The sequence below is a fragment of the Gobio gobio genome (genome assembly GCF_949357685.1).
Source record: "Gobio gobio genome assembly, chromosome: 2".
Lineage (NCBI taxonomy): Eukaryota > Metazoa > Chordata > Actinopteri > Cypriniformes > Gobionidae > Gobio > Gobio gobio.
The window spans coordinates 49,969,105-50,113,283 of NC_137098.1; the positions used below are offsets into that span (position 1 = coordinate 49,969,105).

Sequence of the window (144,179 nt, forward strand, 5' to 3'; positions counted from 1 at the left end):
AAGCCCTTGCTCCCGCACTCAACTTGCAATTTGGAAATAAATTGACTGATTTAGACAAAGCCAGAAAGAGAGAGAGAGAGCGAAAAGGGGTTCGATGTGAACCTGGTCCGCCAGCACTGAGTAAGGTGACATTGCACAACAAATCACTTGCATGAATATAGAGAAAGAAAACGATTGCTATTTCTGAAAGCAATTTTGTTTGGCGAAGGTGTGTTGATTGCCATGTATGTGAATCTATTGCTCACACGACAGGAAGGGGCACAAGCATTTCATAAGAGTCAATGGCGTATTTTCCTGTTAGCATAAACAATATGAGGCCTAAGACTTTCATAGAAAAGCAGACAAAACCATTTTCTTTTCTTTTGAAAATCTAACTTCATGTGCAGGCCTTGTGTGAGGTGTCAGACACGGTGCGACTTTTGTGGCAGTGCATCTGTTGTACTTAAATTGAGCCTAATGAAGAATAATTAGATAGTTAAAACGTTGATAACAGAGCAGCTCAGTAAACAGATAAAAGATGAGCTGGCCAGGAGGAAGAGTTTGAGCTCTGCAGGAAATATCAGCACACACACACACACACACACACACACACACACACACACACACACACACACACACACACACACACACACACACACTCACTCTCGCATTACATCACCATGCCAAACTTAAGGACCAATCCACTTTTCCAATTTCCTCAATTCCTTTGAAAACTGGAAACGCTTTTTCCACGAGCTCATTAAAACTGCATGTGGTAAAACTCAAAACTTTAATTAGGAATTATTGGAAATGTAAATGAATATGAATATTTATTTAGCTTAGCAACGTAAAGGTATTTTCACATTAAGGTAGAGCATGTTATGCGCTCAAAGGAGAGCCATGAACGGATTATTTTAAAAACACAGAAATTAACATAAAAATGGAAATGACTGTGTAGCCTTTTCATGACTGGTTTGACATAAATAGTAAGATAAAAAGAACTAGGGTAGGATTAGGTCCTTAGTATAATATTTTACATATCGTATTAATACATCTAATTAAAATATAATATAGGTCTCTCTCTCTCTCACTGTAAGATACTTGATGAGAGTCCTCATGAGCTCTAAAATCATTACAGTACTGCCATCTACTGGACAAATAAGTGAATAACAAGGAGAAGAAGATCACGAACAACATTACATTTGAGAAATGATTTTTTTTTTTTTTTTACGGACATATCCCCACGTATTCATGTAAAGTCAGCGGGGGGAACGTACAATAAAGAGTAAAAGACTAAATTGTCTCATAAAACAGGTTAATAACAGGTCACGAATGCGATTTATGATTCTGAGTGAGCTGATTTAATGAGTCGTCGTCAGTCTAATCTCACCCGGATGTCGGATTAATGTTTTCAGTCATTTCCGCTTCAGCGAATCAACAGGAAATTTCGCAGAAGTGATGTCGTGATGTTGACGCTTGTCACCATTTGTTCTACACCATTTTCCTCTCACGTATCGATATGGCTATTTCAACATGTCAGAAGATCACCTTCGTCTCTTGCATCGTCCTCTGTATGTCTTTATTCCTACCCAAATTATTTTTACCCAGAGTGAAGAAAGAAACAGTGCAGTCAGTGGGTAAGATGATCATGAGATATAAATATAATCCCTCACCCCCCATTTACTGTTTCAATAATGTCAGTGCAGTGGTGATTTGACCATCCCTGTGATCTCTGTGCTCAGGTCGCGTTAACCTCAACCTCCTCCCCGTGTGGTGTGTGGCTTCATAATGTGAGGATCACAGTTTCCCAATGTCATTTTTTTTCCACAACAAATTTATCCTAATTTATTCCTTCTGACATCTTTGACATTTTAGCACGGTGACCATCATTAAATATGATACATTTATAATATGGAATGCCTATATGGGATCATTAAAACATTATAAAGAGCTTTGTCTAAGTTCAGTTTATTTATTTTACTGTAGTTACAAAAAATATGACTTTCCATGCCTGAAAAAAGTACGATAAATTGCTATACTGAATGTTACATTTTAAATAAACAAATTATGTGTTCACCGACTAAAAATTGCTCTTTTTGAGCGCAGCCTCGATAAAATTATTATACTTATTTATTTTATTTTTGCTTTGAAGTTGGACCAGGGCATTTTCCTCCCTCACGACGCAGCCATTCATTCCCCGAAGATCATGAACACTGGGACACAGACTCTCATTACATCAAGCATTACAATCCCGAGGCAATTGCCAGAGTCAAGGGTGTTCGCAAACCGAATCTGCTGGGCCAGGTCATCCCTGTTTATGGCTTTGGGATTTTCCTTTATATCATCTACCTGTTCTTCAAGGTGAGTCCTATCAGAAGCTGTTTGGACATCTGCTGTGTTCAGCAGCTCTCTTGTGATAGTACTTCCCCTGGAATAAAGATCTAACAGGTGCAAAAATATGTTAAAAAATGTCAAATTGTGAAATATTATTACAATTCAAAAGAACTAGGCCTATATTTTAATGTCACATGATCCTTCAGAAATAATTCTTATTATTATCAGTGTTGAAAACTATTGTGCTGCTTTAATTTGTGTGGAAACCATGATACATTATATAGGATTATTTGATTAATAGAAAATTCCAAATAACAGCATTAATAGGAAATCAAAATCTTATGTAACATTAGAATTGTCTTGACTGGTAACTTTTGATCAATTTATCCTTGCTGAATAAAAATATCTGACCCCAAACTTGAACAGTAGTGTACATCTGCTCTAATAAATTAGAAACAAAAAAATATATACCGGTAGGTATTTGAATGCCATTATTTTTGAATGTGGTTCTGCTTATGTATCTGCTCTCCGTAGCTAAATCAGTGATATTTACCTTGATCTTTCAACAGCTGACCTCTAAGGACAAACCTCATCGACAAGAGTGCAGATTCCCTACGCTGCAATCAGAATGCACATTTGAAGAGATGCGTGAGTTCGCATATACATCAACCCTAGTTGGACAACATTATATATATATATATCTAACAAAGATAGATATCTAACACCATATTGTCAAGTTGTGACCCTTCTTAAACCACATTTCTGTTTTACTCATTACATGCATTCTCAGCATATCAATTGCTAAACGACATGCAAATCCAGATAAGGTAGATTAAGATCCTGTTTAAGACCTGGCAAGCTTTGTTCTCTCCCTTTTATTCAACCCGGATTAGCAATCAGAAGTAATGTTTTATAAGCCTAGCAGCTCCTAACACCAATTAACTGCATGTCTTTTGGATCAGTAGTAAGAGGTTTAGCTCTATTCATCAAATGGATGCCAAAGGGTGGAGGGAGCAACCGATAGAGCACTCACTCCCTGTACTGGCATGTTTATGAAAAAAATCTAACTATTCTTAATTCTGTGGAATTGAAAAAAGATTTTCCTATTTAAAGTTTGTGTAAAATTTTGCTCATTCTCATGCACCCGTTTTGGGCTCAGAGTGAATCTCTGTATCTAACATTATTCTAAACCTCATTCAATTGTCTCTCTGGCAGCTACTTGTCAGCCGGGGCAGCTGCAGGCCAGAATGAGTGAAAAAGCCAGAGAAAAGAGAATATCTAAAGTTTTCCACCCGACTACCAGGTAAACAGATCATATTTCTCTCCTTCCACCATCCATCATCTTATTGATCAAAGAGCTGACAGTGCACTGACATGATCTGCATGACACTCTGAAATGGAATCTGTAATTATTATTTTTTTTTTTACAGTTTTAGCTGTAGCTGATACCGTCTTTTAAATTAAATGGAAGTATTATATAATTTTTTTCTACAAAAAAAAAAAAAAAATTGTAGCTCAGTCAGTAGAGAGCATGGTGCTAGCAATGCAAAGCTCATGGGTTTGATTCCCAGGGAATGCACATACACTGATCAGGCATAACATTATAATATTGTGTTGGTCCCCCTTTTGCTGCCAAAACAGCCCTGACCCATCAAGGCATGGACTCCACTAGACCCCTGAAAGTGTGCTGTGGTATCTGGCACCAATATGTTAGCAGCAGATCCTTTAAGTCTTGTAAGTTACGAGGTGGGGCCTCCATGGATCGGACTTGTTTGTTCAGCACATCCCACAGATGCTCGATTGGATTGAGATCTGGGGAATTTGGAGGCCAAGACAACACCTCAAACTCGTTGTGCTCCTCAAACCATTCCTGAACAATTTTTGCTTTGTGGCAGGGCGCATTATCCTGCTGAAAGAAGCCACAGCCACCAGGGAATACTGTTTCCCTGAAAGGGTGTACATGGTCTGCAACAATGCTTAGGTAGGTGGTACGTGTCAAAGTAACATCCACATGGATGGCAGGACCCAAGGTTTCCCAGCAGAACATTGCCCAAAGCATCACACTGCCTCCGCCGGCTTGCCTTTTTCCCATAGTGCATCCTGGTGCCATGTGTTCCCCAGGTAAACACCCAGCCATCCATGTGATGTAAAAGAAAATGTGATTCATCAGACCAGGCCACCTTCTTTTATTGCTCCGTGGTCCAGATCTGACGCTCACGTACCCACTGTTGGCACTTTCAGCAGTGGAACAAAATGTTCACTCGCTGCCTAATATATCTCCCCTACAGGTGCCGTGATGAAGAGATAATCAGTGTTATTCATTTCACCTGTCATAATGTTATGCCTGATCCGTGTATCGTTTTGAATAAAAGCACCTGCCAAATGCATAAATGTAAATATAACAAAAAAAAATTTTATATTCAAAGAACACATTTCTTGCACATTTTAAATTCAATAAAGTAAAATTTTCTTCATGATTATCATTGAGATGTGTGTGTTTTAGCAGTGGTTGTGATGTGATTTTGATTAGTTGTTTTGTTTTGATTTCAGGTCACGCAGGGGCACACGGAGGCGTGAGGAGAGAAAGCTTAAACAGTTGAAGGAGATCACCCAAATGATGAAAGAGAGACAGTTGCGAGAGGGAGCCTCGCCTGAGGAGGAGGCTGAGGAGGCGCCCTACACTGCAGACTGGGAAGGTATACCTCAAGGGTTTGTGTTGGGTCCGCTACTGTTTCCATTGCTCGTTCCTTGAACTTTGTGTCTAATTTTATTCACTGCTTCCCAAGGATATACAGCTGAGACCTACCCAGAGTATGGCATGATCTCCCGAAGGGGCAGATTTCCTAGTGTTATTCTGGAAGAACCGGACCAAGCCATACCCACAGCTGAGGAGCTTGCTGAGAGAATGGAGAAAGAAGAGGAGGAGGAGGAGGAGCTTACTGATGATGCATGTACTAACGAGGAGGTGGAAATGGAGGAGAATGAAGGAGAAAAAGAAGAGGATGACAAAGATGAAGATGATGAGGAGGTGGAAGATGATGAGGAAGAAGAGGAGGAAGAGGAAGATGTTGGAGAGGACCAGCCCTGTCTTCCGAAGGTAATTGATGAAGATGATGACAGACTAGAGAACCCAAGTGAAAGAGAAGAGCAACAGAATCCAAGCAGGAGAAGACGGCAAATCACCTTCAGCGATCACAGACACGTCTTCCATTATCCAAAGGGTGGCGCTGTCGGCTGCAAATATGAGGAAGAGGAGGAAGAAGAACATGAAAGAGAGGAAGAGGGAAATGAAGAAAAGGAAGAAAATGGTGATGAAGACTCTGAAGAAGAAGAGGAAGAAAATAGTGATGAAGAGGAGGGAGATCAACTAAATGAAGAAAGCCAGGGTGAGGCGGAAGAGAAGGAGGAGGAGGACCCACTGATGGAAGCTGAGAGCCTAGGATTTAATGATGAAGTGGAATGTGATCCCGAGGAACAGGAAGTTGACCTCTTTCACTTCCTACAGTCATACCAACCTGAGGTAACTGTCATCTCCAATAAGTCAGATTCTCCCAAAGCTCAAGCCTCTGGGACTCTAAGAATGCGTCACAAGAAACAAAAGGTGAAGAAGTGACCTGCCAGCCAAAATTAAAGAATGGTGTTGTGTTCAATTACCCTCTGTATAGACATACCTTACTGTGAATCTTTCTCGCTTTGCTTAAGGAGTTCCTCTGTAACCATACAGGCTAATAGAAAAAAAAAAAAGATTTCTTTAATATGTTTCTAAGAACAGCTAGAGAACATTTTTAGAGTATGTTATGTCATAATAAGCACTTTTAAGACAATAAAAAGTGAACAGACGTGGCTTTGTATGGACATTATTTCATGAGCATTGAAGTACAGCAAATACAACGATTTAATCTTAAATATTTGAGATGCGAAAATTCACGTTCAGATTTATTTTTTTTCATATCTTGAGTACTGTATACAAACACTGTATATTGACCAATGTACACATTTTACAAAACAGTGTGACATAACAGTTATACATTATCACTTCAACACAAGAGTGGTGAGATTTTTTCAAACATATATATAAAAAATAGCAGAAAACACATTAATTTTCAGTGTTTTTAAACATTTAGAGCAAACCCAAAACTGTTAGAGCATTACATAAAGTATAGAAAGTGCTGGAATGGTATCACGAGGCAGTTAAAAAACAAACTTGAATAACTTACAGGTATTTCTTTGCAATTTGGCCAAAGAATTTAATATACATTTTATATTCTTTTCTAAAAAAAAAAAAAAGTAATAGTAAAAATACTTTTCTGGAGGGAAAGATATACATTTCAAAATGTAATGTCTGAAGCCACAACATTATTTATGACCAAAGAGAATAGTAACAAAAAAAGGTATGCCATTTGCAGCACGTTTCTTGCCTTTAGCTTGGATTGTTTAAGACATACAAACGTTCTAAATATTAGTAGATGCTTTTTAACTTAAAATGCACTGTTTTGTGAAATTAAGAATGTTTCCCTAGTGTGATGGACAACAAACTTGAAGGGGCACTCAGCAGAAAACAAAATTAGGATTTAATTTCTTGAAAAGATTCATTCAACATTAATATTATATTTTAGACAATGACGAACAAATTTGATCTATCCAATTTCCAAGACTGTGTTGTGACATTCAACTGGAATGAAAAATGGCATGATAAAAACCAACCGCAAGGCGTGCTAATGCATAATAGAGCAGAGCTAGTAAATCAGTGTGGCCATCTGAAGACTTCTACAATGCTTCAAAGCAGGGATGGGCACCTTCAGTCCTGGAGTGCCTCTGCTTGTAGCTTCCCAGTAATCCTGAAGACCTTGATTAGCTTGTTCAGGTGTGCTTGAGTAGGGTTAAAGCTAAACTCTGCAGGACAGTGGCCCTCCATGTGTGAGGTTGCCCATTCCTGCTTTAAAGAATGGTTTGGCTTTAAGGGCAGTTGGTACAGTAGGTAAATCGCCCCACTGATAATACAACTTCACTTATTTCCTTTCTTCGGTCATCAGCATTGTTTAGCAAAGACACAGAAGTGTACAAGCTATAGTACAATTAAGGATGATGACATAAATTCCACTGACACTTTGTTCGAGTCACATTTTTCACAACTACTGTATCTTCATGCAGCAGGAAAGTGTATAGATGACTTGAACAAACTGTCACCAAGCATGTTTACACGCACAGTTATAATCCAGCTACAATCACATTATGAAGGGCTGCTAGTCTGACAAAAATCAGACTGGTATAATTTCAATTGGACTAAAGCGTTTACATGGCAAATCATTATTTTAGGCCGACAGAAATCAAACTTTTAAAGTGCATGTAAACATACTTACTCGTCTCAATGTGTCAAATAAGTACTTTCATAAGTAAATCATCTACTCCACAAGCAGGCAACGAAACCTGATCTTTCTGGAAATATACAGCCCAGTATACTGGAAATATACAGGTTGTTCTCAAGAAGAAGAACAACAGAAGCTTATAAGTAGCTGCATGATAAACACTGGCTGAGGAAAACAATTTATCATCTCACCAACTTCAAGCATCACAAGTGTCTCATCCAAAGGCACAATATTTACAGCTTTCCATCATTAATCTTTGAATAAAGTGCTCCATTCAGTACATTTCCCTACAAATGTAGTAAGTCGGTATGAGATGATAATGTACTTACCCTGATATTGACCCTCACATAAAATACACATTTTCTACGCCACCATTTGGGACTTTCACACTAGAGCTACTGGTGGTGTGGACCTGGTGAACCATTCATTTTGGTTGGTTCTATTGACAGTAAAGTTTTAGAATCCACTTAAAAACTGTAGATAAACTGTACTAGTATGCTTTTTTTATATATTACCTTTCATGTAGTGTGTAATATAGCGGTTTGTGAATGTAAACGGTCTGCAAAGTTTCAAAGATCAAAATGAACGATAAATGGAGAAAGAACCGATTCTGAACTGCTTGAAATGAGTCGTCAGTAATTCCAATCTCACTTCCTGCACAAACCTTTGTAGGTTTGTAACAAATCATTGGCTGCCAGGGAACACTGATGCCATCATTTGCCTACTGTTTCTGTACTGAGGAAGCTGAAACCCCGAATGGATGTAAACCTATTGTAGGAGACCTCCAAAGCAAATGCAGGAATGCGTTCACACTTGTAGTTCGGTTCGTTTGGTCCAGACCAAAAAAACAAAAACAAAACATTTAGTCCTGGTCCGCTTAGCGTTCACACTGGCATTTTTAACAGCGAACCTAAAGTTACCGAACCGGAGCTTCTTACCGAACATTCTAAACAGTGCTGTGTGCTAGATTAAACGCTTTCATTTAATGCGTGTACATATGGTTTTATTTTTACCAGCTGAGAAGTCATGAAGAGCTCATAAAATGTTCAAAATATTCAAAACAGCACCAGGATTTCCTCCGTTGTATGCAGAAACGAATATCTGCATATATTGATGAGGCACTTTACCTCCTCGTTTGCCCTCTACTCAATTTGGATACACCGATCTTTCCGCGTCGTCAAATCAGCTGACTTGTAGCATCGCATCTTGTGACATCACGTCCTGTTTTTGGTTAGTTTACTCCGTGTTGCATTCATATATCAATCGAACCGCACCAGAGTTTGTTTGGAAGCGGACCAAGACCCATCTTGTTAGCGGTCTCGGTCCGCTTGTTTGGTGCGCACCAGGGTTCGGATGGCAGCGTTCACATAGGTATGTTCAAATTAACCGCACTAACCGAGCAATCGCACCAGGGTTCGTTTTAATCGAACAAAACATGACAAGTGTGAACGCACCCTAAGGGCGTTTTCACACCTGAAAGTCCGCACCAAGGTCCGAACCGAAGTTCATGTTTTGATACTTTTTATATATTCGGTTAGTTTTGGTTTGGTTTCACATTGCAATTATGTGAGCGGACTAAAGAACTTTACATGACGCACTTGCGTCCACTCGTCATCATCTATGTGGGCTGCATCTGGACATTGATTGGTTTGTAAACGGACGTGCGTCTGACGTCAGCGTCTTTGACAAATTGAATGAACGGATGCATATCGTCGTTGCCACTATTGAACAGTGCGCATTGCTTGACTATTTTTTATTCGTTACGTTTAAAAGTGGACATTTCAAGCTTTATATACACATTTCTCATGTTTGTGAGGCAAGTAGCCTGCTGAGTTTCGGTTTATTTGAGACGCGCTCCAGTTCATGTGTAAAGCATGTGATCGCTCCCGTGATTGTCTGCTATAGACTATTTGCTTCTTATTTATTAAATCCAGGCAATTATCTGATTAAACGTTGATTAAAATTAAGATACAATTTATACAAAACGAAATTCCCATGAAAGAAATGCTTTCTAAGCAAAATCATACAAAATTTAATTCAAAATTATTTCTGACTTTCTGTCTACTGACATATTGCGCATATTTTCACTTTTCATAATCAATGTAGCCTAGATTGAATTTAAAAATAACGTTATAATATTTAAACATAAACAGGAACTTCCTGTAAATGGTCTGAAAGTCCGAACCATACAGAAAATGCTTTCACACTAGAAACGAACCGAACCTTTGTTCAGTTTGATCCGGACCGAGACTACCTCTTTTCGTCGGACCAAATTTCGTCTGTTTGATCCGGACCGTGGTACGGGGGAGGTTTCACACCTGCAATTTTGATTCGGACCAAACTGAAAAGTCCGAAAATCCGGACCAAACAAGGTAGGTGTGAAAACGAGCAGGACATGAACTGATAATGATTACATCTATTTTGTGGAGCTGTAATGAATCCGCACCAAAAGCTCAAATGTGAAGGCGCCCTGGTCAAGCTTTGAGCTTGAAGCCCAGTGAATTATGTGCATGGGATAAGACACAAGCAGTAGATGGTATGGAAATCTATAAATACATAAATAGTGAATAAATATGTCAGTCTGTCATACTTCATACTGGCTTTGGAATCCTTGTGAAGCATGAATCGATAAATTAAAAATGAAACAAGTGACAGGTATAACTGAAGAAATGTCACATTTGAAAAACATTTGACGAAAGTTCATTAAATAAAATATCCAAACTGTTATAATGTTACATTTCTTGTGAATAATCACAATTGAAGTTAGTGAACACAACCATGGCGAAAATTATGTTTGTTTTTAATCTTAGGGACACACATACTACTGTAAAACATCCTTATTTTAACATTAGCAAAATGTTAGTGTTACCTTGTTGGTTAAGTAAAGAAAGAAACTTTGACTGTTGATTTAAATGAATGCACCATCTTCCGATAATCTCCACCCACTTGAATTGTGAAGTCTTTGTGCTTTCCCTCAACTGTGGCGCCCTTTTTTTTTTCCAAATGCAGAAACCTTGCTCACACACATTCATACAAAGACACATACTCTATACACATTCATGCCTCCAAAGAAGGATCTTGAGAGAGGGACCCTGCTGCCTTGGAGTTCACCTCAGCCCTTTACTGAGTGATTCAGATTGGAAAGCAGTCTGGCTGGGTTCTTTTGTGGTTGTGGCTGGCAGAGAGAGACGGCTACTCACAGGCTAACTTGCTGTCAAAGCTGGACAGAGCAATAGCAAACGCCTGCAGGGCACACATGGGGTAGTTGTAGTCCATTGTGAAGACGTCCTCTGCTACGCGACCAAACTGCATCACAATGTAATCCGCTGCATACACAAAAGAGCGAGAATACAGAAAAATTAACTGCTACTCTTCAGTGCAGTAAAGAACAAAAAAAATCCATCTCTAGACTATGTGGTGTATATACAGTGGGGAGAACAAGTATTTGATACACTGCTGATTTTGCAGGTTTTCCTACTTACAAAGCATGTAGCTGGTCTGTGATTATTATCATAGGTGCACTTTGTGTTTTATTGCATGACAATAGTATTTGATCACCTACCAACCAGTAAGAATTCCGGCTCTCACAGACCTGTTTGTTTTTCTTTAAGAAGCCCTCCTGTTCTCCACTCATTACCTGCATCCAGAGCAAACCTGAAGAGGGGCATCAAAAAGGCCAAGCACTGCTACAAGCTAAAGATAGAGGGTCACTTTTCCAACTCTGACCCTCGACGCATGTGGCAGGGCATCCAGGCCATCAGTGACTACAAACCCACCCACTCCACCCCCGCAGCCACTGATGTCAACTTCCTGAACGAGCTAAATCACTTTTACGCTCGTTTTGAAAGAGACAACAGAGAAACTGCCACCAAGCTCAAACCCTCAGCTGACCCACCAATCACACTCTCCTCCACAGATGTCTGCAAGTCACTGAGCCGGATCAGCGCGCACAAGGCTGCTGGACCAGACAACATCCCTGGTCGTGTTCTCAGGGCATGTGCGGAGCAGCTCGCTGAGGTTTTTACAGACATTTTCAACCTGTCTCTTGCCCAAGCAGCTGTACCTTCATGCTTTAAACGCACGTCCATTGTGCCAGTGCCAAAACACTCTAACCCGAGGTGCCCTAATGACTACCGCCCTGTAGCACTCACACCCATCGTCATGAAGTGCTTTGAGCGGCTGGTCCTGGAACACCTAAAAGACTCTCTACCATCCACATTGGACTCACACCAGTTTGCCTACCGCAGCAATAGGAGCACAGAGGATGCCGTTTCCATGGCACTGCACTCTGTGCTCACTCACCTGGACAATAAGAACACTTACGCACGCATGCTGTTTGTTGACTTCAGCTCAGCATTCAACACTGTCATCCCAACCAAGTTAATAGCCAAACTTGGAGACCTGGGCATCAATACCTCAATGTGCAACTGGATTTTGGACTTCCTAACTGACAGACCCCAGAATGTTCGTTCAGGATCCACCTGCTCCACATCCATCACACTCAACACTGGTGTACCACAGGGCTGTGTGCTAAGTCCGTTTCTCTACTCCCTCTTCACCGCCGACTGCAAGCCTGTGTATGGATCTAATTCTATCGTCAAGTTTGCGGACGACACAACGGTGATTGGTCTCATCAGCAACAACGATGAGACTGCCTATAGGGAGGAGATCCAGCACCTGGCCACATGGTGCGCTGATAATAACCTGCTCCTCAACACCACCAAAACGAAGGAGCTCATCGTGGACTTCAGGAAGGAGTCAAGAGGCACACACGACACCATCCACATCAATGGAATGGCTGTTGAACGTGTCTCCAGTTTCAAGTTCCTGGGGATCCACATCTCGGCGGACATGTCGTGGACGACCAACACCTCCAGCCTGGTCAAGAAGGCTCACCAGCGCCTCTTCTTCCTGAGGACACTGAGGAAGAATCAGCTCTCCTCGGCTATCCTGGTGAACTTCTATCGCTGCGCAATAGAAAGCATCCTGACCAACTGTGTGGCAGTGTGGTATGGGAGCTGCTCTGTTGCGGAGCGCAAGGCACTGCAGCGGGTGGTGAAAACTGCCCAGCGCATCACAGGGACTCCACTGCCTGCCATCGAGCACATCCAGAGGAAACGCTGTCTGCATCGAGCTCGCAGCATCCTCAAGGACTCCTCTCACCCAGCCCACAGACTGTTTTCTCTCCTGCCCTCCGGCAGGCGTTTCAGGATCCACCGGACCAGGACCAGCAGACTTAAGAACAGTTTTTTCCCCAGAGCTGTCTCTTTACTGAACTCAAACCCCCGCTGATCCACTCCCCTCATATACTGATAACTCTCCTACCTCACATCCACCTTCACTTTGTTACTTGCACTACCGACTCTTTATTACAGTAACAACTGTTTACTTATTCATTTTGCACTACCACACCGTAACTGGATTATGCTCATTTGCACTGCCGACTGTTATTTACAGTACCTACTGTTTACATTTGTATTTTGCACCGTACTTCTAACTGTAATATGCAATCACTTCCACTGCACTTTTACACTTTTTTTCGGATAGCTTCTGTCCATAATTTATTGCACTACCTTAATCCACTGCCATATTCCTCATTTTAGCCTAACATATCATTGTATACCTCTATCTGTAAAATTCTGTTTATAGTAATAGCCATCTGTATATTATATTATATTCATAGTACATATCCACCTGTAAATTCTGTTTATAGTATTAACCATCTGTATATTATTCACTGTACATATTCACCTGTAAATTCTGTTTATAGTAATAACCATCTCTCTATTTATAGACATATTTATATATACTCAGTACATATCCATGTCCTGCACTTATGCAAACGTTGTATATCCTGCACTTGCTGCTATTGCACTTCTGGTTAGACCTAAACTGCATTTCGTTGCCTTGTACTTGTACTTGTGTAATGACAATAAAGTTGAATCTAATCTAATCTAATCTAATTAACTGCACCTGTTTGAACTCGTTACCTGTATAAAAGACACCTGTCCACACACTCAATCAAACAGACTCCAACCTCTCAACAATGGCCAAGACCAGAGAGCTGTGTAAGGACATCAGGGATAAAATTGTAGACCTGCACAAGGCTTGGATGGGCTACAGGACAATAGGCAAGCAGCTTGGTGAGAAGGCAACAACTGTTGGTGCAATTTTTAGAAAATGGAAGAAGTTCAAGATGACGGTTAATCTCCCTCGGTCTGGAGCACCATGCAAGATCTCACCTCGTGGGGCATCAATGATCATGAGGAAGGTGAGGGATCAGCCCAGAACTACACGGCAGGACCTGGTTAATGACCTGAAGAGAGCTGGGACCACAGTCTCAAAGAAAACCATTAGTAACACACTACGCCGTCATGGATTATATTCCTGCAGTGCACGCAAGGTCCCCCTGCTCAAGCCAGCGCATGTCCAGGCCCGTCTGAAGTTTGCCAATGACCATCTGGATGATCCAGAGGAGGAATGGGAGAAGGTCATGTGGTCAGATGAGACAAAAATAGAGCTTTTTGGTCTAAACTCCACTCGCCGTGTTTGGAGGAAGAAGAAGGATGAGTACAACCCCAAGAACACCATCCCAACCGTGAAGCATGGAGGTGGAAACATCATTCTTTGGGTATGCTTTTCTGCAAAGCGGACAGGACAACTGCACCGTATTGAGGGGAGGATGGATTGGGCCATGTATTGTGAGATCTTGGCCAACAACCTCCTTCCCTCGGTAAGAGCATTGAAGATGGGTCGTGGCTGGGTCTTACAGCATGACAACGAACCGAAACACACAGCAAGGGCAACTAAGGAGTGGCTCCGTAAGAAGCATCTCAAGGTCCTGGAGTGGCCTAGCCGGTCTCCAGACCTGAACCCAATAGAAAATCTTTAGGGGGAGCTGAAAGTCCGTATTGCCCAGCGACAGCCCCGAAACCTGAAGGATCTGGAGAAGGTTGTATGGAGGAGTGGGCCAAAATCCCTGCTGCAGTGTGTGCAAACCTGGTCAAGAACTACAGGAAACGTATGATCTCTGTAATTGCAAACAAAGGTTTCTGTACCAAATATTAAGTTCTGCATTTCTGATGTATCAAATACTTATGTCATGCAATAAAATGCTAATTAATTACTTAACAATCATACAATGTGATTTTCTGGATTTTTGTTTTAGATTCCGTCTCTCACAGTTGAATCGTACCTATGATAAAAATTACTGACTTCTACATGCTTTGTAAGTGGGCAAACCTGCAAAATCAAATACAAAAACAAGTGTATCAAATACTTGTTCTCCCCACTGTATATCTCCAGATATCTAGAATTTATCTTTTTTCTTTTAAGTAACACCGGAAACTTTACTTACTAGACTATGCTAAAATAAAACTTAGACTTTAAAGAACAATTGTATTTTTTATGTGAAATAAATACACTTCATTACAGTAGAAATTGAATTTGAGATGGACTTTATTTCTACAGCATGGACTACAGTTTTATATGGAAGCTTGTTTCCGCCACTGAATAAAAAAATAATAAAAGGTAATTGCAACTTTTTATCAGAATTGTGATATAAACTCACAATAGTGTGTTATTAAGTCAGAATTGTGTGATATAAAGTCAGAATTGTGTGTTATAGTCAAAATTGTGATATAAACAAAGTATTTTCTTCCTCAAAATTGGACTTTATAACTCGCAATTGCGAGTTTAAATCTCACAATTTTGAGAAAAGAAGTCAGAATTGCGAGATATAAACCACAATTGCTAGAAAAAGTCATACATCGCAATTCTGACATTGTAACTCACAATTGATAAAATGTCACAATTATCTTAAAAAAATTCAGTGGTGGAAACAAGCTTTCATAGTTTTATGTTGATAATGTTATCAGATTATTTCCACCTTTTCACTATCTAATGCAACTAGTACAAAAAGCTTTACACTCACGGTCATTGTCATGAATGATCTGAAAATTTTTGACAGATGCTTGGGTGACTCTTCCATGGAAGTTGAGCACATATGATTGAGTATCATCGTTCCACACAGGCGTCTTGTTGTGGAGCTCTATCACACTCTCAGTGCTTTTGTTCTGCCATCGAGCCAGTAGAGACTCATGGTCCTGTGATAGACAGATGTAGGGGGATTAGCTTTCCATTAGAGCATGTCATTTTGCTGCTAATGCTAACATCTGTATATAAAATAGGTCAATGTTTACTGTTCTGCACTGGCCTATGACAGATATACATTACATAATATTTTACTGGTCATGTAACATAAATGACACATGTACTGTAATTTAACAGATTGATAATTATTTTAAGTCAAATGATATCATTGTGCACATTTGAACTGCCTCTCCTTCCTCCAAAACATTTTGTATTTTCAAAGTACTAGTCATTTCACATTCTTTTTATATTATGGCATATTATTAATTACTTTTGTTTTGCTTTTTCGCACTCATTACGTACTAATGCTGAATTAATAAATGAATGAATACACAAACAAATGTCATGCAAGTATTTTGCCAGATAAAAGGTGCTATATATTTTTCAAGCACCTGGCAAATTGAAGAAAATATTTTAAATCATGACTAAAAGTGAGTGATTGTCACCATATTTTGAGAACTACCATTACCCTTTTGAGACATTAAAGTCACCATGAAATCAAGATGAACAATCCCGATTTTTTTATGGAATATTGCAATATTTATTATAAATGATTTATCTGTGCACATCTTTTATTTTATTTTTTATTCATGTGCCCTCATAATCCATTCCCGATTAACAAAAAGTCCCGCCCTACATTTTTTTCTTATTTGAGAAGCTGTTTCACTCAGATGTCCGACACAATAGGGACTTAAAGACACTCACAACTTCTGTTTCATGCTGACTTGAAGGTCTATTTATACACACATAGACCTAAATGCTGGATTAAGCCATTCTAAACAGCTATGCACTCACATTTCGAGGCCTGATGGAGACTCTTTCATGGTCCATGTTCATTCCAGGAATAATGACACTCATCTTCCGAGGCCCCTTGAACCCTAAAACGTTAGTTTCCTAGAGAACAGAAAACAAACAATCATTCACATCTTAATTAGCTACCATGTTTATATACACATGACTCATTTATCAACTTTAAAGCATTTTGCTTCCTGTTTTCCCTTTATCAGTGCTATTGCTATGTAAAAAACCAACCAGCAGAGGTCAGACTTGGCTCATCATTGCTTGTGGCTCTAAGATCCAGTGCCCTTAGGGCTGGGTGCTGGCTCTCTGCTGGCCACTGACCAACACCATGCTCACAAACTCACATAGCAGATCGCTGCAAGCTCCTGTCGTAGATTCCCTGCTTCTAGGCTGGAGGTGCTCTTGACTGGGTTCATACCGCTGTCATACACTGTAAACTTGGTACCCATAAGGTTTGATCTGTGGGGACAACATTGTACTTATTGAAGAAATTCTTACAAGACTGCATCGTGTCACAGCAAAGTGTGAATCTATCAAAGACTGCCAAGAATATATCTAGGCCATATTTCACCCCAAAACCAAAAGAAAAAAATTAATAAAGCAATTATTAAAGCATTGTAACATATTTCATATCAAAAGTTTGTTTTTAAAAGTGCTGTAGTGAGACATCAACAGGAGCATGCAGTTGCTCATTCCTCATATGAATGAGGACACACCAGCACACCAGCAATGAACCCAATTACAGTTTTAAATAGGTTCAGCAGTGCACACATGCACATGAACTCATTAAAGCTCCCTCTCGAATGTTTAGAAAGAGACTCGTCTCTACATTAACAGCACAGATCCAGGTTATGCTACCTTATGAATCACACGACACGATGAATCATCTTTAAATATACCTCAGTTTGCCAATAAAGCTCTCGCCACCTCGTGATAGGTCAGTTGGGTCGATGGAGATGAGGTAATTGGATGTTTTGCTCTTCTTTCTCTTCCTCCCGGCTAATAGGAAAACCTAAAGCGTGACAAGATTTAATTGGGCACCGAACAGCAGCACAAAACTGACATCAAATAGAACAATCAGAGACTCAGACCATTTATAAACATTCTGAGACAGCATTTCCATATTTTGAGAAATGCTATAAACAACTAATAAACACTTCAGCTATACTGTATATATAGTGCGGGACAATCGGTTAATCGCATCCAAAATAAAAGTTAATGTTTAAATAATATGTGTGTGTGAACTGTATATATATATATATATATATATATATATATATATATATATATATATATATATATATATATATATATATATATATATATATATATATATATATATATATATATATATATATATATATATATATATATATATATATATATATATATATATATATATATATAAAAATACACACACATGCATGTATATATATTTAAGAATTTTTTTATATTTATATATAAAATATTAATATTTATAATAATATAAAAATATACAGTATATACATGCAAATATTTCTTAAATATATACATTAAGGAGTGTGCATTTAAATATACATAATAATTATACACAATACACACATATATTATGTAAACATTAACTTTTATTTTGGACGAGATTAATCACGATTCATCGATTTGACAGCACTTTTATACATTTTCTACTATATTATATATATGCGTTTCCGCTACATTCATTCTTCTGTGGCGGCCGCCACACCAAAAATCATCCCTGCCCTCGCTGCAGCTTGTTTTTACATGTGATTTACTATTAGTCATTATATTTTTAGGATAAACCTTTGTCCAGTGCAGCAATATAATGGTTAATTGTCATTTAGCTAAATCTCCGTGGGCTAAATTTTATTCCTTTCATCAGAATCAATAATTTCAATCACTTCAGAAAATGGGAAGAATGGAGTATCACTGATTGGCCTTGATTGCTGGTGCACAACAATGATACATTTCCAAATAAGCCAAAAACTGGGAATAATAAGTGTTTTGGTGTGCCTGACCTTCTTGCCATCCTCCCTCTCCAGATGGAGGTAGTAGGTGGGGTACATGCCCCTGTCCATGCCCTTCTTATCTCGTGTGATCCTGCATTTCACGGTAACCCCTTGTGGGGCGGGTCTGAGAGTGAACTCCTCCAGGTCATCCACGTCGATGGATGGCTCATTGGCCAAAGGGCTGGAAGCTGAGGTCGCCTCCTTTCACATTGATTAAGCAGAAAGAAATCCATCCCGGTTAATTATAGATTGATTATAGTTGAAAGAAATATACATTTGTTGATTATTACAAATGCACAACCACATTTATTTATAAACATTTCTTAACAATAAGGATGGATGGATTGGATTGGATTGGATTGGATTGGATGGAATGAAATGGATGAAAACCTAATTGAAAATGAAGACATTTTGTTTTATCTAACCCTAGAAGAAAGCAATGAATTTTGAAAAATGTAAAACATAGAAAAGTTGATGTAAATTTAGGACAAAATGTAAGTCTCTAGGAAAATCAATAAATCCAAGTGTCAAAAGAAAAAAAAGAGAGCAAGATTCTACTTTATTTCTAATCAACCGTAAGTATGTGAACTCCAGATGTGCTTGCTTTTAACAAATTATAAAAATGCATAACAGAGGTATTTTCACTAGTGCACTCAGACGTTTTGGACCGCCTCAGACGTTTGGAATGAATCAAATGTCCCTGTGGTCTGAAATGTAAGCAGCGCAGCTGGGTTTTAAAACTTAAATGTTAAAGAGCAACAAAGCAGCCCAGTGACGTTAACAGGGTCAGGCCCAGGAGACATGGATGAGCCACTACACACTCAAAGACACATTTAGACTTCATGACTTAAGTTTACTGGAATATCTTGGAGAGCAGACAAATAACATACACAGGAACCGTTTTTCAACATTAATATTGCAAGTTAAAATGTATATGTTTTTATGCACTTCTCTTTATTTGTCACACTGCAGGAATAAAAATATTATACATTTTTAAAAGTGCAATTAGTCTGTCACAATTACATTGTCTCTGTTTTCACAGACTCTTATTTTGATATTCTTTTGATATTCTTCGAAGCTCATGAAGCTTCGAAGCGTTATGAATCAGTGAGCCGAATGATGATTCGGATCACGTGTCAAACCGCCAAACTGCTGAAATTTGGCGATTCAAACTGCTGATTCGACTCACTGATTCATAACGCTTCGAAGCTTCATGAGGCAGTGTTTTGAAATCGTCATCACTATGTAAGTCGTTATTTAGGGGTTTTTTGCGCACAAAAACTATTGTCGCCGATTCATAAAGTTATTTTAGAACCACTGTAGTGAGATGGACTTTGTAACGACGTCTTTAGTACCTTTTAAGGGTCTTGAGAGTGTAACGTGCCATTGAGCCAATGGAGGCCTTTCAGAGCCATCAGATTTCAACTAAAATATCTTCATTTCTGTTCCGAAGATGAACGGAGGTCTGACGGGTGTCGAACGACATGAGGGTAAGTAATTAATGACAGAATTTTCATTTTTGGGTGAATTAACCCTTTTAGGCCTGTACACACCGGGACGAATATTGCACGCGCTTATCGCCAGCGTTTTTCGTGACGTTTTTTGGCACGTCTTGAGTGTTCACACCCAAGCGATTTCCACTGGCGATGCACCGAGTGAACGTGCACATTCAGTAGATGATGGCGCTCCCGGTACACAAGGTGGTGCTGCGGCACTTTACGCTTCTGACACTCGCTTGTCACACAGAAGAAGAAGAGAGACAGTATTTACGTGCTTGCCAAAACCACAGATATATTGTGTCTATGGCCAAAACCATTCACACACACTTTTTACCAACTGGTAAGCAGCATTAGCAGCTCATCTTCTTCTTTGTCTACTTACTACTTCTTCGTCATATCAATGTGTGCTCGGCAAGACCGTTTTGTGCTTGAGCGCCACCAAGTCGTGTTTTACTGTCACTTCAGCAGCTCCAGGCACGTGAACAAAAGCGCCAATCTCATTGGTCGGCCTGTTTTTAACGTGCCGCGTCAAAAAAAAATGACGCTTTTTACGCCTGCCGTTTTTCGCGTCGGTGTGCACACTCACATTGGCGCCCTTTGTTTAGTCACGAGGCGTTGAACATCGGCGATAAACGCTCGTGAAAATCATCCCGGTGTGAACAGGCCTTTAGATTAAGCCAGGACTAGGCCTTAGTTGAATCATGACATTTAAGTAGCTTTTATAAACATGAACATTACTGTTGTGCAAATTGAGACAAAACAATGGCACTGATAAACGCTATATTGCCAAAAGTATTGTGACACCCCTCCAAATCAATGAATTCAGGTGTTCCAACCACTTCCATGGCCACAGATTTATAAAATCAATCACCTAGGCATGCAGACTGCTTCTACAAACATTAGTGAAAGAATGGGTCGCTGATAGGTTGCCACCTGTGCAATATGTCCATTCGTGAAATTTCCTCACTACTAAATATTCCACGATCAACTGTTAGTGGTATTATAACAAAGTGGAAGCAATTGGGAACAACAGCTACTCAGCCACAAAGTGGTAGGCCACGTAAAATCACAGAGCAGGGTCAACGCATGCTGAGGCGCACAGTGCGCAGAAGTCGCCAACTTTCTGCAGAGTCAATAGCTACAGACCTCTAAACTTTGTGTGGCCTTCAGATTAGTTCAAGAACAGTGCATAGAGAGCTTCATGGGATGGTTTTCCATGGCCGAGCAGCTACATCCAAGCCTTACATCACCAAGTGCAATGCAAAGGGTCAGATGCAGTGGTGTAAAGCATGCCACCACTGGACTCTAGAGCAGTGGAGACGTGTTCTCTGGAGTGACAAATCACGCTTCTCTGTCTGGCAATCCCGTAGACGAGTATGGGTTTAGCAGTTGCCAGGAGAACGGTACTTGCCTGACTGTATTGCGCCAAGTGTAAAGTTTGATGGAGGGGGGATTATGGCGTGGGGTTGTTTTTCAGGGGTTGGGCTTGGCCCCTTAGTGAAAGGAACTCTTAATGCTTCAGCATACAAAGATATTTTGGACAATTTCATGCCCCTAACTTTGTGGGAACAGTTTGGGGATGGCCCCTTCCTGTTTCAACATGACTGCACACCAGTGCACAAAGCAAGGTCCATAAAGACATGGATGAGCGAGTTTGGTGTGGAGGAACTTGACTGGCCTGACCTCAACCCGATATAACACCTTTGGGATGAATTAGAGTGGAGACTGCGAACCAGGCCTTCTCGTCCAACATCAGTGCCTGACCTCACAAATGCGCTTCTAAAAGAATGGTCAAAAATTCCCATAAACACACTCCTAGACCTTGTAGAAAGCCTTCCCAGAAGAGTTGAAGCTGTTATAGCTGCAAATGGTGGGCCAACTCTATATTAAACCCTACAAATTAAGAATGGGATGTCATTAAAGTTCATGTGCATATATGTCACAATTCACCAGTGTGAGTGCCCGTGATCACCACCAGAGGGCACTCCAACCCGGACTGTCATTTCATCAAAGACTACATTACCCATAATCCTTTGCCCGGACTCATCATCACTCATTGTTTGCACCTGTGTCACATTACCTCATTACCCCAGCCTATATAAACCATGTTCACGCTGTCATTCACTGCGAAGTCTTGTAAGTTGTATCACTGCATTTCTGAGCGTTTCCCTGGTTTCTTGTCTCTTGGTTTTGGATTACATGCCTGTTCCGTGGATTACCCTTTTGCCTGTCTCTCTTGTCGTTTGCCTTATTGGACTGATTACATGTTATGACCTCTTGCCTGTTTGATGGCTACGAGTGTGGATTACCCTTTAATAAAGCTGTATTTGAATCTTCTACCTTCTGTCTCAGACCAGTACGTTACAATATAAAGGCAGGCGGTCCAAAACTTTTGGCAATATAGTGTATTTTAAGATATGTCCGTTTAGGTTGCTTTCAGTTAAAATAGTCAAACATGCATTTTAGTCTGGGACTAGACTTGAGCCTTGTCTGTTGTCTTGTACTTTTCTATAAAACTACAGAGAGATCACCAATGAAACATTGGCAGGGTCAGGGGCTTCAAACTGGCACGGTTTCCATCAAGTTATTTTAAGAATGTAATCATTTCACTGTTGCCATAGGAAACAACAGGACTATAACCCTTCATTTCCAGCATTGCAGGCTTTGTGCCAAGATAGGCACAAGAGAATACATCCAAGCATGACAAAACACAGACTGCTTGTGTCAGTACTGTACATGTAACACAGCTGAGGAGTTCACAGTTGGAGCGAACACACATAGCCCCAGGTTTCAAAGACAAGCCTTAGAAACATTTCTGATTGTTATACATTTTTATAATATTGTAAAAGACATTACTGTTACTTTAGATCAATTTAATGCATCCTTACTGAATACAAAAATCTTACTGATACCAAACTTTTGAATGATAGTTACGTTATGGTATGGTTTTGTTTGGGTCATGTTCAGGTTTCATGTCTTTTATTTTGATATTTGTCACAGTCATAGTTCATGTTTCCTGTTCCTGTCAATGGCTCTTACCATTGGAAAAAGCGTAATGGCTAACTGAGGCACCTCAGTGGCCACTGGCCAGCATTCAGATTTTTATGACAGTCAGTTACAGTTTACACAGTTTCTTGGGGATTAGTGCACTGCATACGTCTTGTAAATAATGTTTTATATTGGTGTTAAACATATATTGTGAAGGAATTTTTTTATTCTAACATAACTAACATTTATTTTCCTTGCATAAATATGCTATTGAATAATGAAGGCCCCTAACACTTGGGCCAGTGTTACTGTTTGTCTGAAAATAACAAAAGGAGAAACATAACTAGACAGGTGTCTAGTTTTGCTATGCATGTCTTCATGATCGAGGTATCCAGATGTTCTACCTAGTAACAAATAATTAAACATATGTAGAACCAATCAAGTTCTTATTCTATAAAAACTGTTGTATTCCCTTTGTCGGAGGGAAATTCTCTGAAATTGGTCTAATATCCTCCCGCATATCCTTAAAGCATATTGAAAAGCATTGTCTAAAGTCTGTCTGGTTAAAATTCCTAATTCCAAGTGATAGTGTTCATAAGGGGCGAGACATCGTCCAACTCAAAGCAGACTGTCGACTGTAGACGCGTGCTAGAGAATACATTTTAAGTGTTTACTGTAGATGCTTGGGTGTCGACTGGAGATGCCCCAGGTAAACTTAAGTCAGGTGCGTATGGGAATTTCTACCACAATCACTAGTAAACGTACAGTAGGACTGCAATGTTTGTGGAATGTGCTTTACGGAGTGGAAAAAAAAAGGCCACAAATTGCTCTATTAGCTGCAGATTACTGGTCACTACAGTGTGTATCGAACCACATTTAATATAAGATTTGAATCTGTTAATTAAAAAACAGCTTTATTGGGCACAGCAGTGATACTACAGGGAGTGCAGAATTATTATTTTTTTTCCAGGCACATTTGACCAATTCCAAACCACAGTAATCCTAATAACTACTATTGATTTAGTATTTAATAATGTATAAGTGATATATAATTGTTCATGAAGGCTGGAAATGAAAATCACCTTATATTCAGGTGTGCAGAATTATTAGGCATGTTTTCTTTTACAGATAAATTGAGCCAAAAAAGAGATTTAACTCAGACTGAAAAGTCAAAAAGTATTAAATGCCCATGAGAAGGATGCAATACTAATGCAATACTAGACATTGCAGTTAAGGCATGACCATTGGACAGTGAAATGCTCGTTGGGTCAGCAGGATCTGACAAAAACAGGTGGTGAAGAAAAGACACCTGTTAACTGCAAAAGAATTAAGAATTAAGGTGAAGAATTAAGGGTGAAACCATCAGGAACCCTTTAGTCTCCAGCGCCACCATTTTCCAAAGCTGCAACCTACCTGGAGTCTCCAGAAGTGCAAGGTGTCAGGATCTCAGAGACTTCAGTTAGGTAAAGAATCCTAAAAAATGACCCCCACTAGATAAGAATCACAAGCTGAAGTGTTGTAAAATACATGAAGAAGTTTTTTTTATAGGCTTTATGGACAGATAGGTTGAGAGTGACTCTTGAAGGACCAGCACCACATCCTCTAGTACCACTGTTTGAAGAATTCATCTTCCAGAATCTGGCAGTACGTTTTGGGAGTTCATTTTTAGTCCATCTCTGCAAAACGGACTTCAGGATGGACTAAAATGAACTCCCAAAACGTACTGCCAGATTCTGGAAGATGAATTCTTCAAACAGTGGTACTAGAGGATGTGGTGCTGGTCCTTCAAGAGTCATTCTCAACCTATAAAACCTATAAAGCCTATAAAAAAGCAGGCTTCATGTATTTTACAACACTTCAGCTTGTGATTCTTATCTAGTGGGGGTCATTTTTTAGGATTCTTTACCTAACTGAAGTCTCTGAGATCCTGACACCTTGCACTTCTGGAGACTCCAGGTAGGTTGCAGCTTTGGAAAAAGGTGGCGCTGGAGACTAAAGGGTTCCTGATGGTTTCACCCTTAATTCTTCACCTTAATTCTTAATTCTTTTGCAGTTAACAGGTGTCTTTTCTCCGCCACATGTTTTTGTCTGACCCTGCTGACCCAATAAGCATTTCACTGTCCAATGGTCACGCCTTAACTGCAATGTCTAGTATTGCATTAGTATTGCATCCTTCTCATGGGCATTTAATACTTTTTGACTTTTCAGTCTGAGTTAAATCTCTTTTTTGGCTCAATTTATCTGTAAAAGAAAACATGCCTAATAATTCTGCACACCTGAATATAAGGTGATTTTCATTTCCAGCCTTCATGAACAATTATATATCACTTATACATTATTAAATACTAAATCAATAGTAGTTATTAGGATTACTGTGGTTTGGAATTGGTCAAATGTGCCTGGAAAAAAAATATGATCAGAAAATCAACGTGCCTAATAATTCTGCACTCCCTGTAGTCACTAAAAATGTAATTGTAATTTAACTGTTGAAATCTGGAAACCATCTAAAGAATACATTTATTTATTAAAATTGTATATTTTGTTACCTTCATTTATTTAAAAGCGGTATATCATTATTAGGCATACACAGCAGTCATAAATCATAACAATGTCTAATTGCAACAATATAAACAATATTACATAAACAACAATATAACACAATATTTATAATTAGATTATTCATTTTCTCTTTATTCATTAAAATGCATTAATTCAGCATCATAGTGCATGGCAGTCACAGTCATTCAAGTCTTATTATAATTGGTAAAACCTGAAAGCCAAAGAAAGAAAACATTAATAGCTATTGTTTATTTTCTTTAGACAATATACAATATCAATCAACACTGTAACATTTGTTTTTACAGATAACTCAAATATCTAAGTTGTCACTTAGTACAACTTCACATTTCAACTTCACAAGTTGACTAAACTTAACATTTTAAGGCAGCACGAACACTTTTTTAAGTTGAAAACTATTTTTTTTTTTACAGTGAATATTACACAACGCCGGTTATTTAATACTACTACACATTTGCTGGTGGTAATGCTGTAAATGAATCCTACCTGTCTCGACATTCCCTACTCTGCCTTCTCTTTAAAAAATTTGAATAAAAATCTCGGGTATTCCCGACAGGTATGAAGACAAGGATGATTAAATTCAAGTAAAGACAGTTAGTTGAGTAAAACAGTATTCCAAAAGGATCAAACGTAACAATGTGAACCAAACACAAACAGTACTGGACCATGAATGTGAGAAACAGAGGAACTCAAATTGCAAACTGGTGTGCTATAGTTAGGAACATAATAAATAAACATAACAACTGATGAATGACGTACAAACAGGGACATATGCAGATGGAAACAAAGAGAAGCATAATAAGAGTCAATGAAAATGAAACTAATGCTAAACTGAACATAAAGGAGACACATATAGTTCCCAACGAAAATATTGTTTAGAGTAAAACATGTTGAAGATTAGCGTTAACCATTAGGCTTTTTTGGCTAAAGGTTGTAGGCTTCGAAACAGTATCAAAGCCTCGTTAACTGAAATCACATGACTTTGGCAGTTTGCTACACGCTACAACTACTGATTCGAAACAAAAGATTTGTAAAGGTTTCGAAGCATGAAGCAGTGTTTTGAAAGTGTTCATCGCTAGGATTTTGTTCACGTTTATGTTAATAAGCTGCACATGGGTTCTTTAAACTTGCCTTCAGTAGACATTCAATACAGATAGTGTATATTAAATATTTATCTTTATTCGTCTCAATGAATTGGTAACTATGGTAACCATGATTTGTTTCCCTCCATGCCTCCTTGTCGTCTGCATCTATAGTTCACATTGTGTAAAAATTAAAAATCAACTTAATTTACTTAAAGGCCCACTAAAGTGCCTTGAAACGTGCAGCATTATTCAATGTGTTGACGTAATTTCCCCTGAAACGGGTCCAGCTGTTAACAGCTCCTCCCCTTTTTTTGAAACGGCCAATAGCGCTTCGTTAATACCACAGTTTGTGGTATGTTGTGTTGTCTGCACCGACTCGCGCATGTGATCCGCTCTGCGCGCTCGTGTCTCTAGTCAACATTTCTGCTCTAGACTATGTGTGTCACCGCTGCTGCGGTGCGTGTGAAAGTAACGTGTATCCAGACTTCATTCGCCTCAACTGAATCGTTTCCTATCGCATATATAGTGCGCTATGTGCCTTTCGCCATGTAGAAATTAGTAAATGTGTGAACAACTGAGCAATTTCAGACGCAGCTTAAGGGTCTATTTATAATGCAGGGGGCGGGACGTTTCAGACTCTAGAGAGCATTTGATAGGACAGAAGATTTGATGAGAAAGTGAAGTCTGCGATGATGTCATCAAAATCTGTGATTCATTTTAACGTAAGTGAGAGACTATACGTTTTGAATGCTTATATCTCCTAAATACATTTTGTCATTGTTTTGGAACACACCAGCTTATTCCTAAACTTAAGGCTAACATAGTCATCCTAAAAGCCAAAAAACTTCAGTGGGCCTTTAAGTAATTCATTAACAGTTTAAAATAAGCAGAGAAATGCTACCTTGCTGGACTTTTTGCTGGTGGCAGAGCCAGGTCTTGTGTTGCTGTTGAGCTGAGATGAGCTTGAGCTGACCAAATCATCGTCATCCTCCTCTTCATCGAAGTTCATGCTACTGGAGATTCCTTCAAAAAAGAAAAAAAAATGTTGAGCTGCTTATCAAATGTTGATAACAGAATATGAGGAGAGAACAGCAGCAGGCATAAAAGCTAAGATGGAGGCATTATGCAGTGCAAACAACACTGCAAATAACTAACTGCACTCTGATGCCAAAAGAGCATATGGCATGAAATTCTGTAGACGCAACAAACTGAGCACATTTGGCTTAAAAAAAACACTCCTCACTCTTAGTCTGTTCAACAAATTAGCAGAAAAAGAGATGCAAAGGACAAACGATTGTCCACAGTCCAGTTCGGCTCACACCAACTCTAAAAAGTCATGCAGACAGTAAAGACGTTATCTAATCCAAATATGTCACAGAAGGAGGAGAGAGAGGCAGACACTGAATCTAAATGCTATAGCATGTAAGTAGATCTTATGTGTTAGTCACCAGATGATGATATTATAGGAACATGATGTTTTTGCATGTTAGGAGATCAATACTGAAGAACAATCTGCAAATCTGCATGGCTTAATCGTCATGATCACAGTGGCCTCTCCATCGGTCTCTCTCTCTCCACACTCTCGTTTGCGTTACTCCGAGGACTGTCGCCGGTGTACCTTTCTTCAGCATGGTGACCCTGAGGTCCTGTTTGCCCTGTGACTGTGTGTTGCCCACTGCCTCACCCTGGCCCTCTGCCTCGCTCTCCTGGGCAGGTGAGTGGCCCACTGTCAGGATCTGAATCTGGTTGCCCAGCTCCTGACCCTCATCCTGGAAGGCAGCAGGCCCATCAATTCCTGTGGTACCACCACAACACAGTAACACTGTTAACTCGACTATATCAACCGTCCAGTATCCAGTGTGGTGTGACAAAATAATGATGTTCATGGAAATATGGAAACAGACATTCAAATCTTAATGAGTGAATGAATCCCTCTGCATACAGAATTACAGTCTAATCGACGGTCCTTTGTGACACATGCACTACCACTCAAAACCTCAAAATCGAATTACCTTTTTTTTTTAAAGAAACCTCTTATGCTCGTCAAGGCTGCATTTATTTTTATTATGAAATATTACGATTTAAAATAGTTATTTGAATAAATAAGAATAAACAATTTATGTGAATCAAGTTTTTTTTCCTTGTCGAGGCAAAATAAACTTCATAAGAATATAAAATGGGCTAATTTCCCATAGATTGGAGTGAGACCATAGACGTCTCTCAAGCTGTCGCAATCTTTTTTTGGCGCTCTGTAATGTGCCGTGACAGATCTCCGTAGTGCATCAGTTCAAGCGGCAGCGTGGAGCACACGTTAACCGATCATCTCTTCTACTTTACTAGTTACAACACAAAATAAATATGATTGAAAATCAGAAGGTATTTTGAAAGAAACAGTACAATTAAAAGGCACAATATGAAGAGTTCAGTTGTAAAAGCTGTAAAAAAAAAAAAAAAAAAAAAAAATTCCTGTGTGTTCTGTGTTAGATTAACTGAGACTTGTTACAGCACTTGCATACTGTAGCCTCTGACTGTTGTAGTTGCTTCTATTGCTCTCATTTGTAAGTCGCTTTGGATAAAAGCGTCTGCTAAATGACTAAATGTAAATGTAAACGCCACCTCCATCAAAAAACGAGATAATGATATTGAGCGAATGCTCTCCAAACATAGTATACGTTCATCAAATACTTTCGCTTAAAATCCACTAAATCCCAGCGACAGCACTTTCAGAAATATTGAATTGTTGGCAGAAATTGCTAAACGCCACTTGTCTGTCAACAAAAGCCTCCAAGTCCACAGAAACCAACCAGAAGACGCTAATTGAATCATATGATTTTAGGATGAATTACGGTGTGCGTATGAGCCAGGTTTCAATTGCCGCGCTGCTAGACTTGATCATGTTTTGTCAGTCATTACAGTGGCAATGACAGGATTTCACGAGTAGCAAGTAAACACAACAGTGTTCCTTGTGCTGCTGGAAAACTCTGACAGAAACCGATGTGTCACTTGCAACACAGCTCATCAGTTTCTTCATTGTTACATTTTGAATTCTGCTTTCATCATTTGCAATGTTTCCAGTTGCATCTTTAGTGATCTTGCAACTGTTTGCTATGTCATAACAGACATGTCTTTATTTAAACAAAATAAAGTAAAGTCTAAAAAATGCACACATGGACAGATACATTTGTTAAATACCAATGAAGTTACTTTTTGAAAATAAGGCATTTCAATAACTGACTAATAAACTTTTCATTGCCATTAAAGTGAAATGACTGAACCTAAATATAGGTGCTGGTCATATAATTAGAATATCATCAAAAAGTTTATTTATTTCACTAATTCCATTCAAAAAGTGAAACTTGTATATTATTTTCATCCATTACACACAGACTGGTATATTTCAAATGTTTATTTCTTTCAATTTTGATGATTATAACTGACAACTAAGGAAAATCCCAAATTCAGTATCTCAGAAAAGTAGAATATTACTTAAGACCTATACAAAAAGGATTTTTAGAAATCTTGTCCAACTGAAAAGTATGAACATGAAAAGTATGAGCATGTACAGCACTCAATACTTTGTTGGGGCTCCTTTTGCCTGAATTACTGCAGCAATGCGGCGTGGCATGGAGTCGATCAGTCTGTGGCACTGCTCAGGTGTTATGAGAGCCCAGGTTGTTCTGATAGTGGCCTTCAGCTCTTCTGCATTGTTGGGTCTGGCATATCGCATCTTCCTCTTAACAATACCCCATAGATTTTCTATGGGGTTAAGGTCAGGCGAGTTTGCTGGCCAATTAAGAACAGGGATACCATGGTCCTTAAACCAGGTACTGGTTGCTTTGGCACTGTGTGCAGGTGCCAAGTCCTGTTGGAAAATGAAATCTGCATCTCCATAAAGTTGGTCAGCAGCAGGAAGCATGAAGTGCTCTAAAACTTCCTGGTATATGGCTGCGTTGACCTTGAACCTCAGAAAACACAGTGGAGCAACACCAGCAGATGACATGGCACCCCAAACAATCACTGACAGTGGAAACTTTACACTGGACCTCAAGCAACGTGGATTGTGTGCCTCTCCTCTCTTCCTCCAGACTCTGGGACCCTGATTTCCAAAGGAAATGCAAAATTTACTTTCATCAGAGAACATAACTTTGGACCACTCAGCAACAGTCCAGTTATTTTTGTCTTTAGCCCAGGCGAGACGCTTCTTACGCTGTCTGTTGTTCAAGAGTGGCTTGACACAAGGAATGCGACAGCTGAAACCCATGTCTTGCATATGTCTGTGCGTAGTGGTTCTTGAAGTGCACTCCAGCTGCAGTCCACTCTTTGTGAATCTCCCCCACATTTTTGAATGGGTTTTGTTTCACAATCCTCTCCAGTGTGCAGTTATCCCTATTGCTTGTACACTTTTTTTCTACCACATCTTTTCCTTCCCTTCGCCTCTCTATTAATGTGCTTGGACACAGAGCTCTTTGAACAGCCAGCCTCTTTTGCAATTACTTTTTGTGTCTTGCCCTCCTTGTGCAAGGTGTCAATGGTCATCTTTTGGTCAACTGTCAAGTCAGCAGTCTTCCCCATGATTGTGTAGCCTACAGATCTAGACTGAGAGAGCATTTAAAGGCCTTTGCAGGTGTTTTGAGTTAATTATCTGATTAGAGTGTGGCACCAGGTGTCTTCAATATTGAACCTTTTCACAATATTCTAATTTTCTGAGATACTGAATTTGGGATTTTCCTTAGTTGTCAGTTTTAATCATCAAAATTAAAAGAAATAAACATTTGAAATATATCAGTCTGTGTGTAATGAATGAATATAATACGATGAATATGATAATATGATAATTGTATAGGAGCCTGATGATAAAAAGTTCATTTAAAAGAAAACATTTCAGATGGACTTAGAGGTTTTTGCATCTGAACTCTTTATATGTAATTAAAACCAAGGCGTAGCTTGATGACGCCATGAATGAGCGTGGAATCATGGGAGTTGTCGTCTTCACATCCACAGCCAATGGAAAGAAATGTGATGGACTCGAGCAGAAATCATGTTCATTGATGAGCTAATGTATTAAAGTTTTAACGTTACTGTGGTATGAAGCAGGGTGGGTCGAGAGCCGTGGGAGCGTAACGAAGCAGGTGGAGCGAATGCTAATGAGAGAGACCTACGATACACTGCGATATTATTATAACATTATTATAGAATTTCCTTTTCTGTAATTTAAATAGCCTATAAATCAATGAATTTGGTCAAATTTTACAATAAGGTATAATTTGTTAACATTTGTTAATGCATTAACTAACATGAACTAACAATGAGCAATACATTTGTTACATTGATTATTTATTAATCTTTGTTAATATCAGTTAATAAAAATACAGTCATTCATTGTTAGTTCATGTAAGTTCACAGTGCATTAACATTTTAAGTTCGTATTGTTTCACTGTTCACTGCCTATGTGTATTTATACCCCGGTTTCCCCCATGTTCTTTGACAGGTCTCGTCCTACACGGATATACGTTTGGTTCTTCTCATTCTGTTCTCTGTTCCCTGGTTCTCTGGTCTCTGTTGTGGTTTCGTTATGTTTATTTTGTTATTCAATTTTGTTATTTTGCGTATGGATCCAGCTGTCCTTTGTTTTTGAGTTCACCCTGCATTTCAATTACAATGATGAACTAATTCCCTGAGTTCCCTGTAGAGTTTATAGCATTAATTGAGAGATTTTTTCTTTTTTTTTAGGAAATTTGCCACATACTGTACCGGATAGGCCCCAAATGAATCAATATATTAAATTGAATTGAATCAAAATTGAATCAAATTGTAAGCTTGCGAATCGAAAATCAAATCTAATTGTGAAATGTGTGTCAATACCCAGCCTTAAATGTCTTGGTTTGAGTATTTCATCCCTCCACACTTTTTCCACACGTTTTCCACCTCTTGTGAGTCTGTAATTTATTTCTGTGAAACTGAATTTTGAGCACCCATTACTACAGTCTTCTGTGTGATCCTTCATAAATCATTCTGATATGCTGATTTGGAGCTCAATTTGTATGCCCATTTTTAAAAATGGCTCTTATGTTGTAACAGTTTTTGCTGCTTAATATTTCTGTGGAAACCATTTTTCCAGAATTCTTTGAGATGAACAGACCAAACAGCATAAAACAGTAGAAACCTTTTGTAACATTATTAATGTCTTCACTGTTACTTAGCTCAATTATCTTCCTTGCTAAATAAAAGTAATCTTACCGCAAACTTTTGAATGGTATAGACGTTTGAAAACATTAAGCCGTTTTAACACATAATAATAATATGATGATGATGATAAGAAAAGTTTATTGAGCAGCAAATCAGCATATTACATTGCTTTCTAAAGGATCATGTGACACTGAAGACTGAAGTATCGATGAGGAAAATTCAGCTTTGCCATAATAAACTACACTGTAATTAAGGAATACATTTGAAATTGCAATATTTTAATTAGTTTTACTGTATTTTTGATCAAATGCATGCAGCCTTGGTGAGCATAAGACTTCTTTCAAAAACATTAAACAAATCATTAATTTCATTATTCCAAACTTTTGACCAGTAGTGTATACAATATAAAACCTTCTCAGTAAACATGTGCTGATGCTTTTAAGTGCCCTTGGGGTTACAAGAAATTGCTATCATCTATTTATAGATGCTCTTATGTCAGTCTGGGTTTTGTATTTCATCCAATCAGGGGAAGAACATGTTGTCCTATGTCAAGCACAGCAACATGCAACTGTCCAAATTACAGCTCCCATTCATCTATCCGTCCATTCATGCATCCAACCAGTCCAAATCAAGTAATTATAGCTACAGAGACCATTCATCCCCCTTTCAGTGATTGTCTGTTGAACAATGTCAGAGAATTAGCACTGACTAGATGGCCGGGAGTCATTAGTGCTCGTGATTGCACAATAATAAGCATTGCATTTAGACTATGATTGTCATTGAAGTTAAAGTGACCTGGGATGGGGCTCCTTAACAAGGTGAGTAATCATCAGAGAAAGAGCCAGAGAATATCGATCAATCAATCAAGAATAGTCTTCATAGCATGAACAAGACATGTGTATTAGCTTAATCTTTCAAAGCTTTGGGTCCAGAAAGAGCATGTTTGATTTGATATCATCCTTTGTGAGTCACTGATCTGTTTGTGTTGGTTTTGTCACCACCACAACCTGGGTTGAGGGTTGCTACATGAGATCAGGGGGAGATAATGATGGTTTAGCTGTCGCAGTTTCAGAAGACTACTAGCAGAATTGTAATAAGAGCAAAAAGGTGAAGAAATGCAAAAAGCAAAAGCCTGACTTGTGTTTATAGCCTAACGTTAGCTTTTGGCAATTGTATGTAGGCTTCAAAATTGATACAAATTGTGTTCATTTGTGACGATTATCTTAATTGATGGACAAAATGTGTAAAGGCCTGTTCACACCAAGGACGATAACTATAAAGACAACGATAAAGATACAGTTCTAAAAATCGTTCTCAATATTAAAGAATAGCAGACTTCATACCACAGCTATAACGATAACGATTTGGAGAAACAATATCGTTGCAATCATTTTTAGAACGATTTTATCCAGCTGATGAATGATAAAAACATTGACAGCCAATCCGCTGGTGTGGATGCTAATATAGATATCTTTCTAGTCATTGGTGTGAACAGGTCTTAAGAATACTAAACTTTTGTTTGTCGCAGAGCTTATTTTCTGCAACAATCCAAAAGCCAATAGACAAATCCTATTGGCTTTTTGTCAAGGGAACCAGGGTGATGCTAACTTCTGGGTTGACCAACAAAAACTGTATTCCTTCAGCACTCTATTAAACTCGACTTTGCTCATTTATTGTATTGTAGGATAGTTTACAGCCATGTCAGCTGCTCAACAAAAAGTAACACCTTCAGCAAATGAAAAGCTAAAAATAAATTTGCCCCTTAGAAGAAATTCAAATGCCTTATGTGAGTCATAATGGTGCTGACGTCGAGCTAGAAGCATACTGCCACCGCTTGATGGATTGGGCCCATGTGTCTAATATCCAAGACATTATAGAGAGACAGCATTTGTCTGTTTCATGAATGTTTGTCTTGTATTGATGAAGGCTGCAGTAGGTCATCTAAGAGCTGCTTTTGGCAGGCGGACAGCAGCTGCTCCTAGTATAAACAGTATTAGAGGGGATTTTGTTATTCCTACAGAAAGGATTGGTATAGAGCAGCGGTTGGGTCTCTCTCGAGGGGCATGTTCATTAACGCTGTGCCATGCTGTCATTAACGGAGAAAGCGATGAAAATCGTCAACACGCTCACAAGGAGACGGACTCAGATGAGGGGAAATAAAAATAACAGTATGGAGAACATAAAGACATGAGAAGATTGTATATATCTGTGGTATAGTTTAAGCAAACACACCACATGAGAGATGGCAAATTACAGAATCTGCTGTTTGACTGGAATGATGTGCTTTTTATATTTTTACTTTTTCCAATTAGGAAGCAAATTAACTCTGTTCCATCCTTTCTTGGCTTTCTTTCTTCTGTGGAACAGAAGAAGAACATTTTGAAAGTCAATGGGGTCCAATATCATCCATAGAAAATACAGACAAAAAAAAACACACTTTTGGTGTTTACCAAGCGGAAGAGTCGTAGAGGTTTGGAACAACATGAGAGTGAGAAAACGACAGAATTTCATTTTGGGGTAAACTGTACCTTTAAGGTCAGAAAGGTCAATGTCATAGTGGAACAATTAAGGAGAAGAGCTCAAAACTCAATTGAAATGATAACTGGCGTTGCTGTTTTACATGTCAACAAACAAAGGGTAAGAAACACAACCTTTATGTGCATGGCAACAAGCGGTATTGAAATTGATGTGAAATCGAGTGTTGAAATCAATGTAAAAACCATAAAAAAAGATACATTAATACATTAATACCATTTAACAGTTTGGGGTCAGAAAGATTTTTTTAATGTAAAAAAAAAAAAGAAAGGCTCTTATGCCCAAATCATTCATTTGATCACAAATACAGTAAAAAAAAGTAATATTGTGCAATAGTATTCCATTTAAATACATTCTAGAATTAAATGTTTTCTTGTGATGGCAAAGCTGAATTTTCAGCATCATTCCTCAAGTCTTTAGTGTCACACAATCCTACAGAAATCGCTGTAATGTGCTGATTTGAAACTAAAGATTTTTTTTTTTTTTTTGGGTAGATAATTTTTTTTTTCCAAGTTCAAAAGAACAGCCTTTATTTGAAACTTATTTTTGTAAAATTATAAAATGTCTTTACTGTCACTTTTGATCAATTTATTGCATATTTGCTGAATAAAAGTATTTCTATTTATTAAAAAAAAAAAAAAATCTAACTGGCCCCAAACTTTTGAATGGTAGTGTACATTCATGTGGAGCAAACAGTGCTGCCATAATGCATGTGATCATCCTAAATCAATTTTTCTCCTGTCAAGTGCAGGTAACACTGATCATTACACAAATGTCCTTCACACACTCAGACACAAGCACACACACACACAAACAGATTTCCGTGCACATGCTGGGCCTGACGTTTAACAGGCTGCTCAGCTGACCTTTGTGCTTGCCCTTTTTCTCCTTCTTGGCGCTGCCAGTCTGAGGAGTGGAGGTAGGCGGCTTGGTTTTTTTAGCCGAGCGAGGGGCCTGAACCTCTGCTACAGCTTTAACTTCTTCCTGTTCCGCTTCTTGTACTAAACGAGGAGGTGCAGGAGGAGCCAGCAGGAGCAGAAGATAGTGTGAGAATACAAAAAAAGGGAAAATAAAGAAAAGGGTTAAAATGAATGAGGAGAGGAAAGAGTTAGCAAAAACACCACAGCAAAAACTAAGCTTACGTTTTCAGCATACACACAGGAGACGGCTGCAAGCACAAAAAACTAAACATCCCACTGCTCTCGTAGATCAGACTCATCAATATTTCACTCAAAAAACACGATGCACACACGCATAGCCAATTTCACATGCATGAAACCTAATTCACGTGCACAAAAAACAATTCATGTTCGTGGAAAAAAATACTGTATATTCACAAAAAGCTAATTGTGCGCAAAATAAAATTATAGATTCAAAATACATTTAACAAACGCGAAACAATTTGCTGTACACAAAGTTTTGAATGTTTAAAATGTACGAGTTTATCCATGAATCTGAATGTGCAAATCATCATTCATATGTGAAATCACACTATTGCTATCATGCTATTCACTTTATTTAAGCAATTAATCTTGATTTAACACAATTATATCAGGTTTCTGGTTCAAATGTAATTGATTCAAGTTAAACTGACTTAAAACCGTTACTCTTTGACATAACTTGATGTTTTCATTTTGAAATAACATGTTTCAATCAAGTAATCCAATCAAACAAGACTTTCACTTCCCATCATGCTTTGCAAAGGGGCTGAATTCGGAGAGTAAATGTATAAATAAAGTGCTATTTGATGCGTTTTTAACAAGATGAGAAAATGGAGAGACTTTTTAATGCTTAATGTTTTGTTATGTTGGTATTTAAAAGTTTATATTATGTTAGTGTTTTTAGAGGATACCATTGTGGTGAAGTGTAGAGCATGTGCTTGGGGTGAGGACCTGATAATAACAAGCAAAGTTGTTTTAATAATAATAAACAACTGCTTTGGGCATGCCATGGGTGTAATAAAACCATATTCTGGCTAGCCAAAAAGACCTTGTAAAAGGTTTTATAAATGTTTCACTAAATAAAAATAATCATTTAAACTGAATTACATGTTTTGGTTTGTTTTTTATATTCATTTTAGAATAATTAAATGGAATAGTTTGGGACAAAATTAAGAATGTTAACCTGATTTAACTAAATGGCATTGAATTAACCTCACGTAAAAAACGTAAATTTACTGAAATAAACAATGTTAATTAAATTCAATATAAACCAATTATGTGGAACCTGTTGACATAAAAAATTAAGTAAATCCAACGTATCACTTTTTGAGTGCACCTTGGATTTGTGTGTGAATATTTCTGAGACTTTCCTAGTAGCGCTGTCCTCCCACATACTCAAATGTACTCTTTAGCCAATCACATTTAAGCTTATCAACCAACCAATCATAAATCACTTGAGGCTGTGCCTTCCCGGATGTTACGCCATCAGCTTTCGACCACAGTTCAAGTCATGGGTTGCATCCGAAATCGCATAATCTTTTGAGTAGGTACTTATTACTTAAGTAATTACTTCACAATCGTTTAAAAAATACACTCTATATAGGCTAGTATGAATGCGTGTCGTATGAATGTAATCTGGATGTACTACATTCACCATGTTGTCATTATCATGTGACCTACCAGCGTCAGTTACAATGCTTCACTTTCATTCATAAATCCTCTCCCGTGGCCTCAAGGGATTGTAACGGGTCCATCGTATGCACACTTCAGAATCTCGCCAGAAAAAGTGGGTCATCCGGGTACTTAGTGCCTACTCTTTTTTGAGTACTGTGAATTCAGACATACTTCTTTTGTCACATACGGTTTTTCACCCACAATATAGTAGGGAAGTATGCAATTTTAGGGAAGTGTGCAGTTGATCGGTTCATTTCTTTGTTTACTGAAGTTAAAGAAGTTAGAGATCAGTTGAAGCAATAGTTTAACAGATGTAAGCAACTGCTGTGGGAATTAAATGTCAAAGATGTCCCATATTGTGAACAAAATGAAGAGGAAATGCTTGTTTTGTTGTATTTTAGCGGGAGTTAGAGACCCTCAGACAGATCCCTCACCTACAATCACTCAAATGCTTGGGTGAGCAAAACGATCATCAGGGTGACCTTAGCTACCACTTAGCGCTGACCCTGGCCTCATCGTGATGGTTCTTCAAATAGTGAATAGACCTAATTTTATGACGATATTTGTAGCCTACTTGCACATTTGTGCAACAGTATGCAGTGATAAATTATAACGCACTTATTGATTCTCTGCATTTTTCAGGATTAAATACTTCTGGCGTGATCTGGATAGCGGTCACAAACTTCTTAATTCACGCTGATACCTAACAGCCCTCAAGCGCTAAAAGCACACTCTGTAAGTTTCGTGTTCGGGTCGGTACACACAGTGGAGTAGCACAGTACCTGCGTGGCATATAAACAGAGTGAAGTAGCTTCGGCTACAATGTTCTTACGCAAGATGCATGCAGTTTTGTTTATTAACCTCTAGAGTGCCAAAAGTTGGGCCTGTTGGTACACCAAGCACCAAGCAAAAGTTGGTACACCAAGCAGTACCAGAGGAGTGCCATCCTCAGGGAAGTGAGAGAGTAAAATATCCAATTCCTCCACGTCACGCCTCTCTTCATCAGTCTGCACTGGCTACCAATAGCCACTCGCATCAAATTCAAGGCACTGGTGCTCGCCTTCAAAGCAACCACTGGCTCTGCACCAATATATCTAAACTCGCTTGTTCAGACTTACACACCCTCCAGGAACTTACGTTCTGCCAGTGAACGACGCCTTGTGGTGCCATTCCAGAGAGGCATGAAATCGCTCTCACGGACCTTTTCCTGGACTGCCCCCACTTGGTGGAATGACCTGCCTATCTCAATTCGTGCAGCCGAGTCTGTAGCCATTTTCAAAAAACATCTAAAAGACACATCTCTTCCAGCCGCACCTGACCAATCAAGAATAGCACTTATCATTCTATTCATTTTCTGTCTGTCTAATTTATTTAAAAAAAAACAAAAAAACAAATCTGTTCTGTGCTAGATTAACTGAGACTTGTTACAGCACGTGCATATTGTTGCCCTAGACTGCTCTAGTTGCTTCTATTGCTCTCATTTGTAAGTCGCTTTGGATAAAAGCGTCTGCTAAATGACTAAATGTAAATGTAATGCAAAAGTTACCAAGTGTTGCTTTAATCAATATTCATTTTCTGTGCTGTATAGTATTCCCAAGGTTTTTAATGTCACAGGACAATGTTTTGAAGCATTTATTTTACTTAGCCGGGTAAAACAGTTTTTATGCTGATCAGACAAAGGCATACTGATCATAGAGATGCAAATAGGATCATGAAACTAAGATTACTATGTAAACTCAATTATTTTACCATCACTACCTCCTGCTTCCTGCTCTTCCTCTGTCTGCACCTCTTGTAGTAGGTGTTGACTGCTTTAAATATCAGATCAAAATCTGATAATCTGTCTGTCCTGACAGAGATGAAAGGTTTAGTGATTTAGTTACATTTATCATTTGGCCATAAACATTTAACTACTGTAAAAGAAAAGAGGAGTCTGACTGGAACACTACCAACATCTCTGACCGGCCATGCAATGTAATTGTGGTTCACCAGCAGAATGACTAAAGGACTTGTAGCCCAGCCTCAAACTGTTAGTTTAGCCAATCACACAACTATGGACGAGACCTATATCTCTCTGTACTAAATGTTGTGCTCCTTCATACTTGAGATTGTCAGTTCAGGATCTTGATATGCAACAGGAACATTACAGTTAATCATGGCCAAGTCAATTTACATAGATTTTATTCAGAAACGTTCAAATTAATAAAACGTTAACACTTTAGAATTATGTTCTTTCATTAACGAATAACTACACAGAAATGATTAACGCTATTTTAACACTCCAGTAATTACTATTAACTAACAAGAAACTGTGATTAATAAATTAGTAAGTAATAGTGCTTAGTCCAATGTGGTAGTTCACAATTAGCTAATCAATAACTATTATTTATTTCATGCCTGCCAAAGGACTACTAAGAACTACTATATACAGATTCATAATTAATGTGACTGATGCATAATGTATAATTCATTCTAAAGTGAAGATCATGGTAACCAACTAGTAATGACTCAAGTATTCAAGATAAACATGAAAAACATGATAACTCTCTAGTAATGACTGATATCATTGTAAGCTTTTGAGGTTTTTGTAAAATATTGGATCGTAATGACTCATGTGTTTTTATTTGGTATTCTAGTATTCAGTATTCTAAAGAGAAAAGCATGATAATTCCAGAGTATGACTAAAGCCATAGTAAGCTTTTGGATAGTATTTGGTAACACTTCTAGTTTTTACTGGTGGGTTACTATGATCTCCACTTACTGATCCAAATAATTAGTAATACTTTTAGAAGGATGTAGTAACACTTGAGTCATTACTATCCAAAACCTCAATAAAAACATCAAAAGTTTATAATGACTTTGACTTCAGTCAATATTAAGGAGTTATGCTTTTCACTTTAGAATACAAACGATTAGTAATTCCTTCTAATGGATTTGTTAATACTTGAGTCATTACTGGTGGGTAACCATTATCTTCACTTTAGAATTAATTATACATTTTATATTATTCACATTAATTATGAACCTGCATATAGTAGTTCTTAGTAGTCCTCTGAGAGGTTTGGACATTTTTTTTAGTTATTGATTAGCTAATAGTGAACTACCTCATTCAACTGAGCGCTATTGCTAACTCATTCGTTAATAATTTTCTTGTTAGTTAAGAGTAGTTACTAAAGTGTTAATATTGCATTAATCATTTTTACCTGTGTAGTTGTAAAGTAATGATGGAACAGCATTCTAAAGTGTTACCAATAAAACTTATATCAATTGTATGTATACATCTTTGTACATATCTTTTCATACTTTGAATCTTAATTCTGACAAGAAACAAGAACATTTAAAAATGCATAGCAGGGCTTTATTCCTTGAGCGTGTAGAATGAATATGGTAACAATGCATGACTTTCCACCTCTTGTTGAAACAACTGTCAAAATGGATGGCTTGCAACATTACTGTTTTAAAACAATTACAATAGGAATGGTAAGGTCACGCTACTGGTTGCCTGCAACTTCATACACCATCTGTCTTGGAAATCTGAAACAATAAAACTACACATATACGTAGCTTAAAACAAAACATTGGAGACCATTTACGTTTCATCTATGTATATGCACGTCATTACATGCATTACCATTGTTGGAAACTCTTTTCCTCGTCGAAGCAGAGACCAGGAGACATTGGGATATCTTTCAAGCAGGCGTTACTCTTTATTGAGACTCACTGTTTGGTCGCTGTGGTCATCTAAGTCTGACTAAAAAACAGTATATTATAGACTTTTTAGGGGGAGGGGTTACACAGTAGAGTTGGAGAAAATCTAAACAAAGCAATGACCAGTCACCAGTTCTAATCCCATCAGTATAACAGTGTCATTCAAATGCATAGATGCTAATCCAATCCCTCGGACAGTATTTCCCATACATTCACATTATCGTACGGACAAAGGCCAACTGTGCCTTGAGATGATCATGCCAATTGATCAGGAAGTGCGTAAAGACAAAAGACTAATGTCTCAAACACCTAAACTGCCTGACTTGATCTCCTTAGAATGTCATAAAGTTTACCTTAAAATGTAAAACACAGTGTACTTCCCTTAGTTTAAAACCGATTCTTAAATTTGTAATCCCATACCATCATCAATTGTGTGGTGGACAGGAGATGACATGCAGGTACAAACTGCTCTGGCCGCTCTTTCCTATCCTCATTAAATAAAACTACAATAGACTGCATGAAAATATCCAAAAACGTTTTTTTATACAACATCTCTCATCAGTCAAAACATTGTTATGCTTTCTATGGAGTTTATGAATCTAAAATACTAAAGTTGTGTGGTATGCACATGAATAATAATTCTTTATGAAGTAAAAATAAGAATCCATCAACAATTAAAATAAATGTTGATGTTCACAAGTGGAATGAACAGCATTTAATAAATTATTGCTTCAACTGATCTCTAACTTCTTTAACTTCAATAAACCCAGAAATGAACTGATCAACTGCACTGCTTAGCCATGACTTGGGCCCTGTCCCAAATGGCCCCCTAAACCCTCACGGTCTTCCTCTAATTCCGCACTCACAGCGTAATGCCGCTTTGACTGCCGGGAAGAAGTCCGCTGCGTAACCCGCACCGGTGCAGGCTCGGCAGAATTGGCATCGGGGGCGCATATCGACCTCAAAGGGGGCGCTCGCGAGTCCTAAAATGACAAATGGGACACCCTGCAGTCTCGTGGACTTAACAGACACACGCACGCAGCGGCCATTGTAAGTCCACAAGACCGAAAGTGCACATGAAGTGTGCCATTTGGGACAGGGCCTTGAACTGTGGTCGAAAGCTGATGACGTAATACCCAGGTATGATTATGATTGGTCGATTGATAAGCATGAACCTGATTGGCTAAAAAGTACGACTGACCCGATGGGAGGACAGCGCTGCCAGGAAAGTCTCAAAAGTACACACACACAAATCCAAGGCGATTTACACGCGAATGACGATTTGCATATTCAGATTCAAAGATCGCACATTTTAAACATTCAAAACTTTTTGTGCACAGTTGTATATCTATGAATTGTGTTTTGCATTGGTGAAATGTATTTTATGAATATATAATTTTATTTTGCCCACGTGATTTGCTTTTTGTGAATATATATTTTTTTCCTGCACGTGAATTAGTTTTCATGCATGTGAAATTGGCTATGCATGTAGGCATTTTGCGTGAAAAATTTATGAGACTGATCTCCACACTCGTACACCCCTGGACACAATTTAAATTGAAGGGAATTCAGTGGCTGCCAGAACAACTGTGAAATCAAAGCTTTGAGGCAAAATTGGTTCCTTCTCACAGCCTGCTCCTTTGAACGGTCCTTCAAGGCTGTCAACTGCTGCACTTTCTTTTAAGCAACAGATCTCTATGTACTCTGACAATACTCGAAAGTGCATATCACTGTCAGTTTGAAGTACATCACTAACACTGAAAGGCTTAAAAGACAAGCCTGTCAGATGAAGTGAGAGAAAGGTGATCAATGGTTTAGTTATGGAAAGAAACAACAGACATTGCTTTTTTTTAAAGAGAAGTTATTTGTTGTTACTCATGCTTTGAGAGATTGAAGGCATCAATTCACAGGTGAATACACAAGTTGAAAACATCCAATAGGGCAAGCAAAGTGAAATGCATACTCAAAATTTGTCCTCTGCATTTATCCCATCCAAGTTAGTGCACACACATTAGGAGCAGTGAGTAGTGTACACAAACACACTGCAAACCATGGACACACACACCCGGACTAGTAGGCAACCATTTGCTGCGGCACCTGGGGAGCGATTGGGGGTTTGGTGCCTTGCTCAAGGGCACCTCAGTCGTGGGTATTGAGGGTGGAAAAGAGCACTGTTCATTCACTCCCACACCTCCATTTCCCTCCCAGTATTGAGCATCGAACAACAACCTTTGTGATACAAATCTGGCCCTCTAACCAGAGAAGGAAATAATATGCACAAAACAAGTACAGTTTTGCAATTCACTGAAGCTCAGGCTGGATGAGCGCCAAAGGTGCTCTCTCTTTGATGAGACAGCACAACACTGAGGGAAAGACAGTCAATTATTTATAATACTGTAAACCACTAGTATCAACAGACATTCCTCTCTTTAATAACACAACACAAGCCTGTGAGGATTTTTATAGTACCAGAGTACAGGTGATCAGTATCAACTGAATGATGATTTACTGGAATGTCTTGGATTGGATTCAATACAAATACGACGATCTGAGGTATGTCAACTGATGTTCTCAGCTTGTAAAAAAATCAAATGAAAAACTCCTACTGGTTCTTCATTAGACAGATGTCATAGGAGCAATCACATGCAGGAATGTGACCCCAATCTTCTGACATGGTCAGAACTTTGTCAGAGGCATTTGCATATCAAAACAAGCATTTAAAGAGTGCTTACATTGTGCACTGCAGTGCTGTTATTGTGAACTAAAATTAAAACTATAAAATGTTTCAGTAAATTGAAAAAAGCTGAAATACAAATCAAATATAGAACATTATATAGAAACGTTAGAAATGTTGCCTTGGCAACTAACTGAAATTAAAAAAAAGTTGAAGTTGAAGTACTGAAACTGAAAAAAATAAATAAAGCTAAATTAGAAATGCTAAATAAATGGAAAAAAGCACATAATAAAAGTATTTTAACAAATGAAATAGCTGAAAATATAACAATACATTTTAATTAAAAATATGAATGAACATTATAATAAGATTAAGATATTGTTAAACTCTATAATGTAGATCTATAACACACATAAAGTACTTTATTACCCGTGTTACTCTCTCATTTTCTCCAGAATAGGCTATTTCATTGAGTAGAGCTTAGCCATAATGTCAAACAGAAATATGACACGACAATGATACACAAACAGCCAAGAAAAAATGTTTGCTCACAAGCCGACCAAAATGAAGAGAAGGCTTCTCATAGCTCAGAGCAAAAACCCCTGACACTGCCAAATGTTTTAATATAGATGATTGAGGTCTGCAGTGACATTGTAGGAAGGGTTTATCTAACACTGAGCAGTCTGGGACAGAGATCAATAGAGTAACTCAAGCCAGTACCGCTGGCAGTGCGAAGAATGGCAGCATTGTTTGCCGAACAATCAGCAAACAAGCATTTCCATTTTCAATCACCGGCCTTTGTAGGCCTCTCTGTTTAAGCAGCGTGGGTCGATATTGGCATGCCAGTGTAATAACAAGCTTGGAATAACATATGCCCTCGAGAGTGAACGTGACCCTTGAGTCTCTGGGGCACGATGGTTATTCGCAATTTTATGTGTGTGTTTTTTAGCTATATGTGGCTATGTGTACCGTGGTAGATGGTGCTGCTGTTGCCGCTGAGGTAGCTCTCCACCAGGGGAGCCTGTTCCTCCGACTGCCGGGTCCTGCGCACTCGAGACCGCCCGTCCAGATTCGACTGCACCATCAGGGGCTCCTGACGTTTCTTTTTCTGCTTCTGTTCCAGTAAAGCTCGCTACAAACACACATTAACAGACACACAATACAGTAAAATAGGTCAAAACAGTTTGTGCAATATGATATTTAATGCAATATATAATCAAAGAAAATAATAATGTTCAAAAACTGCAATGGAATAACAAATTATCACTTTACTCAAAAAGATGCACAGTGTGAAGAGAAAACCAATCAATGTATTCATTTAGTCGTAACTTCATCTCTAATGACTAAATATTTATAGCATAAATATGAAGAAATATTGAAATTAAATGAAAGCAGAAATAACTGGCACAAAATCCATTTATTTCTGAGAGAACTGCCTCTAGTAGTTGTGGTTTAATTCCCATCTTACTGCCCAAAACACACAAAAACAAAGAAGCATCCTCAAGGCAAACACACAAGCGGACATGAGTACAACAAAAAGTTGCTCAAAATTACTGAAGTATTACAGCACGTATTTGTATTATTGACGGCGTTTCATTGTACAAGCCAAGGCACAGCTTCTGTACTTCTGCCAGTTTAATTCAGCTTATTTCCATCTTCTGAAGATTTTTTCTCTCTCGCAAAAATAGAGCTGGAGATGAGAACAGGATGCACTGCATTTTAACCTCAGGGATTATTTTTTCTGTTGTTAGAAATAATGCATATATAAATAATGCAGATCTTTCAATATCAAAACTCAACCATTTCACAGAAGGATACTGTGCACGGATGTGAAAAGCATCTGCTGCGTTTTCTAAAAAAATATATGCTAAAGAAATCTTAAGGTGCACTTATAATGCAAGTATGATTTTGACATCAAAAATTGTCAAAACCCTGATTTTAGCCCTCTGATTTGAACGCCTGTGGAAGGGTTTGTTGTGGGACTTCAACGTAAATGCCCACCGCTATGATTGGCTGACATCTTTGCATATGAAAAAAGTATTACATGTGGAAAAAGGTACGCAAGAAAAAGTGAGGGAATGCTACAGACAACCAGCCCACTTCGAGCAATGCTTTCATCATAACCAGGGCTGCCAACTTTTGAGAATTATGGATTGGGGGGGGGGGTTGTAAACAAAACCTAAGTCTATTGTGATTTTCACTTAATTTCATTAAGTTTAGTAACAACACGTTACAATGTCTACATGGTACTATGACTGGTAGGCTACTGTTTTATTTGTGTTTGACACAAATTTCACGATTTTCTTGTGATCTTGATTTCTTGATTCGATATCAATTCATTTGGATAAATATCAGGTACAGTAGCTACATGTTAATTTTTCTCAAGGAAAAAATCTCAACTAATTCTGTAAACATATGGCCTATCAGCCTCTCTATAGTTAATTTTTCTAGCTAATTAACATGCTATGGTCATTAAATGGCTTTCCTGAGGTAAATGTACCAGTACGGTAACATTGTTCTCCAGCTGTTTTACTGACCTCTTTCCACGTTTGAAACACTGATTAATCGATTACATGAGACATTTCGGTAAGTTGTATTGTATCTTTCAACATACATAATGTTCATGCGTGTTTATTAAATAATAGTAGTAAAGAAAAAGGGATGAGTTCACACGCCGTAACGGAGGTGCTGCAGCGATCTATCACGTTTAAGAACGCCAAAATGGTATTTATTTACTTAGAAGAGAGTTTGTTTCATTTCAAAGTAACCTGCTCTTCCTTTTCTGTTGGTGTCAGTGTCTCTTTGCTTCGTGATTTTTCATTGTGTGAGAAAATGGATGTGTGGAATGAGAGCGTGAGAAAAGTGTCAATTATGTGAGTGTCACGCTGAATTAGGGCTGCACGATATATATCGTTTTAACACTGATATCGCGATGTGCACATCCGCGATAGTCATATTGCAGGATGTGTGATGTCAATTATAGGGATCGAAGTTGATCCGTGATCCGTATGGGCCAGCTGCACCCCAGTTCAGAACGCATGTAATTTGCGGATTAATTGCAAATTTTAACCATCATAGAGTGAAAGTTTATAATTTGCATGTGTTTTTAAGTCGAGTCAGGCATCAAGCGCAAGAGGACTCGTGCGCTGTTTTCTGTGCGCACAAAAAGAGACACACAGGCAGCACGTGAACATTCTTTTGGGTTGTGACACAATCCGAAATTAGTTGTTTTCGGAGCTTGGTTTCAATAAAAGCTGTTTTGGACTAACAAGGAAGTTGAGTTTTAAAACTTACATGTTGTTTTTGTAGTACAATGATCTCTTACAGATCAAGGAAAATTACCAATTTCATCAATTTGAACATACATAATACACAACATTTATGAAGGAAAGTAAAAATATTAAGGAAAGTAAAAGTAAAAGCTGAATATTAATAGAAATAGTAAAATGAAGGGAAAAAAACTATTTAATTATAACTTTATATCTAAAAAGGGCCAAGGCAACTAAATAGGTGAGCACTGAGGAGATTTCCATTCTATCATTTTCCCTTGAGAAATCTCTGATGAACTCACCTCAAGTAGTCACAAGTCACAGTTGCTCTAATAAAGACACTCAGTTCTTCACAAAGTAAAAAATAAAGTTGTTCTCCTCTCCTTCACTGAATGAAGTTCCAGCATTCATCCGTGACATTTTAAAACTTAATTTGAAAGAAAAGAAGTGTAACAACACATCTTCAAACATGGAAACTTTTGAGTTTCAACAACAATGGAACGGAGCCACACAAAGAATACCTTGGAGCTCAGGGAATGTGTCGCTTCTTTGTAAAACTTTCATAGTCCTAGAGCTAAAACCAGCCACTGCAACACGCCTTTGCTTCACACACGACTGCATGTTCAACTCAGTATGGGTTTTCCCACAAAACATTCTTCACGTTCGCAGCAACTGCCGTTATGTAAAGCTATAGCCAAGAGTTAGGGTGATCCCAGCGCTGGAGTCTATTAAACATTAAAGGAATCCGTAAGCGAATAGTGGGCTTAAGACCAGGTCTGTCCAGTCAGGCAGAAAAAACACCCTCCCCAGCGCAAGTGGGTGGTGTGCAAATGGAAAATCCTTAAATGAGAAAGGAACCAATTATCACAGATTATGCAAGCAGAAACATGCCATTAGCTGCTATAAAAAGCCTCTTTTTTTTCTTCTTCTTTTTTTTTTTTTTTACTTTTCATTACAGATGGGTTGACATTGATTTGAATAAATGTTCATTTTTGATGAACCCAAATCGATCTTTAAGTCTGTGCTGTTTTCTGTTGATGTGTGAACAAATGATTATACTTCACTAAACATTAGCTGTAGCGTGCCTATTGTCCAATGTTCACAATAAGCTTTGTGAGTTTTGTTCAGTGTCAATTTAAATTAGAAAATTTTAAACAATAAAGGTGGTTTTGGCACTCTGTGAAAGTAAATTAATGACAAACGTATTTGAAACAAAAAAGCATCCTGAACTGGTGGTCCTGATGGTCGCTTAAATTGTAAACTATTGTAAACATCTGCTCTGCTCATCCAGCATGAGAGTCGCACACAGTGCAGCAGGAATCAGTTCACTGACAACGTGATGAGAGTAAGGCGACATGACTGACTGACAAGACCGTGGCGGAGGATTTGATGCGCAACAGACCCAAACGTCTGATAATTATCTTATCTTGTAGAATGCGCGCTCAGCACCGCCACTCCCTATACACGAGTACTTACAATCACGAATTTGAAAGCGAAAGTAAAACGCAACCTCCCAATATCAAACCTATCTTAAGCTGGGCTGTGTAGTTGTAACCACCTCTTAGCTCTGGTCTCGGTTTTTGATCTCTGTTTGCACTTTGAATATTGAGATACTACTTTGATTATTGTTGCACTTAAGACTAAGAAAAAAACGGTGCTATTTATTTTAGTTATTTATACTGTTTTTATTTCTATGTTCAATTTGTGGAAAGGAGTTCAACTAGGAGGTCACACACAGCCTCAATCAGAAGTTCTGGAAGCTCATAATGCACTTACAGTAATGTCTGAAGAGATTCATGTGAAATCATACAGGAGAGAAACCAGTCAGTTGTGTTTGTGGGAAAACCTTTTACTGCGCTTGTATATTTTTGTCTTTCAATGCATATGATAATTCATACTCAGAAAGTAGAGCTGAAATGACATTCATTACAAGATGATTAGTTAAAACATTTCAAAAAGCATCTGCAGCCTATTCCAGTCATGAATTTGGTTTCGTGAACCCAATCTCGTGCCTCGTCTCGTGAGCTAAGCGTCTCGTCATACCCTTACTATTTACTACTAGTTATTTCATGAAATAAACATGAATGTATTTTGAAAGAAACAGTACAACTAACTGAATTCGTCATGTCTCATGTAACCGCTCAAATCTTTTTTGAGTGTTGATCATTATATCTAAAAATACATAGAATTTGACTGTTCATTTTAACTTTTCATATTATAGTAATGCACTATACCTGATCCAAACAAATCGAGAATAGAGTGAAAATTAAATCAGAATCAAATTGAATTGATTCATAAAATCAGCATCAATACCCAGTCCTATTCATAGTCTCATAGAGATAGCAATAAAACAAAAGAGTTCAAAATCATTTGATTTGAAACCTTGTCATTTTGATTTTGATTTAAGCTCAAAAATTTGTCATCACAGAGACACAATGAATTCATGAGTTTATAATAATGCTTCGTGTTCGTACAAGATTGCATCTCCCTCTGGGGTTTCAAAGCTTGTTCTATTGGCGGTACCTTGTTGCTTGGGGAAACATGCCTTTGTGCAGTGCGCACAGATCTCCATATTGATGTTCTAATAAAAAGTTGTTTATCTGCGTACACATTGCCTAAACACGTTCGCCATCTGTGCTCTCCTCTGTTCGACCTGATGCACTGCCAAATAAGCCATAATATTTTCAGTATCAGTATTTTGAAACAGATCACTTGGATGTGCTCAAACAGCACCTTAAAATTCATCAAAACGCAGCAGTCAAAGGCTCCTGAGGCCATAGAGAGCACAAAGAGGCTGGGTAAGGTGATGCTCAACAATTTCAGGCTTGGCTCCTTCAAGGTTATTATGCAAAGCAGACAGGCAATAAACATGGTAATTTGGTCTCATGGTCTTGTGAAAAGAGTGGGAGATCCATTAAAGAGCAGCCGGGTGCTATGGGCTAAACCTATTGGTTTGAGTCGAAATTTGGAGCAAATTATGCTCGTCTCCCTATCCAGCTGCAGGAACCACTGTTTACAGCACAACAGCAGACAAACAGATGCAAAGCACCCTCGAGGAGATATCTTCCAAACTCCCTTACTGCAGAGGCACGGAACATGGAGGCTTGCATTCCTAATATGTGAGGCTCATTAAAAAACAATCTCCCATCTACAGCCCACCTCTAGACATTTTGGACAGCTGAAGAGAGCAAGGACTTAGACAGACTAAGAATACTGAGCTGTCAGTTTTCTCTGAAAAAAGCCATCAAGGTTAAGGCGGATGCACTTTCTGTCTCCTCTAACACCCTAAATCTGTCCCAGCTCTGTAGTTCTTATACACTGGGAATGCTTCACTGAATCTTTCTATATCCGTCTAAACCAACTAAATCTGTATAAATAACCCTGACACCCTGATTTCAATACTGCTAGTAGGAAACATTTCACTGCGCCTGTCACAAGTATTTTGGCAAGCATTTCTAATTATGTTGAATTATGAACTACATCTCATGATAATCATATTCAATTATGAAATTACATTTATGTAAAATGGCTAGCAACTGACTGTATTAAAAAGGGCCTTGAATTATGTCCATATTAATTTTTATGTATACACTACCATTTAATGGTACATAAACAATACATTTTGGGGCCAGTAACATTTAACAAGGATGCATTAAATTGATCAAGTGACAGTAAAGACTTTGACATTGTGACAAAATATTTTAAAATCAAATGCTGTTCTTTTGAACAACAATCATTTACAACATTCATAATAATAAGATTTTTTTAAAAAAAAACATCAAATCAGTATATTAGAATGATCTGAAGGATCATGTGACACTGAAGACTGCAGTAATGGTTGCTGAACATTCACCTTTACCATCACAGGAATAGTATGTTAAAATATAAATAAATAAAAAAACAGCTATTTTAAAATGTTGATAATATTGCACAAAAGTATCGTTTTTCTGTAGTATCACATAAATGCAGCTTTATTAGCATAAGAGATTTTTGAAAACACAAAAAAACCTTAAAACCCCCAAACAAGGAAGAGTAGGCGGATAGAATAAAACACTTTTGATAGATGCTTAGAAGCTCAGTAGTCCCCAGTAAAAGCAAGAAAACTAAAATGTTGGTTGGAAGAACAACAAACTAATGTTAGACACAAATAAAAAATTCAAAATAGAGGAAGACACTGCAGCTAAATATGCTTGTATAGTATTGATGCATCATCAGTCTTGTTGCTAGGTCGACTCCTTTCTACTGTATGTCGTAATGTACTATTTAGTGTAAGATTCAAGTAAATTTACAATAAAGACATTATAGAGACAATATGTAAGATTTTTGGATTAAAATATCCAAAAACCACTAGAACAATGTTATGTATTTTGTTGACTCGCGTACTTACATTATCCCAAATGTTTCCAAGAATGTTTAAATCCAGAGAAATAAGCAATATTAACCAGGACACGGACCGTGCGTCACCTATCAATGACATCATACTCGTGTTCCCTTGATTTTTATTTTGAAGAAACCATGGAAACACCAAAGACGCTTTAATATATTATGTGTTTTATTAGACAGCTGAGCAACTGTTTGGATACATACATTCATCGACTGAAACTAATCATCGTTATATAGCTCTGCACAGTTTTATTGTTTTCTTGACGTTACCGCTGGACTCTATCTCAGTTTTCATTGCTCGAGGACCACCCAAGAGGACGTTTGACTGACATGTAACGCAACCAATCACAGTTCACTTTGTTCTGTGTCATGTTTAAAGGCATGAAAATGTAAAGTTGATGTCCCTGCTATAACAGACCGGCGTGCATCTATAAACTATTCATTCAAGAATGTTGTGCAAGTTTACTGCAACAATGGAGCTGCGAACTTCACATACTTTTAAAAATCCAGCGTTAAGTTGATCCTGGTAAGTGCTCATTGTCACAGTTGTAAACATGTCAGCGTTCTACTTCCACGAGGGAGTTTGGAGTCACGCCATTTGTTTCTAGGTGGACCGTTAAAGAACGCAACACACTCGTCTTGCAGACATCCAGTAGAATTCAACCAATCGGATGACGACTTCAAAACTCCTGAAGTGTTTCCAGATAAGTGTGCCATATGCATCAGACATTCAGCCAACAGTCTGTGGGCGTGATGTCTGAGGCTGAGACTATGCAGTGTGCAACAAGTGTCTCATAGTAGTCGCCGAGTGAAGGCGTTATCAAGCTACGCCTTTGTTTTGAATAAGCGACCTCTAGCAGCAAAAAATGACATATTTTGGCTTTAAAATACTTTCAACTTGAATTAAAATTATGCCTTATGTCACATTTTGTCTTCCTTTCTAAGGAAATGTTTGGAGATAATATGCTTATGACAAAAAATAACTAACAGTTATGATTAACTGTCAAAAAACTTTGTGAAGCTTTCAAGGGAACCCATCTGTTCTCCTTAGAATCCAATGTGTTTAATAAACAAAAAATTATCAGCATACTCAATGCAAACCACAAGGCTAATAAAGTCTTGCTAACTGAAAAAAAAGACAATCTTGGCATACATTTCCAAAGATATCTGGGGCAAGTCTAAGATACAGGGAGGGATGTCATATGGAATCTTATCAAAGGCATTTTCTTTAAACCGTCTTGAGAATATATTTCTGTGATGTGATTCCTCAATGAAGGGTTTTTCTCTCATTGTTCTTCTTCTGCCTGTTTTTCCTTTTGTTCATTCTTTTCAATTCCCTCTCGTTTCCTTGGAGCAGAGCCTTCTGTACACAGTGCTGAAAAGAAACCAAAGAAGGACTCACCTGTCTGTCCAGCTTCTGTTGTCGCAGGTTCGTGCCCTCATCATCCAAGGTGCTGCAGAAGGACAAAAACAAGATTAAATGGGGAAAGCACACAAAAAAAGAAGATGTGCCACAGCAAGAGTAGCACCAATAGAGATACGATTCAAACAAGCTTTTGTGTACCCAAAGATACAGCCACTATCAAGAGAAGAATACGGTAAAATAAAAATATAATGTAATATCAATGATTTTGCACAAAGGGTCCCCTGTTCATGTCCTTCAGCACAGCACATGGCATAAGTATACAGTATTTATCTCATCTCATACAGTACATCATTGTGCGATTTTTACTTGGGAGTCACAATGGTGGACTTAGCGGTCAAAAGTGACCGGAACCCCTAAAATGTAACTTATTTTTTCAGTAAAATCATTCTAATACATTTTTGTTCAATAAATATTTTCTTTTTTATTTAGCATTTTGAGAGGGTTTTGTGGTATTAATTAATATGTATGCAATAATTAATATCCATTTTTCCCATAGAAAATTTATTTTTTTTTAATTAATAAAACAAACGTATGCAGTATTTCAGGATAAAATAGACTCTAGGCCAGGGGTGTCCAATCCTGCTCCTGGAGGGCCACTGTCCTGCAGAGTTTAGCTCCAACCCCAATTAAACTCACCTGTACCTGCTAATCAAGGTCTTATTATGCATACTAGAAACTTCCAGACAGGTGTGTTGTGGAAAGTTGGAGCTAAACTCTACAGGACACTGGCCCTCCATGAAAAAAAAAAGGAGTACAGAAAGAAAACATGAAATACCCTAGTAACCACTAGTTGCCTGTATAGCTCTCTATAGAGCAGCTTGTGAATTGCCTAGTTGTTTTTAGACATATTTCGCAAAATGAAACAATGGGAAAGAAGTAGGCCTACTGTGTGGGACCATAGCGACAGAAAGGGCGACGAAGTTACTTGCAAAATATGCTACGCGGTATTAAAATACAGTAGTGGTACAAGTACGTTATCTCTGTATTCCCGGGGCACCAGTGCCATCTGAAGCCTTGTTTAAGGCTTTTCGTAGTGTGGTTTTCGGTAAACATTGTCACGTATGTTGTTCTCACCGCTGTTTCCTGATGGTTTATAGAACAATTACCCCGCGTCGTCCTCTGTCGTTTCAAAGAACAACACAATGGCGTGCACAGAAGGCGTGTGCGCAGTCAGCAGAGGCTCGCGCTGCGGAGACAGACGAAAGTATAAACTAGGCTTGAGAGGTTGTTTTCTGCCGCGGGTTTAAAGGTCCTGTTCTTCGTGATCCCATTTTTCAAGCTTTAGTTAGTGTGTAATGTTGCTGTTAGAGCATAAATAATACCTGTAAAATTATAAAGCTCAGAGTTCAATGCCAAGAGAGATATTTTATTTAACAGAAGTTCCCTTTCAAAGCCTACAGCGAACGGCCGGTTTGGACTACATCCCTGTACATCCTGCTTTAATGACGTCAGTAGAACAGTTTGTTGACTAACCTCCGCCCACAAGAATACGCAAAAAGGGGGCGTGGTCTTGTTGCTCTCCCACGTGGAGAAGCGGAAGTGTTGCGTTCGGTTGCGTTTGTAGAGTGTGTTTGTCGCCATGTCGTCGAGACGCTGTTATTTTCATCCCGGAGTCAAATCACCTTTCTTTGGCCAGGGACGCTGTAGTTTGAGCACATGCATCTCCCCGTTATGGTAAGAGGCGTGACCTTTCCGGGCAACGTGAGCTAAGCTGCTGTCGAATCACAACACGGGAACCACTGGCACAGTCAGAACTCGTTACGTAATTCTAAAGGAGGGACTTCATAGAACATGGAAATCTTTCAAGCCGCTTTTAGGACAGTGAAAACAGCGGTATACAGATAAGTAAATAGTGTGAAAAATACTGTGTTTTTTTACACGCGAAACATGAACACATGTTATATTGCACACTGTAAACACAATCAAAGCTTCAAAAAACAGGCTGCGCTCCAGACTAAAACACATCACTTAGACTTGCTACTTTAAAAAAAACAAAAAAAAACAATTTTTATTTGCTATTTTGCCTGCTTTTGCCTGCTATTTTTATTTGACAAAAAAAACTATTCCGGTTCTTCAAAGCTTCAAATGGATTTTCGTTTTGTCATCTTAATTTGATAATTATTTAAGTGAAAATATTTATGTATATGTATATGTATATGTATATGTATATATATATATATATATATATATATATATATATATATATATATATATATATATATATATATATATATATATATATATATATATATATATATATATATATATATATATATATATATATATATATATATATATATATATATATATATATATATATATATATATATATATATATATTTATTTATTTATTTTATTCATTTGATCTATATTTTATCTGATCTGTATGCTGCCTTAACGAGTCACAAATACTCGTCAATCATATTTTTATTTAATACCAATTCAATATTATAATCTTATCAGTTAACTGTTAATAATCGGATAATGAGCAGCGGTTGTCGGTTGGGAAAATTAACCGAAATGAGCATCCCTAGTAGGAATGGGTGTGTTAATTTCACATTCTTGATGTTTAAGAGTGGCATCCCTTCACTGCTGTGAGCTTTTTCTGAATTATGATCGAATTATTGAATAGCTTTCACATATTCTCAAAACTTTGCTCTGTGTTGCAGACAGTGGTTCATAGATGTGCTTGCGTGCATATATATATATATATATATATATATATATATATATCCCATTCTTGATGTTTTGGAGTGTCATCCCTTCGCTGTTGTGTACTTTTTTCAGTATTGTGGCCGATTTGTAGATTGTGCACACAAAAATTCTCAGCATTTTCATATTTTTGTCAATTTCCCATTCATTTCCTATGGTCGGTCATTTTTGACTGAAAACCATGAGTGTGACTATTTTTTTATGATCACTTAGTCTGTTCGAATCATGCCCTCAATTCTTTTTGTGTTCATATTCCAAGTGTCATAAAAGTCACCAAGTTTTGTACCATTCCGATGAAGCTGTGATTTTTAACAATTCAAAATGCTAAATTCTCCAGTCAGAAATGACCGAAGACCGCATAAGGTTTTTTTTTAACAGAGCTGATGTGTAGACTCCAGGACAAATTATATAAATAAATTCACAGCAATTGGTCTCCATTTACTGGCCATTAAACCTGGAATATGGTCAGAAGAACAGTATATAAATGGTACGTATAAACAATTTTTTTCAAAGGACACAGACCAGACAGTGCGCTGCTGTGTTGATCATGCCTCTGACTCATTGTCCTCTTTCAGGTCCTGTGAGGAGGGAGGTCTTTGGTGATGCCTTTGTGCTCTGCCTGTCCCTGCTCTCGTTCCCTTTAATCAGCTATGACACATTCACTCCAGCTCCCCTTATGCATTTCTGACGCCTGTTATTGCGGAGCCAAAAGCTGTGTTAATTAAATGGCAATGGAGGGCCTCCTCTGTGGCTATGATGGGTCATGCGGAGATAAGTAGTGTGACAGATCAAGGGTGGTGTGGAAAAGGATTTATGCTATGTAATCTGTAATGCACATCCATGGTATAGCTTTCAACATCTGGTAGGAACATATTTTACAATCAAAATGGAGAGATGCACGGGTACAAATACTGTTTAGAAATCAAGAATTCTGCTATCTTTTCTATCAGTTTTGATTTGGCTTCCCTCTGGAAATCGTAAGACAATAAAAAAAAAAAAATCATTATACAAAAATTACAGCACTTTGAGTTCAGAACACCACAGGCCTTTTACTCATTTTCTTGTTGACATTATAAAACACACAAACATGCTAATCAGATGCTCTTGTTGTTATAAGTATTTTTTGTACACTATAAAAAAAGGTTCAAACACTTGAATTTAAAAATGATGTATAGAACAGATAGCGAGAATGACATACAGACAGACAGATAGATAAACAGAGTGAGAGACAGACAGATAGACAGACTTACAGAAAGATACATAGATATTTAGATAGAATTATAGATACAACGGCAGAACGGTAGGTAGACCGATAGACAAAATGACAGAACGATAGAATGGACAGACAGACAGATAGGATTACACTATCTATTATACTCTGTCTCCCTTTCTCTCAGTGCTCAACTCAAAGTCTCTCCTTTCCTATTTAAGCCTGAGAAATTTCACTCTCTATGGACTGTCAACACCGACACCATTTTTATCACACATGGGCATGAAAATACATGCCCGTGGGCCATGAGCACACACTCATTCAAAAATACAGACACCTATTCAGTGCACTCACAAACTGCAGGATACAGAAATAGTAATCCTTACTTGCACACATTCATGATCACACTCCCACTCAAGCTAAAATACACAAATGCACACATGCACAAAGCATAGTGCCTAATGTCAGCAGTCAAGGGTGTCAGTTCCCATCAGATTGGCAGATAATGACATAAACAGAGCGGTTATAATGAGGGTCAACAAGAGATGAGAGATAAATTGATATGTGCTGACAGCTGTCTGCAATGTGCGGGGGAATTTCTCTCTCGCTCTCACCATCAAGCTTCACTGATGACAGTGACAATTCACTTTGTGTGTATATGCATGTGGGTGTTTAACTGCATGTTTTAACTGCATGTTTTGTATTCTTTACTTTTAACTGTTAATTCTCAAACAAAACAAAATACAAAATGCAGTTTTTCCCAAAAGTGGTTCATAATATATTTGATAAAAAGCTACAAATTTAATTGAATGTGAAATTAAAATAAATAAATGTGGCTGCATAATTAATCGAAATAAAACTAAAATAATGATATAGCTAAGTGCGATTAACATACCAAAGGCTGCAATTTAATTAAGTATGTAGTCTGTTGTGCTGCGTGTTTCAGAGTGAAGAGCAGCACTTACAAAACAGCTATAACCTGAAGGAATTGTACAGGCATTAAAAGCAATCATTTTTGTTTTGTATTGCAGTAAAAACATCTTAAAAATTCTTAAAATAAGATTTACTTGAGGAGCAAAATTACATAAGACAGAATCAGACAAGACTTCAGAGACTACATCTTAAATTAAGACTTCTTTACACAGCACTACTGCACAGTTAAAATATGAAGAAGGTCAATGACACTTTCAAGGTTAAAGAGTTTCTATGGAGTTACGCAAGTCTTTTTTTCTCAGTGCTTTCCACCTGCAATCAGACTCTTATTTTGATTCTTTTCACAACCACCGTATCTGCTGAAATGTACTAAGTGCGTCACCGAAAAACAAAAAAGTAAAAACTCTACATTGATCAATTCAAGGCTCTGGACAATTGCCTCAGACTGTAATTTTTTTCAGTCTATCCATGGACATTTTGACAGAGGAGAAACTTAAAACACTATCTATCCATACACACTATATTGCCAAAAGTATTGGGATACTCCTCCAAATCATTGAATTCAGGTGTTCCAATCATTTCCATGGCCACAGGTGTATAAAATCAAGCCATTTGCAGACTGCTTCTACAAACATTTGTGAAAGAATGGGTCGCTCTCAGGAGCTCAGTGAATTCAAGCGTGGTACCGTGATAGGTTGCCACCTGTGCAATAAGCCCATTCGTGGAATTTCCTCACTACTAAATATTCCACGGTCAACTGTTAGTGGTATTATAACAAAGTAGAAGCAATTGGGAACAACAGCAACTCAGCCACGAAATGGTAGGCCACGTAAAAATCACAGAGAGCGGGGTCAGCGCATGCTGAGGCGCACAGTGCGCAGAAGTCGCCAACTTTCTGCAGAGTCAATAGCTACAGACCTCCAAACTTGGTGTGGCCTTCAGATTAGCTCAAGAACAGTGCGAAGAGAGCTGCCATGGTTTTCCATGGTCAAACAGCTGCATCCAAGCCTTACATCACCAATTGCAATGCAAAGGGTCAGATGCAGTGGTGTAAAACACGCCACCACTGGACTCTAGAGCAGTGGAGACGTGTTCTCTGGAGTGTCGAATCACACTTCTCTGTCTGGAAATCCAATGGACGAGTCTGGGTTTGGCAGTTGCCAGGAGAACGGTACTTGCCTGACTGCATTGTGCCAAGTGTAAAGTTTGGTGGAGGGGTGGATTATGGTGTGGGGTTGTTTTGCAGGGGTTAATTCCAGTGAAAGGAACTCTTAATACCAATACCAAGAGATTTTGAACAATTTCATGCTCCCAACTTTGTGGGAACAGTTTTGGGATGGCCCCTTCCTGTTCCAAAATGACTGTGCACCAGTGCACAAAGCAAGGTCCATAAAGACATGGATGAGCGAGTTGGTGTGGAGGAACTTGACTGGCCTGCACAAGTCCAGACCTCAGCCCGATAGAACACCTTTGGGATGAATTTGAGCGGAGACTGCGAGCCAGGCCTTTTCTCATCCAACATCAGTGCCTGATCTCACAAATGCGCTTCTAGAAGAATGGTCAAAAATTCCAATAAACACACTCCTAAACCTTGTGGAAAGCCTTCCAAGAAGAGTTGAAGCTGTTATAGCTGCAAATGGTGTGTCAACTCCATATTGAACCCTACGGATTAAGAATGGGATGTCATTAAAGTTCATGTGCATGTAAAGGCAGGCATCCCAAAACTTTTGGCAATATAGTGTGTGTAATATAATTAAAAAAAAATGCTGCTGTTGTCATTTGACTGATCTGGACAAAATTATTACAGTGTAATAGTATGTGGACATTGTAAGGATGTGTTCTTTATGTACGTGCATGCTAGCATGACAGCACTCAATTGGAAAATAGGCAATGGTAAATTTCTTTCCATGTTTGTGGATAACAAGGTTCTTAACCCCCATGTGTAGGGCCTGTAACCTACCAGAGCAGACTGGCCCTTAAATAAACTGGACAAGAGTGTGAAATTAGTGCTTGTGATACAGAAGGTCCAGCTAAGGCAACCTCAGCCCTACCAGCACAATCTCTAAGCTCTATACATTTTCCATCGCAAGCCCCATCTGCAGGGGAGAAGATGCTCAGCACACCAGGAAAAAGAAATGCCATGAAGAGCCCAACCGCCCTACTGACTGAGAGAGAGATAAGAGAAGGACACATTTGCTGCCTGTACTCACTGATATCACTAAGGCAGAGATCCAGATCTTGCTGTATTACCATTCTGCTGTAAGGAAGACACTTAATAGCAAATCGCCCTTCTGTTGCTCCTTTAATTATTGACCTGCTTTCTTTTTTGGATGAAAACCATTGTCTGAATTTCACATATGAGTAATTAAAAATGTTACTTCACAGCTAACCACAGCTCTAAAATGTAATATGCAATATGAAAGACTCACAGGGCCCTATCTTGCACCCAGCGCAATTGACTTTGTACACCGACGCATGTGTCATTCCTATTTTGCACCCGCGCAAAGCGCGCTTTTCCCTCCACAGAAGCACGTCGCTAAACTAGTGAATGAACTTGCGCTACCTGGGCGGTTCAGCGCAAAAAAGGAGGCGTGTTCCGGCGCAAACAATCCCTGGTGCTATTTTGCTGTTCCATTAAACAATTGCGCCACTGACCAGAAAAAACCTAGTCTAAAGTCAGTGGCGCGTTGCGCGTTGTTCATTATGCTATTTTAAGGGCGCATGCTTGACCATAATGTATAGCGTGCACAACGCGCATACACTTTGCTCATGTAATCTACACAGATGCAACAGTTATTTTTGCAAATCATAAATTGTTACACTAAAAAAATATTAACACATGAGATGACGGAAATCATTGTGGTGTGCCACGAAGATGTGAAAAAATAGGCATAAATCTAGCTTACAAATGATTCAGGCTAATTGTAATAATTAAGGATAAGACCTGTTTGCCCAATAGTGGCAAGACATATGTATTTAAGGACATCTGACAAATTGGTTTGTCCGTCAAGAACCAGGAAAAAAAATCGACTGAAAAACTGAAAAAACTGAAAGACTGAAAAAAAAAGACTGTGAAATCACCTTTACCATAATGTACAACATTACAACTTCACTTCTCTGTCTTTCACTGCTCTTACAAGAACATCAGTCTCCTCGGCTGTGAACCGCTCCTGGCGTGCGCCTGGTAAATACGCCATAATAATAGCAATCCATAATGGAACTTGTGCACCTGCTTTTAAAGGGAATGTTGGATGACGCTCGGATTGGTTTATTCACGTTACGCCCAAACCACACCTATGAATAATGAAGCTACTTCAGACCAACCCATTTTAGATTTGCGCCGGGCGCAAGAGCCATTTATCCCGCCGGGAAAATAGCAACAGCGCCGAGACCCGCCCACAAAGTTACTTGCGCTTCGTGCTTTGACACTTGCGTTTCAGATCGTTAAAATAGGGCCCACAGTGTTTAATCTATAAGATAGTGCTGCACAAAAATCACAATTGTCGATTATTCCCTTGAAATTGTAATTGCGATTATTTATTATGATCACAATTAACATTGAATGATGTTTTGAATAGCTTTATGCCATTTTTTGAAGCGACTGCATGCCATATAGTTATATCAAAATAAACAAGCCCATAACACTCTTCCTGAAAAACTTTTAGATCTTTTCTATAGCATTAAGCCTCAAATGTCAAATATGCATTGGTTTGGGTTCTTTAAATAAAAAAAATAATAAAAAAATGCATGGTATTATAATGTAATAATTATAATGTTATACTAAAACTAATTAAAACAATGGGGGGGAAAACCCTTAACATAACCTGTAGAAAGAAAAAAACACATCTTAAGCACAGAATAATGTAAGTGGATTTTTTTTTTGTAATTGTGCCTTTGAATGATTACATAATTGTGGCATCCATAATTGAACACACGATTACAAATTTGATTAATTGTGCAGCCCTACTATGAGATCACTCCATTCATTTGGCAAGAAGAGAACTGGCCCACCGACTGAGCTGCAAGGTTTTTTTAATTATTATTTCTGTCACCTAATGGAGCATGGGTTGCTACCCACTGTCGCCTTTGGCTTGCTTAGTCAGTGTTTAAAAGAATATTCAGTAATATTATCTATTTGAAACTCAGATGAGAACAAAACTTGAACTCATTAAATGACACTATTGTCATTTACAGCAGAATTTTAAATGTCTCATATTTCATAGCTTGCATCACGGCTTCTGATTCTGTTATTTTTCTGTTTATCAAGCTGCTTTGAAACCAAAAAAAAATAATAAAGTGCTATAGTAAAATTGAAATAAAGTGCTAAAGGTGACCTGACCAAATCCCTGCCCGATTTCTAATTATTTGATGAGAAAACTAAAAAAAGATTGATCATCCGTATTATAGAAAACATCTATCAAAATACATATACATAGGATATGCTCATAGGTTTATCTTTGCCAATGATACTTAATGGAGTTGGCAGTTATGTTTCTATAATTAAAATAGATACAAATGAGACAAAAAAGTATAAAACTATACAATTAATGTAGATATAATCTAGAATAAATTGATCCTAGAATCTGATAAAAAAATGTTCATAGTGAAATGGCTGACTAATTGCAGACTTTGGTGTGTTGGCAAAGAAAGACAGAATGGTTTGAGACGTTGACGTTGATGTGTGATTTTAGGGTATTTTTCTCAGGAGACTTAAATGGGCTATTCACCAACTACAAAAAAATCATTATTTGCACATCCTCATTTCACTCAAAACCTGTTTGACTTTCTTCTGCTGAACACAGAAGATATGCGGTCCAGTGTAGTCAATGGGGGTCTTGTTCTGTGTTCCTCAGAAGAAAGAAATTCTTACAAGTTTGGAATGACAGAGTGAGTAAATGACAGTTTATTCAAAAGGTTCAAAACACACTCCTTTTAATCCCACTAAGGCCTACGACAAATAAGTGAGAGCTGTATCATTTGAGAATTTTCTTTTTTCGGGTTCAGATGAAACAAATGACTCATGTATGCATCTCTTAAAACAAGAATTTCCATTACGGTTTCCTTGAGCTCCTCCAGTGCCAAAGCTTGTTAGATTGCTCAAATCCATTCAGGTCACAATCACAGACCTCACACACAGGAAACTGGGGTGTGGGAGAGGGCAGATCTTCACAAACAAAACACACTCCCATAGAGACAGCCTTAGACCCTCCAGGGGAGGTTGAGCGGTACCTTTAGCTCCCTGCAACAAGCGGCAAGTGCTCCCTGATGTAATCTTTCAAAGAAAGAGTGGAGGAAAGTAGGCTTGTAACTTATAGCAACCAAGAGCCAATGAGAGAGCAGAGGAGGCAGTGCAGCCATGACAATGAGGCAGCAGCAAGACTGCCTCCAACAGCAAACATAAAGCAAAAGCATGGTTATGTTACTGTATACAGTATAATCACTGACCATACCAGATGGAAATACAAGTCAGTAAAAATATAAAGCAAAATATATGCAAAGAATTGTAAATGATTAGAAATTAGCCAAATTAGGGAAAATATGGAATTGTAATAATATATATTAACACTACTGTTTAAAAGTTTAGGGTAAGTTTTTTTTTTAGTTTTTTTTTATATATAGCCTAATAATATTCCGCAAGCATGCATTAAACTGATGAAAAGTGACAGTAAAGACGTTTACAGTGCTGTTAAATAAATGCTGTCTATTCATCAAAGAATCCAGTTTTCACATAAATATTAAGCAGCACCAACGCTATCTCCCGACCAATTCGTACATATTTTACGAGGTGGCTAATTCGTACGAATTTGTACGACCTCACTCGTATGAATTTGTACGTTTTGTCTAAACCCCAGTGACTAGTAGGTTTAGGAGTGGGGTTTGAGGTAGGTCATTCATACGAATTCATAAGAATTTGGCAACTCGTCAAATAAGCACGAATTGCTGTGAGTAACATTGATGATAATTAATGCACTAAATCAACATATTAGACTGATTTCTGAAGGATCATGTGACTGATGGTTGATAAACCATCATTTTAAAATATATTAAAATAGACAACAGTTATTTTATATTGTAACAATGTTTCAAAATATTACTGTTTTACTGTATTTTTGATCAAACAAATGCACCTATATTTACACCTTCACACCTTTTTGGAAAATAAACCACAATATACACTCTAAAAAAAAAGGCTCGTAATCATAGGGGAACCTTTTTTAGTGCTATATAGCACCAATTTTGGTGCTTCAGTGGTTCTTCAGCGGTTCTTCAGAGGTGCTATATAGCACCTTAGTCAAAGAACCGGTGAAGAACCTCTGAAGAACCGCTGAAGAACCACTGAAGCACCAAAATTGGTGCTATATAGCACTAAAAAAGGTTCCCCTATGATTACGAGCCAAGAACCATTTTTGGTGCAATATAGAACCTTTTTTTTTTTAGAGTGTAGTGCAAAACAAAACGGTGAGAATTTGAAGTATGAGTTATGTTTCAATCTCAACAAAATCTCATCCATGCCAGCCAGCTAAACATTTTTTTAAAGTTCTCAAAGCGTAAAAAACACATATACAAGATCAACAAACACAGTCATAAGGCAAGGTATAGTGACAATGCAGCAGTGACAGTTACGTCAACTGGCTCCGGTAGCCATTGGGCCATCTTCATCATTAAGTCCTGTAATAGATATTGTGTCAGACCAGCTGATATAAACAAAACCTCAGCAGCAACTACACAACTGGACACTCGCATACTAGCTCTGAGTGCTGCATGAGAGTACGAGAGATAACGGACAAGGACGAGAGAATCACCTTTGTCACCTTTGCAGCCCTGCCAGCATTATCCATTCATCATCCTCTATCCCCTATCAAAGGCACATATCTTCTCCAACCAAACACACATGCAAGCGGATAAACGGATAAACAGAAGTACCTGTAAGGGATCCAGTCAGATGAGTGTTTGGAGCTCATATCTGAGCGTGTTGAATGGGTTTCGAGCGAAGCGGTGTAGGACAGCAGCAGCGATGCCAACAACAGAGCCCATGCAGCCCAACCATCCCCTGCACTTCTGTCTCCGCTATCTACAGATCTAGTGTCTCTTCCATTCACACAACCCCTGCCTGCAGTCTGCAACGGATCCTTTTCATCATGAGCCGGACTCAGCTGCCTTGCTGTGAATCCAGTTCCCTCGTCATGTGACGTTTGTTCACAATCCCTCGTGTTTTATATTCTTGCGTTCACCTTCACAGCATGTCTCTCGTCATCGCCTTATACGCTGCTCTGTATACTGTGGCTCTCGCTCTCCTCAACTGCGCCTTGTACCGACTGCCTCCTTCCCTCCCCTCTCTCTCGTTTGCTCTCTCTCTTTCAGACCACTGTCATTATAACCGTACACACAGCACACACACTAAGAAGGGGAGAACATATAAGAGTGAATCCCTTTTGTCTAGCTGCTTTGATGCTCCGCTGGTCCATCATCACACACACACACACACGCACACAGATATAGCCTACACACCAGGCTCTGAAAAGCGGGAGCCTCAAATGTGTTTTCTGAACCATGATTTATTCATCGCTTCATTCAGCGCTGGGCTCATTAACATGGGACAGAGCAGCGCAGTTGTAATTGTCTTTGATTTAACATGCTGAATCCAAACCCAGCACACCATTTTGTCTTTGTTTATTGGCTTTCCTCTTTTTTTAGTCCCTTTGGTACTTCACTCAGCTAAATGAGGGTCTGACTTCATATACATATTTTAATATCAGCATTATCACACCACCTTCATTAGCTGCCGCAAAGAACAAAGGTATATGACTATTGTGGAAGTTGTATTTTAATGCTAAAATGTCAAAATGATATTCAGAATTCAAGAACGCTACATGCAATACTTATGCAAAATTTAAGCAAAAATAATGCAACATAATGCCTTTAATCTAAATGAAAAATTATTTTCTTCAGCATCATGTATGGTTTTAAATGATTTGTCCTTCCATATTTGTCTCAAGCGCACTCTTACGAGCCGTTGTGTTTCTCTGTAACATCCTTAAGCAGCCTGAAGCGTATTCTGTTTTACTGTATCAGCTTTCTCATCTTTCCTCTGGACTCCCTCATCTTTCTTAGTGTCACACTTAGTCATGTTGATTTAGCGCACACACATGCTCCTGGTGCTTTGTGTGTGTGTTGATTTTGCTGTTTATATGAACCAGAATATAAGTAAAATCAACAAGGAAACAAGCAAAACTGTGGAGCACATTATTTCAGGAAAGAACCACATCCACATCTCAACTTATTCTGGCCAAAACTGCCTGCTCAGTATAACATGTAAAGTGATCAATCACAATTTGTTTAGGGTACATTTTATGCAATTTAAAGCATGGCAGAAAACCCACTGAAAATAAGTAGAGACATTGGAATGAGATGAAAAAAAAAAAACACCCTATATATTTTTAAATGCATGTTATTGATGTATTGTGAATGACTCATCCACATGTAGATTTAAAAAAATATATATTTTGTGACGTAATTTTTCATCAAAATGTCATAACTGGATCTATTCAGGTGAAAAAGACAGACTTCTCCTGTAAAATGATTGGTGAAGAACATGATGCAGGCCAACAACTCGCTGTGTGATGTAGCCTATAGAATGCAGTTAGAATGCCCATAAAATTCAAGATATCATGGTAAAATTGCCCATGTTTTTGTCTCATATTTACATAATTATATAGTTAAGCACTTTACGAATAACGAGTGCAATATCACACAAGTGACGTTTCTTAATTGCAGTGCAAATGTGTTGATTTAATACAACAGTTCAATAAATAAGTAGTTAATATTGTGTTACACTTTAGACACAATATTGTCTGCTTTTGCTCAATATTGCTAACGAAAATATTACCTAAAGCCAGAGCAGAACTGTTGTGCGTCTCCAAGCAACACATCCCTTTTGAATGAATCTACAAATTACTACATTTGGAAACAAAGATGAAATTCTCAAGGTGAACGCATAGGCTATCTTAAGGCTAAAGGTCTGAAATAAAAAAATCAAGTCAGGAATCTTGGTGTGATTTTGGAGTTAGACCTGAGTTTCAGCAGTCATGTCAAAGCAATAACTAAATCAGCTTACCATCATCTGAAAAATATTGGAAGAATTAGATGCTTTGTTTCCAGGCAAGACTTAGAGAAACTCGTTCATGCTTTTATCACCAGTAGGGTGGACTATTGTAATGGTCTCCTCACCGGCCTTCCCAAAAAGACCATTAGACAGCTGCAGCTCATACAGAACGCTGCTGCCAGGATTCTGAGAAGAACCAGAAAATATGACCATATCACACCAGTCCTCAGGTCTTTACACTGGCTTCCAATTACATTTAGGATCGATTTTAAAGTGCTATTACTTATATATACTTTATATAAATCACTCAATGACCTCAATACATTGCAGATATGCTGATTAAATACAAACCCAACAGATCACTCAGATCATCAGGATCAAGTCAATTAGAAATACCAAGGGTTCACTCAAAGCAAGGAGAGTCTGCTTTTAGCTATTATGCCAGCCGTAGCTGGAACCAGCTTCCTGAACAGATCAGATGTTCTCCAACAGTAGCCACTTTCAAATCCAGACTCAAAACACATCTGTTTAGCTGTGCATTTACTGAATGAGCACTGTGCCACTGTACGTGCTTTGACCGAACTGCTTGCATTTTAATTTATATGGTTTCAATTTAACCCTGTTTTTAGTTTTAGTTTTAATTATACTCTTTATTTTGATCTTTCAATATTTTTATTTTGTTAAGGCTATCTGGGTGGAAGATGTTGAGAGACGGGGAGCGATAAATAAGTGGGGTGGATAAACCATAGGTGGATGACTGATTCTGTGGTAAATGCAACGTGATTTAATTTTTTCACGTGGGCAAGGAGGCCGTGCTGTGAGCCGGTTAAAACCACAGAAGCAGACAGCCAATTTGGGGAAGTCCCAAAGTAAACCTGACTCTCCATTTTCTTCCACCACAGATAGGGGTTTTCATCTTTATTTTTTATTTCTTTTCATTCCTATTATTACTGTTTTAATTCTCTTACGAATATTTTTATTTCATTGCTGTGTAAAGCACTTTAAATTGCCACTGTGTATGAAATGTGCTATACAAATAAACTTGCCTTGCCTTGCCTTGAATGAATCCACACTATGAGCGAAACAATCAGGTGGAACCAATAATTCAACAGCCCATTCATAAAGTAAGTCAGACTGGTAACACGAAGGTTGCGGGTTCAATTCTCAATACTGGCAGGAAATGACTGAGCAAGACACCTAACCCCCAGTCACTCCCTGGGCGCCACAGCAAAATGGCTGCCCACTGCTCTGTGTGTGTGTCCGTGTTCACTACTCCTACGTTAAATTATTGTTGTTATTATTAAGTTAAAAGTGAATCTAGTGTTATTGCTGGTGCCCAGCCATGAACCCTGCCCCCACATTGGTGTATCGTAACACCCTTAATACATACAAATAAAATGAAATGATTTATCTTTTTGCACCCTGAAAAAACTAGCAGTGTAATATTAGGCCTAAGTTAGGTTGTCAAATTAGGCCTGGCTATCTCGCAATGTGATTTAGATCACAATGTTAAAATTCAATGTGTCAGTGAGAGAGAGTGAATCTCTGGTATTAGTTTCAATTTCTCTTATGTGGTTTACTTCTCATAGAAAGAGCTCTAACCGCACTAAGAAGCATCAATTTCCCAAAGGCAGCTTTCTATTCCTTGTTATCGGAATATGAGACCATCAACACGTATACAGATTTATCTGATTTCAAACATTTAACTAATAAAAAAAGGAACTCAAATCAATGCAATTATTTTGACTTGGGCCACATGACACCGTTTTCACTCTGAAAGGAAGTCACTGCTATTTTGCTTTCAGACAAAAGAACTAAAGCTAAAGATCAGCAGAACGTTTGCCCTGCTCTCAACTGGAAACGAATACTATCACGTCACATATTCGGTGGCCAAAGTTGTTCGTCAGACCTGCAAACCGTCCCTGCAGGGGAACCGAGGTCAACATTCTCCCTAGCAGCGGTCAAAAACAGCAAACACAGTGGGATGTTGCTGGATCATACGCACTCCGCTACGCTCCGGCAGAGGGAGAGCAGGTGGAAAAGCAGCATGGCTGGTAAATATTTGATGGTACTGCAAGCCGTTTGAAGTCACACTATACCGAGCTCATCGCCTGGGCAGATCCATTAGTGAGACCTATGGCCAATGTGCCTAAAATTATGTAGCTTATCATCAAGCTGTGCTAACAGCATGCACACACCGCTAACTCGATTGGCCAAGCCCCAAAGAGAGTCAATATAGTGTGACACTGGCACAAATGCTAAGTAGTTATTGGCTTTTTTGATGCACTGTAGCGCTTCAGTGCTGAGAAGAGCTATGACAGGGGGTCTCTGTGTAGCATGGGGCTAGCAAGCATTGCCAAGGCCGGCGTGCGGGCAGCTGCAGAGACACAGTATGAAGAGCTTTGTTAATAATGCAGAGACTGCATTAGCCATGCAGGTCACGAGGTGCCAACGGTCGCTGATGAATGAACATAAATCTACACCGCTTTGTGTGTTGGCGAGTATGTTCATGTAAGATCTTTCTTTATTATTCTGATCAAATGACAGTGTCATTGACAAGCGAGTATGTGTGTAGCAAAGCGTTTTTATGCTATTTTGACTCTCAGCACTGGCTACCAATTAAATTTAGGATTCATATTAAGATTTTGCTCTCTTTTTTACATTCAAAATTTAAAAGAAAGTATTTTCAATATGATTATATCATATAGTATGATAAATCTTCATTATTATTTTGTATTATTATTATCATTATCTGTAGAACTGAATAATAATAATAATGTCATGCGTTTCTGTGGTCTTCTTGGATCTGCAGACCAATGATTTGGAATAAGATGGTAACTGTGCAGAAGGACAGAATATATAGGGAGGTGAAGAGTCTCTCACTCATCTTGATGCTAGTGAAGTGATTTTGCAGGCAGCACATCTGACAACACATCCTGACATCTCCTTTGATTACATTATATATTCCTGCTTCTGCACACTATCTTAGACCAATTCCAAGGATTTCATTTTTAATTGGGGGATCAATTGATGTTCCATTCATTCCTAGGTTGTGTTTTTTTAATGAGCTCAGGGATGAAGATTCGCAAAATTACATTCAAATCACAAGAAATCAATATAAAGTAAAACTAAACCACCATGATACTCTTCAAGGCTTTCTATCGGCTTAGAGATTTAAGCTGAAACTGGACCCCAGAAGCACAAGCCATTTCAAGCCCATCAGTTCAAATCTAAAACAATCTGATGACCTCTTCATTAAAAACCAGTCAGACGGCAGGGGTTCTCAATGAGGATACAGACTTTTTGTCACTGTGGCCACAATTGTGAGGATAAATATTTACTGACATCTAATTGAGATTGCATTAGCAGTAGCTGGAAATCCCAACTGGGCAGCTGGGCAGTTTGTAGAGGAGGGTCTATGCAAACAGAGGAGTCTTTATTCCAAACGGAGGAGTAAATCTTTATGTGGTGAAGAGTGGCGAGATGTGGAAAGGCAAAGAGGAAGTACGAGAAATGTTGGCTGATGGTCTGCATCGATTTCCCCAGACGGAAATAACAGCTCACGCCTGAACAGGCTCATCTATAGGGTGACATTTAGATCTCATTCACAGATTACTCATGATAAAAGAGACAGACACTGGAGCTGTAAGCAATGAAAAATACAAAACCCATAAAAAGGACAGAAAGTACTTCAGTATTTCCAATTATTCTGCACTCTATTCTAGATGACCAGGGCTGGACTGGTAATCGGGCATATCGGGCATTTTCCCAGTGGGCCAACGCACTTTGGGGCCGATACAAGGTTATTTATTTATGTTTTGCCACGGATTGGCCCATCATACAGGAACAGCGGCCCATTGGTTTGTCTTCTGAATTGACAGTTCAAAGCGAGAAAGACCTCCCCTCCTCCATATTATGCGCTGTTTGTTTTTTTTGCGCATGGGAAACTGAGAAAAGCGAACATTCGCACAGTGCTGTTGGCGAACGTGCGCTGCGTTTCTGCTGCTCTATGAAGTGATGAACAGCACTTTAATTCCGAATTTTCTTTTATACAGTCGTGTGATATGGGAACTAGGGCTGTAGCGATACACTAATCTCACGATACGATACGATATACGATATTCAGCTCACGATACGATATATATCACGATATTCAGCCAACGATACGATTCGATACGATTCGATATAATTCGATACACTTACATCATTTTCTGAAAGATTTAAAGGGGACAGAGTGATTTTGGTGACATCTTGTGAGTGTTTCATTTACTTGGATTGAATTAACTGAACTGAAAACTAAAATCATCAATTACACAATATATGTCTCTGACTGGACAGAGAGTCTACAGCTTGCAAATGCTGGACAAAATGAATCAAAGATGTGTTGAGAAAATTAGTTCCATTTATTGAAACAGTGCAAACTGTAGCTTACAAGCCTTTGAAAAGTAAATAAAGTGCAGTATTGCAATTAACAATGGAGTTTTAAAAATTGCAGTTTTTTTGACAGCTTTTTTAGATTGACACTGACACTTGGTGGTATTTCCAGAGTATTTCACGTTTGTGTCACACAGCTTGCAAACCAACCGCGATGCTTTGTCTAAGTCAAGGGTCTCCAACCTTTTTTCATTTGAGAGCTACTTTTTAAAAAAGAAAGTCAAAGAGAGCTACTCACGTTATATAATACTTAAAACTCTTAAATAATGCATCATAATTCTCATATTAACAACTATCCAAACTGTTTTACACCTGAAAGAGTATAGTAGTAGTTCCAGTAGTCGGTACAATACCACTTTTTTTTAAATAAATGTTTTATTATATATGATGATAATCATAAGTAAATAATAGGCTACATAAACATGTAAAGGCTGTATGCTGTTTAAAAGTAAACATTGTTTATAAATGAAAGATCAAGTGAAAAATAAGCAACCATTAATAATTATATAATTAGTATTATTTATTTCATAATTATTATTATTAGTATAGACGTATTATTATTACATAGAGACGTAGCTAAATTTACTGTAGGCTACAATCTGTAGTCAATCTCTTCACGTTAACCCGAACTTTTATTTTTATTTTGACGGGTTGCCGTGATTACCAGTGTCTGTGTTCATGATGATATGACAGTGGGTGCGCGTCTCATTCTCATTCAGCTCCCTAGTTCAGATCAGGGATCAGCCCATTGACTCATGTCCTGATCAGTGCCCTGACTACTGAACCAGGAGCTGAATGAGACGCACCCAGTTTTCTCAAATGAAACGGTAAATTCTCATGAAGTGACGGTCGGCAGAGACTACAAGAGCGATTGCGCGCCCCCGTCATCCACACAGACGCATTACATGCAGGAGTAATTTTGCAGTTTATTATTTACAGACACTAGTATATATTCGGCTTCAGTCTGGAGCCCTGCGCTTAAATTAACACGGAAGCGACTGAACGCTATGGTGAGCTATTTTTAGAACAGACCCGCGGGCAACTCGTGTGGTCCTTGCGGGAGACTCATGTTTTTGACCCCTGATGGTGCGTTCACACCGGACGCGATTCGCGCGATTCGCGCGAGTGATTTACATGTTAAGTCAATGCAGAGACGCGAAATGGCATTCTGCGGCGCGATTCGCGCGAATGAGGCGGCGAGATTCGCGCGATTCGCGCGATTGAGGCGGCGAGAAGGACGCGACTTGAGCGTTTTGAACGCGCGATTCGCGCGAATCGCGTGAATCGCGCGAAACGCTCAAGTTGAAAAATCTGAACTTTGGCGGATATTTCGCGCCGCGTTAACCAATCAGGAGCTTGCTCTAGTAGTGACAACAATGAAGAGAAAATCTGTATATTGATATCTGGTTCAGACAATATGATTATCACTGTGATAACATTAAATTACATGAAACACAACCCAGTCTCTTTTTGTTAAATGCAAGTTTATGTATGATCAATAATACAAAAGTATCAGTAATGTATAACAAGCTATACATGAAACAAAGCAACAATGCAGTCAAACATTCAAAGTCAGTGCTAGTAGGCTAACGTTACAACTGCAACGTACAGTTATAGCCTAAAAATATAAAGTAATGAAACTTATCTTTGCCCTCAGCCTAAACGATTTGCCAGGGAACAAATTATAGATCCATGAGACCAAAGATCGGCCGTTACAAGACGAATTATAGCTCGAGACACACCACAGAGACATCAGAGCCAGCGGGAGACGGCAGAAGGACTGGCCGAGGAAAGGTTGCCCTCGCCGGCTTTCACGTGCGCTGAGCGCGCTGTCCGCTGGAGCTCACAGCTCCGACAACGGCAGATAAAATGTTCAAATAGGCACTGTTTATGTAAATAAACCACAGATTTGAGCTTTAAACAACTACATTATCGACTGAAAAAGTCTTAAAACTACGTTTTGTCACACATTAACAGTAGATATGAACAAAAAAAAAGACATGTAAACACAGCCCATGTCAGCCATTTCTCAACGAGACGAGCTGCTGGCGGAAGCCCCGCCCATGACGCGAATTCGCATCTGTTGTGCAGTGAATGTCACACGCGATTCGCGCGAATTTCACGCGCGATTCGCGCGAGTAAACTCAAAATGTACACGCGTCCACCTTCGCGCGATTAGCGCGAATTATTCGCGCGAATCGCGTCCGGTGTGAACGCCACATAAGTCGTCGCTTTCCTTCTTATTTTTAAACCCAAAGTGCTTCCACACAAAAGCTTTTAAGCATGAAGGCGCTGGATTTATATTCGCTGCCATTTTTTTTTAATCTCCTCGCTCTGACTCCGTAAACAAGAAGAGGTAACTTAGACGTCGGCATCTGTGTAAAGTTAGTAGTACGGGTAACTTGCTCTACAGCGATACTAGCGGCTGGCTGACCAAATCGCTCTTCCTGCAACGCAAATGGGGGTAAACACGGGGATTTGAATAAGACTTATGTATCGATACTCGCGGCTTAAAAAATCGATACTTTCTTGGGAGAAAAAATATCGATTTATATCGCAGAATCGATAAAATTGCCCAGCCTTAATGGGAACATTACAGGATCTGTGGTGAATCTAGCTGAAAACAGCCGCGACCATGTAAATACATGACGAGGTAAATTGGAAAACGGCAATACACACAACTACAAACTTGTCAATCTAGCACCTTGCAGCTACTTACAGTGAAGAAACGTGGCGTTTTGACAGAAATTTTGCTATTATTACTTACATTAAATATTGCAGAATATAAATCACTTTTATAGAGGCTGTTTTCAAATTCAATAGTTTATTATTATTTATTTATTTTAGAAACCATATACCCATGGTAATGAGGAGCATGGTTTTACCGGTGACTACCATGATCCCACAGTTAAATGAAACAACAGTTAAACTATAAATAACATTTCATTAGGATAATTAAAGGATAATTCAACAAAAACGCGTTAAAGCCCGGATCCCATGAATTAAGGATAAAGCTTTTTTTCTCTTTAAATGTTTTATGAACTTTTAATAGTTCTAATGAATTTTAATTAAATGTTATTTCAATGAGAGCCTCATTAAAGATGGATATCAGTGTCTTACATAAATTAGGTGTTAACTCCAAATTATTATTGTTTTTAAAGGGCTAGTTCAACCCAAAATGTGATCATTTACTCACCCTAATGTCATTCCAAACCTGAATGAATTTCTTTCTGTGTAACACAAAAGAAAATAATTTGAGTCCGTTTTTTTGTCCATACAATATTCAATGGTAGCCAAACCAAAATGGGTGGGCGGCCAACATTCTTTAAAATATCTTCTTTTGTGTTTTACAGAAGAGAGTAAGTCAAACAACTTGAGGGTGAGTAAATGATGACAGAATTTAATAGCAGTACATTTACTTTAATACATCCTAGCTCAAAATCAGTTCTTTACTGTCAAGTGCATTTCTGTGTGTCAAAAGTGAAATATTAAATTTGTTAACTGCATTTGCAGTAAATTCAATAATATCCATCATTATTTGTCCCTGTCCTAGTTTTATTTATTTACTTGAATTCAAGGCCCTAACCCCAGCAAAAACATTCACAGGGAACTCATGGGCCGGATGGGCTGGGTTTGACCAGAGCCGAATTTTAGACCCAGTCCAGCCCTATATGACAGATTCATGTCCATAAGGTCACTGTACTAAATTCCTTATATATATCTTCATATGGATAGCATTTCTATGTGTATTACGTAGTTGTGTACGTACTGCGCGCTGACGGCAGTTCTGTCATCGCGTCTTTGTTTACTTTCAGTTTAATTTCTGCCGCCGTCTTCTACCAGTGGTAAATGTGCGTGCATGAATGTAAGTTTATTCATCTTTGTATTTATCTGTTATGTCGCGATATATTAACCCTTTCATGTCGTGACAGTATATCTGATCGTTATGACTCTGTTCATATCGTGATTTAATGTGTTTGAGGCGAGTGATGCACAGTGTAATGCATGTGTATATGTTTAGCGCCTTTTAACGTGCTGTGGACAATATTAACGTGTATAGATGATGTATACTGAGGTAAATGTTTATGTTACTGTATGCAGACAGATTCTGATATATATTTTATTTGTTTATTGCAGACTAAACCACATTTTATCACTTCTGTTTCCTAATGGCTGTATGTTTGCCATGTAAATGGTCATCCTGACGAAATATAAACCAGTCAAACGATCTTCTGTTTCCTGTCACACTTCTTACCGGAGTTCCGTAGTGGACTGGCACTCCACCTAACTTCAGAAAATAGTAGTCCTTTACATTTGGTCCTTCGAGCCGGATGCTGTAGCCACTACGGTGACATGGAGCCACAGACACCACGTTATTCACCAGATACCACGCATCCTGCTCAACTGCAAGCCAGAGCTCGTCAGATACCTTCATATTTGCAGGCTTATGAGGTAGCCTTGCCCAAATCCCTTCTGCCAGTTTCTGGGCCTTACGAGCCATATCAGCAGCCAAAGACGGACCATGCAGCGGCATCGTTGACCCTCAGTGGGCAGGCAGAGCCTGCCTCGACTGGGGTACAGCCGACTAGGCACGAGTTATCATCTTTGCAGTATGGACCAGGTCCTGCCATAGTCAGTAGGGACGGTATAGACGCTGGGCTCAGTGGTCTAGTGGAGCAGCTAGATGTTATGAGATCTCCTTCCTCTTCCCGTTACACATCTCCAGTACCACATCACAGATACAACAGCCAGTCAGAGTGTGAGTCGTTAAGTAGTGGCACTGTTTCTCCCTTCGCTGGGCGAATGGAACAGGTTCAAGCTTACTCACCACCCGTCGTTAGGCCAAAGGCTACTGCAGTTCCAGCCATCCCGTTACTGGATTCGGAGCCACTCACTCCATGCCTTGGGGTACCCAGGGACGTCTCCCAGCGGTCAGGATGGAGGCAGACATCTCCGACTACAGCTCATATGGTGTACAGCACACCCACATCTCAACCCTTTATTCAGCTGCCAGCAGCGATCTATGTGAGGCAGACACCAGTGGCATGCAGTGCAACGTCCTCTTCTGCCTCCTACAACCTCATATCATCTTTGCCGCAAACCATCACATCAGTGAAGCTACCTATATCCACGACCGTACGCAATACTCCGGTGCCACCAGTCTACCAATTACAGATCCCTGCACATAGCCAGTTACAGTACCAACCAACACCTGCACCAGATCTGTATCAGCCTTCACCCATGGGATATTATGCACCTCAGCCCCTTAGTCAGTAGAACTGAACTGGTATCCTTCTTCAGCGGCACACACTGGGCTGTTTCCGCCATCACATGCATATCCAGTATGCCAGCCAGCACCTGCGGCACCTGCACTTCAACCAGTCCCAGTCCCATCGCTGCCAAAACTTGTAAATGACAGTGAAAGAGAGTTCACAGATCTAAAGATAGCCCTCGACAATCCGCTGAACCCCCACACTGAGCTCACAGAACACTACAAATATCGTGTGCTGATGGAGCAGTTGGTTCTGGAAGAAGCTAGACTGATAGCCCAAGCGTGTCGTCACCATACTGCACCTTACACAGCAGCTATGGCAGCTCTGCAGCGCCAATATGGCCAACCACACCAGCTAGCACAAAGCGAAGTTGCGGCTCTAATGAACTCACCAGATATCAGGGCTGGAGATTCGAAAGCATTCCAGAACTTTGCTCTAAACGTTGATCTTCTGGTGGGTATGCTTACATCTCTGGAGGGACCACAAGGAAGAGAGCTTACCTATACCGGTCATGTTGACAGGCTGCTTAGTAAACTCCCTAAACACTACAGGGATGGTTTCATAGAGCACCTCCAGTTACGGGGAAGACTGAGTACAGACAGTCTTAATCCATATAATTTGCATGACCTTGCGGAGTGGCTGAAGGTCAAGGCCGAGGCTCAACGGCTTTCATCGAAGATGGCTCAACGCTACCACACTGAGAAGGCTCCAGCGCCACGTAGGGAGCGTCCATCTATTATTAAGCCACACACCCGGGCCATCTCTGTTTATCATGGTAGTAATCAGCCCAAGGAGGTTAAAGACTTACACCCTGTCATTACCGAGATTCTCCTACACCAGCAACCACTCAAGGGAACCAAGCGCCTGTGTTTATTCTGTCACAGCGAAGAGCACTACCTCTCTCAGTGCATTAAGATTGTTGAATGCCCTCTTGAGCGACTTGTCAAGTGGATAAAGGAAGGTAAGAGATGCTGGAAATGCGGACGCACCAGCCACAATTGTAACGAGTGCACTTTGAAGAAACCATGTGGGGAATGTGGGGACGTACATCTCAGGGTTCTGCACCGCATAGCACAACAAGGCCCGAGCATCATGCTAGTGACAACATCAAGTGACCACATCTACGTGACGCCACCTAGCCATTCAGGACGTGTTTTCCTTAAGGTTACCCCCGTGCTGCTGTGGAAAGGCGAAAAGTCTATACCAACCTATGCTATCCTTGATGACGGTGCACAGCGTAGCATTATTCTCCCTGCGGCGGTCCAGCAGCTAGGACTAAAGGGCAAAAGGGAGGTTATGGCCCTTCGCACCATCCGCCATGATGTTACCCAGTTGGAGGGACAGTCAGTCCACTTTCAGCTCTCACCCCAGTCCAGACCGAAAGAGAGGTACAACCTGGCTGGTGTATTCTCTGCACCTCTCCTGACCTTGACTGAACAGACGTACCCTACCAAGAGGCTTCAGCGGAGCTACAGTCCCCTAAAGGATATTCCTCTTCCATCATTCAGTAAGATTCAGCCCCTTCTCTTAATTGGATCCGATTACCCAAGCCTAATCACTGCAAAGGAGCCCATCAGATTAGGCCCAGATGGCGGCCCAGCAGCTGTACATACGCAGCTCGGTTGGGTTCTGCAGGGACCAGACGGGCTTCTTCCGCACCAAGTGTCACCTCAGCAATGTTTGCTTACTTCCCTTTCATCAGTGCGAGATCCTATTCTCCAACAGATCGAACAGTTGTGGCAGTTGGACATCCTTCCTTACCGCAACGAGAAGCTGGTAGTGCGTTCCCGGCAGGACCAAATAGCCATGGAGCTACTGGAGAACAGAACTCAGCGAGTGGAAGTGGATGGAATCTGGCGTTATGCTACCCCCCTCATACGCACACCAAATGCACCACAATTGAAGGGTACCAGGGATTCAGTTTTATCCAATCTCAGGGGCACGGAGAAACGCTTGAGCAGAGATCCAGGAAAAGCTAAGGTTTATGAGGCTGAGATCCAGAAGCTCTTAGATGCAGGATATGTAGTCAAGGTCCCGCTAGAGGTTCTACATGTAGATAAGGAAACGTGGTTCATTCCACATCATCTTGTCCACCACAATGGTAAAGACTGACTTGTTTTCAACTGTTCCTTTGTCCATTAAGGTCTCTCCCTCAACCAGCAGCTCCTTCCTGGCCCTTGCCTTGGTGCTTCATTACTAGGAGTCCTGATTCGATTCCGACAGTATCCAGTCGCTATCAGCGGCGACATACGGGCAATGTTTCATCAAGTGAGACTCCTGCCAGAGGACAAACCTCTTCTGAGGTGCATTTGGCGAAACATGCGGAAAGGAGATCAGCCTGAAGTCTATCAGTGGGAAGTCTTGCCCTTCGGAACAACCTGCAGCCCATGCTGTGCAACCTTTGCGCTGCAGAAGCACGTCAGAGACCAGCTGGCCGGTGATGAAGGGGTGAGACAGTCCATAGAAAAGAGCTTCTACGTGGACAACTGCTTACAGAGCCTCCCCACTGTGGAACAAGCCAGGCAGTTAGTCAGCAAGATGAGATCCTTTCTCGCCTCTGGGAGGTTTGAAATACGGCAGTGGGCCAGCAACACCCCCTCTGTTGTTGAGCAGTTACCCGCAAATGCGAAAGCACAGAGTATAGAACTATGGCTGCAGAAGAATCATTCCGACCCTCAGGAGCCAGCTCTAGGTCTGATGTGGCACTGCCTAGATGATCGCCTTGGGTTACAGACACCGCCCAACGTCAGAGTATCTCCCAACCATGAGGCACATTTACAAAGTCCTGGCGTCCCAATATGACCCTTTGGGGTTTATCAGCCCCTTCACCACCAGGGCTAAAGTTCTAGTCCAAAAGCTCTGGGCTAAACCAAGAAGTTGGGATGATCCCAACCTTCCCACAGATCTTCTTGAGAGATGGAGAGCTTGGGAACATGAGTTACCTAACCTCACTAAGGTAGTGTTTCCCCGTTGTTACATCCCTTCACATTTCAAGGAGGAGACATCAAGATTCAGCTTGCACGTTTTCAGTGATGCGGCTGAGGTGGCGTACGGAGCTGTAGCGTACCTGCTTATCGAGCAACAGGGTGAAATCCACACCTCCTTCATGATGGCCAGGTCGAGGGTAGCTCCCAAGCGGCAACTGACGATACCACGGTTGGAACTCTGTGCAGCGCTGGCGGGTGCGCAGCTCGCTAAGCTTCTATTGCAAGAGCTGACCATCCACATTGAGACAACGACACTCTGGACCGACTCTACTACTGTCTTGACCTGGATACAGTCGGAGTCCTGCAGGTATAAAGTCTTCGTCGGCACTAGAGTGGCTGAGATCCAGGAGTTGACTGACCTGCATTCATGGAGATATGTGGACTCAGTGAATAACCCGGCAGACGACATCACCCGTGGGAAGACACTCGTAGAGCTGGCAAGTCCCAGTCGGTGGAATCAGGGACCTCATTTCCTCCGTGGACCACCAGATCAGTGGCCGGCGACACCTCCTATGGAGAATCGAGATGATTTCTCAGAAACCAGGAAGGCCGTATTCTGTGGGTTAACTGTTGATGGCCAGAATCCACAAATGCCTGACACAGCTCGATTCACCTCCTGGAAAGCCCTGGTTAAAGCAACTCACCAGTCCCTTCACGGGGCGGCTACCCTGGATGCAGGAACACCAAGTCCTGATTTTCGAAGCTCTGAAGCAGCTATCCTGAGTCAGTCTCAATCTGAGTCCTTCCCTCTGGAGTTCAAGGCTTTGGAGGCAGGTAAACCAGTTCCCCTTTCTAGTTGTTTGAACACCCTAGCCCCGGAGTTTGATCAGGCATTGCGTTTAATCCGAGTTGGGGGACGACTCCGAAGGTTGGAAGCCCTGAGTTCTACTGAGACTCACCCGGTAGTGCTAGACCCTCATCATGCCATCACTAAGCTCCTCATTCAGGACTTTGATGAACGCTTGCTTCATCCAGGGCCGGACAGATTTTTTGCTGAGCTCCGTCGTTACTACTGGGTCCTGAGAGGTCGGCAAGCGGTTAAGCAACACCAAAGGGGCTGCGTGCAATGCCAGAGGTGGAGGGCTAAGCCAACAGTACCCATTATGGCTGACTTACCCTTGGCTCGCCTACGACTTCATCAACCTGCATTCTTTTCGACAGGTGTCGACTGTTTCGGGCCCTTCGCTGTCAAAGTAGGCCGTCGTTCAGAAAAACGATGGGGTGTGATCTTTAAATGCTTGACTACCCGTTGCATACATCTCGATCTCCTCAACAGTCTGGATGCCGATGCTTTCTTACTTGCCCTGAGACGTTTCATAGCCCGGCAGGGTACTCCTTCAGAAATCCTCTCTGATCAAGGGACCAATTTCAGAGGTGCCGAAACAGAGCTGAGGGAGGCCTTCAGAGGAATGGAACCTCAACTGCAGGAACGGCTGGCTGACCATCAGATTACATTCAAGATGAATCCTCCTGCGGCACCGCATTTCGGTGGCGCATGGGAGCGTGAGATAAAATCTGTGAAGTCAGCCCTGCAGGTGGTTGTAGGAAGTCAATCCCTGCCTGAAGACGTCTTGCAAACTGTGTTAGTAGAGATAGAGGGTATCCTGAATAGCAAGCCACTAGGCTACGTTTCATCTGATGTAGCTGATATAGACCCAGTCACCCCCATTTTCGTCCTCATGGGGCGGCGGGATGCCGCGTTACCCCAAGTGGTCTACACTCCAGAACCATTGTCTAAGCGTCGATGGCGTCATGCTCAGACTATAGCTGATCACTTCTGGGTGTACTATACCAGACATTACCTCCCTAACCTTCAACCACGTCTTAAATGGCCGCGTGAGACTCAGGATCTGACTGAGGGTACTGCGGTGATGGTGGTGGACTCACAACTGCCTCGTGCTCACTGGCCCATTGGTAGGATTGAGAGTCTGGTGCCCAGCGAGGATGGCCACTTTAGGTCAGCAAAGGTCAGGATAAAGGATCGCCTGTATCTTCGACCTGTGGCTAAGCTAGTTCCACTCCCAGCACTCCCGGACGATGATGATACAGATGTTAAGAACTAAGAAATTTAAATCTTCTACATATTAGCTATGCTAATCTGGGGGCGGCTGTACTAAATTCCTTATATATATCTTCATATGGATAGCATTTCTATGTGTATTACGTAGTTGTGTACGTACTGCGCGCTGACGGCAGTTCTGTCATCGCGTCTTTGTTTACTTTCAGTTTCATTTCTGCCGCCGTCAGGGCCGGCCCGTGGCATAGGCGAAATAGGCAAATGCTAGGGGCGCCACTCATCCATAGGGGCGCCAAAATGTATTACTGATACTATTTTATTCACATTCATTTGAAATATTACCAAATAAAGCACAAAAAAACGTAACTAAGTCCCCCGCATCTTCCCGGTCCGCCTCATCAATCTCCCCCGCCGAGCTACTGAAGTGCGTCAGAAATATAACGCGTGATCAGTTTAACGTTGGGAATTTGTTGTGTCGCGTCGCCTCTCGCCGCATCTAATGTAGACAGGATTGCTTTCATTTTTAAGGGTGTTGGCCGCTCGCTCCAGGTGTAGACACGGTGAAAGTTGCCTGATAATTTATGACGGATGGCCGACTTGTATAGTGTCATAAAAAACAGAAGCCCTCTGATGCAGGCAAGATAAGGGAAACACTGCAAAAATGCTCTTCTTTTTCGTATTTTTGTCTTGTTTCTAGTCTAAATATCTAAACATTCTTAAACCAAGATGCATTTACTAGATAAGTAAAATTTTATTTTTTCTTAAGTGAGTTTATGCTTAAAACAAGCTAAATTATCTGCCAATGGGGTTAGAAAAATAATCTTTTTTCTGATTAAAATCTTGTTTCATGTTTCTGTCCCAAACAGAAATAAGATCATTTTTCTCACCCCATTTAGCAGATAATTGTGCTAGTTTTAAGCTAAAACTCACTTAATTTTGATTTTTTTTCCCCCAGAAAACAAGGAAAAATTTTTATCTAATGTCATTTTACTAGTAAATACATCTTGATTTAAGAATTTTTTGATGTTTGGACTGGACACAAGAAAAATTTACTATAGAAGAAGAGCATTTTTTGCAGTGTAAAGACAGAGGTAAAGTGATGTAATGAATGAACAGTTTATTTAATTGCATAGTAGTAAAATACTAATGTACGCTAATTAATTCCAGTTTTACCTTAAACTATATGCAAGCAGCTGTTTTGGGTTCTCCAGTGGCCACAGACAGTGTATTTTGTCAAAAAATAAAAAAATCATATCTGTTTTTTTAAACGCATGTAATATCACTTTTTTAATAGCCTAATGTTTTTACTCTACAGTTGTGCAGTTTTAAGGGGACATATGGACATTTTAAAATGTATTTGCGGAAATTAGTAATGATATTTATATACAGGTTTATTTAAAATAGCACAATTTTATGTAAATTTGACATTAAATATCTAAATTTCTCAGTTTAATTCATGGTGAAAACATGAATGTGCATATTAGTGGAAGTTTGCTGCCATCTACTGGAAAACAAACACTTTTGCTAGTTCTCAATAGTTTGTGCTTGTACTTGTTATTTGTGTTTAGGCTGTAATGTGGCGTAGGTGCTATTTTTGTATAGTTTAACTATCACAAGCCTTTTAAAAAAAATTAATAAATAATAATATCATGAACATAATGATGGGGTAGAATGGACTGGACATCATATAAAACAACAACAATAAAAATTAAAAAACATCAATGTATTAAAAAAATAAAACAGTACCAGTGTTTCCGCAACTTAGACCGATAACATGTGGTGCTAAACCTTGATACAAGGGGCACCGAGTAAAATCTTGCCTAGGGCAGCAAATTGGTTAGGGCCGGCCCTGGCCGCCGTCCTCTACCAGTGGTAAATGTGCGTGCATGAATGTAAGTTTATTCATCTTTGTATTTATTATGTCGCGATATATTAACCCTTTCATGTCGTGACAGTATATCTGATCGTTATGACTCTGTTCATATCGTGATTTAATGTGTTTGAGGCGAGTGATGCACAGTGTAATGCATGTGTATATGTTTAGCGCCTTTTAACGTGCTGTGGACAATATTAACGTGTATAGATGATGTATACTGAGGTAAATGTTTATGTTACTGTATGCAGACAGATTCTGATATATATTTTATTTGTTTATTGCAGACTAAACCACATTTTATCACTTCTGTTTCCTAATGGCTGTATGTTTGCCATGTAAATGGTCATCCTGACGAAATATAAACCAGTCAAACGATCTTCTGTTTCCTGTCACACTTCTTACCGGAGTTCCGTAGTGGACTGGCACTCCACCTAACTTCAGAAAATAGTAGTCCTTTACAGGTCACGGTTTGTTGAGCATGGCTGCATTAGCTTTTGCTGATAACTACACAATCTGGCAGGAAAAAGCATCTTTCTGCATTGACTAATATTCAAAAGTATGAAATCAAACATTTTGCAATGTTGATATTTTAGCTAGTATCTGATTTGTTTTACCAGGGCTCTTAAACTGTGTGGACTTGTATTTTTCCCTGTCTGCTAACTTTTACATTACAGCTCAGGTTAAAAAAGTTACAAGAAAACATGTTCACTATCATACATCCGGCACAATGCGACAGCAGGCACGACAAGTGTTTTTTTGCTAGTTTCAGCCTGACGCAGTTATCATTTTCACGTTCAGCGCCACGTTGTTTCAATGCACTCGTGCCAATCTGTTCACCCATGGACGTGCTGGTCTAAAAACGAGGCGTGTTCAGGCGCGTTGTTGGCACGTTGCTATTTTGAGGCAACTGAAAACGACTGCGCCATTGACCAACAAAAACCTGGTCTAAAGTCAATAGCGCAGTATTTTTTGTGTTATTTAAAGGGCATGTTAGTAACATGCGCCTATAGGCAGGTACACAACGTGTGTACACTCTGCTTATTACACACACAGGGACGCGCAGCAGCACACAAACATTTTTAAATATTCCTCTATGGGGAAGCGTTCAGTCTTTCTGTTCGCAAGTTCTGTCATGTAAATAATGAATCCGCCATGGTGCAAGTGCAACTGGCTTTTAAAGGGAATTGGAGATGAGGCTCTCACTTTATTGCACGTTACGTCCAAAACACTGCTGGGCGGTATGACCAAAAATTTATATTCACTGTATTTTTCAAAATTATATCGGTTTCGCGGTATATGACAGGTTTTTTTTCCCCTATGCATGACCGGGTGTTAACCACATTTTCTACTAATTGAGGGAGGAAATAATGCAGTAGATTGACTAGAATGCCCTATTTAACTGATGAGTCAACATGATGAGTGAATATTGTAGAAAAATTCCACACTAGAGTTAATACAGGTTTACAAAGCCCCCACAAAATGATGCTGTGGGGATACAACAACCAATAAAACACAGACCTGCAAAACACTCATTACAGACACATGCATATTAAAATATGACCATGGAGATAGAAGAAGAAAAAGAGTTGAGGGCACCTTAAGCATTTAAAAAATCTAACCCTATATAACAACAAACTGACAAAACGAGGGAGAAACGCGGAAGAACATTTAAACTGTCTAAGGATATTTTCAGTACATTTAAGAGCACTACAGTCTCTGAACAAATGACACACGTCAGTTTAACACAGAAAGAATAAAGCAGTTACATTTTTGTCCATTCTTCTTTGAATTTTCAGTCTATTTATTAACTTACATCGTCTTCTGTGTAGCAGAATAACCCATCGTGTCATCGCGGTCGTGATCAGACTTACAGTTCAGTGACCTTTACATAACGTTATGGCTACATTTCATTTGAAGAAGACGTGATGAAATTTTGTGCACATACACGCTGCGGGTTCATGTTTAGAGCACTACAGTAGGCTATATGAAATATGACCATAAAAAACTTAAACGCGCTCGCTGCGGTCTATTTGTGCTATAATATGATCCATGTGGAGAACGTTAATCTCGTCTCAGCGCTCCGCGCAGAAACCGCTCTCTCTCTCTCGCGTAGCGTGTAGTTTGAATTCTCCACTGTAATCAAGGGCTGAATCCAAAATCTCCCCCTATAATCTCAAATAGGGCGTTATTTGAGGGGACAGACATTTGTAGTGGTGTCCAAACCATAGTGGACGATGCATTAATATATTTGAGTGCACTCATTCTATCCCGCATTGCACCGTAATTACGAGTGTACAGCCGATGTAATACACATAACCGCTGTCAGACTTCACTCACTCGTTTTCTTTCACTCTTTCAAGTGAACAATATAAGTGGATAACGTAGGGAATAGTCAATGAGGCTTTATGGGGTGATTTGGGACTTACCATAGGGCTGTAATGCGATCTCAGCTGTGCTCTCACTACAGTGCAACAGTGAAACGTGACCCCTCGAACAGTGACGCGCTGCGTTCCGAACGTTGGTTAAGCGACACATACCGGTATTGCAGTATCATCAAAATTCATATCATAAAAATAAATACCGGTATTCGGTATGAACCGGTATACGCCATAAGTGCACCTTCGCCATGCACTTCAGACCATTCGCTCAGATCATTAAAATAGGGCTTTAAGAGTCCCAGGAAAAGTTACATGTGTTTGTCACAAATTCAAGTTAAATCTCAAATTCCATTTTGTCAACAATTTTCTACATGCTACAGTATTGCAAAACCTTCTGCAGGGCCCTTGATTTCCTATAAAAATATATTATTAGAGGAATTGAATCATTAAATTATACTTATTCAAAAGAAAATATATATGAGGTTTTGCTTGAATCAAAAGATTTGTATCTTTAATACCATTCACTATTAAAATTAATAACAGCCACGCAACTGCCATTGACATGAATGAGAATGCCAACAAATAATTCATAGATGATATACTAAAACAGAAATCTTTTTAAAAGAAACAGTCTCCTAACAGAAAGAAAAGATTTAATTTTCTCTTTTATAAGGATTCACAGCTCTGTCATTACTTTCTTTACAACACGCAGTCAATATTTATTAAGATATTTAAAAAAGAAAAATCTATTTAATATCAAAGTCAGCTTTCTGAGCTTTCCTGAAGGTCCATATTCCACATGCTACAAGTTCAACAAGCTACTAGCTCTGGTGTGATTTAGGCTATATCATTTAAATCAACTCTTAACTGTTGAGCAATAACTGCTAGTGCATTTAATGTGTGATATGCATACTATGGTTATTTTGTCAACACTGTAAGATTGTCTGTCTGGTAGGTAACAATTCAACAAAGGGTCTACATTAGCTCTCTTAATGAGGCCAAGTCTTTATCCCAAATCACACGCTCCCTCATTCATTTCGTTTAGTGGAGCAGAGCTTCAGGTTAATTTGCCCAGATTAGAAACATGCTTCAGCTCTGGAGATTGCTATGACATGGCTAATAAGACAGAGATGTTCCTTAGGGAAAAGAGGATGAACAGACTATCCACAATTGCGCTTAAAAAAAATCCATGTAAATTCTGTCATCATTCACTGACCGTCATGTGGTTCCAAATTCGCATGACCAATAAATTATAGCTCTCATATCCAATTTGCTTTACTGCAAAGAACATTGTGATTGATAATGAGACATTCAAAAGCATTCAAAAGTCGTTTGGCATCTGTCTAGAAAAATGTATGTTTTTGATAGAAGTCTCTTATTCTCACCAAGACTGCATTTGAAATACAGTAGTATTACAATTTAAATTAACTACTTCATATTTTAATTTAAAAAATCAGAATGATTTCTGAAGGATCATGTGACACCGAAGATACCGATACCAATAGCTTTGCCATCACAGTCTAACAGACATCTACCAACACATGCTTCCTCTATCTCTGATCTCTCTGTACAATTGTCTAGATCAGGGGTATCCAATCCTGCTCCTGGAGGGCCACTGTCCTTCAGAGGCCCTGTCCCAAATGGTACACTTCATGTGCACTTTCGGTCTTGTGGACTTACAATGGCCGCTGCGTGCGCGTGTCCGTTAAGTCCACGAGACCGCAGGGTGTCCCATTTGTCATTTTATGTCTTAGAAGGGTGCTCGCAAGCGCCCCCTTTGAGGCTGATATGCGCCCTCGATGCGCACTTCTGCCGATCCCGCACTGGTGCGAGCTACGCAGCGGACTTCTTCCCGGCAGTCAAAGCGGCGTTACATCGTGAAAGTGCGGACTCAGAGGAAGACCGTGAGGGTTAAGGGTGCCATTTGGGACAGGGCCAGAGTTTAGCTCAAACCCCAATTAAACACACCTGTACCAGCTAATCAAGGTCTTACTAGGCATACTAGAAGCTCCCAGCAGGTGTGTTGAGGCAAGTTGGAGCTAAACTCTGCAGGATAGTGGCCCTCCAGGACCGACTTTGGACACCCCTGGCCTAGAGGGACGATGCTTTGAATGTTGGGAAGGATCACTGGGGCCATTTGTTCTGAACTGATTTTCAGAGAAGGTCATGGAGATTTCAGGTGATGTACAGGCTGAAGACCCAATGAAATGGATGCCAAGCTAAAGCAGTGCTGGATCCTCCCAGGCAAGTAATGAACACTCACATACAAATATTTTAGTGCAGTAGATCAGACAAGGGGAAGAGACACACAAGGATAGCTGGAACCTCAGGGTTAATGACTGCGCACAAGCACTCGCCCTAGTTCTGCAACAGAACTTATGTAACTCTGCAACAGAACTTGTCTATGAATGAGTGTTTACGCTTGAAGGCAAGTATGATGCCATGAACTTTAATGGCCGGAAGACATCCATTCATGCTAATGAGGGGTGAAGCAGAAATAATCATTCTAATATGTTGATTTGGTGCTTTAGAATCATTTCTTAATATTATCAATATCAATGTTGAAAATGTGGTGTGCTGCTTAATATTTTTGTGGGAAGCATGATACATTTGATGTTTTCTTTGATAAACAGAAATTTCAGTCAAAAGTATTTATTTGAAATAGAAATCTTTCATAAAATTGTAACAAACTGTCACTTTTGATAAATTGAATGCATCCTTGCTGAATAAAAGTATTAATTTCTTTAAAAAGGGTTAGGGTTATATATATATATATATATATATATATATATATATATATATATATATATATATATATACTCTAAAAAAAAAAAGGTTCTATATGGCACTCTTCGCTGTAATCATCTATATTATATACAACCTATAAAACGTATAATCTATATAGCACCATATCTTAACATGTTCTGTATATGGTAGCGGTGCTATATAGCACCTTAGTTAGCGGTGCTATATAGCACCTTAGTCAAAGAACCGGTGAAGAACCGCTGAAGAACCAGTGAAGAACCGCTGAAGACCACTGAAGCACCAAAATTGGTGCTATATAGCACTTAAAAAGGTTCCCCTATGATTACGAGCCAAGAACCATTTTTGGTGCCATATAGAACCTTTTTTTTTTTTAGAGTGTGTAATTATATATATATATATATATATATATATATATATATATATATATATATATATATATATATATATATATATATATATATATATATACACTCAAAAAAAAAAAGGTTCTATACATATATATATACAGGTGCTGGTCATATAATTAGAATATCATCAAAAAGTTGATTTATTTCACTAATTCCATTCAAAAAGTGAAACTTACGTATATTATATTCATTCATTACACACAGACTGATATATTTCAGTTATTTACTTCTTTTAATTTTGATGATTATAACTGACAACTAAGGAAAATCCCAAATTCACCTGAAAAAAAACACCTGAGCAGTGCCACAGACTGATCGACTCCATGCCACGCAGCATTGCTGCATTAATTCAGGCAAAAAGAGCCCCAACTATAGGGCTATAGGACTTCCCTATTTAACGTATACCGGTAAATTCCACATCCTTTTCGGGATTTTAACATAGTTTTTCTTTCTCCCAACTCTGCTTCTCCTCGTTCGATTTGCTGTATGTTTATATTCGCGAGGCCAACATGGCCGCCACGTCCCAGAATGCAATGCGGCACCCAAGCCCTATTGAGTGCTGTACATGCTCACCGCCACTACAATGCTGCAATCGTCTTTACCTACATTACAGACGTCATCCATCAAAACTTTTTAGCAACACTGGTTTGCTTTATCCAACTGAAATGTGTAGTTTGCGTATCCTGTGTTCGTGAAGCGGTTGGGTGTTTTGAGCTGCCGTTCAGTCTGTATTTCACACAGTCCAATTAGAAATGCCTTGGGCTGCTCCGAATCCAAAACAATCACAGAATACGCACGAGAGAGGTGGTTCTTTGTTTGTTTGTAATTTATATTTTTTATTTATATTTTATTATTTACACATCAATAATACGATCAGAAAATTTATTTGAATATATTAATATAATTCAAAGTTATCTCGCGGCCCACCCGGATGATCACTGTGGCCCCCTAGTGGGCCGCGGCCCACAGGTTGGGAACCAGGGCGTGTCTGATGCACTGTACCGTTTAAATTTGTATTTGCAATTCCATTTTCAATTTGTGCACGCATATGTTTTGACATTTATGGAAACACAAATGCGTGATTTGCAATTGCATTTGGATTTCCTGAATCTGAATCAACACTGAACTGACTCCATCCGATCAATGACACTTTTTTTTCTTTTTAGAGCTGCTTTACAGCCGAAAAATGAACTGTTCATCACGGAATCACCTTTATTATTATTATTATTGTATTGTACAAAGCCCTATAAAAATAAAGGTGACTTGACTTGATAAGGGATGCAACTGTCAAAGGAACACGCCGACTTTTTGGGACTTTAGCTTATTCACCGTATGCCCCAGAGCTATTTACATGTTGTGATGTGTATAGTTACATTGTGTACTAAGACCAAAGGAAAATGAAAAGTTGAGATTTTCTAGACCGATATGCCTAAGAACTATACTCTCATTCCTGCGTAATGATCAAGGAACTTTCCTGCCGTACCATCATTGCGCTGCTGTACGGCAGCAAAGTTCCTTGCTCATTACGCAGGAATGATAGTACACAATGAACACGATGTAAATATACACATCACAACATGTAAATAACTCTGGGGGATACGGTCAGGGCTTAATTTGAGCCGGAACACGCCGGAACATGTTCCGGCACCTCCAATGTTGGATCCGGAACCTTTTTTATTGAATCCGGCACCTCATATGTCACTTTGCTTGTGTACACATTTGTCTTGGTTAATTTAATAGTCCGAAAAATAACTGCTTGTGAAAACAATTGATGCAGTGTATTTATTTAATTTTTTTACATTTCGCACCCGTGCAGTGCATGTTCTGAAATACACGCGGCCTTGTTTGTTTTGCGGTCTATTGACGATGCAATGCTCTGCTGATGCGAGCCGCGAGAAAGCCCTGGTCTGTTGTAGAAAGGATACTGATCCGTCCAATGCAACAAATATATTTAATGGCTAATGTATGCATAGGCCTATGCTGAGTTTAATTTATTTATGATTAGATGCGCTGCAGTTCACGCGCAATGCAATGTACGCGGCGCACCGGTGCCTCCATTTCACGGTTATTATATTGTCTATTATATTTGCTTTTTATTTATTAAATACAAGCAATTAGTTGATGCAACATTTACTAAAATTAATATACAATTTATACAAAACGAAATTCATTGTAAAGAAAGGCTTTCTACAAAGCAAAACTTAATGAAAGTGGTAAAAAATCATGTCACCCGAATTTGCGGATCTTATGATCTTATTTTTTATTACAATTGTTTTTTATAGCAAAAATGTTATAAACACACATATATATACAGTATAACTTGCATTTACACTCATTTCAGTATTTAGTGTATATATATAGGCTATATATATAATATATATATTTATATATATATAAAATATAGGGCTATATTTTATTTATATATGATGATCGTTATCGGTAGTGATATTGTTTATTATTGCAAATGTTTTTCATTTGTTTAATAAATCTAATAATTCTGACTGGGCACATCACTATAGTCATAACTTTTTTTCAGATGAAATGTAAAAATAGCTCAATAATCCGCTCTATGCAGGCGCGCGCTCATGAACCGTTCACTGGTAAAACAATGCTCGCTCAAATCCCGCTCAGACATCACATGCATCTATACTAAAGGCCTACTTGCTGTAGCCATTAAACAATGTATTTTGTTTAATATTTATGTTTAAATATTATAATGTTATTTTTAAATTTCATCCGATTATGAAAAGTGCAAAGATGCGAGTGGGTCAGAAATTAGTTTGGTGGTTTTTATATATTGTTTAATATTAGGCTACATTTCGTTTTGTATGAAGCCCTTCTTTAAAATGAATTTAGTTTTGTATAAATTGTATCTTAATTTGAATCAAGGTTTCGTCAGCCAATTGCTTGAATTTAATAAATAACAAGCAAATAGAGTAATATCAGATTATAAGGGTGAGATGAAGTCGCGCGAGAGCGATCACATGCATTGCACATGAGCTGGAGTGCGTCTCATAAATAAACGAAACTCAGCAGCTACTGCCTCACAGACATGAGAAATATGTGTATAGAAAGCTTGAAATGTCTACTTTTCTTTAACTTCAAAAGAAATAGACTAGTTAAGCAATGCGCAGTGTTAACGCAGCAGCTCATGATGGCATCTCTCTGAATGCTGCGCTTCATCACTGTGTGTGCTGTGAGTTTAACACGCATTTTTAGACTAATCCTGACTTGTGCAACTTTGTACACATTTGTTTCTTAGTTGTAGTATTACTTTGCTAAAAAATATATTATTTCTGATTATGGCATAGCTTTCTGCCCACCCAATTAGGCTAATAAAGTAATGATTAAAAAAACAAACGATCGAGGGACATCACTGTCACATGGTATTGACGATCGAAATGTGCATTCCGTCTTGCACAGGTGTAGGTCTCCTGTGTCAAATTGTACGGAAATTATAAGGCAGATAAATTTCTCGTGCGCACGCGATACGTTTCTCGTGCGCACTCGAAAGTCTGTATATTTTTATTTTTTGCAAAGGTCCCTTTAGGGGCTCTGTAGATTTATAATAACTTGGCTGAGAAAAAAAAAATGATAGGGGGTACGTTATTGAAAAAAGATTGAGAAGCACTGCTATATGCAGTGTAAATTTTTTTTTTGTTCCGTTACCTCCAACCTGCGTTTTGAGTCGCCGGATCCACCCCCCCTCTGCGCTCCGGGACCTCCCACTTTACAAATTAAGCACTGGATACGGTGAATAAGCTAAAGTCCCAAAAAGTCGGCGTGTTCCTTTAAAAAACTACTCGACTTGTTGATCAGATAGCTGAAAAATTATCAAGTCAACTAAAACTGTAACAGTACTTGGCTTTCTACTCTCATTCCAGTGTCCAGAAGGCTCAGAATTGTAAATGAAAGTTAATTTACATTTCATCAAAGGAGAAGCTTAACACACAGCAGCTGTGGCAGTCGTGTAAAGCACAGGTGCATGAACCAGAAGGCTCAAGGTGATGCAACACTGCTCTCCGCACTTTTAAGCAACTCCGCCTCACTGTGGTCCACAATTCCCCAGCCTGAAATATGCGCATGCATCGAAAATGGTGTGAGGTTGAAAATGTCAGCATGGTCAAGCCACTGGTGCAGTAGACCTGGAGAGATCCCATCTGTCATTCTGATAACTGAGAACTGTAGCAAAAGAGGACTAAACAATAGCTGGGTTTCCATCCAAACGTGAAGCGAATCTTTTCAAAGCAAAAAAAAACAAACAGATGCAAATTAGGTGCATTTCCATCCAGTTGTTTGAGGGCATGACAGTGGTATTGGTAACGTAATTGTAAATAAAACAAGGCATGCATAGAAAATGGAGACACGACTGCAATTAGTTATGATTGGGCAAGTTATACATTTACTAGCAGTGCAGCTTGCAATCGCCAAATTGAATGCTATGTCCAGAAGAAATACATATTTTTTGATGAAGGCACTAGTAGCAGCAAGACGAGGTCATCGAGCCCCATATGGGAAAGACAACGGCAGCAGGTCAGGATTTTTGTGAGGTCGGGGTGACCAGACATTTTACACACAACCCTTTGGCTCTGACGTTTCAGAATTTTTAGAGGCCACATTTGAAATGTTATGCAACATTACACCATCAACGGAAACCAAAGCGTTTTTTCACGCGGCTGGCTGGCATATACAATTGTTTTCAATGGGAACGCTGCGTTTTTAGAACGCCTTGAGCGTAAACGCTGAGCGAGTATTCACGCTAGACAAGAGCCAGAGCAAATACTTTACATTGTATCTGCATTTTTATATAGAATCAACACAGAAACAAACTATCTGTGAAATGAGATACTAGTAACACTTCCGCGGATATTTCGTATTAAAGAGTCTCAACTGGAAAAAAAACCACTGCACTGCCAAAGCGCTCACAGCAAGGCGTTTTCAGCAGAGCGCCTGGCGTTTTCAGCTGGATAAAACGGCCTTAGTCACGTGGGTTTATGTTCGCCAAGACAGAATTTATTCTGCAAATACGTTTCCATCTCCCATTATTTGCATTAAAGAGATAGTTCACCCAAAAATGATTCCATCATTTACTCACCCTTAAGCCATAGGTGTATATGACATTCTTCTTTCAGACGAATACAATCAGAGTTATATAAAAAAAATATCCTGGCTAATCCAAGCATTATAAATGGCTGTGAATGGCAGCCCAAAAAAGTGCATCCATCCATTATTAAAGTAATCCATAATGCTCCGGGGGGTTAATAAAGGCCTTCTGAAGTGAATCGATGGGTTTGTATAAGAAAAATATCCATATTTAAAACTTTATAAAGTAAAATATCTGGCTTCTGGCAGACCGCCTTCCGTATTCAACTTAAGAAGAAAGTGTAATGCCTCTCGTAATTCAAAACACTTACGCTATGTCCAAAGTCCTCGTTGCGCCAGTTACGCTTTTTTCATAAGTTGAATACGGAAGGCGGTCCGCCAGAAGCTAGATATCTTACTTTATTAATATATTTTTCTTACAAAAACCCATTTCAAAAGGCCTTTATTAACTCCCGAAGCCGTGTGGATTACTTTAATAATGGATGGATACACTTTTTTTAGGGCTTCAAAATATGGGCTGCAATTCACTGCCATTATAATGCTTGGAAGAGCCAGGATGTTTGTTAATATTACTCTGATTGTACTCTGATTGAAGTCAAACCACCTCAAGCGAGCATGAAAACTTTTTAGCGAAATAAGCCCCCTGATTTCTGATGCGATACTTCAAAATGTGCACAAAAACAGGGTGATGGAAACAGCTAATGTGGATCCCAATGTGTCTGATATACAAGATTTTCATAACAGATCTGCAGTGGCTCAATGACGTACTTGTAGTTAAAAACAAAATAATAAACAGAAAACTAAAACATGTTAAAAATTACAATAATTCTGAGTTCTAGATACACCGCTAGAAAATGTGTTAGCGGTGAGTGATGAGCACCGAGTCATGCATCATTCCTGAAACTATCTTTAGTGTAGGAAAACGCAGAACACTTTGAATCTGAATCTACCTCAGTGATATCATCTGACAGTTCAATTACAGCCACAGAGCACTCTGAAATGGCACAGCTAAAATCACCTTCATTTTTCAATGTCAGTGCAATCCACACAGGCAGTGGGATTTCATTTTAGGCCTTTTTAGATTATTTAAGACCTAAAACCTCATAAAGAGTCTCATTAGAGAATGGTATAGTGACTAGTAGTGAGGTGACGATAGTGAGTGACCTAAATAACTAATGCTCAAAATGTCAAAATCCAAAGGTGAACTACAGTTGTGCACTTATACTGGTAGTGCTCAATCAATCAAACGTTTTTGCTCAAAGCAATACACGAATATCAAAATATTAATGTGATGAATGAAATGTTCTTCTTATCAATAATCCACTGAGTATCCAAATATCATAGATAATGTGATTAATTCTGGGGAAAAAAGTACAAATGGAAACATATACAACGTTGCCCTTGCTTGTCTACCTTGTGAGCCTAATCTTTTTGTTGTCGTTGTTTGTTTTTTGACTTGGCAAGTACAAAGAGCAGCCACTCCAAGGTGCAGGTAATTTCAGTTACCATGGTAACATCTATGGGTGCATGGTTGTCAAGGTAATGAGGTTATTTAAAAAATAAAAAAATAAAAAAATGACTGACATGCCACAGTTATTTTAGTATTATATAATATTCTATTATAGTATTTATTGTATTTTAAATGAACGTGTTTACATGTTCCGTTTTCATTTTTTTGTTTAAGTTCTAGTTATGATCTTTTGTTTTTAATTTCAAAATAGCTTTTATTTTTATTTCCGTTTTAGTCATTTTAGTATTTTATCTTAAACGTATTTTATTTTATTTCAGTTAATTAGGCAGCATTTATCATTTTGTTCAAGTTTAATTTGAATATAATATTTCTATTTGATTGCAGTTTTATTTCAGTTAGGCCTACCAAAAAAAATGTTTCTAGATCTGGTTTTAGTTACCAATAATAACATGCATGTGGCATGCAAACATTATAAACGAGCAGAACATGTCATCCTTTGTTTCAAGTTTTTTGTAAAAGACGGTTCGCCCGGTCACGTTTTGCAAGATAATTAATACCAATGTCTAAATTCTTTCTTTTTTTTTAAAACATGCTGCTTCTGGTGACACGTCATAGTCTTTAATTACAGGACCAAAATACCACATCTAATCCTGTTTAAATAGCACTGAAAGGTTGCTAAAGAATCCCAATTATTACACTGCTCCAATATTACAGGTTACTTTTTGACATTTCTATCATTACGCATGCTTGTCTGTGACACAGTGTGTCTGCGTTTCACACTGTCGCGACCGCTACTAATGAGATGACGTCTTTGCAACGTCTGGCTGCTTCATCTAACTAACCCAAGCACTGCTACACCATAGCTCACGACCATAGCAACAAGCGACTAATTACTGCCCCCCAAAAAAGCCAGAACAAAATGGAACACATCATGAAGCACATCATGCGCAGCCATCAGCTCTGCTTTTGTAGTCATATGAGCTATAAAAGGAGATGTCTTATCACTACACTGCAGAGGCAACACAAGAACTGAGTGAAGAGCAGTGCAGAGCAACATGAGTTTGTTCACTGCCCATGCTGATGTAGCTAAATGTGTCTGTATTTACAATCTACATTGTTTTTATATCTATGATTGGTTTTATTTTATCTGGAAATATAGATTTATAGATTTTGGAAGGCATCCAGTTGGTATTCCTTAATTCAACAAGCCACAGCCTATTGAGTTCAATTAACTGATTTACACTGACATCTAGTGGAAAATAATATGAAATGACCTCGTGCATCATAAATTTGTGTCTATCAAATCCTGTTTTCTGCAATGTTACCATTATTCCATGGGATTCAAACATCTCAATTCCAAGAAGAGAAATAGCTATAGCTATACACTACTGTTCAAAAGTTTGGGAAATGTTTTTATGTTTGTGAAATAAGTCTCTTATGCTCACAGAGGCTATTTATTGGACAAAATACAGTAAAAACCATAATATTGTGAAATATTACTACAATATAAAATAGAATGTTCAATATTTGAATATATTTTAAAAAGCATCATTACTCCAGTCTTCAGTGTAACATGATCGTTCAGAAATCATTCTAATATGCTGATTTGATGCTCAAGGGATGGATGGATAAAAATATTAAACAAATCATTTTGTTTCTATTTAATATCAAGAGACTTAAGTTCTATGGTAATGAACTGTAAAAAAGAAAAAAAAAAGAAAAATGAGAGTAAAAACCCATGTCATCATAATATACAAATTAAACTTACATTTAACCAGTAACCCGTGTGTCTATGCCAAGGATGTTTGCATTGCCTAGCCGCTGCCATTCCCATTCATCTCAAAGTCTGTTGTCCGTTACCCTGAACATACAGCATGTCATTTTAATTCTGCCATTTTTGCTCATGGGCTGCAGGAAAATGATGTCCTGACATGCTGACAATGCTGATTCATTGATGGCACGACAAGGCTGTACAATCTCAAAGAGACAATGCTGAGCTCTGACGTCACGGGCAGCGTACTGGCTAAGTCAATTCGTGCACTGAAAAAAGGTTTACAACAATATAAAGAAATATTGGACATTTAAATGTTCCATTTAAAAATAATAATCAATAGCACACATGATAACCGGTGAAACACTGGCCTATTTTCTTAAGCTACAGTATATAGCCACAAGATGGAGCACTTGAATAAAAGTCTCAACAGTTTCACCAGTCTAACACTCGCATAAAAACATCTGATGTTTCCATCTTTTCATTCTGCTATACATATAGGATGCTATAGGCTTTATAGGGGAAAAAAACTATACCAAAATGTATTTAAAATACATATTTCATAATAAGTATAGTACAAATCCATTTAATGACATATCGCTTGAAACTTACTGATATAAATAATAGGGTACAACGGGGCTAAAGGCACACCTTCTACTCCTACTCCTATAGTGTATGATATACAAAAAATATATATACATTTATGGAGCATTTTTGGATTTAGTGTGAAAATAAATCATAAAAGTGGTTTATTTTATTTAAAAATCTTAATGTATGGGGTGTCAAGGGGGGCCTTTTACCCCACGCATGGGGTAAAAGGCTCACCAGCATGTGGCAAACACAGTATTGATACAAATACTTTCGCTAAAACAATATGTTTTTAATAATGTCTAAGTTAATAATTGTTCAAAACAATCACTTTAGCAAGTTTGAACTATTTTCTGTTTATTTTGATGAATAAAATAATTCATTTTTGATCAATAAATACGCTGTCATTAAAATATGTTACTATAAAATATATCTGAAAAATATAGGAACAAAATCATTTTAAAAAGTAAAGATTCTGAAAGCACTGAAGGAGATCCCATAATAATTTAATATAGATTTATAGTAGTAACAATACATTATATTTTATTGTATAATATGAATAATATCATATTTTTAAATATGATGGTTTCATTATAAATATGGTGATCATCTCTATAAGGTGGACACCCAACTTAATATATGATACTTACAATCTGAATCTAACCGTGTCATGTCAACAAATGGAAAAGTCAGCCAGCTGTTTATCATCATGTTAAATATGGTGCCTTTTGCCCCAACAACAGGGGTCTTTTTTACCCCAAATACCATACTTTTACATATTCTTCTATTATTGAAAAACTGTTGCTTTAATTACCTTGAAAAAAAACTGACAAACATTAACAAGACCTTTGTTTCACAATATATTCAATAATTTGAGCAATGCTGTTTCATGTATACTGAGCTTTTTACACTGTTAAACACTTGGATTCCCATGCTAAACATGGACAAAAGTAAAAAAAAAATAATAAGTTGGACGCTTGGAGTATTTCTGTGCCAAAAATACTCCTTCCGGTTTGTCACAAGTTTCGGAAAGTTTTTTTTCCGAGTATGGGTCTGCGTGACGTCAACAAGGGTGGAATGTCCTTGTACGGGCTCTTCTCCCGGAAGGGTGCGCGCGCAACTAGAGCGAGAGATCAAATACACGCCCATTAACACACTGTGCTCAGCGCCGGCTGCGCTGCAGTCAGGGCAGGGTTGTCAGGGCAAGACAACCCTGTACAGCTTACCAAAGAACCCAGCGTTACTGGGACAGTGGATTGGGGTTTGTTTTTCCAGAGCAGCAACGGAGTTGTGCAAGTGTTTTTGTTTGTTCCATGCATTTCGGCGACAATGGTTTATAAACAAGGCCCAGTTCAATGCCGGATTTGAAGGTCGTCTAATGCTGAACGATGGAGCAGTCCCAGTGATTAAGGTTCACGGTCAGCAGGCGGTGAGTAAAACTGCTTCAAATGTCTTTGTGTTGTTAGCTATCGACACGTTCAATCAAATGCGCAACAATTCCATTGTTTTTCTATGTAACCACGCACTGGTCTGGTGCACAAACGTTCCGCTTGCTACTGCTAACGTTAAATCGCATACAATAGTCCATAAACCAAATTATGTCCTCATAAACCATGAGTAAACACACACAAATGTTGTAAAACTTGCGCATGACAAGCCGCTATGCAAATACAGTGCATACTACATAGAGACATCCTGCTGTAGTCGTTGTTGCTGCTGTTCCTGTTCAATTTCAGCCTCCGGATCAGATTCTGGATCATATATGTATGGCTGAATGTGATTGATAGCCATGGTTTATTTAGGATAACTTTTTCCCCTCCACACTTAAGGATGTCACAGCTTTCAGACGCTCTCAACGGAATCGCTACGCGCGATCGTGATTCTTTAGCTCCGCCCACACGATACGCCTCCAGCCGCTCGGCTTTATTCCGAAAGACTCTGTACAGCGTATCTTTCTTTTATAAATATAATAAAACCAAAGATTTTTCGGAGATATGAAGGATGCAATACTACTCTATAGATACTCAAGATTGACTGAAACTGAGTGTTTCACTGGAGTGTTTGTTGGAGTACTTCTTTATTGCACATTTCACATTTCTATTAAGCATAAAATGTGTTTTAATATTACTATTAGTGTTAGGGTTCTGTCACTTCTGTTTAGCATATTCTTGGATTTGTGACAGAACTCTGACACTCCCAGTTTGGTCTTGTTTTTGTGAGAGCACATGCTTGGTATTTGTCTTTGCTGGCCATGTCATGTGCTTGTGTTTGTCATGTTTTTTGTGAGCACATGGTTTGTCACGTGTTCCTTGTGCCATGGTGCTCTCCTTGCCTCTGGCTTGGCTTGCTCAGTTGGGGACACTACATTTTTCAACTAAATATCCAAATAAATCAAATTATTAGACTAAATTAACCATAAAAACTAAATTACTGATCTAAAGCCAACACTGTCACTGTATGATAATTGAAATGAACTGATGACATCACCGTTTTCTCCGGAATGGCTGTACGGCTGAATAAAATTCTGTTGCATTATTTTCCCGTTTAACACTGTAAAGCTGCTTTGAAACAATCTGCATTGTTAAAAGCGCTATATATAAATAAAGTTGACTTGACTTGACTGTCCATTGTCTGGACCCCGCCCCTCTTGTTACCTGATTATTGATTAATTTGCCCCACCTGTTCTCCCTTATCACCAGCCTTGTTTGTTCCCTCAGTTCTGTGCTGGATCGTTGTCGTCTGTTCCCTGTCTTTGTTCCCATCCATGCTTCATGTTCCTGATTGTGGTATGCTCTATTTTCCCCCTCTTAGGTAATTTTGTTTGTTTTATTTTTGTTTTTTATCATCGAATAAACCCTAATTCCTACGCAATTGAGTCCTCGCTCCTTTTCACCCACACCTACCGTGTCAATGACTACGTTTACATGGACAGCAGTAATCTAATTATTGACCTTACTCTGAATAAGGCAATAATCTGATTAAGGTGTTTACATGAGTTGCTTTTAGAATATTACGTTCATGTTCCCGTTTTACATGTTACAGAACATAGTTTGATTATTGGTACGTCATTACGTCCCCATGCCACGCTACGCTGTCCGGGGTCCAATCATAGCGCGACTTTCGTGGGTGTGTTCAAATCAATGGGCTCAGGCAACCCGCTGTAACTTTACCTGCGGGTGTCGCTGTTGGACAGTGTGACTTTATAAAAACGAGTGATTTTTATACTTTTTTTATGATATTATGATATTATATATATATATATATATATATATATATATATATATATATATATATATATATATATATATATATATATATATATATATATATATATATATATATATATATATATATATATATATATATATATATATATATATAGTTTTATTTTTTGTAGTATTAAATATTGTCTTTCAGGTTTTTTTAAGAGACACTGCCCATCTTGCCTCCTTCTTGACAGCCTACATTTCGAATAATAGTTTTGATAAATGATGAAAATGTGATGAAAAGGTTTCAAAATCGTGATTGTTTGGATTGTTTTTTTTCTGCTATCGAGCCACAAAGCGTTCACTGAATGGCATATGGCTCGCAAGCCTAGAGGTTCCCGACCGCTGTTGTAAGCAGACAAATATGAATCTGGGATTACAGATACAAAATGATCGTATTTTACTTTTAAAATGAGCATTATTGCAACACAAAGAAAAAAAATATAGAGGAGGCCGTGTCCGAGTGAGCAGAGTTTTTACGGTCTATGAGCAAGACACGCAGTCACGCACCATAGCAACGTCATGGCAACGACATTTCAGACTGAAAGATACGTAAAAGATAAACGGGAATTTAAGCGCATTGTTTTGTACGTGCGGTTATATTAATTATAATTCAAATTCTGTTTTATTTGTCACAATATTATTGATGATTGTTTAGAGGGGCACTTTATATACTTTTGATACGAGCCCCCAAAGCCCTCCCCTCTGCACTTGCCTGGTGTGTGTGTGTGTGTGTGTGTGTGTGTGTGTGTGTGTGTGTGTGTGTGTGTGTGTGTGTGTGTGTGTGTGTGTGTGTGTGTGTGTGTGTGTGTGTGTGTGTGTGTGTGTGTGTGTGTGTGTGCGTGTGCGTGTGTGTGTGTGTGTGTGTGTGACCTGTCACAAAACTCCTTCACGACGTTAATAGTTAGATTAAGGTGTGTACATGTCTACAATGCACTTAGATAATGCGACTAAAACAGGCATACTCCACATGTCTTAATTCGATTTTTGTTTAATTCGAGTATGGCTTTAACCGGATTAAGGTAATTAGAAATCGCTGTTTACATGGTAGTTTCTTAATCAGAGTATGGTCTTAATCAGATTAATATCGGAGTATTGTTGTCCATGTAAACGTACTGAATTATTAAGGATAGTATGATCGCTGTATAATATCAGTCCTTAAATGCAAAATATTTAAAGTGTAGCTAAACTATACTAGCAATAGTTCCATTTTAGCACAATCAAATATATTCTGGATAACTAAAGTGTATTAAGTACAAAATTAGATGTTCCAATTTAGCAGACTTTAAGTATATCAATTTAGTATACCAAAAGTACAATTGAGGGTATTTATATTAAAGGTCCCATGGCATGAAAATTTCATTTTATGAGGTTTTTTATCATGAATATGAGTTCCCCTAGCCTGTATATGGTCCCTAAGTGGCTAGAAATTGTGATAGGTGTAAACCGAGTTCTGGCTGTCCTGCTCTGCCTTTGAGAAAATGAGAGCTCAGACGAGCCGATCTGGAATCTTCCCTATATGTCGTCATACAGGGAACGGTTACCACCCCTTCCTCTGCTTTGCCCGCCCAGAGAATTTGGAGAAAATGGATTCAGTTTATCAGTCGCGATGTCAGCACAGGCAGTGTTCATTAATGCCTGATCTGTGATCAGTGATTTCTAATGTGAAGCTAATCATTCAAGTTCCCACAGGCTTTCTTCCTAAATCGTTTATGCATGAATCAAGCCAGCGACTAAACTATAAACTTGCCGTTATAATGAATGACGCTGTTATGCTGCACAACGAGGCTCTTACTGTATTCATATCGATGTCGTGTTTGCTGTTAATTTTGGTCAAAGCATTTCGTGAGAGAAAACGCGCTGCAATGAGGAGATAACTGCATTCACACAATCAACACTGTCTGCGTTCTCAATGCTTATCACTGCAGCCTTTCATGTGATGGGAAAATATCTAAAAATAATGCTATCATCACCACTTTTCACGATTCGTTCATCTCGACAGCTGTAATGGTAAAAAAATTAGTAAAAAGTATTCAAGAGGGGTTCCACATGTTACAAAGTTCGTAGAATAAGGAGGAAGAAGACATGGTCAGCGTGACTGGGACTCGTGTTTATTCCGAACTCTCAGATACAAACAAAAACTTGCGCTCACAGCTCTCTCAACAACTCAGGACATTAACTTTTCTCAGCAATCTTTCTCCAGCTCTCGTCTCGCCAATCACAACAGAGGGCGTTTTCACTGAAGTCTCACAGCAGACACGCCCCCTGAAACAGAGTTTTCAAGCCAGAGGGCTAATATCAGAATAGAAAAATGCCTTTTATTTCTAAATTATGACATTTTATGATGTAAAAATCATACTAACAATATAAGTACACCTCAGGAAACATTATAAAATAATTTAAAAAAATCCACGCCATGGGACCTTTAAGTACATAAATATGTAAATGTAATTGTAGGATACTTAGTATAAAATAAATTTATTTAAAATACATTTTGGTATATTATTTTTCACAAGGGTATAATATTTATTTTAGTACAATTTTAGGCCTCAAAGGACAAAAATAATTTAAATCACAGAATCCCTTCCACACATCCACAATCTTAACTAAACACATTATATATTTAATGTTAGAACATCTTGACAGATAGAGAAGACTATAGTTTATAGTTCATATAAATTGAGTCCGTTTATTTAATAAGCAAGCCTGCTAACCCACTTACTTACAGCTTTATTCAAATAACATCCATTAAAAGCTCCTCCATGCCTTCACACATATGCATGCAGGAAGCTTTACACCATACAGCACCTGTGGAGTTCCTTCATTTATATTCATGGGGATGTGTGCCGGTCTATAAGCTGCTCTGCGCTTGGTGCAGAATGTACAAGTAATCTATATGAAACTCTGTCCTCAAGAGTCTCCATTTCCTGTGAACATATACATGGCGGGTTACTTTGTTGTAAATCTACTCTTAAATCCTCTAAAGGTGCATGTAGTGTCATAATCAAAGCATTTTCCCTCAACTCAGTATGGATCTCCAAATAAAGCAGTGGTCTCTATGAGGGTCGGTCCTTCAAATAGCACCACATGGTCTGGTCAAAAACCAAGCAAATTACCTCAGCTTCCAATGGCCTTCTTACATATTCAACTAACCTAAGTAAGTGCATAAGAATCTAAAACAACAACAAAAAATCTCAATATTTTTACATTTCGTTTCTTATTGGTGAACATGCTTAACATGGAATGAAAAGACAATATAACAAAACAACATCATAGATAGGTTCACTGCGTAAGCTAATGTAGCGTTTCAATATCTTTTTTGCCTTGTGTATCCCCAAAGCCAGTCCCGGCCTGTGGGTTTGTAGGTCATGAAAATGGGCCCTATTAGTGTTTTAACGGACTTTTAAGGGATGTCCCTTTGAAAAGCACTCTTTATGTGGGTAGTTGACAAGTAACAGTAAAAATTTTTAATATTTTCAGCATCTAACTATGGAAGCTTGCTTCCACTACAAAATAAAACATTTTAAAAGATAATTGCTACTTTTTCATCTTGCAATTCTGACTTTTTTTCCCCCTCAGAATTGCGTGATATAAAGTCAGAATTTCGAGTTATAAAGTCAGAATTGTGTGATGTAAAGTCGCAACTGCGAGTAGTCCGAATTGTGAGAAACTTGCAATTCTTAGAAAAATATGTATTTTTTTCCCCTCAGAATTGGACTTTATATCACACAATTCTGACTTTGAGAGATAAACTCTCAATTCTGACTTTTTTCCTCGCAATTGTGAGTTTATAAATCACGCAATTCTGAGAAAAGAAGTCAGAATTGTGAGATATAAACGCAATTACATTTTTATTCTGTAGTGGAAACAAGCTTCCATATCTGAGGAATTTGTTGAATCTGTGGATGCTAATACTGAGATAAAAGCGGTACTCGAGTTCCCATCAATGCATGAACAAAACACATGAATAAATTATCCTGGGGGGTATTCCAGAAAGCAGGTTGTGTGACATACCTGGGTATTTTTAAGGGCAAGTAAGCGGATAACCTCAACTTTCAGTTCCAAAAACGGAGGTAACTTTCAGGGTAACCATAGCAACTCAATCTCTGAACATAACCTGCTCCAGAGCAGGTTGTGTTCCAGGGTTAGTTTGCTTAAGAGGTATTCAGATGCATGTTATATAATTAATGTAGTTATATTAATGTCACCAAATTTGTGATATAGTTATACAGTAGTATTATATATATATAACAAGATAAAGTTAAAATGTTAATTCAATTCAAATATATTTATTATTTATTTTATTGTCACCTCACACATGGATCTGCATTCAATTAATTAGCATCAAAACAAACAATATAATCCTTTTTCTCAGTGAATAAAGAATACTTATTAAACAAAGAGATTGAAAAATGATTGCACAACCACCAAATAGGTGGCGATGTGCACTAAGTAGGTTATGTAAATTGCCATTAAACAAAAGAAAAAGAGGAAATAGAATGGCGCACTTTTTCTTAGTGTCTGTTTCCACGGGGAATCATTGATTCGTCGCTCTGTTGAGAATGTCTTGAGTTTTAACCGGGAACATACTCTGAGTTGTCTGAACTTACTCACGGACGCGAGTAAGCAAGGTTTGTGTGTGTGTGTGTGTGTGTGTGTGTGTGTGTGTGTGTGTGTGTGTGTGTGTGTCTTTTTGTGAATAACTGATGAAATAATTTGGTGACAACTGAGAGCTACTTTTTTACTTATATGTTGTTTTTGGATGTCCCAAGGGTTAATTATGAATTTGTAATATCAAGTTAAATAGCAATAAATTCTAACCAATGATTTAAAAAGAGATGAGTCAACATCTTGACCCACATTTTTACAATTGATTTGTTTTCAGGATGGCTAACTTGGCTTTGCCAATAAAAAAATATTGGCAAGCACACACTGTTCGCTGTGTATACTTACAACCAAAAATAAAAAGGATATTTGTAAAAGAAAATCCCAATTTCATAATTAACTAGTTTTTTCCAAAAGTACAAAAAGTGGAACCAGCCATGACAAAATAAATGAAACAGTGTCAGAAGCCTTAAAGAAAGAACATTTAGGTAAACCAATACTTTAAAAAAAAAAACCTTTTAGTGTTTTAGTTAGTGTTCTCTTCAATATCTTTTTTTTTGGGACAACGTTTAAATGCAGGAAATGTCTTAAATATCAAATATCATTAATTAAAGCAGAATATATAAATGAAGTGAATACAGGGGGAACAAAGGTTCTGCACACCCATCATTTTCATTACCCACTTTTGAACATTTTAACAAACTCCATTATTGATATAAAATTAAAGAGAGAACAATACACATTTCCAACATAAGGCTTCTCAACTCTTTGTAAAGGTCTGTTCCTCCAAGATCTTTAAGAATATGTACAAACAATAAATCAATCCATGGCATACACTCAAAGCAATACAGCAGTTTAAGCAATATTTGTAGTTGCTGCACTTTTTGATTCAACATGTATAAAGCCTTGACCTCCTACTGCAATTGGAAGATAGAGCACCCCAGGTGAAAGCCAATGATGTCCATTCAAAAAAATGCTCTTTGAACCTTTAAAAGCAGTTCTTTAGGGGGATCTAACACTGTAACCTTATGCCACAGCATTGAAGCTGCCAGATTATTAATTACCAGGCATCTTCCTCTATATGAAAGCTCTGGGAGTATCCACTTCCACTATTTCTACTATACGGCACACCTGCTATGTGCAGTAAACTGCAAACTTAAAAAAGGCTTATCAAGCGTTCACCCGATCGGTTACGGAATTACACTCCTCCTTTTCAGCTGTTTCCCACAAGTGAAGCATTTAATTGAATTAACAGCGATAAAGATTGTAATCCCATTCAACGTCAGTTTTACCACAACTTCCAGGCCTTGAGATTCAGCATTTAAAATCATGTACATGTGACGTCTGAATGACATCATATGCTTTAATTCAGGGGGTTTTAAACCAAGCAGAATTTGATCTGCCCCCATAATTTGCCATAACGCACAAGAATGCACTCAAGTATCCATTTGGAATAAATGAGCTAAATTTACATTGGAAAGGATACTTTTTCAGAGCGGTTAGACAGCAGAAAAACCAGAATGAATACAGTCAAACCAACATTTATTCAGACACCTTTAACATTTTCTCACATTATCACAGTTTATTCGCTATGGTAATAAAATATGACAAGAACAAATTCATCTTGATAATGTCAGATAACTGATAGAAAGGTATGTAATGGATTAAAATCAACCATGCAGCGGTTACATTTAAGTAAACAATTAAATAATACCAATTTAGGTCAACCTCTAAGCAATGCTTAATTTTGTTCAGTCTGTGGTGTAAAAGGTTGCATTATCAATTAAAGAAAAAACACTTGGCAAAACACTGTCAGGTTAAAGTGTCTGAATAAGTTTGGTCCTAAATTTGTATACATTTTACTGGTAATCCACTGTATGAAGAATTTTTGGGTATATTAATATAAATCACGTTTTGCTTTATTTGCCATCCTCACTTACATACATAAATTATAGTGTGACTGTCCTGCACCCACTAGTAAAAAATTATATCTGACGTCTGAATAATTTTTGGTTTGACTACCTCACAGATAAACCATGTTCAACCAAATTATCAAATGTAGATGTTTCCCTCAGAAAAATAAAAACTGCCTTGTTCAGTCTCAATGTGGAAAAGATGTTCAATGCACCAACTGCATTAATAACAGCAATTAAATAATCTTCCACTGTCTCATCTGATTAACATTTGCACCTGTGGTGTGCGGTCAAGGACGCATCAGAATTTGATCCCATTGCTCCTCTCGTTTGCAGCAAATAAAACTGCCGTTGTTTTAATAAGCTCAACCGATATACCTTAATCTAGAAAGAGAAAAAAGGAAAGAGTTTGAAACTCACTCAAAAACACAAATCAGTCACTTCTTCCGAGAGAGAGATTTTCCCACATGTATAGCTATATAATTAATAATAATACTTTGTTACATTTATATAGCGCTTTTCAAGGCACTCAAAGCAATTTACATAGAAGGAGGGAATCTCCTCATCCACCACCAATGTGCAGCATCCACCTGGATGATGCGACGGCAGCCATATTGCGCCAGAACGTCCACCACACACACCAGCTGATTGGTGGAGAGGAGACAGAGTGATGAAGACAATCTGTATATATTATATATAGGGATGATTAGGAGGCCATGATGGACATGGCCCAATGGGCAAATTTGGCCAGGGTTACAACCCTACTCTATAGGCATATGTATAAAGGGAACGGACAACATTATAGACTATATGGTTTATTTCCATGACTTCCAAAGCTGAACTCAATATCTGAAACAATAATGCCATTATGAAGACTTTCTTGGCTCTTGACATAATTAGCGCTTTAGAGCCGTGTTCATTTCCTTTACAAATGCCTGCTCTTTAGTGCAATATGCATGCATACATCCTATCAAAAATGACCTATTTACAATGTATTGTCAAGCTCGCAACCTCACATACATAATAAAGTTGTCACAATCCGTCCCTTTATACACCTCAGTGCTGAGAGTGGCTTCTAATTACTGAGGCAGTCTTATTGCCCAGAGCCGTGCTTCCTCCTGTCAACTTCTATCTCCACCATGATTGTTCACCATAGCAACAAGCCACATGGGTTCCTCATGTGGGCCAGAGCTGGTGAGACCCAAGAATGCAGTTCTCCTTTTAAACTATTACAATTGGCGACCGTTTTTTCAGTTCTCAGACCTCTCTGATTCATCATCACAGCAGTGATGAAATGGCACTGCCACCTACACCACTCATTTCAGGAATCCTGTCAAGACATGGAGCACGGTGAAGGGGCTGTTACTGCGGAGGTTTTGCAGACAAAAGACACCTAATCAGTGCCAAGGGAGGCAGATCGGCCACGAAAATTGACCTTTGAAACAAGAGCTTTAGCATTTAATTAGACCTACCCTTCATGTACTGTCAAGCTACATGCTGGTGTGGGAAATGTGCCTGGTAAAATCCCAAATGTCAGAACCACTTTGTACTTTGGCAAACAAACAGAGGGGAGCATATGTTTTCCTTGAGTATATTTAGACTTCAGGTAAATTCTATTCTATGAATGCATTATCATGCTTTTGCAGAGACAATCAGCAGTAAAGAGAAGCACCTTATACAATTATTTTCACATATACAATAAAATGCGAGATATCAGTACTGGAAGCCCTTGTTTCAGTATGAAAAAAAACCTAAAACTAAACTAAACTAGAAAATAAATTAATCATGAAATAAAATAAAATATAAACAATGTCACTACAGGAAGTCCTAAAAAATCAGCACTCGATAGGCAGAATCCTACAGACACTAATGGTCTATTGTCATAAATTACCTGATCTGCTATATTTGTTTAAGTGCTGTTTAGACTGAATTGTGGTGAATGTCAGATGACGCAGAACATGAATAGCTCCATTGGAGATTATTATGACTGAGAGCACTTTAAACAACGGCCTCACTTCAAAGAGCATGTCGCAGTGTACAAAATGAACTGATGTCGCCTGCGGTGCATCAATGAGAAAATTAAGAAAAAGTTAATAACAGGACACTTTTTTCAAAACGATGAGCAGGTAATGACTGGACAAATCTTAATCTGTTATTTACAAGGCTATGTTTGACACAGAAGCCGTGTTTTTGTTTGAAAGCACCCGGATAACAATTTAGAACAAAGTCAAATGAACTTTAGAAATAACTAAGTGAATATATCCAGCTATATTTCATTTATTTTTTTTTACTTTATTTTACTGCTATGAGAAATAACCATTAACCCATTTGTGCCCAAATTTTCCTGAATGGTTTCATGCATATAGTCATGTTAATAGTGTCCTATGTGAACCTGTTCTGCATTTATTTTCCCCATTTTAGTTTTTTTTCTTGAAAATCGTATTTGAATGTGCGGTGGGCAAATATGTTGTATGCACCCCTTCAATGTCAAATTTGACTAGGAGGAGAACATTTGGCATCTAACTCAAAATAACTGCTTTCAACAGATCAATCTTTATTCATAAACAAATAATAAATAAATAAATAGTCCCATAGTATTCAATGGCTGACTGTAGTAGGTGATTTCATATAATAAGGTAAATCCTAGTCATAAAAAGAATTAAGGTCTTTGACCGATTAGAATGAACGCATCCATTCCAAACTGGATGAAGGGTCCTCAATACTTTGGCCCTTACAAGACATGATATCATAAAATGTGATATTTTTCCCTATTGAATTAAGGTCTACTGTACAGTAGAGATGTCAGTTAAAGGGTTAAGTTGTGTTTTAGGTGAGATATTATGAAAGCAAAAAGCATTAAAGACCAAAAATTTTGATTTATTAACCTGTTAACACAGTATACCCCATTTCCCCATAATATGTACTTACTATAGTTGCCACTTGGACTTTTGACTAAGGGTACAAAAAACTATAGATCTGTTGTAAGAATGGTTTTGTCTGGATGATTCTAGAGACCTTCACGATTATGTAGATATATATATATATATGTCAACAAAAAATACTTATTAGTAACATGAAAATAACCTTTGTTTGGGAGGGTTTGCCTTTTTTATGCTTCCTGGAAGTAGGGGTAGGAAGTTTGCAGTCTCATATGACAGGAAGGAAGTTAAAGGGGTGATCAACAACGATTTCACTTTTCTAACTTTAGTTAGTGTGTAATGTTGCTGTTTGAGCATAAACAACATCGGCAAAGTTACAACGTTCAAAGTTTAAAGCAAAGGGAGATATCTGCTTTTAAAGAAATCAATTTCTAAGGACTACAGCAAACGGCCAGTAGGGACTACTATACATTCCTCCAGGGTTGCTGACATCACCAGCCCCAATATTTACATAAACCCCTCCTCCGAGAATATTAAATAAGGGGGGGGGGGGGGCATTTTGTATCGCTGCTTCCCCACAGCTTATACGTTGTTGTGGTATAGTTGGTAGGCTGGAGTGTTGTTGCCGCAATGCCGACGACACGCAGATATTTTCATCCGGATTGCAGGTCCACTTTGTTCAGCCTTCCTAGTGACGGGGGTGCGTTGCAGTGCGTTTAATATACAACATGTTATATGCATGTGTGAATGAGACAGAGGGGAACAGGTCGCATTTGCAGCTGATATATGCTGCCCATCATAAATCAAAGCACGAGACAGACAGGGGTCGGAGGAGAAGACCGAAAAATGTGACATAATGGACAATATTCGTCTGTATTTGCAATACACGGCTCCCGCTGCACATTTCACGGAGGAAAGCTTCCACAATCTTCGCGAGTTAAATGAAGGATTCGCACAACGGCTTGTCCTGAAAGACGGATTTAAGAACAGAAGCTGTTTACGGGCCACTGTTTTCCTGTAATAGTTTGTATTGTTAATTGTACGTTGTAGCAAGGAAGTACACAGATGACAACGCTCATTCATACTTAACGTTATCCGACAAACACCTAACGTTACAAACTTTGTTTTAAAATCTCAACAGCGAACTTGGCATTAGTGTAAATTATTCTTTGATTAGAGCTTTTATATATTGTTTATCTACGGGCATGCTAAACATGGTTCTGTGTGTAATTTGGCTACTATAGTAAAGCCAATGTCTAGTGTTCGTTCTTGCGACAGATATTTGGCTATAATCGTTCTAAAAATACAAAAGTAACAGTGACATTCAGTAGCGATCACTATAGATCCGCAGTCTTTACTCTTGAGGTCTGAACAGGTTCTGCTCGATCATCTTCACTACATTTTTTGGGTCTGATTCGGGCTCAAATTGGTATGGTTTTATTGACGCCATTGTTTCTAATACTACCCAAAGCACAGTCTACCGGTAAAGGTAAGGGGCGTGACGTTTACGACAAACGTGCACTAGGCGGTTAGCGAATCACAACACACTGGGTCAGCTAACCAATCTGAGCCCATTGTGTATTTTTGAGGGACCGGCTTCATACAACCCGAAAACCATCAGACCGTGGAAAATAATGACATTTTTAAAAAAACGAAGCATGAACACGTTACAGTGCACCCCACAAACACAATCAAGCCTTCAAAAGAATGTTTTACCACCCCTTTAATACATTTTTTTTTCTTTATTTGGTTGTTTTCTTGCATGTCATTGAGATTATCTAGAAAAATACTTACAAAATAAAAATGACAACTATACACTGTGGCAACTATAGTTGCCGGTGGGCTCAAATAACAATGAACCATCAGCCACCAGAGTTTTCTTTATATAGCATTTTTATAGCAAGAGTATATGCAGTATATGTAAAGATATGGCTCAGCTAAATCTGTATACCACTCCCTCTTGACATAAATTTTGGTACATTTTCTCTTGTCCAGTCTCGCAACATGTTCACATCAAAGAAAGCAGAGGAACACTGTAACAGCAGGCTCACCGCCCACACTTCACTGACTGCTGCTGCTGGGGCTAAAATATATGGTAAAGATGAATCACACATTTGTCATTGTGTTACTGCACTTACGAGGTGACTGTATTTTCAAGGCCTGAAATATCAGCAGAGACATATCAGCACAGATGACTTTACACAGTGCTAATATGTTTGATGAGAGAAAGTGGATTAAAAAGTTAATAAAATAAAATGTAAAATATAATAATAAAAAAAAAGTAAAATAAGAACTTCATTCATACATTCATACATACATGCATATATACATCAAGGGAGATGAGCCAGAACACAATCATTGACTTTCAGTCCTCTACAACCCTTGAGACTTCTGGCAGTCAACCGTTTCTGACTGCCAGCTGGCACCTGATTGAGAGCTACAATCAATCTTTTGAAGTAGTGAATAGTACGCTTGATTCGTCAAGCAACAAATCATTTCCGGAAGCAAGAACAAAACAAAAAGGTAACAATGGTTATAGGGCAACGCTCTTGTGCCAGAAATGTGACCTTAATTTATGCTTCAAGCTGTTTCCACCAAGGCTCAAGGTTTTTTTCTTTTTTCCCTCCTTTTCCTGCTTAGGAATTCATAGACTTGGATTTCTGTAGATTCAGTATTAAGCAGATTTTTTTTGCTTGTGATCGTGCTAAAAAATTGATTGTGATCTGCTGACAAGGATCCCCAAAATTGTCACAGTCTGTCTGTAAAATCCAACAGTGATTTTAACTAACACTTTTTACTTAACTAAATTGTAAAAATCTAGTAATCTGTACTAGTCACCCACTATTCCTGAAAACTTCCTTGTTAGTCAAAGAAAAGCTTTTATTGACACAAGGCCCAGCAAACGAGAGATCTCAGAATGTGCCAGGCTGTGACGTCAGAGCGTGGTGAAACACCACCTCAACAGAAGCTGTAGCCCCGCCCACCGACTCGTGCCTGACATAAAATAACATCGGCCTAAATGGAGCTAAACCTGATTGAACTTCCAAGCAATAAACATTCTGCATAAGCTTCATTCGGATTCCAATATTATGAATGCATGGATGAACTTTATTTTTAATGAAGATCCAGCTCACGTGGGGAAGACATTGCATGTTTGTTCCTTCATTTCACCATGGATTCGTTTGTAAACAAGAGACTGGATTTGCAGACGGGATGATATTACATGAATGAATGAAGCAACACACTAATGTGAGTAAAACATTTTTTGTATTGTATAGAATTAGTATGTTACGTGATAGTATTGTATTGTTACAGATTGTTTGATATCTATTGATTATGTGTATGTGCCTAACTGAACATAACTTAGCACGCTGTCACAGTGCTGGAGAATCCTTTATTTCAGGTGTTGTTGGTTCATTGTGCTACGATTCGTGATTACTGATCGGACTCGGATATGTAGCCTATGGGCCTGGGCTCGCAAAGCCCAACTTCCTGGGGCTATGTGTTTTCCAGACGGGCTACCAAGTGTGTTTTTCACTCTCTTGACTTGATATTTGAAGGAAAAATACAATTGTGGAAGTTTTGATCATGCTTTGATTTGTCTTGATGTTAGAGAGTTACGCGGTTACGGACATTTTGCGAGCCCTGTGGGCGAATCTTTCGGGTTGCCATTTCTCCACACACTTTCAAAACAAATCCTCACATGTACTCACCCGAAGCTCATTAAAGGGTTACTTCAGCGATTAGCATTAAGCTTTGTATCAGTAGAAACCCAGTAGTATATTCAAATTATCGTACTTTCCCCCCCTCATGTCCCCCTGAGACGAGAGAATTATGCATTTTATTTCTGGAAAAAATCCACAGATGACGCAAATAGTCATTTTGCGTCATCTAAGTATTTTTTAGCCAGAGACTAGAGACTACAGCCAGTAGTAGGAGCTATTGCCACATGTTAACCCGCCCACAGGGGAAGGATCTCACTCACAGAATGTAAATGCGCACGGCCGCTCGGCTCGGGCATTCATAACGGAGCGTTGCAGAGAAAAGTGAGTGTTTCAACTTTTCAATGAATTCCTATGAAAGTTAAGCAGGCATGATCTGATAACGCGCCAGACTGGACACACGCCGAGAATGACTGCCGCGCTTACCTCAGCTCTGCTCTTCGCTCTCGTGATGAATGAAATCTGACTCCTGCTGCGTTTGCGCCGTGACTTTCGTTCGACTCACTCACACTGTATTGAAAAGACACGTTCAGTTTTTAACTGTAGTGTTTATTCTCTAACTAAATAAACGATTGTATTACTATGAAAATCAAAACGACGGTGGGGGGCGTGTGTTAGGGCTGAACGATATATCGTTATCGTATCTATATCTAGATATGAACTTTCAAGATATTACTATCGAAAAAAGCAACGATATAGACGATATAGATTTCCCCTCTCCGCGCTCGCCCTGCGTACAACTCTGGCAGTCACAACAAACATCAGTTTAACGAGTGCCCTTGAATGCACTGCTAAAGCCAGAGCGCGCGTACTACAGGGACTTGAGAGGGGGGCGGCGTTTCCATGGTGACACGTCATTGCTTGTCACGTGACACACCGCAGCAGCAACAAGCGCTGAATGAATGATGATCTGCTTTTGTAATTTTTTCCTTTTTTATTCAGAATATTCACAAATGTGTTAGCTATGACATGAAATATCTGATATTCCGATTGTCAAATACATGCAAGTGGAAGTATATTGTTGTTTAAACACCTTTATAACGATCGCGTTAGTTGAGCTGTATGCACGATGGGCGCCGCCGTGTTATGCTGCCTTCACGTGCTCTCGGAATTATCGTAAAAACGAGTTTCCTAGGTAAACATTGCACATGAACGCCCTCACATTTTGAAACTTGAATGCAATGCGCTCGTAATCACGATTTCAGAAGTCGGAATCATCAAATTTCCGATAGCACGTGAAGGCAGCATTAGTTTGTGCCGCAGACGCAGTTCAGAGAATCGGATCTGTTGGATTTACAACCTCTATGTTTACAACACGTGAATTCATCCACTTCTCCCGAAATACTTAAAAGTAAGTGTCTGGTGAACTGGGAATAGAATAGAGCAAACATTGAACTTACTTACAATGTGTATCTGATATGAATAAAACGTGTCGAATTATAATGGAAAGGATTATTATTACCTCTTCCATAGACATCAGTGTGTATTTTACAAACTCTAAATGTATTTTTTTTAGTACTTATGTGAATTTATATGTTTGAAACCTAAAATAAACAGTATGTGGTTGAAAACACTGAAAAGTTGTGATATATGACAGCTCTGAGCGCGCCTGTCTCTGTTGATCAGGTGATGCACTTGATCATGCGCTCCAGGGACCAGCCTAGACTGATTACACCTGTGTGATCGTACGTGCCAAAGGCTTAAAAACAATACATTTTCTGACACAAATTTTTGAAATGTAGGCTTAAATCAAACACATTTTAATTCAGATTCTGGTTTTCACCGAACACGTAGTCACGTATTGTATCGATATCGAGATATCTGGCATGAAAATCGAGATATGAAATTTTGTCCATATCGTTCAGCCCTAGCGTGTGTCATGGTGGGCAAGTGAAAACCAGTAGCCGTGGCTTTGGGAGTGGCTTCATTGGGCATCGAAGCAAGTGCATTCTGGGAGTTGTTGTCTTTCATCCACGAGACAAAAATAAATGTTCTATCTGTCACGAACGCTATGGTGAAAAAAGGGGTGAGGACTCAAATGCAGGTGAACATGAATTTTATTAACCAAAGAAACATAAACACAAAACAAAAACCCACTATGGGGTAAAAATCAAACATCAAACAGAGACAAACCAGGGACCGAGATCAGGGACAAGAATCAGGAACCAGAATACCTCCACACGTAACATAGACAACATAACCGCACAGGACTGAAAATGGAAGGAGCCTAAATAGCAGACAAACAAGGCAGGTAACAAGGGACAACAGGTGGAACAAATTAACTAATAATCAGATAACGAGGGGTGGGGTCAAGACAGATGACAGGCGCACACAGGACAGAAATAAACCAAAACACCATGTGCTACACAGGACAAGACAGACATGTGACACTACCCCCTCTCCAAGGAGCGGCTTCCAGACGCTCCATCAGAACCCAAAGAGGGACAGACCAGGGCGGGACGGGAGGGACAGACGGCCGGGGGGGCGGCCCGCAGAGTTCAGGCGGCCGGGGAGGCGGCCCACAGAGTTCAGGCGGCCGGGGGGGCGGCCCGCAGAGTTCAGGCGGCCGGGGAGGCGGCCCACAGAGTTCAGGCGGCCGGGGGGGCGGCCCGCAGAGTTCAGGCGGCCGGGGAGGCGGCCCGCAGAGTTCAGGCGGCCTGGGAGGCGGCCCACAGAGTTCAGGCGGCCGGGGGGGCGGCCCGCAGAGTTCAGGCGGCCGGGGAGGCGGCCCGCAGCGTTCAGGCGGCCTGGGAGGCGGCCCGCAGCGTTCAGGCGGCCCGCAGAGTTCAGGCGGCCCGCAGAGTTCAGGCGGCCGGGGAGGCGGCCCGCAGAGTACAGGCGGCCGGGGAGGCGGCCCGCAGAGTTCAGGCGGCCCGTAGAGTTCAGGCGGCCCGCAGAGTTCAGGCGGCCCGCAGAGTTCAGGCGGCCCGCAGAGTTCAGGCGGCCCGCAGAGTTCAGGCGGCCCGTAGAGTTCAGGCGGCCGGGGGTGCTCGGGCAGAGCAGGGCGCCTGGGCGGCTCGGACAGAGCAGGACGCCGGGTCGGCACGGGCAGAGCAGGGCGTCTGGGTGGCACGGGCAGAGCAGGACGCCGGGTCGGAGCGGGCAGAGCAGGGCGCCGGGTAGGAGCGGGCAGAGCAGGGCGCCGGGTCGGAGCGGGCAGAGCAGGGCGCCGGGTCGGAGCGGGCAGAGCAAGGTGCCGGGTCGGAGCGGGCAGAGCAAGGCGCCGGGTTGGAGCGGGCAGAGCAGGGCGCCGGGTCGGCGTGGGCAGAGCAGGGTGTCTGGGCGGCGCAGACAGAGCAGGGCGCCGGGTCGGCGTGGGTGGAACACGGACCACCAGAACAGCCTTCCTCCTCCGTTTCGGAACAGGGACCACCGGAACATGGAGCACCGAAACACGGACCACCGGAATAAGGTCCACCGGACCACGATCCACCGGACCTGGGACCACCGGAACACGACCCACCGGACCTGGGACCACTGGAACAGGCATGGAGGGAGCCTTTCTCCTCCTCCTCCTCCGTTTTGGGACCACCGAAACAGGGACCAGCGGAACAGGGACCAGCGGAACAGGGACCAGCGGAACAGGGACCACCGGGACTGGGACAATGGTCATTGGAGGGCTGGGGTCAAGATAGTCTATGAACTCCCAGAAGCCAAAAACCCCCATCCTCCCCATCTCCTCCGGAGTGAGGGGCATGTCCAGACAAAGATTAAAAACCTCCTTGGTCTCTGCCTCACTCAGGTCCAAGTGATCGATCTCAATGAGGAAGACCCGAGCAAACCTCCTCACATCAGCTCCCTGCTGACGTAGATAACGGGAGTTCACATACCACATAGCCTCTAGGAGGGTGACAGGTTCCATGGAGAGAAACAGAAAAAAGGGCAAAAAACAACTGCTGAGTCCTCTACTGGCGGTTATGTTCTGTCACGAACGCTATGGTGAAAAAAGGGGTGAGGACTCAAATGCAGGTGAACATGAATTTTATTAACCAAAGAAACATAAACACAAAACAAAAACCCACTATGGGGTAAAAATCAAACATCAAACAGAGACAAACCAGGGACCGAGATCAGGGACAAGAATCAGGAACCAGAATACCTCCACACGTAACATAGACAACATAACCGCACAGGACTGAAAATGGAAGGAGCCTAAATAGCAGACAAACAAGGCAGGTAACAAGGGACAACAGGTGGAACAAATTAACTAATAATCAGATAACGAGGGGTGGGGTCAAGACAGATGACAGGCGCACACAGGACAGAAATAAACCAAAACACCATGTGCTACACAGGACAAGACAGACATGTGACACTATCTTTTCTCAGTCTAGAAGGCACCAAATTAAAAAATAATTTCACATTTCTACTACATAAATGACTCAGTTTAAATTCATCACATTCATCTTCCCAGCGCTGACGTACCCCTTTAAATATGCAAAGCTTCTCCAATCGTAGCTGTGGGCGTTTAAGTCTTCAGTGCAGCACGCCCATAAAAACCGAGCGTTCCAGGAGAGAGGCTCAAAACCAGGGTTTAAAATAGCCTATTACTTATTCATTATGATGTTTTTGAATGTAAAAACCATGTGAACGTCATAAGTTGATCTCAGACAACAGTATAAAATAAAAATAAAATAAAACAGCCAGTTCATGACACTTTTAAAAGTTGACCTGGCTTCTGACTGAATAATTAATAGTTAATGACTTAGTCAGAAATTAGGTCACCGTTTAAAATTAATATTTCCCCTAATATTTAATATGTAATATTTCCCTTTACTTGTTTTTTTTTATTATTAAGGCAATCGGTTTGCATGCTCTTTTTAAGGAAGTCTAACTAATTCGATTTTACAGTGTACTTTGCAAGTGATTTATTATACACATGATTAAAACTGAAATGCGAGTTCATGAATTTTTTTTAGACAGAGTGCGTGAGAAGCTAACATCATGAATACCCATTCTTCACTGTCGGTCACAGGGACACCATGTATTTGTAAAAGATATTACAGTAAACAGTTTTCACAAAGAAAAAAATCTTCAATGCAACTACAAAGGCAAAAGCCATTAATACTGTATTAGTAGTATTATCAATACGTTACATTTAAGAATGTTTAGCATAACTTTCAAATGTTGTCTCAAATGCATTTGACAAATTAGCAGACATTAGTCATGCCAATTAAACGCATTTTATTTATTTTTAAATTACACGCACAGTCTTATTGAGCATTACAATTATCCTGCTCTCCCAACTTACAGCAAAAAATAAAAATAAAAAATAAAAAAATAAATAATCACTTCACAAATGTAATCTAAACGCTGTCACCATGGGAGAAATAGATGCTGTGATGTATAATCCCATTTTCCAGGAAACATTTTATTCATCATATTGTATCACTGTCACAGCAGCATGTGTCACCTTGAAAGTAATAAGCAGCAGTGGGCAAAAAGGCTACTGATTCAAAGCTGTCCTAAGTTCAACTATCATGCTGTACTCTAATGCGATCACTGTGACTGTCACTTTGATTTATTGCAGTCATAACCAATGAAAACCACTTCTACATTATTCTCAACAGGCTTTTGTGTAATTTGGTTCAAATGTGAAAATACTACATTGTGGTGTGATTTTGTAAGGGTAGCCATGAAGTCTTAGCCTGGTCTTACCAGACTCTTGTACATTTAATTTGTGCAGAGAGTCTGGCCACTCTCCATTGGCAAGCGTTTACTTCCTTGAAGGCGGGTACTCTATTTGAAGTTTAAAACTATTGGATCTTCCAAGAGCCACTCTGGATCTGCCATAACCAATCGCTAACGTTTGGTCGTGACGCATGTCATGCGCCGTTCGCCTCTGTTTCTCACATGGAAGTCCGTAAAAATAACTGTGCAGATTGTGAACATTTCAGTGATAAAACCTAAAACTTGTGCATTCGGGTTTGTGATTTATTCACAGTGGAGGGGACAGTTTTGTGATTGGGAATGCGCTGCTCACGTGGTCCGTAACATGATTGTATGCTGTAAATACATTGTATGCTCCAAATCATCAGTCCTCGTCCTGCTTGATCTACCTGCTGCCTTTGACACGGTCAATCATCAGATTCTTCTGTCCACCCTCTCATCACTGGGCATCACAGGGACTCTGCTCCTTTGGTTTGAGTCTTATCTCACAGGTAGGTCTTTTAAGGTTGCCTGGAGAGGAGAGGAATCCGAAGCACATCAACTGACCATGGGGGTTCCAAGCAAAAATTACCACACGATCTTGGTGTTTGTCTAAAACAGTAGGTAATTCGGTCGGGGATTTTTATGCGGGTCACTGACTAGCCCCTGTAAATGATGACAATACCTTCCGACCCCACGAGAAACAATTACCATCCGAATAGGGCTTCGGCCAACTCCTTCACCACAAACGGAGCGAGCTGGAAAATCAAGCTTTTCCCGAACCCTGTGGGGAGGAGGGCCACAACATCATGGCCACCAACAAAACTCAGCAAAGATTGTTCTTGCTCCGGCTTTAACTTCTGGATATTCGGCAGCGGTGCCACATGGGAATGAATGGCTTCGCTCACATATTTCTCAGCCGCCATTACTGAACTACAACTCAAACTAGTGCACAACATCAACGTCACCATTCTCAGCCACTCCCTCTGTTCGCTTTGTTTGGAGAAAACCTAAGAATATACTGCAGTCCCAGACGGAGAACTGAAGGAAAATGAAAATTGAGCGGAGGTACGTAGGAGGGCGGAGCAAGGCTAATGAAGTCTTACAGGGGTGACAATAAGTGCATGCCAAGCTCCTGCGTCAGAAGAACACACATTATTTAATATGAATGCTAACAAATAAAAAATTCTAAACCTTATGGCCTCTGCTAGAAATCTTATAATGGGCCGTGGTTGACACAATGATCCAAAACAAACATCCAAATGTGTGTCACTGAGCACAAAATGAAGCTTCTGCCATGTCCGTCCCAGTCCTGACCTGAACCCTATAGAAAACTGAAGAGGAGAGTGTATCAACATGGACTTGGGAATCTGAAGGATCTAGAGAAATTCTGTATGAATTATATATATGAGGGATCTCGGATCTCTTGTCAGGTGTTCTCCAAACTCATCAGGCATTATAGGAAAAGACTCAGAGCTGTTATCTTGACAAAAGGAGGTTGCAAAAAGTATTGAGTGAAAGGAATGCATGTATTATAAAATACATATTTTTGTCCCCCCACCCCCAGAACAAAAATGCCTAATTGGTCCATCTGCACTAGCAGAAAGACTCCATATGCTACAAAACATAACCAAGTACTGTGTCTTCAGAAAAAAAAAACATTTTGCTCATGTAGTCGTCTTCATATGCTGCTTACAAGTCTTGATATATGTCTGGGGGTACATTGCACCATTTTTCAACAAGTAAAGCTACAAGTAATTTATTTCATAAATAAGAAATAAGTTGCACATTATGCTCGACAACCATATCATCTATGCAAGAATATTCCAACATTTGGCACAGATTATTTTCAAACATTTAGTATTTACCACTATGTTATGGCTGCCAGTTTAACAGCTGCTACAATTGTGTTGACAGCATCCTTTGTCTTTCTGCTAAAATTCTGCTACAACTGTCCGGATGTAGAAAATGACGTGTGATAGATGACTCAGACTACATTACATTTTTCCATTGCCCAGGGTTTGTTCTCCTCACACCAGGTCATGAATCTCGATAATGCAAGTGCTTTCCGAATAACAAATTCTAGCTTTGTGAAGCTCACAATGCTCTTGTTGAGCAGATTATTGTATATTTTATGACCACTGTTCTTCTTTACCAGTTTGTCTGAGATGTTATTTTAATAATCAATTTTTTTGAGGCCGTCTCATTTACACAACGCATATTGCATATTATTGTACCTATACGATTAAACTGACTTGCCACTGTAACTGAATATGTAATATTTTAGTTTTAAAATCTTTTTGCAAATGGTGTTTCCATTATTTTCCCACCAATTCATTCAATTAGTCACTTTACATTTACTCGCCAAATGGATATGTGTATTGGAACAAATTTGTTAACACACCAATTAATGTGTGTTGATCTGGGCTGCAATAGTTCTGCTTTGGCAATTTGGAAATATTTTCGGTGGAGCGAAAACAGACAATGTAACTGCTAATATTGAGTCTAAAATTTAAGTTACCCAATTGAAACTACTTTTTAATTGAGATGTTTATAAAAGCAATATCATATAAAATCACGTTTCTGAGTTATTGTTACTCCAGTAGCTTCTCAGAAGACCAGGCCGTAATGTCTAGTTCTAACAAGACAACACAATAAAATTATAGATTAAATCAAATATTTAATAATAATACAACTATTAAAATGTAAGAGTCTTGTGATGAAGTTCAAGCTATTAGTTTAAGGGTGCATTTGCATTGCTTTTGTGTCTTGTATTGGATGTTCTACTAGATGTTTTCAAAACAAAAGAAAAATAATTAACTTAATATTCATGTATAATAATAATGAAAAAATAGAGAGAAAAAAATTGTGTCAATGACTGATGCTCTCATCTTCCGCAACATTTTTAAGGACTGTTTACACACACACACACACAAAATTTGAAATAAATCTCGATTTTGAATTAAGCCGTAAAATGTGCCAGATGGCTACCAGGTAGGCATATCTCTTCACATTTCTTGAGTTACAATTTTAAAACTCTTGTCAGACCATGTCCACAACAATATTAATTAACATTACCGTAACAGTTTCCGCCATATAAAAACCCCCAAAAAACATTAGATTAGCAATTTTCTGTAAAAACTTACTTCATTAAGGTCTAATTATGTACACTGAGTAAAATAATTGCCTAGATCCTCATGGCTTCTCTGTTGTTACCAAAACATGCTTAGGTATCTCATCCTCCACAATATCATCCTCACTTACCACTACAATTGAAGCCCAGTTGCGGTAGAGATAACTTCTGTTTCGGTAATGAGAATTGAATGATACAGATTATTCATTTAAATATTATTCACTGTCAATATTTTTTGCTTTATGTATTGTTTCATTGTAGACAGTAGCAAGTGACAAAAAAAAGTTTAACAAAGGCTAGGTTGACAAATTTCAGAGAAAATGTTTATACCAACCCAGAACTGTTGGAAGAGTACAGAAGGGGGAGAGAGAGGGGTTATGTGTTGGAGACGTTACAGCAAGAGGAATTTTTTAAAGTGTTGGGAAGTCTACAAGAATGTGCACACTCACACACGTTGATACATCTATCATTTTGAAGACTTTCCATTATTTCCTGTATTATTTTTTTACTGAGCTGATATTTTCTATCCCCTAACGCCAACCCATAAACACAACTCTAAAAGAAAACCTTTTTTTGAATAAACCCTTCCTGAAAGCAGTGCAAATCATTAGACTTAAATATAAACATGATTTAGCCAATATATGAGTATTTTTAACAAGGGGCGGACTTAACCAATAAGCAAGGTAAGGTGCAGCTTAGTGCCCAGTGGAATCAGGGGACCCTATTGATATTGACGAAACTTATTTGGCAAATGCTCCAGTGCGTATTTGTGTTTGCGATATATACAGCATTGAAGGTTTCTATTTACAACTCGTTTTGCATCATTGAGCATTGTAGCTAATCACAGACATATCTCTAGACTTATATAAGAAGTGTTTAAGTTAGAATCCACACCCTCGAAACAGAGTTTTTGTTCAGAGTTGAGTTCTGTGAATCCTCACAAATCCTCTCATTGTAACGAACGAAGTGTAGACAAGATGTAAGAGATTCCGTCTGCAGTGTTGAGTGCTTCGTTGATTATAACGGAACTTCATGAGATTGTGTTGAACTGAAGTGAGTGACAGGTTTTTAGTGATTATAAAGGGAACACTCTGCTGCGCTATATTTGATCCCATCAGAATATGAATAAAAGCCTTGTTTTTCGTGCTGCTAAGAGGACTGATGGCCAATTACATGCTGCAAAGTGTTGGGAAGGACATAACCATATAAATGCAGGATTCACTCTCAAAATTGCAATGAACGGGATAAAAATATATATCACTAGATGTGCATTAAGGTTAGAGCACCCTCATTAATTTCAGAAGAACTCTATGTTTTATTCTGGAACCAGGTCTGCCGGTAAATGCCAAAGAATTCATTATAAATAACAAAATTATTATAAATAACAAAATAATTAAATGTTTAGTTTTAATGACTAAACTATTTGTAAATTAAATCATTTAAATTATTAACACAAAGAGTTAAGTATAACCAAGTTCGGTATAGCTTATAGATTATTAATTTATGTGACAACTGTCTGACTGTCCCACAACAGAGATATTCACAGCAGAAGAAAGTTTACACATACTTTTGAGGTTCATAGGCCTTGTGTTTCGTGTCATGATTTTATTCATCTTGATTTCTCATGTGTGAGATTTGCTTGTGTGCTTTTCCTAGGCACACCAGCGCAAACTGCCTTGCACTCACATGAATATACACAGGAGTGCAACAACCCAAGATTTTAACTTAATGATTGAATTACATTTTTGGTTTGTTTCTCTGTATGCTTTGAAATAACAAAACACTTGGAACACGGGTCGAGTTGTACTGGATTATTTTAATACATGTTTGAATCCTTTTTTTAAAAAAGATTGAAGATCATAAATCACTGCCTGTTTTTTTTGTGGAAAAATCACAGCTGCTTCTTTGCTGGCAACAGGTTTATAAAAACTTCTCATTACTAATCTAGTGAAATGGGTGGTGCATATTGTATTCCCAAATGCACATTATAAGTGTGAGTTAGTGCACACACACTAGGAGCAGTGAGTAGATCACTCACTCACACACACGCACGCACGCACGCACGCACGCACGCACGCACACACGCACACACGCAGGCACACTTATTTTCTACATTAAAATTTAACAATTACTAATTCTTAGTATACTTATTATCATTACCGAAATCATGTTCATCATTAAAAAGTGTTTTTTTAATTAATAAAAAAAAAAAAAAGTTTTGAAAATATGTCAGGTTTCAATAAAATATTACAGGGCTCCAGACTGCGACCAGATGGTCGCATTGTGCGACCTTTTTGCTGCCGGTGCAACAATTTTGTTAGAGGTCGCACTGGTCCACCACATTGCCCAACTGATATAGGCTGCCACTTCTATTGCATATGAAAAACATCAAACGGCAAACGGAACGAAACAGCGCTACTCGGTTGAGCTGTGCAGAGTAGACCATTTATCAGCTCGGACCAATATTAGACAGCACAAGCTCAGAACAGGTACTCAATCTTTGATCACGTGACATGTTACTACACAACGCTGGGACTGGGACATCAAGTGAGAAAGTATTAGAATTTGCCGCAGAATTAAAAGCAGGGTAGGTGATTTGTTCAAGAATTTTTTTTTTGTTATGCTGTTTAAGTCTCTTCACATCCTGATAGCAAATCACTAAAGCCCCTTTCACACAGGGCGTTGAACCTGGAAAATTGCCATCAAATTGCCAGAGTGCCTTCTGTGTGAACTCAAACACGTCCTGGGATTGATTCCGGGATAGATCCCGGAATGGAGACCTAGTAACATTGCCGGGATCAGTCCCGGAACGTGCCTTGTGTGAACAAAAGTTGTAATCAATGACGTACGGGGTGTGACGTAGTGATAATACTGAAGCTGCATCGTTCGCCAGATAGTGGAACTGTACGTGATGCAAAACGTCTCCGGTTACGTATGTAACCTAGGTTCCCTGAGAACAGGGAACGAGACGCTGCGTCAGCTTGACGCTACGGGGAACGCCTCCAGCTTGACAGGTGTCTGAACTACTATCGAATCACGGCAATCCTATTGACCGGCGACAGCCTATGATGTCATCAAGGTGCGACCAGGAAGTATAAAAGGGCGCCTTGCCAACATGACACCGCCCTTCGTCTGAAGGGACTGTTTGGCAGGCAAACCCTGAGGCATGGCAAAGCGACGCAGCGTCTCGTTCCCTGTTCTCAGGGAACCTAGGTTACATACGTAACCGGAGACGTTCCCTTTCGAAAGGGAACTCGCGCTGCGTCAGCTTGACGCTACGGGGAACGAAATACCAACGCCGCCATGCCGAGGGGAGTGCATGCCTACTGGCAGTGACAACTGTCAGAACAAGCAAATTCAATAGAAATGCCTGAACCACTCCCCCTCTGGTCACATAAGGCTGTCAGTGACAGCATTCCCTTCGGTCATAGCCCAAGCTACAAGCCTGAGTAGGAAGCTTCGAACACTTAGAGAAGTTCTACCCAGGCCGCTCAAAGGCCTGGATCCAACCCATTCGAAAGAAGGGGGCTCCTTTAAGGGAATGTGGCTAGGGGGCCCTAGGGCGCCCCAGCCAGCAACTACCGCCACCAAGGAGGCCTAGCTTGGTGCCTTTTTTAACGGGCACTTCAGCCGGGCCATCCCTGTCTGTTCGATAACAGAGCCTCTGGACACTCGCCTCCTGAAGAGGCATCCAGTCCCAGGGACTGCAGAATGGCAGTGGCCTCCTCGGACCAGATCTCAGAGACGGGAATCCCGGAGAGCAGCACTCAGCATAGCGCTTTCTACCCTTGCCAGCGAGGGGAGTAATCTGCTCAATCCTAGGATCTACTGAGCTATTATCAGATAGAAACACTCAGGAGGCCAGACTGGCCTAAAAACTGATCTAATTGGGAGGCCACCCTAGGGGCCTACGACCACCCGATCAGGCCCAGGCAGCCTTGGCTCACATATGACCCTTCCGAAAGGAGGGGAGCTTAAAGGGGGCTGCCCGGTAGGTAAACCAGGTTGCAGGCTGAAATCCCCTCTTTGGGGACCAAGTAGCAGAAGCGACACCAGTCGCACTAGGGTGACCACTAGCTGTCAGCATCATGCCAGTTAATAGTCTTTGTACTGAGAACCAAAGACCCATTAGGGAGGCCTAGTGAGGCCCAGTGTATGCCAGAGAAGCCTAAGAGGTCATGCTCAGGAACTCGCTTGGAGGGAGGCCTGGTGAGGCCTACTACCTGATAGCAGTTGAAGCCGACTGTCAAAGTAGCTGGAAAACAGAAACTCGTTTTCTCAGGGAGGCCTAGTGAAGGCCTACTACCTGAAGGTCAAGCTACACCAGCTAGCCGAGTATCCTGACTCGGGAACTCGCCCTCAGGGAAGCCTAGTGAGGCCTACTACCTGATAGCAAGCCTTAGGGAGGCCTGGAGGGGCCTACTACCTGATAGCAAGCTATGCTAGCTACCCGAGCATCCTAACTCAGGAACTCGCCCTCAAGGGAGGCCTAGTGAGGCCTACTACCTGATAGCGACTCGTGCTAGCTGTTTCTCAAGTGACTGGAGCCCAGGAACATGCCCTTAGGGAGGCCCGGTGAGGCCTACTACCTTACGACCAGTCTTCAGGGAGGCCTAGTGCGGCCTACTACCCAGCAACAGCCTAGCAACTCCTGTGCTAGCTGACACGGCGACTGGCAAACAGGAGCCCTCCTTCAGGGAGGCCTGGTGAGGCCTACTACCTGCCAGCAGTTCATCATAACCTGCCAAGTGACTGAACCCAAGAATGCGTCCTCAAGGGAGGCCTGGTGAGGCCTGCTACCTCATGCCGAGTCTTCAGGGAGGCCTGGTGCGGCCTACCACCCATCAACAGCTTAGCAGCCCATGCTAGCTGACACAGCGACTGGCGAATGAGAGCCTGCTTTCAGGGAGGCCTAATGGGGCCTACCATCTCACAGCAGGCCTGCAGGGACGGCTTCCTGGTGACAGGAGTGAAAAACTGTGATGTTATAACCTTGGGCTGACAGTAGCTTCTCTGCTGGCTGACAAAAATTAACATCCAACTGCTGACAAGGGTTATAGTTGGGAAAAACTGCTACTTGCAAGCCGACATCGTTGGGGAGTAATATATACCGCAATACACAAGGGGCCGAACTTTGCAGAGGCCTACCAAGGCTGACTACCTATGTTCAAGGTTGCAGCTAGTAATTTGCCAACCTCCCCAAACGTCGGGACTCACTCGCAAGGAGGCCTAACTCTGAGGCCTACCACCTGACCTGGAGTCTACTGCCAAGACTGCCCCAGCTGGCTACCCACAGCCAGCTGGCCTAAAAAATCATCCCAGCCTAGCTGGGTGACCCATCCCGGAGGCCTCCAATTCCTTCTGGAGCCAACTGTACAATGGTGCAGTCTTATCGGCAGCGCCTACAAACACTGGAACCTAATCACATTGTCCATAGCAGGGTACTCGGCAAACCAAACGCCTTGTACCCCCTAAGCGGGGGGAGTACCACATACGCCACCCACCTCATGAAGGTCCTAGCTTTAATAGCGCCTATCATACCGTGTGAGGGCGTCAGCCATGGCAATGCTCTGGCTACAAGGGAGCTCACGACCAAACCTACATAAACCAAAAGGTTGTGAAGTGCTGCTCAACCCGAGCCATGGGTGAGGCAGAATGATACAGAGCTGGATGTGGAGGTACTCAAATCTACCCTGCCTTGTCAGGGGAGTACGACCAACTGGCCAGGGCATATACAAGAAAGGCCAGCGCCTGCCAAAAAACTGGCGGCCTCTAGAACTAGCTCTGGAGGGCCGGGTTGAGCTATGCATACGGAATTTTCATACTTGCATGAAAAACGCCTTAACCCTGCCCCACGACTACTGGCTAAGTCGCTATCAATTCTGCACAGCACCAACCTGCATTACTAGCAAAGGCCCCAGAACGCAGGTAAGGGGGCGGGCCTTGGCCGGACTACTCTGCATAAGAGGAGGCTACATTAGGGACAAATAATAAAGCTAAGTTCAAAAAATGGAACAGCTACCCGGAGCGCGACCGCTTCTTGGCGTGCGACTCCGTAATCCCCAGAAAGCCTAGGCCAATCTAGATCTATACCCGAGGTCCAAGAAAGGGCCGCAACTATTGCACCATGCAAAAGGGGCACTCGGGTAGAAGTGCCAGTCGTTAAATAGATCTGGCTCTAGATCTAACTGTAGTTCTAGCATGGTCTGATCCTGTATTCTCCAGAAATTTACACTGAGAGAAGATACAGACCGCCTTACCCTGAGGCGGCTACCAGTTAGCAGCTTAATACTAGGAGGAAAAAATGCCTAGCCTTCCCTTAACACAAAAAAAACCTTTTTTTTTTTTTTTTTTTTAATTTATATATAACCGCTACACACCCGCAGGAAATGAGTGGCAGTCCCAGCGCTAATTCTAGCGCATTTTAGCTTTTTAGGTCTGGGAATAAAAAAGGGCTGTACAGCTCTCACAGCGTGTACCATATATAGTGTTTGCTGGCTTCCACTAGCAATACTAGCTCACTTATACCAAGCTTAAGCAACTGGTAAATAATATTTTATCGTTCTAGCCAACCTAACAGGGGAACTACAGGCCCTAGGAAATATCCAACGATCCACAGCGACCCCCGAAGCCCTCTACAGGGAGCATAAGTCAGAAAATATATAATATTTTTCCCTCTTATAGGGGACTTACCCGCTCGCCTGCGGCGCGCCATGATATCCAACCACAAGCTTAATTCACATGTATGCTTAGGTGTACCACTACCACGGGCCTGAGGGGGCGCACTCACAAACCAGCCAGGCGGGCCCTAGCACATCATCGTGGACCCACCTAGGCCGGATGTAAGAAGCGCCTGGGGAGATGATGAAGAAGAGGAGTGAGGGTCAATGTAATTTCTCATCTCACCCTCAGGGAGGAGATCCATCATGAACGTTGACTGCGTTTTGTGATACACAGCTCCTACTTCTCCCGGGAGTCCGCCTCTCTGTGCCCCACCCCCGACTGTGGGGGCGCACGAGAGGCAATGCTGGCCATTGGGCCCTGTCTCCGGTCCTCGGACCGTGACGCCTCCCGCCCGCCTGGGACCCGGATCTCAGTGGCATGCAGGTCCTCAGACGCTGCCAAATGTTCGCTATTCCTCGGCGATGCTGGCCCTCAGGCCCAGACTCCGCCTGTTGCGCAACCACCGCATCAGGAAAAAACCTTCCCTGATCGAGATCCCTCAGCAAACCGGCCTGGTGACGTTATATAACATTCAACGGCTCAGCATACACAGTCGGGATGGCTGAGAAGATTAATCCTCCTTCTCACAGCCATCCCTAGAGCACTTGGAAACAAGTCTCGTCAGCCGCCAGATCGTCAAAGGGAAGAATGCCTTCCCGTGACGATTCAGCGAGCTCTATCCAGGAAACCATGACGTGAGTCCGCGCTCAGCCTCGGCATGAACGGGGACCGCATCATCAGTCTCGGATGCCAAACCCTCTTCCCTCAGGAAGAGAATCAGACGAGAGCAGAGCGATCTCAGATTGACAAACGCTCACATTAAACAAACAAACAGACAACTCGATAAGAGCTGACTGTGCATGCTCTTGATCCCAGGCAGAAACACACAGCTTGTGTGTATACAATAATGAATTTGGATTACCTTACTCGAAGCAATTCAGACAAAACAGTCCCTGAAGACGAAGAAGCGGTGTCATGTTGGCAAGGCGCCCTTTTATACTTCCTGGTCGCACCTTGATGACATCATAGGCTGTCGCCGGTCAATAGGATTGCCGTGATTCGATAGTAGTTCAGACACCTGTCACGCTGGAGGCGTTCCCCGTAGCGTCAAGCTGATGCAGCGCGAGTTCCCTTTCGAAAGGGAACTTAAGACGCTGTGGAGACATTACACATCACATTGATGTTGCATGCCTTTATGGGATCTTTACGGGATGTGTGTGAACGCACGCACAACTGATAGTTGACACCATCAACGGCGAAATGAATCTGCAGCAGACAGTTGGTACAGGTCAAAGCTCTTTAAAGGTCCCATTGCATGAAAATATCATTTTATGAGGTTTTTTAACATTAATATGAGTTTCTTTATAAATCGGTTATGCATCCGTGAATCAAGCCAGTGACTTAAACGATCAGCTTCACATCGTTTCTGTTAGTAGCATGAAACAAATCTAGAATCTAAATCTTGCTAGATTAGTGATCAAAGAACACTCTCTTTATAATGTTCGGATCTGTCAATCACATGTCGCGACTGTATACACTTGCCCAAATTGCCGTTGTAACGACTGACACTGTTTTACTGCACAACAAAGCTCTTACTGTATTCAAATCGATGTCGTGTTTGCTGTTAGTTGTGGTGAAAGCATTTCGTGAGAGAAAATGTGTTGGAATGAAGAGATCACTGCATTCACATGATCAACAGACTGTCTGTGTACTCAATGCTCATCACTGCAGCTTTTCATGTGATGGGAAAAGATATCATAAATAATGCTCGACAGCTGTAATGGTAAAAAAAACTTAGTAAAAGTATTCGAGAGGGGTTCCACGTTACAAAGTTCGTAGAATAAGGAGGAAGAAAACAGGGTCGGCGTGACTGGGACTCGTGTTTATTCAGAACTCTCAGATACAAACAAAAACTTGCGCTCACAACAACTCAGTCCAATAAAACTTTTCTCAGCAATCTTTCTCCAGAGCTCTCCGTCTGGTCTACGAGTCCATCTCTCTCTTTGGCACTGGCAGTGCGTGCAGATCTCGCTAAAGCACGCCCCCTCCGCCACAAGATCTAATACTCATTTCAAATGCAAAGATGTCAGCCAATCACAACAGTGGGCATTTTCAGTGAAGTCTCAAAGCAGACTGGCCCCTTCAAAAAGAGCATTCAAGTCAGCGGGCTAATATCAGAATAGAAAATGCCACGCCATAGGACCTTTAAGTTGATTTTTGCATATTATTATTGTAATGTTATGTGCTTTAAGACAATGTAGTTTAACACGGTCTCTCGTGACACTTTCAAATTCAGCGCAGAGTTCATTATTATAAACCATAGATATCAGATCAAACAGCGCTGTGCCATAAATGAACAAGTTAAAGAAGGCTTTTCAGTCCACAAATCACTAACATTCACCATGGATTTAATGTAGTAACACTAACTGTAACCATGGTATTGTGGCAGAAATAGCCAAATGTTTTTACATTATTTATTTCAGGGTTTGTGCAACCTTTTGAGAGTGAAATGCAAGCACTTTAAGGACTTTCAAGTGCTTCACACTTTTTCCAGCACTTTAAAGCTCTATATATTATATCTAGTAATTTTTAAAGGTGATGACAAAAAACATTATATGTTTATCTATCAAAGATTGTTCGTATTTGTAAAACTAAAGGTTTCAAGATAGAAAAACGAACATGTGGCAAACAAAGGCTTTTATTAAAAAACAAAAAAATACTAGTATGTACTAGTACTAGTAGATGGTGGCAGAGGAAAACTTATTGGCTTATTAGCCATTTCCGCTCCCAAATACATTTTTCCCCACATGTTTTGCTTTTAAATATATATATTTATATATATATATATATATATATATTTAGATATTATGAAATCCCTATTATAAAAGATCAAATCATCCAGAAATAAATGTGTCAAAGTTTGACATTTATTGTACTGAAGTATGAAGTTGGAAAAGTCACAGTCTCATGAAAATTAGTAAAGTAAATACGCAAAGTAAAGAGCACTTCTTTTATAATCACTGAGCTGCCATTCTGTTCAGTATGATACTATAAAAGAACAATGGTACATTTAATGAGAGTAGAATATAAAACATTTTCCCCATAAAGGTTGTTGTTAAAAGGTAATTTTATCTGCATCTCAGTGCTTTACTGTCAAATGTGCATTTCCAAGAAATAAACATGTGATATTAGTAACTACTGCACTTATTAATGCAAAACAATAATAATTTTAGGATTAAATTGCCTTCATGATTAACAATTCCCACCTCTCCCCCCTAAGCGCTACCAAATCAGAAAACCATCTGAAACCGGTGCCACTGCTCTCAAATGTTAGTCTGGAGCAAAGTATTAGGTTGAAAATGGCAGCAGATGTTGCGGTATTAGTCAAAATCAAATAAAAATGTTAGTTTAAAAAACAAGTAACTCTGAATGACTGTTAATTTTAAAATGTGAAAAAGTATTAGCTTTCCTAAACGTATTGACATTTTCAGACTATTGTGGTAATTCAATTATTGAATTGTTTTGGAAAATATGTTCAAAAAGGTGTTAGATTGTCAGTAAAGCGTTTAAAATTAGTGATGACAAACACTTCAGACCTTGCTTTTAATGCCTAAAAAATAAGTTTGTTGATGCAAACCTTTTCATGTTTGAAATCTTTGAAACAAAGATATATGTCACAAGTTACACTACCAATAAGCAGAGTGAAGGTGAGCAGTCACTGAGGATGACATCATTAAAAGTTGCCATGGAATGCACATTTACCAACGTTATCTCACGACCAATTTGTACGAATTCGTACGACCTCACTCGTTTTAATTCGTATGATTTGTGTGTGTGTGTGTGTGTGTGTGTGTGTGTGTGTGTGTGTGTGTGTGTGTGTGTGTGTGTGTGTGTGTGTGTGTGTGTGTGTGTGTGTGTGTGTGTGTGTGTGTGTGTGTGTGTGTGTGTGTGTGTGTGTGTGTGTGTGTGTGTGTGTGCGTGCGTTTTGGGATATAATTTATATTATTATAAATAATAATAATAATAATAAAGGAATTTAATAATTAAAGGATTAAAAGGGATTTAAGGGAATAAATAAGAATGGGAAAATAAGTTCTAGGTCTAATTGTAGTAGACTAATGAAGTAATCAATTTAAACTATCTGCAAATAATAATTTAAACTCCCCCTATGATGTAAATATACAAAGATTTAAGGATTTCACTGCCAATGAATTCAAACATCATGCAGTACAATACAAGACACAAAATCAATGCAAATGCACCCTTAAATGTACGACAAGCAGCAATACGTCTTCATAAACTGCTACTGTGAATATAAGAAAACTAAAATTCTGCTACCTCTGGGGCTCGGGACAGCCCTGGATGCATTTAGATGAATTTTGAAATGGCTACTGGCAACCTAGAGGTGAAAGATAAAAGAGACTGAGCTCTGAAATAATAATGTCAATAACCTCTCCCTCTCGTATAACTATAGAAAGATTGATGAATGAAAAGGGTACTTTAAAGTAAACACCCACAAGGCTTATGTGAGCAATTTTACAAAAGTAAATGTAAGGCTCTCACTCTCCTTTAACAAGAATAAAACGCAATAATTCTTCAAGTATCTCCCCTTCACTCTTTTGTTTACCTGGCTTTTTCCCCTGCTGCAAAAATGACTCAGCATTTAAGCAAACTTAAATGTCAAACTCTTGTTTTACTCTAGGTTTATCTGAAGGAATGTCTAATGGAGTCTAGAGGAAATAAAATCTTAAATGAAATAGAATGCTAGAAAAAATATGAGAAAGTGCTTTCACCTTGTTCTGAATACCTCAAATTTTTGTAAATTGACATTGCCAGCTTACGCTTCAATTATTCAAAACAATCTTTTATCTATACTGCATTCATATCTACAGCTAGTGAATGCCAAATAATAAAAACTCAAAAAAAAAAAAACTAAAAAACATTAAAAAAAATTTAAAACAGTAAGACATTTAGGAGGTTGTCAGACAGAGTCGAAACATTGCTTCAAATGGCTTATTGTGCATTTATCATTAGCAATAATCATAAACAATTCTTCTGCCAAGAACACAGATCATTAGCATAATAGTCTTTTTACAGTTACCAAGAAACATAGTAACAGCAGCATAAGTCACAGATGTGTATTATACTGTTCCAAAATATGAAAGTGAAAGTGAAGTGACGTGTGGCGACCCATACTTGGAATTTGTGCTCTGCATTTAACCCATCCAAGTGCACACAGTAGTGAACACTCGCACACCGTGAACACACACCCAGAGCAGTGGGCAGCCATATTGCTGCAGCGCCCGGGGAGAAGATGGGGGTTTGGTGCCTTGCTCAAGGGTCTCACCTCAGTCGTGGTATTGAGGGTGGAGGAGAGCGCTGGTTATTCACTCTCCCCCCACCGACTATTCCTGCCAGACCTGAGACTTGAACCCGCAACCTTAAGGCCACGACTACCATTAGGCCACGACTGCCCCTCAGCTGTCTTGCTGCCTACATAGGAAGCGGTTTTCTAAGGCGCCAACTCTGTGATACTCTTATAGGCACAAAAATGCATATCACACACAAATATTGGGTAAAATATTGCATGATCATTGTGTCTACATTACCTATTGGAACAGCTTTTGTGTTGGAATCAAGAATTTGATGCCTTAAAATGCTGTCAATGGGGCCGTTCACACAAAACACTTTTTTCCCCCCCATTCCACAGCACTACTTTTCCTTTTTTTTTCAATGCAAACACGCTAGACAGATGTCTTAAATCGTTGTGCTCACGTCTCGCATCTTTTGCAACATCTCACGCATGAAACAGCATTCTAAAACCACAGCGATCTAGTTTAAAGTAAAAAAAAACCACGTCTCTAGACCTTATGCTTTTTTCGTTCCACTGATCTGCGTCTCACAATTTTAACAGCAAAAACATGTTTTGTGTGAACCAGCCCTACGTAGTTACCTTACAACATAGTTTCAGAGCCATTGTATATTGACTACAGCACTGAACATGGCTTTTTTTTTTTTTTGGTAAGCTAATTTTAACAATTCCAAACTAATGCCTTTTTTATTTTAAAAAGCTGTTTACTCCCACACAACTGACTAATTTCCAGTACAGAACATTAATCAGGGCCCTTAGATTTCATGGGCAGAAAGGTTCTGAGGTACACTGAAAGAATTAAAAAAAATTATAAACAATTAAACACTACTCAACAACATGCCTTAATCCATCATAATAGTTATCTATTTTTTCCCGGGTCTTACAGTTAATGTGTGGATGAGTAACTGGTCGTAATTAAATAAAACCAGAGGGGGGGGTCTTCTATCTCTCTTTCTGCTGCTTTAACCAATTCTGTTTTAAAATATTCCAGCCTGCGACTGCATTTCCCTGGTGAACTCCACATCTCTGACTCGGAGACAGTAATTAGAGCAGTGCAGTAGTCTCTGTTCTGTGCCCCTCTACCATCCATTAGGGAGAAAGGGCTTATGCAGCATATGCTTCCTTTGTGTTTTCCGCAAACAACTTATGTTATTTATGAACGTAAAATATATTTATTATAGATCATATTGAATTTTATTTGATGAGAAATACTGTCTCTTGCTTATTTACACAATTTTTCAATATGTAGATTTATAAACTACTTCATTTGTAGCAAATAAATTGGGAATATTGCACTACTGTCAAATGTTTGTGGGTGGTATTTTTTTATGTTTTGAAAAATCTCTTTTTGCTCACCAAGGCTGCATTTATTTGATTGGAAATACAGTAATAACAGTGATTGTTGTGCCCTAGTTGTCCATAGAGGGCACTCCTTCCCCTTCCTCAGCGACACTGCCATGAACTCTGGCTGCGTCCCAATTCGCCTACTTATACTACGTCCTAAAAGTATGTACTCTTTTTGTGAAGAAAAAGTACATACTTTTGAGTGTGTAGCAGAAGAGTATGCAAGCTTTGGGACATACTACTTCATCATCTTTAACGGACTCTGTTACGTGCGTCCCGTCACCGTTTAAACTGCCCTGTCAATCATCGTCACAGTTCAAATCCTCCACTTTCAATTTAATTTCCTACCGTATCGGAGAGAAATGTAGTCGCTCGTTGATCTGCCTTTCGTGGGTCTTTAATGCAGAGACTCCTCTCATGTGTTTGCAAAGTTAATGGCCAAACGTATCATTACAAAAGTTCTCAATGCTGCTGAAGGAGAAATATAATGTGGATAATATTGAATAAATATCTTTTCATCAGGTTAAATACTGATAATTACTCACTCAAACCACTTTATCTAATCCTCTCCACTTAACCGTCAGACTCGCGTAACCGTCATGTTTGTAGTTTTTTAAACACTTTTTATCCGCGTTTGTAGTTCTAATCGAATCCTCGTCCATCTCGCAATGGGTTGTGGGCAATATCAGCTGTTAGAGTGCGCATCGATCTGCACTTCGGATTCTGACCGGAAATAGTAAACCATCCGGGAATCTTTGGAATACTTTTTTCAACATACTAAGATTTGGGACATACTAATTCTTTTTTCGAATACTATTTAGTACGGATAGTATGCGAATTGGGACGCAGCATCTATTTCCTAGTGTCTCTGTCTCTAGTTGCATTTCCCTGTCTGTCTACGGAGCGCTCTTCCCTTCCACTGGGTCTCTGTCTGCCATTAACTCTTTCCCAGAGTCCTTTTGCCCAGTTCTTATCTGGGTTTATTGTCCTCAGCTGGTTCTCATTTGTATTGTTTGTCTGTCTATTTAAGTTGTGTTTGTTTCTGCATTTGTCATCGAGTAGTATGACAGTAGTATGAGTAGTATGTAGTATTGTCAAGTACTGTTCTTACGACTTTGTTATTTCGTATCTCTTGTGGTTTTGGAACTTTGCCTCTCAATGTTGTCTCTGCCATGAACTCCATTTCCCAGAGTCCTTTTGCCCAGTTCTTATCTGGGTTTATTGTCCTCAGCTGGTGCTCATTTGTATCGTGTGCTTGTCTAGTATCTAATTTAAGTTGTTTGTTTCTGCATTTGTCATTGAGGTTTTGTATTGTCAAGTAATGTTCTTACACCCTTTGGATTCTGTTTTGTGGACATGAGTTGTAGAAAATAAGTGATCTAGAAACTTCATACAGCTGGTTACAGTGGATGCCAGCCTCACTTTCATGCCCGTCAAGGCGCTACTCTGAATAAGGTCTATTACGCCTTCAATGTCACATGACCCTTCAGAAATCATTCCAATATGCTGATTTGATGCTCAACATTTCTTATTATCAATGTTGTTAGTTGTGCTGCTTAATATTTTTGTGAAACACCATGATGCATTTTTTCAGGATTCTTTGAATAAAAAGTAGAAAATAAACATTTATTTGATTTATACATTTTATAATATTGTAAACTTAAATGTCACATTTGCTCAATTTAAAGCATCTTTGCTGGATAAAAGTATTCATTTAAAATTCCCAAACTTTTGTATGGTAGTGTATATCAAATTATATTGATTTGAACAACTACAGATGTTGAATGATTAAACCTGGTGCAAAATAATATTTTGTTTCTAGTTTTTATAATCTTTCAAAAGCACAATGATACAATGTACACATACACATAATCATAAAGGCATTAAGCTGTCAGTATAATACAAATATGCAGGAATAAGCGGTAGCAATGTGATTTTTTTTATTAGGTCACCATTTAAATAAAAGTTTTAAATTTTACCCATCATAAGACCATGAGCCCACTCCATTAGAAACAGAAGTGCATGCATTAAGTTGCAGTGAATTGGAGGTTTAGAGGCAGTCACTGGTGAATGGTTACCACAGAAACCGGTCTCAAATGTTTCAAATAGTCTATGTCAGGGGTCACATCTCCAGGGGCCAAACCGGAGGGACAACACTTACAGTATGTACCGTATAAGACAAAACAACAGATTTGCACCCACACTTATACAATACACAGTCACACACAGCAATGCAGTAGATTGCATTGTGAACAGAATCAACAAAAAGCCTTATAAATCTGCTCCCCTGTGCCAGACTAAGGTCTCTAAGCTCAAAAAGTCGATAGGAAGCAAGCACACTTATTTACTTAGCCTTACATAAATTGCTCTGTTTAGATGTCTGTCTGCAGAGGCTGACCGGCATGGACATCCTCTAATCAACCCGATGAACCAAAGATCAAAAACTTGGTCATGAAAAAAGATATTTGTTCAGGGATTTAGACACAATGTTAAGGAACATTTTCTATCATGTTTTTAGCAAACAAGTCAAACAGCAACAATCAAAAAGCACATCATTTGCCAATAACAAATCAATATCAATATGATTGTAGTGACACCAATGCAACCCATTTTTTGATTAAGTGGGCCTTGGGCTACTAACCCTCTCACTAAACCAAGTTACCAACCAACCAACCAACCAACCAGGGGGTCAGAAAAAGGATAGTTAGCATCTCTTTTTCACAAGCAAAGATGGAAGCCAGGTCACATACTTCTGAGGGTTCATGCACAAGCCAACCAACTGCCACTGAGATGAATGAAAATGCTAACAGCTAGCTCCCGCTCTCACTCTCCAGGCAACATAGTCATAGACCTTCTCTGTGGCAAGAAAATTAAGAATTTCCCCCGATCAATCTCAACAATCTTACTGGCTTTGAGCAGAGATGTGAAATTAATCCCACAAATCAACCATCTTCCTCAGAAAGAGTGTGGCTTCACATAAAAGTCATGCAATGGTTCCACTTATCTGTCAAAAGAACACAGTAGATGTTCTGTGTAATTCATGCAGCGATTCAACCCCTATTGGAATTCAGTCTGTGTGCTGCAGTGAATGATATGAAATGTGTGTGCCTCCCAACGATTTTGGACCGATCTCAGTTTTTTTTTTACTAGCAAGATTTGTGAAATAAGGATTAGATGACTGAACCGTCACTAAGCACTGCCTTAACAAATGTTGCCGTATGACATTTTCTTAGACTAGCTTCTTTCTAATGTAATTTCTAAAGTCCATGGAGGAACTGGATGTCTGAGAGGATGTTTGGATCGTTTTAAACTAAAAAATATTGTAAATGGGTCACTTATAATGGTGACACAAGGCACCCTGAGAGGATTGAAGCAGTATTTTTAATTTTTTTCCTCACTCCACGTGTTATTGTTAACTAAAACAAAAACTATGTAAAAGCTAAATGTTTTTTAATTTAAGTAAAGCAGAAATAAAATATAATTAGACAAAAAAAAACTTAAATTAGAAATGTTGACAACTAACTGAAACAATGCTTAAGTTGAAGTAAACTTACTAATATTAAAATTAAAATAAATCTTAAATAAAAAAACATTTAAACTTTCAAATTAGACCTTTTCTTTTCAGTTGACTGTGATTTTTGATCAAGTTTCATTTTAATCTAATTTCTATGCAGAAATTCAGATACATGTGCTGAGTAATCTCACAATTAATTTCAGTCCACACTCCACAAAAGAATAATATTGAATCAATTTTCACCATATGAGCACTGAAAATCACAGGCTGCAACCGATTTTGAAAAGGTACTTCTTTTGAATACATTTTTACTTTGCAATCATTAAAAAAGTATGTTTTATAAGATATAAATTTGTGTAGTAAATATAATCCTGAGATAGTACATTTGCATGTGATGTAGTTTCACTGCTGTTCACAACTAGAATTTTGTCTTTGAACTTCTGTTTTTGCAGTAGCTCTGTATATTTCTTTGGCATCGCTGTCGAAAAGTCTGGTAATTAGCTGGTGAAGTGGATTTATTTTATTGTAGAGTTAATGAAAGTTATCGTGAGCATTGTAATGTTTGAAGCAGATGTCATGACAAATGTCAGTAGCCCGGGAAGATTTTAAAATGAGCGGTTCATTCATAAATCCGTAAGATCTTACCTTCATGCTGTGGAAATAAAAACTGGAAGACAGAACACGAGTGCAGGGCTGAAAAGGGACAGGGCTACAAAAGTAGTAGAAAAGTATTAAGATGCAGCCATTGTTCCTGTAAACCCTAACACCGTGTCCTAACTACACGCGACGCGACACGCGATAAAAGGTATCTTTTCCATGTTATTTAGAGTTTTTGTCCTAACCGGCGTCACGCGATGATTCTATTTTAGAAACGGTTTCTATTTCTGCAACTTTTCGGCTGGAACAACAACAAAACATGGCAATGATAATCTCAGGTAATGTTTATGTGCTTTATTTCATGTTAAAACGTGTAATGTGACTTTGAATATAATTTAGTGCTCCCAGCTTTGTTAGTCGTACTAAAAGCAACAAAGGATATTGACCTCAGATCTTGAAATTAAACAAACTGAATCCAGAATGTTCAAATGTGAACAAGTATTCTATGATAAAGATTGTTTTAGAAACCCAGTATGTATTTTTTAGTAATGTTTAAATGGTGTAATATTTGTGAATTTGATTATGTACTTATCCGTTTCCTTGCGAGTGCAGTCAAGATTAATCTCTGATGCCGTACACTTGCCGCGAGAGCCCGCACACGCTGTTCTGACTGGCTGTGGTTTTTGTTTGATTTGTTGCATCTCGCAGTCGTGTCGCGTCTGGTGTGGACAGACATGTTGCTTGTCGCTGGAATCTTATCGTGTCGCGTGTAGTTAGGACACGGTGTAACGCTTAAAAAACTTGAATGGTTTGAGTAGGACAAACTTAAAATAAACAAATGAGTTTAGTTGAATTAACTGTTACACTCTAAAAAAGTTGGGTTAAAAATAACCCAAGTTGGGTTGAAAATGGAAACTCGGGTAACGGGTTAAATGTTTGCTTAAAACAACCCAATCGCTGGGTTAGTCCATTTTCAAACAGGTAAAATTTTTAACACAGCATTTTTTAGAGTGTACGAGTATTTAGAACTTTCTTTTTCTTTTGAGTTCACAGCACTGACATTTCAAGTAAACTGAACTGTTTCATTGTTTTAAGTTGTATGAACTAATTTCCTTTAATTTAGACTAACTTAAGTTTAACTGAAACTGGGCTGGGATTTTTTTATTTCCCAGCATGCTTTGCCCATGGCACTCGAAAGGGAGAATAAATGCTAAAATGAAGTGTTATATAATGTTTTTTTGTGTGCAAGATTAAAGGGTTAGTTCACCCAAAAATGAAAATTATGTCATTAATTACTCACCCTCATGTCGTTCGACACCCATAAGACCTCCGTTCATATTCGGAACACAAATGAAGATATTTTTGTTGAAAGCTGATGGCTGAGAAAGGCTTCAGAAAGGCCTCCATTGGCATTCAGTACATTTACACTCCCAAGACGCATAAAAGGCACTTAAAACGTCGTTACAAAGTCCATCTCACCACAGTGACTCTACAATAATTTTACGATGCGACGACAATAGTTTTTGTGCGCAAAAACAAAATCAAAATAACACCTTTATCCAACTTGTTCTTGCCTTCCGTGTGTGCCTCCACGACGCATGCGCGAGAATATTACGCAGATCCGGCGAATATGAACGGAGGTCTTACTGTTGTCGAACGACATGAGGGTAAGTAATTAATGACAGAATTTTCATTTTTGGGTGAACTAACCCTTTAATGAAAAGGGAGATTTAGTTCTGTTAATGTGGGTTTTTGGAGAGTTGGAGAGTTTGGAGAGTCACCATCATGGTGACAAGTTGCGCATGCTGCTTGGTTTGAGAGCAGGTAAGTTACATGTTTTAAGTTGCTGTACTCGTTCAGTAAGTGCTATACAATGCTATTGTTAACAAGTTGGCATTTTCTGAAGTAGTTTGTTATAGCTAGCAAAATATTTCTTAACTTAAAAAAAATCTCGTTAAACTTTGAGTTCTGACAGGGTTTACATTGAACTAATTTGATTCGCAAGAACACAAAATTAAAAAAAAAAAGTTAATTAACTAAATCTTTTATGTTATTTGCTATCAAAATGTATGAGTTAACTAACTCAGTACTTCACAGTTAGGAGCAATTAACATGCATGAGTACTACAAACTCAACTTGATAGTGCTGCTTAACTTAAAATTGGAAACATAAAAACAATGTAACTGATTAACCTCAATTTTTTTTAGTTAGCCCAACTTCGGGTTTACAGTGTATGGGATGTTCTGTTTAGCAACAGTAACATAGCAGGCTTGGGTTATCAAAGAGTCAATTACGTACATACTGTAGATTGCGTACTGCTATGACTATTGTGGAAAGAAAAGAAAAAAAAGAAGGAATAAATTATCATCAAATCTGCTTAATAGCCATTGCAAGGCATCTTATCAGCTTCCTAATGAGATCACTTGACATTTATTTGAATAATTACAGCAGACTCCCCTCTCTTTGACAGAAATATAAAAATGCTTAACTATGCCTATTGAAGTTCGCCTGTGCCGAAAACAATCTGCACCAAACACCTGGCTTTTACAGCGGTGTTAATGGGGACACAGGGTTGTTGATTAGACTGCCTGAGAGCAGCTTCAGACCTGATGAGGACGGCTGACAATTGTAATGCCTGCACGAGCTGTGCACTGTAATCAGCGCCAGTTCCAACTTCCATTAAATCCCAAACTAGCTCAAGGTATCATTCAGCTGAACTTATGGCAGGTAGAGGGTAAATTAAAAGGTGAGGGAAATGTTCTTACTGCATTGCTATTTGTAAGAATTACAATCAGTTGAACAAAACATTGTGCTGCTTTGTCTCCACCAAAGCACAGCTCTGTATTCCCTGCGTA

At 39.3% G+C, this 144,179-nt stretch overlaps 2 protein-coding genes across 3 annotated transcripts; one reads left to right on the top strand and one right to left on the bottom strand.

The window, feature by feature from the left end:
* Positions 1 to 1,386: 1,386 nt before the first annotated feature.
* Positions 1,387 to 6,153, top strand: ric3a (RIC3 acetylcholine receptor chaperone a). Of its 2 annotated transcripts, none has more exons than XM_079839492.1 (6): positions 1,387 to 1,616; positions 2,132 to 2,340; positions 2,883 to 2,961; positions 3,529 to 3,616; positions 4,864 to 5,009; positions 5,100 to 6,153. In XM_079839492.1, the coding sequence occupies exons 1-6, from the start codon at positions 1,499 to 1,501 to the stop codon at positions 5,924 to 5,926; spliced, it is 1,467 nt and encodes a 488-aa protein (XP_079695618.1). In that variant the 5' UTR covers positions 1,387 to 1,498; the 3' UTR covers positions 5,927 to 6,153. The 2 variants fall into 2 exon arrangements, with proteins under 2 accessions (XP_079695618.1, XP_079695619.1); XM_079839493.1 differs by having other exon boundaries at positions 1,393 to 1,550.
* Positions 6,154 to 9,221: 3,068 nt separating this feature from the next.
* On the bottom strand, positions 9,222 to 65,732 carry tub (TUB bipartite transcription factor). Its single transcript, XM_079810833.1, has 12 exons — positions 65,359 to 65,732; positions 53,556 to 53,607; positions 45,471 to 45,633; positions 36,371 to 36,505; positions 28,402 to 28,578; positions 27,685 to 27,806; positions 18,644 to 18,835; positions 17,531 to 17,643; positions 16,976 to 17,090; positions 16,626 to 16,724; positions 15,613 to 15,784; positions 9,222 to 11,005 (listed from the first exon to the last, which is right to left on the bottom strand). Exons 1-12 carry the CDS (start codon positions 65,394 to 65,396, stop codon positions 10,872 to 10,874), a joined length of 1,512 nt encoding a protein of 503 aa, XP_079666959.1. The 5' UTR covers positions 65,397 to 65,732; the 3' UTR covers positions 9,222 to 10,871.
* Between the last annotated feature and the right edge of the window lie 78,447 nt (positions 65,733 to 144,179).

Bases quoted from the DNA above. Each gene is read 5' to 3' on its own strand.
- ric3a (XM_079839492.1), top strand. From the start codon at position 1,499: ATGGCTATTTCAACATGTCAGAAGATCACCTTCGTCTCTTGCATCGTC. The intron at 2,962-3,528 runs GTGAGTTCGCAT...TCTCTCTGGCAG, and splicing joins ATGCACATTTGAAGAGATGC to CTACTTGTCAGCCGGGGCAG. The intron at 5,010-5,099 runs GTATACCTCAAG...CTGCTTCCCAAG, and splicing joins CTACACTGCAGACTGGGAAG to GATATACAGCTGAGACCTAC.
- tub (XM_079810833.1), bottom strand. From the start codon at position 65,396: ATGAGCTCCAAACACTCATCTGACTGGATCCCTTACAG. The intron at 15,785-16,625 runs GTGAGTGCATAG...TGTCTATCACAG, and splicing joins TCTCCATCAGGCCTCGAAAT to GACCATGAGTCTCTACTGGC. The intron at 11,006-15,612 runs GTGAGTGTAAAG...TTGTGTATGCAG, and splicing joins GATCATTCATGACAATGACC to CGGATTACATTGTGATGCAG.